The sequence below is a fragment of the Musa acuminata genome, chromosome BXJ1-9, assembly GCF_036884655.1.
Source record: "Musa acuminata AAA Group cultivar baxijiao chromosome BXJ1-9, Cavendish_Baxijiao_AAA, whole genome shotgun sequence".
Lineage (NCBI taxonomy): Eukaryota > Viridiplantae > Streptophyta > Magnoliopsida > Zingiberales > Musaceae > Musa > Musa acuminata.
Genome location: NC_088335.1, coordinates 3,883,538 through 4,005,433, shown reverse-complemented (window position 1 = coordinate 4,005,433; position 121,896 = coordinate 3,883,538). Strand labels below are relative to the sequence as shown.

Genomic DNA, 121,896 nt, shown 5'->3' with positions numbered 1-121,896 from the left:
GCATGAATATATAGCATGTTCCCCATGATAATCTCAAATATAATGATATTCAAAGTCACTTATTAAAAACGACCCCTTAGTATGTTCTTGATACACTGAACAATTCTCTTCACTATAATTAATCGACTATGAATTTATTTGATAACTGTGTCGATTCATTGATTCTACGGATTGCATATTCGATCAGTCTGAACTCAAGACTATCTTAATCGTCGAAAACTTCATTTCACGAGTTAGACACTTTGTAAGTGATGATATGACTTAGAAAGAACCCTAGTTGGATTCGAACCCCTCTTCCAGCTTAAACAATCATAATTTGCACTAACAAATTTGAATTCTACATTTATCCCTCTTTTTTAGTATTTAATTAGAAATTTTAGAGTTGCGTTCACACTTCAAGTTAAATCACCTTTCAAGTGAGGAAAAATTGTTAAGATTAATATACATTTCGAGACTAATTTGTGGTAATCCAATAAAAATATTGCAGATCTTTTAGAGGGCAAAGTTTGTAGATCTCTTGTTAATCAGCCTATCTGATCTAAGAATACATATCTAAAAATAAAGCACAATTACCTTTTAAATCCTTCCAACAATTGAGCAAATTAAATTGATGCTCATTAGAACCTATCGTTCTACACCTTTTTTTTTTTTTGTTGACTAATCTCTGTTGTTGTATTATGTTGACCTTTTGCTACGCGAAACAATTTCATTGTAATACGAACGCTTTTTTTCTCTTCCAACATTTATGATGATTGCATGGGTTACAACGAGACACGAACACTTATCACGGAGAAGTCGATGAAAGATCCGACCAACCTCTACAAAGTAGATTGGGCCACCAATGGATCGAGCATCCCAATCTTACTTTAATGTTGACAAGGATGGTTGACGGCGTTCCCTTTGGATTTTATTCCATCCAACCTTTCCTTGAGAGAATCGGTAGAGTGACCTTATCGGTTGGACAAAAGAAAGACCTAAGAAAGATATTTTAAATTCTCTTTATTGTGTGGGTAGATTTTTTTTATGGTATGAAGTGATGACCTAATCATTCGCATAGATTATTTAAATCAAGATGATTAAAAAAATATTATTTTGATATTGATTTAATAGTAATATTATAATATATATTTCCTTATATGTTAATTTTAATTTGAATGTCGATATCTCGTTAAACATTTTCATGCTTCAATATTATTCATTTTTCTTTCTTTCTCGTGTGACTACCTAATGATTCGAAAATCAAAATCCATGATATTATTTCTTTTTCTTTCATAAACACGTTAAATTGAAAAGTCAAATCGTACTACATAGCTAATATCGAAAAAAAAGCTATTCCTTTTTTTCTAAAAACATATGTATATCTCCATATACACTAATGGAAAACTCAAAAAAGAACTTACCGAATGTACCATCTAAAACATAACTCGATGTGAGAGTTGAGTGGCATCGAAGAGTGACTTATTGCGTGGAACATTCAGTCGGGTAGCTATGTGGCTTCGAGGAATAGTATGATATGTCGGCATCGGGCATTAAAGGATGGTCCGATCGAGGCAGTACAAACAATGATGCTGTGGAAGGATTCTTCATGTTTCCACAACTTTATCCAACCTTCCAATTTGATCCACGTTGGGACATTCAATTAAAATTTATGAATAATCGATTTAATAGTTTTGGTTAAATTAAAATTTTTAATTTTAGTTGGAAATTTTATGTATTGTAACCATCTTAACCGATTTCATTTTTTATAAATGATTCATATAATCGATACTAAATAATTAATTTTTATGATATTATCATTATTATTATTAGTGAACTTAATCTTTCGTACTTATATGTATGGTTTTCGATCAAATCGATATACTTGGATTCAATATTTTTATATTCTTTATTCTTTTACGAGGTTTCTTGGGGATTATTTTTTTTGTTTTTTTTTTCTTTTCTCGAGGAGAAAATAATGAATAGGAGAAATAAAATTGAGATATAGAGAGAAAAAAGCTTGCCAAAGTAAATTCTTGATAAATAAGTGTGATATTTAAAAACGAATTAGTGGAGATTATTTTAGGTAAGTTGCTCCTCCATCCGTGTCACACATCAATATAGCACACATGTATCACGCAATACTAAGATCCTCTATATATGTCACAAAAATCAATGAGGAAAATATAGCTCAACCACTCACATACCTTTTAATGTTTTTAACCTCATGTTTCTTTATTGAAATATATTAATATAAATTTTAGTTTCAATTATAATTTATTTATAGCAACTTATGGAGATTAATTATATATATATATATATATATTCGAATTTCGAGAAAAAAAATTGAGCATTCCAACTTTGAAAAAAATTTATATAGTGCTTTTATTTGCTTTTTGAAAAATTCTTACACTTACACTTATAGATAACATCCTCCGTTAGTTGGTCACACCACCCACCACGTTCTCCTGGTCGCTTATGTCTTTACGCACAGGTTGGACCCATCGATTCTCACCTTCTGTATACAAGGGAGCTACTTCCACTAGTTGCTCTCATTCTCTTCCCTAATTGTCTACGCCTTCATAGAAGGGTTGTCCTCTATTGATTTCCCTTTTCACTTTTCTTATTGCTTACGTCTTCGTCCATAGGCTAGATTCATTGATCCACTCTATCTGCGATGTTCATAAGTTCAACATGAACACACCAACAATGATAAAGATAATTCCGACAATAATAATTATAAAATAATTATTTGAGTTATTTTAATATATATTATATATATATGTATATATATATATATATATATATATATATATATATATATATATATATATATATATATATATATATATATATATATATATATATATATGAGATTGACACTGCGGACCACATAAGGCATTACGTTCCATTCTTTTCGCATGAGGAAAAGCACATTGGACCAAAAAAAAGAGACGTACCACCGAAAGCATTGCTGTTGGCAGCCTCCAAGACTTACGGCTGGCCCCGTCGGCCGTCCCCCTACCCGGACTAGCCCTCCAAAGGTCCAGCTGGGGTACAGCGACGCTTATTCCGACCATAATAGAGATAAAATAATTATTTTACGTGACTAGTGATATTATCTGAATTTTCTAATTATAATATTATACGAAAAAATTTCAAACTTCAATTTTTTTTAATATGTAGGTAATCGTTAGATTAGATTTTTATTTGTGATTCGGGTGCACTCAATCCGATGGAAATCTTTCTCTTTGTATTGGATTCGGGTCACATTGATGGAAATCATATCTGATCCAAATTTACGGTGCTTAGAAATATCTAGATGACGTCGACTGCCTTATTGCTCATCTCAACAAATAAATATCTGGCCAAAGTTGCTCAACCTTATCTGACAGAGCTATTCACACAGTAAAAAGCCAGGCCACGTAATTAGCTCTTCCTTGCTCTTTATATATCCACCAACAGAGGACCAAACATTGGTACCATACCCCAGAGATGGCGAGGATAAAGCTGGGAAGCAGAAAGGAGATGACCGACCCGGAGTTCGCTCGGTCCGTCCTCACCGAGCTGCTCCTCACCTTCCTTTTCGTCTTCGTCGGCGTCGCTGCGTCCATGACCGCCGGTAACATGACTCGTTTCCTTTTCTCAACCTGTTGCTGGGTTTGGTATTTGAGGGGTGGCATCGGTGGTTGTTGTTGCAGGGAAGATGGCAGGAGGGCAGGACTCGATCATGGGACTGACGGCGGTGGCGGTGGCTCAGGCGATGCTGGTGGCGGTGATGGTAGCCGTCGGCCTCGACGTCTCGGCGGGGCACTTGAACCCCGCCGTCACGATCGGGTTTGCCGCCGGCGGCTACGTCACCGTCTTCCGCTGCGTCCTCTGCGTGATCGTCCAGCTGCTGGGCTCTTCCATGGCGTGCCTCCTCCTCCAGTACATCGCTGGAGGGCAGGTGAGTCTGATTGCCGCCTTCGTCTACTACCTGCTCGTACCTCGGAACTAACTCCTGCTCCTGGCGGTGGAGCAGGCCGTCCCAGTTCACGCGCTCGGTGTGGGCATAGGGCCCCTTCAAGGTGCGATCATGGAGGTCGTCCTCACCTTCTCCATGGTTTTCTCCATCTACGCCATCATCGTAGACCCCAAGAAGGGCATCGTGTCGGTGCTGGCGCCGCTGCTCATTGGTCTCATCGTGGGGGCCAACACGCTCGCCGGCGGGCCCTTCTCGGGGGCTTCCATGAACCCGGCGAGGTCCTTCGGGCCCGCCCTGGCCACCTGGGACTGGACCAATCACTGGGTGTACTGGGCGGGGCCCTTCGTGGGGAGTGGCCTCGCGGGGTTCGTCTACGACCACCTCTATCTCATGCGGCCTCGTGACGACCTCCCTGGTGATGAAGAAAGCATCACCAAGCCACTCTGTTAGATTCTTTTTACCTCCCTGGGGATGAAGAAAGCATCACAAATGACGTGTAGTGTCACGTCATTTGTAGATTAGATGATAGGGTCCCACATGTTCTACGTATACATGTGTATATACATGAAATTACTAGAACTTGAGTAGGTCAACAGAAAAATAGAACCTCCGACTTGAAATCTGTAAGGTTTCTCTTGTGAGACGTCAGTCATGTAAACTCCTGAAACTGGATAGCACACAAAGGAGTCGACCATAAAGATTGCTAAGTGCATCGATATCCAGTGATAGTTGGCACCATTCATTAACCTTCTGTGGTAAACAAACCCATCCTTCGCAAAGTCAATGAGGTCGGAATTAAACTCCATTGGTCGTCTCCTACAGGCAAGGAGAGCTCATCGTCCCAAACAACGACCCCCGTGTGGATTTTTGCTACCAACACTCCAATGAATTCCACCAATCCGAGCTCGTCATTCCGTGTGATCCCACCTCCTTCCATCAAGCTTAGAGTTCCATTAGTCTTATATCATGCCGTAGATTCTATCAAGTGGGAAGACGACCCGTCGTTGCGACATGACACGTAAAATAATATAGCATCTCCCTGTCCTTCCCACGTACCGATGAACGCCTTAACAACAATGAATGGATCCTTCATATGACAACGAGGAGCTATTTTGCCTTGGATCCTGATCGAAATGTGAAATCTCGAGTCGACTTTATAGATTATCGAGCTCCATCAACGGGTCATGATCTTTGTATATGAACAAATACTAGCAGATATGCAACGAAATTAAATGAAATCATAATAAAATAGAATATCAAGATATACGTGGAAAACTCAATCAAATAGAATACTAAGATATACGTGGAAAACCCCTCTAATGTGAAGGGTAAAAATCACGGGGCAAACTAGAGATAATCCACTATGAGAATAATGAATATACAAATCTCAATCTCTTACCCTAAACCCTAGCAACAATCACAAGAGAACAACTGGGATACAAGAATCACGTCACTGTCCACGATATCTAAAACCTCCCCAAGTAATCACAATAAGAGTCTACTATAGATTTGATCTGAAATGAAAACACTACTGGAGATAATCATCCTCCACCAGTTAGTCACACCATCGGCCGCTTATGTCTTCACGCACGGGTTGGCCCCATCGATTCTCACCCTCCGTATAGAAGGAGCTACCTTCACAGACAACACTTCGTATGCCAAACCATCACGCCAACACAACCATCACCCCATCCGTCAACATCACCGAACAGAGGAGGCAATGAAATCCCAGCTGCAGATGCATGCCTTTGGTGCTTCACATGTCTAAATCATGGCATGCTTGACTTCGGCAGGTGCTTGATATGTCTAAACCATGATATCATCGTCCTGTACCTGACTTTGATCTTTCTCAAGCCTCTCCAAGCCTAATTTGATCCCTAATCCGGAACTCTATACCATGCAGTTCTTCTAAAAGGATTTGATCGTTCTAAGCTATATATTTATATTTTGATTTCATTACTTCAAGGTTTGTTTATGTTCTGAGATGAACAGATCGAAGAGTCGTATACTGACACGAGCAGAGCTTTTGTTTGTGGCTTCCTCCAATTAAAAGCAGAGAGAATGCAGCCGAACACCGCTTGTCTTTGATGCTAAGATTCAGCGACATGGCAAGGAATATGACGAGTCCCGAATTAAACACCTGTGGACTCTCTTCTGCTGCACTGCATCTGTGACCTCCTCTCCCTTCCCGCGAACCATTGCACGGTCCTCCTCGCGATCGGCAGCCAGAGTTTCCTCGCCTTCTCGTCTTCATCTCCATGGGTTGCGCTGTTGCCGGGATCTTTGAGCTGCATAAACCTTGATACGTTTGTGATATCCGACATCGATCTGTTGCCTGAGGAAATAAGAGCTCTCGTGTTGGTGCCGCTCGATGAAATGCTTGGAACAGACATCGAGTTGTTCTTGTTGATCTGGCTGGCTTTGATCTCGAGCAGTCTCTTCTTCTCCATCTCTTCATTAATCCTCAGTAGTTTGTCATCAGGTGAAGCTTTTCCCTCTGATGCGCTTGATCTCGTTGACTCCACATTCCAGACCACGTCTTTACCGGATAGCATTTCCAGGTCCAAGGATATCAAGTCGGACGAGTTCACGTCGCTCCACCGGCTCTTGAACACGACATCGGAGACGATGATCTTGTGCTTGAACTTGTGCAGGATTCGGCCGCCACTGGCGCCTTCTTCGAGCGTTGGCAACTCCCGCCACTTGTCGGTATTCCGGAAGCTACTACTGATGCTGAATCCTGATGAGCCGCGGAGATTGCGGGCGTCGTTGGGCTCTCGCTCCACGAACAACTCGAGGTCGCGGCCGCTGGCCTCGAGCCGGTCGGAGGCGAACAGGAAGCGAGAGCTGGTGGAGTACTTGAAGAGGCCGTCGTCGTCGGCGTTGACCTTGCACCGGCATAGGGGGCAGCTGGAGTGCGCCTCGAGCCAGCGGTCAACGCAGCGGACGTGGAACGCGTGCTTACACTTGGCAAGCAGCCGGAGGACCTCGGCGTCATCGAACTTGGACAAGCAGACGGCGCACTCGAGGCCGTCGCGGACGCCGCGCAGCGACGAGAAGCGGAAGAAGGGTAGGGACTCGATGACGGTCCTATCGATGCCGGAGAAGCGGTCCTGGGGCAGGATAAACCTTCCATGGCCTGCGGCGTCGGCGACGAGGAGGTCGGTGGCGTGGGCGGCGGCGGCGAAGTGGCAGACCTTGCCGTATATGAGGAGGAAGGTGAGGAAGAACATAAGGGCGAAGATCCCGATCACGAGGGCGACGCTCGGGCGGAAGGACACAGCCACGTTGGGCGGCGACCAGTAGACGGCATCGGTTTGCTGGGCGGCCGAGATGGCGAACGAGAAGAAGAAGAAGTAGGTGAAGGAAGCAGCGCAGGTCTCGGAAGGCATGGCGAGCTAAAGGGAAGATTCAACTCTAACCTGATGCTGCCGTGGGAGCATTTTATGGGCAAGTGGCGTTCTATTTCAACATAAAATTAAGGTTCAGAAATATTTTATAAGCTTTTCTATCAAACATTATTATTTACTACTATTCTACGAACCTAAAGAAGAAAAAAATCCAAACAAGAGGAGATAATGATATGTTTAATGGTAGATTTTAAAGGAAATAAACAATTGTAAATTTGATTGCAGATTTATAGGATTGCTTAAAGACTTTATCCTACAAAGAAAGGTTTGAGATTGTAAAAGAAAAAAATTATTTTGCCTAGAGAAAAGAAAAATAATGAGTGATGTGCCTTCATGAAATTTGTTGTGTTCTTCTTTATTTTATGTATTTTTATACGCACCGTTAAATATAAAAAAGGGGGAAAAATCGTTTTTTGGTGTTGATAAGGCAAAAAATAAAATATAATTGCAATAGTCCTGATCCAAACTTGATGTAGCCCTTAGATGCTTATGATAGACTACGGATCACAACCAATTTGGATTGCAAATGGAAGCTACGCATTCGTACAGTTAATGGTAGGATTCGATTGATGCACATGCTACGCACATTATGATAAAAAGATTCTTAAGTTATATTCACATTTATGTAGTTACGAAAGTGAAACGAGTAGATTTATTTATCTTTTTTATAAATAAAAAATATAAAAATAAATGATAAATTTTTTTTTTTAAGTTCGATGGTGGATGGTGTTGATGGCAGTGCCACTGTGTCAGTAGTGACGAACCCTTCCCCCTCCCCCCTTGTCCTTTGCATTGAGTAGTTGCCGCCCTTTGTCTCCTTGACCACTTCCTCATCCTTACCCCCTCCACCTCCCCTCTTTGCCTCCCCTTCTCCTTCTCCACCCTCGTCCCTACGTCAAGCGCGTCCGACCTTGGCATTCCTTACGTGTCATGCTCGAGTTCTCCACCAACCACTGCTTAGATGAGTTCTTCGCCTACCTGGACATCTTGAGCGTTGACTTCCAAGTGATCGATGAGCAAGAACCGAAAATGCAAGGAGTCGAGGTTGGTCCCTGACTCGATCACCCTATTGGGCAGAAACCTCGATAGCTCTCAAGCGATATACATCAACACATCTATTGGATTTGACACCATCAACAGCAGCGTTCTCCGGTGAGTACCTCGCCAATGATGACACAATCGCCTTAAATAAAGCCAAATTGCACTGCAGCGGGTTCAATCGCGTCTCCCCCAAGATATGTCGAGCACTGGTCGTGATGATGCAGATATCCAAGTCCACGTCATCGCATAATTTGGAGATGCCTGGATCCGAGTGTACAGGAGAAAGGCCACGGTGAGCTACTTAGCATCTCCCCCTTGTAGCTTATCGGGTTTGGCATCCACCAATGCCAGCTCTTCCATCAGGATCGTCCATGCAATGGCCATGCCCATATTCTCGACACTGATCATAGATATCTTGGTGTGACGCTGAGTAGGAGATGGTGGTGTCATCGCATGATCGATGGGGCAGAATAAGGTCCTATGTATGTCATTAGCGAAACCGAGCTCCAAGAGAGATAACACTTTCTTCATCTTCTTAGGTCGAAGCTATGAATTGATTGATATCAGGAAAGAAGGCGGACATGCTCGATGTCGGGGGTGAGGGTGGAGAAGAAAGGAAAGACAAAGGGGGAAGTAGAGGGGGTAGCCATGAGGAAATGGTCGAGGAGGCGGAGGGTGGCGATCGCTTGACGCCAGGGACAAGGGGGGAGGGGGAGGGGTCCGCTATCGATGCCAACGATGTTGTTGTTCATCACCACTGATGCCAGCGACATCACTGTCCGCCATCGACGTCTCCACCATCGAACTTTAAATTACTTTTTAACCCTTTATTTTCATGTTTATGTCGATAAAAACTGACGTTGTTTGGGTAAATGGATCCAATGTAACTTTTTAAAGTATAGGAATCAAGATATTAAAGGCAGCTAATTATGAAGTAACTATATATTACCCAATATAGTTAACTATGATTAGTATCGTGGTCTCTATATTTTAAAAAGTAACATTAAGATCTCTGCACTTACGAAAATAAAATATTTAATCTTAATTCTTCTCATATCGTTAATTTTGTCGGTAAAAAGAATCGCATATATTATCACGTGCAAAAAGATAAAAAAATAATTTTACTATTTTGTAAATTATTAAATTTATATAATTTCATATAAACTTCTCCTCCCATAATCTTTCCAACTTGCTCGCCTAGAAAAAGAACAACGTTTGCAGCGCGAAGTCACCAAACCAGCCCTCTGGCCTCACGATCTCTGCCAAGTTGCAGTACTCCTTCCATGGTCTACCGAGGTACGTGCAATGGACTGCGAACTTCGAGCGGCAGAGTGCGAGGTACTTGTTGCTCCCATTGATGGTGCAGTGGTCGAACATGAAGCCGATGGATTGGGCGAGATCAGTGCGGCCGTGCGCGGTGATGGTGTTGGACTCGTTGTGCTCGGGGTTGAGCTAGCAGGGGAGGGGATGATGAAGATGACGCAATCATGGAAGACGGTGGTGGAGTTGTCGAAGATGAAGTCGACGTTGCCGGAGATGCAGTAGGACTTGTAGAACTAGCGGAGGGAATGGGTGTAGAGGGCGTCCTGGTGGTCGAGGAACTCCACCGACTCGAGCATGGAGAGGTCGCTGTCAGAGCGGAAGGCCACAACTTGGTGCTTGTCCAGCCCGACGGTGTTGGCGAAGGTCAGGTCTCGGGCCATGAAGTTATCTCCACTCACGCCTGTGGACGAACAAACATATGAGAATCGGTTACACTAAGCGATAGGAGTCGAACACTTGATATTGTCCTCTACAAGAAGATGAGGTCAAGCATCTCGTGACCGAGATCGAGGAGACTGTGACCTGTGACGATGGACTGAGACAAGATAACGTTTTAGTTATTAGTGCTTATGATCTACTATGTGTAAAGAATCCGATGGAGCTCTAAATTAGATCAGCGTCCCGTCAATCAGCGCAACTTCGACCGTTGACTGAACCTCTCCAAACTGGCATCTGCCCTCCTTGCATACCGTTGTGTCTAATGGTTTCCCCAGCCGACGGAGCTCCTTCCGGACGATCTCTCCGCTTGGTGACGCCGAGGTGGCATCTGGCCAGTACCCATCCCTCTCGGTCTACAACGAGGCCCAGAGCGGATGTCGACGTCGTAGCGCTGCAGAGCGGCCACCATGGTGGTGGCGTTGCCAATGATGTTAGCGAGGTCGATGAGGAAGGCCATGTCTTCCGCCACCTGCTGGGGGCAGACCAATATTCACATTGGTAGAGCTCCGCGACGTTCGGGCAAGCAAGTTGGAAAGAGAAGGGGAGTAGGAAATTGATCACGGTCGAAGGCGGCGCTTGGATCTCCTCTGGAACTCCACTAGCCTTGTGCGCCACCGACGCCGCCTTTGTTGTCTGCAGCGCAGCCGGAGGAGCAATTTTTGTTTAAGCCTCTACGCAGTGAGCGAGAAGTTTATATTAAATTAATAATTTAAAAGATAATAAAAATATCTTTTTATCCTTTTTATTCGTTACTTGATAATACATACATATAATTTTTTCTGTCGATAAAATTAACATGAAAAGAATTGAGATTAAATATTTCACTTTTGGAAGCGAAGGATCCGAATATTATTTTTAAAAATATAAAGATCATAATACTAATTATAATTAATTATAGAGGATAATTTATAATTATTTCGTTAATTACAAAGGGTAATATATATAGTTAGCGCTGACATGAGTCTGGTCGGGTTAAGTTTTGGTCCGAGAAAACTGGATCAACCTGTCTCGAATAAACCTTGACCGGTTCAGACCGCGCCGCGCCCCCAAGAGCCCTAAATGAACCTCAGAGCGTGAAGGGAGGTCGACTATGGCGAGCCGGCGATGCCTCGGCGCTCTCACTCGTCATCTACGCGCCCGTCTCTTCTCCGCCTCTCCTCTGGAGAACCCGCAAACCCTGAGCCTTCGATCTCTCGGTTTCGCGATCCCGCAACGAACTTCCTCGGATCTTGACATCTGTCGCAGGGCATTTCGATGCAGTATTTCGATTCGTTTCGGCGGTGTTCGCCGTTGTTCTTCTCGGCCGACGAATCCTTCGGACGAGGAGGAAGATGAGGACGATGAAAGCGAAGAAGAGGAGGAGGAAAACAAGGAAGGAGGAGTGAGCAGCGATGGAGAGAATGGAGATGTTCGGGCTTCGAAATGTGTCGTTCAGAGGGGGAAATCGGACGAAGAGAAGGTAGAAGAGGCTGCTGAGATTGGGTATAAGGTGATCGGGCCGCTGGATTCGTCGGAGAATCCGTTCAAGTCATATGAGCCTTTTTTCGCCGTTGTTCAGGTTCAGATTGCTGGATATATTCCCTTTTCTCTGTTGCTTTTCTTCTTGATTCGCATTCCATCCTAAAAGCTCTCTTTTTCTGTTCTTCGTAATGTTATAGATTGGTTCCCATCAGTTTAAAGTCAGCAATGGGGATTCCATTTTTACGGAAAGACTGAAATACTGTGAGGTTAATGATAAGGTAAGTGTATTTGAAAATACAAGTGTATGCTTGTATATGTCTGTTTCTACTTCTCATGGTATCAACTTCTCCTTTGGTTGCCTATTTTATCTTTCATGGAATAAATTTTTACGTTGGATCTTTTAGATGTTTTAATAGGAAGGTATTCAGTTGCATAACACAGAGAACAATTATGAACAGATGAGTAGTGTCATGATTCTAGGAGAAACAGAAATTGCAAAATCCAAATGATATATGGTCTACTTCCTTTGTTTATGTTTATGTCTTTAGCTTTATGATTTTGAAATCGTTCAAAATCATTTCTTCTTTTGCTTTTTGCTTGTTGTTGTAGTATGCTTCAAACTCAGGAAATTGTCACATGCAATAAGTACTTGATAGATAGGAATTTTTACAGTAACTAGTAGAGTGATAACCAACCATTATTCATAATTATCAAAATGCTAGTTATTCAGAAGCCGAAGTCATTGTGTTTTTCCTCCTCCAGCAATGGGTTTTTACTTCATAAACAAGTAGAAAAATTCAGCCCATATTGATAAATATGTTGCATCTGAAACTGATGTTTATTTAAGAAGTGACTGACTTTTGATCATATAAGTTCTTCCCCCCTCGAAGTGAACTTTGCACATGATTAAGTCGAGAAATTTTATTCAGCTGTAACCATGCTGACACTTAATTTTGGAGGAGCATGCTGGTACCTCTAGCTGGTGATTCCCCAACTTATTCTAATTTTGATAAACTGATTAAGTTGTCTGGTTAGCTATTCATTGTGTTAGTTGTTGACTTTTATTATATTCATGTTGGCCAATATACCTTACAAGTTACAAGTGGTTTTTGCTTTGTTGTTTTGTTTGATGAAGTTCTTGGTCATTAATGAGAGAGCAGTAGAAGTGTTCAAGGATGATCTTGGATCTTGATGCCCGTAGGTATTCAGGTTTGAAGAGCTTGTAAGCTGGTCTGTGGCTTGCGTAAACAAGAAAAACCAAATCTATGGAGTTTGATGATGTTTCTAGTTATTATATTACTATTGTGGTGATAGATAAGAGTAGGAAGGATTAGGAAGGGGACGGAATTGGAGTAACTAGTTGATGAATGATCCCATGCCTTATTGGGGACGTGATAAATTACTTTATGAGAACAACTGGTTGGTGTTTTGGTAGTTGAAATATTATGATCAGCTTTATTAAATTTGTGGAAGAATGTAAATGATAAATTTATCTCAAAGATTTCTGTTCTTTTTGTTTGGATGGACATGGGAATTTCATGTCATGCAAGGTCAGTTACGTTGGCAATGGAAGTTTGATCACATGTTTATTCATTTTCTATCCACTTGCAAAGACTTATGAAGAAGCCATCATCCTAAGTTTCTTAAGAAAGTGGAGGTGATAATCTAGGCTATTTTTTTCCGAAATGATCTATGTGGACTTAAAAATTTTTAACTGACATGTTCTGAGTGATTGCCATCCTAAAATTCAGAAAAGTTAAAATAAACTGTATCTACATTATGAAAAGCAAAACCCAGTGGAAAGGATATGCAAAGGAAGAAAACGTTCTTGATTTTGGTTGTTGCATGGCTTCATTGGATGTGCAACTTCGATCAATATTGTCCACACTCCCTGAAGTTACCCTTTATAGAAAGTGATGAGATTCCATCCCTATTTATCCAATCGTTAAGTTGTTAAATGAATGATATGCCATTATTTAGATTGTTCATTCTTAGATGATTTAGTGGATGGGCAATTGGACTTCAATCATCATGAATTTTATGTGGAGGACATAAATAAACTCCGGTGATTTTGATTTTGAATTTGCTCTATAGTGTAACCTTCAACCGACTTGAGACTGCCCCACTCTATTTACAAGCAATCAGATAGGATGCCTCTGAATTTTTTTTTGGGGTACAAATCATTGACAGAAATGTCAGATTAGATTAATTATTTAACCTCAGCTAACCCAGCCTTGAAATGTCACTATATAGCTCTGGCGCAATTGATCAAGACAGGAACTGACCTATTCTCAAGCCTTTTTTATGATAGATGAGGTATGACACATTTACTTGAGTCATGGAAAATCAAGAGCTAAAGAGTGATGATTTAGTAATTCTTTTGTGGTTAAGTTATGAGTTAGCTTCCTTATAATTCACTGTACTATGATACTATCCACGCTTCCAAATTTAAGGTATCTTCTTAATAAGATATTTTGTTGATAGGGAATTTACAAGTTGAGCAAATCACATGCTCTTGGGAAAGTCAACTCAAGAGTGGTTTGATTGATTGGTTCTTTTCAGCTATTACTTAGTGGGTTAACAGTGAAATTGTGGCTGTCGCTTTATTGTATATGTACTTTTCCCTTTATATTAATGGTTTAAGTGCGTGGACAGGTCTGGGCCAATTGGTGGATCAGATATATTTTCCATGATTATGACAAATAGTGGTAGTTTTCTTCTTTTCTTTGGTACTTAAACCATGACTAGTACAAATTATATTTCCTTCTAATTTTATATCTTGGTTGTTCTTGTAAGCCAACCTAGAAAAAGACACATATATATTCTTTTTCTATATGAGACATTAAAATAGACATTAAGATTATGGATGTCTTTGTGTACCTTTTGTTCCTATTATTTATGAGGAAGCTAATTTCTTTGCATTGGATAAGAATCTGAATAGAAGTTATACCTTAAAGGAGCCTCCATGTCTACCTTGCTGATATGTATTTTTTGGTGATAGTGAAGACCTTCCGATCCATTTTAAAAGATAGTCCAGTAATAGAATGGTTGCCAATGTTCAAGTCTTGCCTTTTTATTTCAAATTCTGTACTGCAAAGTTGAACCTGTGAGTGCATGTGAATGGTTTTATTCACTTTGGCTGGTCTCGCTGCAGTTAATTTTGAACAGGGTTTTAATGTTGGGATCAAGAACTGAAACAGTCGTTGGCAGGCCAATAGTACCTGATGCAGCTGTACATGCTGTTGTTGAAGAACATGTAAGAAACAACTCAATTACCTCCTTTTTCTTTTTTTTTTTAGTTTCTTTAGATGGATATTTTTTTCATGGAGGAGAGTCATTGCAACTAATATTGATATTTTCTTTGCTCTTATGTCATATGATTCATTTATGTGAAACATGCAGCATCCTGCTGATCCTCAGCTACCATCACATTTCTCTTCTTTTGGCCTTCTTTTGCCTCCAAGCCAAAAGTGCCTGTTACGATGATATTATACTTTGCCTACAAACCAATACAACTTCATATTTCATTGTTACTCTGGTTGTCTGGACCTTATACTTCAATTTGTTGTTTATACCATAAATGTACGATTTAATTTGTTCCTTGCTGACGCATTATTTTTCCTAATTCAGACTTTAGATGCAACAGTTATCATATTTAAGAAAAAAAGAAGAAAAAATTACCGTCGAACCAAGGGTCATCGCCAGGTAAGTCATTAATCAGAGAAATGAAGTTGTTCTTAAGCTGTCTGCAGCAATGAGTTCTAATTGTTTTCCATCATTATTCCAGGAACTGACTAAGCTGAGAATCACTGATATTCAAGGAATAGACAAGTCAGAAAACGTCGCAGCTGTTGCCTAAGAACCAATATCCTTACTGTTGTGGATCAGACCAACTTTATATCTCTGAGATCTCAGTTCACTCACCATTAGAAACTGCAACAATAATATAGTGGCCATAAGGACATGCGAGCATCTGGAATCTGCTGCAAGTGTATTTTTTTTCGAACTCGAGCTCGGAATGTAGTGCATAAAAAATTAGACTATTTTTCATAAGATGATTCAGAGAGGCAGTCTGGTATTTGAAATCAACAAGACTTGTGAATCCTAAACTACCATTTTGCTGCAGTTAAAAGTGTAATCAAAACATGATGAAATGTATTCATTCTGTGGTTCTTTGATATAAATTGGATTTCGAAATCAATTTTGGGTTTATTTATGGCTTTTGTTGGAGCCCCTTGAAAAGTTTCTAAAGTCTCTTCCAGTTAGTTGTCCAACTGAAGACCACATTCTTCCTGCTTGGTCACCATCCAATTCATGTTGGTCACTGTCTAACAAGATTTGCCTCTTGCTCTTTGCCACCTACTTTGCTTTCAGCACTACTGGCATCAATGTTGCTGGCTTTTTTGCTCTTGACCACCTTTGATTCCTGCACAACCTTTGGAGGTCACAAAGCTTGGTGCTCCTTAAATGGCCCCAAGATGGAGATAGAAGCCCCCTTCCATGGTCAAGAAAATGCCTCCAATTGCCGTTAGTTTTAGTATGCATCCACCCCTGCAATGGTGGGATCTCCACTGCCATTATGCTTCTCCATTATTAACCTTCACATTCTCCAAGTCCAAGCAAGGCGGTCCCAGAAAGCATTTGCATGGGAATACCTCACAAGTTTTCATGGCCCCAATGAAGAGCCTTATCATTGACAAAGCAATAAACTTCTCTTTTTTTTAAATTTTTCTGTGGGTGCCTTAAGCCTTCCACTCCACAAATTAGTGTCTATCTTCATCATCTTCTTTCTTTTACTTCCCTATCCCCATCACACCAGTGACAGTGGAAAAGTGCTGAATCCATGGAGGCCATGTGCTACAATCCCCTCCACCTCCAAAAGTTAAATGCCAAAAACTATTACTAGTTGTGGTTGGAGTCATGATGCCAAAGGGCACCAAGGACGCAGGTTTCATGATCACTGGTCCCTGTTTCCGGCTCTTATCCTCATTAGATAAGCATATGATTCTGTAAGCATTTTGTGTTTCATGCTAATACAGTCTCTTCTTCCACAGTCCTTCCCATCACATCCATCACCTGTTGCCTACAGTCATCATAATGCTACAGCCCTAGTCAAGAGATCAACCCACCAAATCTTTATGCTCTTATCCAACCCTATCGTTCTATGTAGATGCAACTTCACTTGATAGAAAAGGATCAACTTCTTTCTGTGACTGTTGCAGTGAGAAGAAAACACAACTAGAGATAGTGGGGAGAAGAGACTGATGCTAAATCATAGCTTTCCTTGTGGCTCATAACAAACCTAAGCAGACTGTTCTGTTTTCTATACTAATCTTGGCATGGAGATGAGTCAGAGACCATTAAACCTTTGGGCTGGCAAGAGAGCTACCACTCTCTCAGAGCCTTACTGGGTGCTGTCATTACTACAAAGGTGAAGAAAGTGGAGCATCAGCATTTCTTTAATAATAGTGAAGCATCATAACCCTCTCTCTCTCTCTCTCTCTCCAATAAATCAACACAGTGCTCCAGTGGGTATCCATGAGGAATGATCTCAAGCTTTTTCTCTAACTATGCCACCCATCTGTTGTCATGATAGATAAAGCTACTATTCTATCAATGCTCCATTTCTCAAAAATGATCTTATTATTCTTTTGTAATATTTATTAACTAATACCAAGAGCCACCAAACACCATGCCCTCTCTCAGCCACCATTAGTTACCTCTTCCTTTCCCTTTTTCTGATACAAACCAGCGGTTCTCGTTCGAGGTGAGTTGAGTACAGATCGTAAAGTTGCAAAGCGCATGTTTTTGTCTTTGCTTTGCTTTTCTTTTTTTGCTTGTTTTATTTCACAGCTGAACAGCCCACAGCATATCACGGGCAGCACTGAGGAATGTCACACGGTGAATGCGACTTCTCCTCTTTCAACTAAACGCAAGATTTGAACTCACGACTAAATTTCTTTTGTGATAACCTAAGTTTAGTGTCGCACTACTCATGAGGGGACAATCTAAGTTTGAGTAGGTGTACTAATATTACTTTGGCTGATTTAGGTTCGTTAAAGTTAATCGGTTCAAAACAAATCTAACATTCTGTACTTAAAGTGGAAAGAATTATTATAGAACTCTCGAATAGGGACCATATTAGGATGAGCTTAAGAGACTTAAACATTTTGAATTAATCAGTTAATGAGTTACTTACTTTATCAGATTGGATCAAAACGTATGTTAAAGCAAATCCTACGAACGTTGGTGAATTGATTATCTGACGTTTCACCTCCCTTTTTTTTTTTTTCGTCTCTACGAAGAACAAGAAAATATTTGTATTATTATTCATCTTATTGGAGTGAAAAATATTTGTATAATTCTAATTATGGTAGGGTCAATGGGACTACAGATTGGAATTGGCACGTGTGCCTACCTGCACCCCAAGCAAGTTGCATCACCGGTCAAAAGCGGAGCGGTGAAGGAATGAAGTCAACTCCCGGCGGGTCGGTCTGCCGCTTGTTAAAGAAGCCAACACGAGTGCGCAGTTGACTTAATTGCCACGAGCAGACAAATCTTTCCGTTTGTTCATTATATTAGATTAGCAAACATATTTCTAAAATTATGTTTACATTTATCACCGTAATTTTTGAGTTTAGCAAAAAAATATCCTTAATAAGTTTCAACCTATATATATATATTTGACTGAATTAAATGTCGAAGCAAAAAATAAAACTTCCATTAAGCCAAGAATATTAAATATATTTTAGGCATTTGATATTTTTAGTATATATTACATGTTAAAACTTTTGTTAAGAATCGTGATTATATACTAATGTGAATAATTAATAGCCGCGTTGTAATCCCCTTTCCGCCCCAAAAACACGAACCGCACTCAAATCTTTGCAGATAAAATAATTCCATACCCCATAAAGAGGTCGAGAGAAAAGAAGCTTATTTTCCGCTTGTAGGATTCCCGAAGCATATCGACGACGATCGAGACAGAGCAAAGCGGGGGAATTTCGGGCGAGAAGAGGAGGCAGAAGGGAAAATAGGAGATCCACAGGCCTGATTTGGGGTTGTGTCCCGCTCTCGTCGCTGCGCCATGGTTGGAAGCTTCGCAGATGGCGCGTTGGGCGGGGTTCGGGGAGGGACCAGGCCTCTGCGCTGAAAGACCTTCCTTCTTTTCGTTTTCTCTCACTGCCTCCTCTTCTTCGATCCGTGGGTCGGGCATACGGACCGTGGTATTTCTCTCTGCTTCCGTGTTTCTGATTTGTTGGCGGCTTAGGGTTTCATGTCTGTGCTTTTGTTGTGTTTTTAGTGTTAAATGGAACGTTTTTTCGAGTTGTGTGTTGCGAATGCATACACTTGTGAGGAAGATTTCGTCTTTGCTGTGGATTCTGTGGATGAATAATTCGAACGTGGTGTTAATTTTGGCTTTGAGTTTTCTGTACACATGGAATCTGTTGTTCTACATATAGGTGTTTTATTTGAGTGCCTAGACTTGGGAAAAAAGGAATTTACTCACTAAATCTTTTGCGGTAAAAAGTATCATCGAAAGTTATGCAGGATTGTGGGTAGGGTTTGTTAACTTTCTTGGTAAATTTTCTGACTACCAACAAAAAGTTAACTTGTAATAATAGAGATGCTCATGTTTTCCATAATATATTTTGTAATAGATCTATAGAGGTGTAGATAGGTTTTTATTTTGGGGGAAAAAATGATGAGTTTTAGTTTGTTGTCTTTAATTATCTTTAAAGTTTGTGGTACTTTTATAATTTTATCAACTGGTCCACGAATTTGAGCAGAAAATCTCTAATTTATTGACCATAAATCTCATTATCATCCGCCTATATAGTATCCAAGGAGTTTTTTCTTTTGTTATTAATAGTCGATTCCCACCTCTCCCGTTCATGCTCAAGTTTTCATGGTCGGATATAGCTTTGGAGGCTTTTGACCTCTCTCTCTCTTCTCTCTCTTCTTAGACTGTTATTCCTGCTTTTTATATGTTTCTTTTTTCTGGAAAGAAGGCATCTTCCTTCTCTTTGAGAAAAAAATGCATTTTTTAGTAGAATAGGTTTTAGGGCTTTGCTGCATATATCACTTACCTTTCTGAAAAGTGTAATTATGATTTTTTTTCTTTTCATATTGTTGATTTAGTTATTGCACCTTGAACTGCTGTTGATGAACTTCTATTTGAAGGAAAGACATTACAAGCAGCAGAGATGTATTCTAATTGAAGTTTTTGTCTGTCATGGTCCTTTGCAGGCTGGTATTGGCATATTTGATCATGATGCGCAATGGCTTTTCTATAATTGGAAAATCTCCTCTGGCAGTTTGTGACAATTAAAGTGACTTGTCTTGAAGTTAATTCTTAGTCTCGCATCTATTGACAGTCCAAGAATATCATCTACTGGTCACTGTATGGGAGATTATTTGTGCTGGTTGTCAAATCCTCCTTAGTAGGGGGATACATTTTTAGAATTTCTTCACTTTCTGGGCAAATCTCATTTGGCAAGTACTTAATATGCTTTGAGTTAACTTTTTCTCTCTTGGGAAAATGTCTATTGGGGTTAAGATTTTCCATCTTGGGCAAATCTCCTTTGGCATTTAGTAGTTTGCTTCACTCTGCTGGGCAAATCTCCTTTGGCATCTAGCAGTTTGCTTCACTCTGCTGGGCAAATCTCCTTTGGCATCTAGCAGTTTGCTTCACTCTGCTGGGCAAATCTCCTTTGGCATCTAGCAGTTTTCCACTCTTCTGGGCAAATCTCCTTTGGCATTTAGTAGTTTTCTTCACCTGCTGGGCAAATCTCCTTTGGCATTTACTGGCTTTCTTCAGCTGCTGGGCAAATCTCCTTTGGCATTTTATAGTCAATATCAGCTCCATTTAGTAAACTCAGCTCAGCTGGGCAAATCTCCTTTTGGCAGTGATAGAATCAGGTAGATCCTGCATCTGTATCTAGATAATTCTTGTTTGGCATCAAGTAATTGCACTTATAATACCGTGATAACATTGAACCAGTTGCTGTTTTCTGGATAGTATGTCAGCGGATTTCAGCACATCAGGGGTTACATCTGGCAGTTGCAATGTTTGTTCAGTCAGGAAGCAATCTGTTTCCATCAGTCGTCAGGGTTGACTATAGAATAGATAAATTAACTTGGAGGTAAGTAGACTCTCCCTTCTTTCTCTTTTCCCTGTGAATATCTTGATTTGTAGCATGATAGTTTTCAAAGTGTTATTTTGTTACATGTTCAATTTGTATTTTAATATCCTATATATTGCAACAGTCCCATTTTTGTGCATGGTTGTCTTATTCAACAAATGATGTCTTGGGTGTAGATGGGAGAGTTTCTTGTTAGGGTAATATCTTTCCTATCTTGATGATAAGGTGAGCCGTTATCTAATTTTAAATTTGGCTTTCTATGTAAACAGCTGCATTTGATATCATACTTAAATGGATCATATTGACTTTTAACAGGTAATTAGATGATGGATGCACTGTTTGTTGATTCAGATAGTGATTCCTACTCTGAATTTAGTGATAGTGAGAATCAAGACTGCAATGAATCTTTATTTGGCGGGCATGCTCAAAGTATCTTGTCAGGTCTGGATGAGAGCATAGGAAAAATTGATGACTTCCTTGCATTTGAGAGACACTTTGCTCTCGGCGACTTCGTCTGCTCCATTACAGATCCTTCAGGACAGTTGGGAAGGGTGGTGGATGTTGATCTGATTGTAGACTTGGAAACAACCTCTGGTGGACTCGTAAAAGATGTAAACAGCAAGAAACTTCTTAGGTTGAGATCCTTTGCCTCTGGAGACTTTGTAGTTTATGGGCCATGGCTTGGAAGGATTGAAAAAACATTTGATGCAGTTACCATTCTATTTAATAATGGGGCTAAGTTTGAAATATTGATCAGAGACTCAAAAGACCTAACTCTGCTATATCCAAGCTTTGAAGATGCATCATTTCCTCTCCATCCAGGCCAGCGGGTGAAAATTAATCTTCCGACTATTTCCCAGTCCAAAACATGGTTTTGCGGCTCACTCAAGGCAAGTCAAGATGAAGGTATTATCTGCCATGTGGAGGTAGGATTAGTGTATGTTAGTTGGGTTGCTTCAGTTGTGGGTCAGAGCATCCATTCATCAACTCCACCTCATTTCCAAGATCCAAAGAACCTTACTTTGTTGTCATGTTTTTCACATGCTAATTGGCAACTTGGTGATCGGTGTACACTTCCAGTAGATTACCATAATGTGACTGCAGAAAATTCAGGAACTCTGAGTTCTCCAAAGTGCTTTACAAACATGCAGAAAGAATTGGATATGGAAACTCTACAGATGTATGTGATTGCAAAGACCAGGAGCAAGGTTGATGTTCTGTGGCAAAATGGTGAAAGGTCAGTTGGTGTGTGTACTCAATCCTTGTCTCCAGTGAGCAACATTGGTGATCATGATTTTTGGCCAGGACAGTTTGTGCTAGAGAAAGTAACAACAGAAGAAGTACATGTTCCACAACCACAAGGGCTGGGAATTGTGAAAAATGTGGATTCACACGAACAGATTGTGAAGGTGAAATGGATGCTTCCTGAGCTTAACAAGAATGTTGATTTTAGTGGTGATTTTACTGAATTTACTGAAGAGACAGTGAGTGCTTATGAACTGATTGAGCATCCAGATTTCACCTATTGCATTGGTGATGCCGTGCTTAGGCAAATTCCTTGTGTTCAGAAGGTGGGAGAAAATATTCTTGATGTGCAAAATATTAGTTGGAAAGAAAGACATAATTTGCCTGTTGCAGTAGATGGATTATTTTGTGGAATTGGTTCTCTCAAGAAGCCTATTGATGAATGCAATCATGAGGATCTACAGGGTTACCTATCATGCATTGGGAATGTTATTGGTTATAAGGATGAAGGTATTGAAGTTAAATGGGCCAATGGTGTGATATCCAAGGTATGACTGTTGTGGCTAGATATACATTTTTCTATCTGTAGTGACATCATTTTTTTTTGCATGCATTGCCAGGAAATACTATTAGGAAATTTTTTTTATAAATTTTTACCTGTTGTAATTTCAAAATTTACCCATTAAAGTTTATCCTACAGGTTTTTGTCAGATGGATTAGTATAGTTAGCATAAGGTCCCAACAATATGGAAGTTTCTGGATCGGTGTCATTTTACCTCCAGTTTAAATGGGAGTTTTACTTGGAATTAAGTAATTAACATTGATTAAGCTAGTAAGAATTCAGGTTTTTTGGCCTGAACTTAATCTATTACATAGAGGTGTTATGTGCTTGCAGCTTTGTATTATGGTGAGATTCTGGTTATTGTATCCATGATTTACAGGATTGTGAAACATAGATACTAGGTTACAAGTAAGATGCATGTGCAAGAGCACAACTAGTTTCTGTGAGACCAATGTTTGTATTGATTCCAGATATGATATCTTGCAGTACCCATTACCTATTAGGTCTATATATTTTTATTTTTTTGTCATTTTAAAGTCATCATTTAATGATATAGTGTTGGTTATGCTCTATGTCCAGGTCTTTTTGTTGCTAGTTAAATGCAATTACAAAGTAATACATTTCCCAAGTAATGGGGGCCTTGCAGTTTTTTGTTGTTGTCCTTGTTGTACAGAGCAATACGTTAACTTTGCTTTTCTGTTTCCTTGTTTCATTCTGTTTATCTTGTTGTTCCAATTAAAGAGATAATATATCAAATATTGGTATCAGGTTATGCCTTTTGAAATAGTTGGACCGGACAGGCTTCTTCATCCTGCCTTGACACCATCGGCTACCATGGAGTCTTTTCCTCCAAATGTTGACAAAGACTTAACTGATCAGGAGAAACAATCATGGAATATGAGGCAAAAGGTTCAGGCCTGCTCTTTTCCACAAATGTGGTTGTTTATTTTGTTTCTGTTTTGTTATTTCATGCCAGAATACTGATCAGAAAGGAACAATTTAAATGTTAAAATGTGTATTCTAGAAATCTACGGATGATTCTGGTGGATTTTGCATGAAAGATGTCTGGAAGGCCGCTTCTGCTTTGTTTCCTGGGGCAGCTTTTGGGTTCCTTACACATGTTGCCACAAGCCTTTTCTGTTCTCGTGGTTCAACTTCTTTGCCTGATCCAGTTACGTCCTGTTCTCTTGTGTGTTTATGTACATCATAAAACATGCAATCTTAACTACCACAAACTCAAACTCATATTGGCTATTTTTCCAGGAGTTTTCTCAGTATAGGAATTTGAAGATGGAAGAATATATATCGGAACCAACTGATTTACAGCCTGAAAATTTGAAGCAGCAGATTGAGGAGACGAAACAAAGTGGTGGGATGACATTTTCACCTGGCAGTGATGAACCTAGAAAGTTCAAGCAATTTGATATTGTAAATGATCATACAGACCATCATTTTGTGAATGGCATTGGCAATGAATTGATGTTGTCCCATGTGAGCAAACAAGTTTGTGCTTTGAATTTAATTATCCGTCATGAGTACCATTTTTTTATGGTTTATCTTACTTTCTCAGTATCCTCAGGTAAAAAAGGGTTGGTTTAAGAGAGTACAACAAGAATGGAGCTTCTTAAAAAATGATCTTCCAGGTTTATTCTTTATTCTGAGCTCTTCCATCCTGATGCATGATTTAACTTTGTCCATTCATCTTCATTTTTTTCATTTTATTACACTTTTTTGCATACTTGGATGGACTTGGCTAGTCAAGATTCAGGAGATAATAACTATGGTCACTGCAGTATTCTCACAAGACACCAGTTTGTTATATTTTTTTCAAATAAAACTGTCCTTGCTTTCTCCTGCAGTGCTCCTCTTTTGTGTATAAAAATTTGTGTGTTCCACACTAGTATGTAATAGGAAAAAGTACGATGTAGCTTTTATAACATGTGCTAGTTGTACAACCAAGGAAAACAAATAGACATAAGTTTTTGTCAAATTCTGTTGAGCTCTATTTACAGCAGTCATAAAACCTGATGATCAAATTTGGTTTTAAATTGCATGCTGAGAATTATATTCATTTTGCTTCTGTTGTGCTAATAGTGGCATGTATTCCTTGCACTTTCCAGACACAATCTATGTCAGAGTCTATGAGGAGAGAATGGATCTACTGAGGGCATCAATGATAGGAGCACCTGGAACTCCCTACCATGATGGTCTATTCTTCTTTGATATCTTTCTTCCCTTTGACTATCCTCATGAACCCCCTGTAAGTATTCTTTTTCCAATTATTGGTTTCTCCTGAATACATGGTGAACATTTACAAGAAAAGACTTTTCTTTATAAAGATTAGTAAATATTATGTAGCATGGTTTAGTTTTTGAGTATGTGCCTGTACGAATTAGTTATTTTCAATCACACTCTTGGTAGATAATCATAATATATAGGGAAAGAACTTGAAAGAAAACCAAAGTCAATATTTTATACTGGAAGTTCAGGATAAAATAAATTTTGTAATAGGATGTAGGTGTTCTTAGAATCATGATGACACTAAAGATTTTATGGTTGTTCATTTGGATTGCACCTAAATTTTACGGAAGCAGTTGGTAGAGTGACATTCATACCTATTTCCTGAAAGAGGCCTCTTTCTTCGCCTGCACAGAATCCATACCACCTGAACAACCCTATTGCAGGTTGTCCTTCAACATCTATTAATTGCTCTAGTGCCGAGCTCCTCTCATCTTTAATATCTTCTTGGAGCTTAAGTTTCACAATTACCTCCTAGAGGTCCTTGTTATTTATTTTTCTCTATGGGCCCCACCATTGTCCAATTTTTTTATTTGAACTAACACCGTCCAATCAGATAATGACATTCGCCCTCAACGTAGCATAAACATCAGACGAAAAATGATGAAAGTCTTTGATAACAAGAATTAGTGGAAATCCTATTAGTTGTCTCAATCAAATTTCTGGAGTAGCGATCCAGAGCAATGCTTCAAGAGATTAAATGACACTGTTATGATAGATTATTAACATAATGGTTCCATAGCAGAAGCCATGGTGGAGGGAAAAGAACGTGAGAAAGAGAGTGCAAATAAACAAACGATTTGGGTTTAAACATGGTCTGTTTGATGGCCACCATCCATGGCAACCCTGGCTAGAAGAGTCTCACTTGGATGATGATATATCTAATGTGCTAGGTTGGGAGTTCTCTCTTTAGAAACCTCTTTTGAAACCTATTAACACAAAAGGAGATAATATGATATTAGATTACATGTTCTGATAACAAGTGTACAAGTATATGTTGATTCTCTCACTCTTATTGGTTCTGTGGTCACGTTGGCTAGTGCTAATGGATATGTTTCATTCTTCAGTACTCCAAAAATTGAGAAATGGAGTGTGGTTGCATCATATGTTAATGCATATATACATTTTATTTATTTTCTAGTTTATCATACCTTAAACTTCATTACCTGTGATAGTTCTACTGAGTGATGATTTCCATATTCTGAATATTAAACAAAATGGTTAGAGATTAGATGAAAATTTTGCAAGTCTAATGCCAGCCAATTATTTCTATTGCATGACAGCATGTCTTTGCCTATGTTTCTTAGGTATCTCTATCTTCAGTAATAGCATTTATTCGATGAAGGATAAATTAATATTATTAAATTATCACCTCACGTGTTCCTAGTGGGAAGGCTTACTGGACTTTGGGTTTTATCTTAGTTGCTACTCACAGTTTTGAGTGAGGTGCATCTTTAGGCCCATGCGTTCCCTAATGGATGTCTCTCCCATAATGTTGCATTAACTTTTTGTTAGCTCTTAATTTGTTACTATCAGGTATATGTGATTAATTATATTATAAAGAGTATCTGACCTACAATCAACGTCAAGTTGGCAATGACATTTTTTCAACGAAAATCTAGATCTTTGATGAAATGAACTCTAGGAAACTTAAGTACAGTTTGATTTTCACTTTGTTTCACTGTCATCTTTAAGATCACTTTATCTCCATGGTCAAGATAATTGCTTTCTCAACAAGGTATGCATCACACATTGCACGTTCCGACAAAGCTGCAGATAACCTTGTTTACTTAACTTTCATTTGAAAAGTATTTTATCTTAGATGTCATTCTAACTGCTCTCTTAAACTATTCATGCATTGCCTTGCATCTTGCAACTAAGCTCCAAAAAGTCTTGGTGCCTTATTAGCTCTGAATACTTGACAACTTCACAAAATTTCTTTTCTTCAAAACATGTCTCATTATTGTTTTGGTGGTCTGGATCTTACAAGGATCTATATGCTGATTGCTTTAGTGGTGTCATTATATTTTGCAAGTAGCAAAACACTATTCTTTTGGTTTATAAATCAAAATTAGTATTTTGAGCATTTAGGTATTAGTTATTGTAAGCACATCTTGATGTTTGAAACTGATTATCCTTCAAAAATTATCATGCGAGGTGCTTCTTTCTTGAGTCAGGAGTCTTCTTGCACCACATAATTAGGCTCCAAAAGATGTCAGTCCTTAATATGCTTTGAGTGTTTGGCAAATTTAGATTCACTTATTTCTTCCAAAATATATTGCATACTCTAGTGGTTTGGAGCTTTGAGGGTAGGCTTTTTTTAATGGGAGAAACATTTATTATGTAGGTTGTTCACTACATCTCTGGGGGGCTTCGACTAAACCCAAACTTGTACGAGTCAGGGAAGGTTTGTCTCAGCCTACTAAAGACATGGATGGGAAGTGGCAGCGAAGTATGGGATCCAGAAAACTCCACAATTCTTCAAGTGTTGCTATCACTTCAGGCCCTTGTTCTTAATGAGAAGCCGTATTTTAATGAGGCGGGATATGATGAACAGATTGGAAGAGTCGAGGCTGAGAAGAACTCGATCACGTACAATGAGAATGCTTTTCTACAGTCGTGCAAGTCGATGCTATACATCTTACATAGACCACCGAAGGTAAGATGACTAAAAGCCAACGTAACTTTGGAAATAAATTACCTTCTTTTCGTTATGTAATTTATGCTATTAGTTTCCGGATGGTCCTGCAACTTAGCTTACTTGCTGGTTTATTGAAATTGCAGCACTTTGAGGCACTTGTTGAGGAGCATTTTACTCATAGGTCACATCATATTCTCAGTGCTTGTAAGGCATATTTGGATGGCGCTCAGGTTGGGCATGCTGATGCATGCAGAGAAGCAGCCGACAAATGTCACAACAGTTGTTCTACTGGGTTTAAGATCATGCTTGCTAAACTTCTCCCAAAGCTTGTGTCAGCCTTTACAGAAAGAGGGATCGATTGCACCCAGTTTCTGGACGTCCTGAATTAAATTGCCTAATGCAGATAAGATCACGTATTTGGTGAGGTCTGAAAGTAAAAAAAAAAGAAGGTTGTTGGGTATCTTAGCTACCATGCTTAGAAATATAAGATGTCTAATAAAACTAGCTGTGAGCTAGAGCAACTGCTTGTATTTAGCAAGTGAAGCCAGAACCCCTAGCTAGTCTGGAGGAGTGTGTCGGTTTGAAGCTATTGATGTTTGTAGTTTTGGGTCGCTTGCTAGTTATTATATGGATGAGGAGATGTGTAATAAGCTAGCTGTGAGCTACAGCTACTGTTTGTATATAGCAAGTGAATGCGTGTGCCGGTTTGTAGCTATTGAAGTTTGTAATTGATGATTATTTACTAGTTATTGTATGGAAGCCATGATCTTTTACATTTATGTAGCTGTTTTTTGCCCATGCTTTTTTATCCTTTTCTCTTTTATTATAGCATGTGGTCTCTTTCAAGTGTAGCATAGTTGGTCTCGTCCTTGTCGTCGTTGTATTTACGGAGTTTTATCTAAGAATTGTTTTATAAGCTTCCTTTTCGATACGAGTCAAAGGGGTTCCATTGATCAAATCTTGTTCTTTCTCAAATTTAGAGATATCGATTTTTTCACCTTCTGAATGTGAATAAATTATTGAAATAGTTCTAATATTATTTGCATAGGATGAAATTATATTTGAAATATAAATGAATAAACTATTCATATTAAATTAAGGGGGCAGGCTTTTCCTAGAGAAAGCCAATTTCGAGATAAAACTAACGTTTCGACTCCTTGTCGGGCTTAAGCTAAATAAATATGATTAAATAGATAGAATCGGATGAGATAAGTGCATCATAAAGAGGTCCCATTAACCATCATAAAGTCTTCTCCCTGTTACGTACGTTCTATTTCCATTCTGCATGCCAGCCCGACCCCAAGAGGCCCAACGGCTTGTGCCTATTGCCTGACCCGCGACTCCAGTCGTCCATTTCCCATCGTGCAGCTCCGAGACTGTTGGAATTCTGTGCAACATCATAGCCAGCGTTGTTCTGCTCATCACCATATCCCTCCAAGACTGTCAAATGTAACGACTCACTGTTGGTTCTTCCAAGAATAGCACATCGATGTCCAACTTCGGAGCACGAAGAAGGTTGGTAGAGAAAAATGCGGCATTTGCTTTAACGAGAAGCTTCATATATAGAGAGCAAATGATGTTTTAGGAAAGCCAAGTAGACACGAATCGTAGAGAGAGAGAGAGAGAGAGAGAGAGAGAGAGCGCTTCTGTAGCTGCGTTTCGACTGCAATGTCTCCTCGGGTCTTCCTCTTACTGCTCGTCTGCTCGCATGCATTCCTTGCCTTGGCTTTGGGAAAGCGTTCGACTTCAATTCGCCTCAAGCTCTTCCGCCGCCCGGCATCCGCCGGCTCTACTCAGCTCGAACGCATGCAGGAGCTCTTCCGTGACGACCAGCTCCGGCAAGCGATCATCCACGACAGGCTCGGGCGGCGCCTCCACGGTCGGAGGGCGAGCGAAGTCTCGCCGCCTGCGCAGTCCTTCATGATGCCTCTCAACTCGGGCGTGTACACGGGTAATGCGCAGTTCTTCGTGCAGTTCTTCTTAGGCAAGCCGGCGCAGCACTTCGTGCTCGTGGCCGACACGGGGAGCGACCTCACGTGGGTCAAGTGCCGGCTGCGTTTGCCGGGGTGCCGCCTGTGCAACGGCGACGGCAACGGGACCCGGGTTTTCCACCCTGAGGTGTCGTCGTCTTTCCAGCCCATCCCGTGCTCCTCGGAGATGTGCAAGACTTCGCTGCCCTTCTCGTTGATCGAGTGCCCCTCGCCGACGACGCCATGTTCTTTCGACTACAGGTAACGTCGCATCATATCCCATCTTCTGTTTCTTATAAATCCCCTAAAGCCACTCTCGCGGTCACGTGAATCGAATCAATTGGTCCTTCAGAAGAAGGCCGAAGGTGCGGTGTGGTTTTGGCTTCATGCGATGCTGTCCGTGGCAGGTACGGCGACGGATCGAAGGCCCAAGGCGTCTTCGCCAACGAGTCGGCCACCGTCGTCCTATCCAACGGGAAACACACGAAGCTGCGGGACCTGGTGGTGGGCTGCTCGTCCGACTCCACCGGATCCAGCTTCCAGGCGTCGGACGGCGTCCTCGGCCTCGGCAACAGCAACATCTCATTCGCGACGATAGCCACCGCGCGCTTCGGCGGCAGCTTCTCCTACTGCCTGGTGGACCACCTCAGCCCCCGCAACGCCTCCGACTTCCTCGTCTTCGGCCACAGGCCGGCCGTCCTCTCCCCGCCGCTTCCCTCCGAGACCTCTCTCGTCCTCGATCTGGAGCCTTTCTACGCGGTCGGCGTCGATGGCATCTCCGTGGACGGGGAGATGCTGGCCATCCCCAAGGACGTGTGGGACCTCAGCGCGGGCGGCGGCACCATCCTCGACTCCGGGACGAGCTTGACCGTGCTGGCGCAGCCGGCGTACCTGGCGGTGGCGTCGGCGCTGAACCGGCGGCTGGCCGGGATCCCCAGGGTGAAAATGGACCCGTTCGAGTACTGCTACAACTGGACGACCGCGCCGACGAACGCGGCCAAGAATCTGCCGCGGATGGTGGTTCACCTGGCCGAATCGGCGTCGCTGAAGCCGCCGGCAAAGAGCTACGTGATCAACACGGCGGACGGGGTGAAGTGCCTGGGGATCGTGGCAACGCCGTGGCCGGGCGTCTCCGTCATCGGTAACATCCTGCAGCAGGAGCACCTCTGGGAGTTCGACCTCAAGAACCGACGGTTACGATTCAAAAGATCAACGTGCGGGAAATCGACCTCAAGAATCGCGGGTGATAACAAGTTGAATTAGAAATATGTTCTAGCCCACGTCTAATGGCTTCCAATCTAATTTGCAACATCTATATTATATATAAAACTAATCAATGCATTTTAAAATAAATAAATAAATAAAAGACAGCCTTGACAATATCTTCCCATGTCAAAAAAAGTTTGATTTTACAATATTAAAAGATTAAAACCCAAACAATAGTATTAAATCATTAAATCCATGAACCATTATAACCGGTCAGACAATCTTGAATTGCTCTTACCATGAAAAACAAAAAAGTCAAATCACTAATTAAGAAAGTCAAGGAAAAGATGTCAACGGTTGCTCGACATCACTAAACCGACATAATACTCGGACAGCATTTTCACGCTTCAGTCTGTTCTCTCAATCGACGAATAGTGCTCCTCACGGTAACAGCACTAGCAGTGCTGCAGAGTATCGAAGTGTAAGTAAGAAGAGAATAATTGTATATCTAAACAGGTAAGAAACTACAAGTAGCTCACTCACTTCAATGTATAGGCACCGCCTGCCTTGACTTTACCGCAATCCTTGCAGCCCCAAATCCCAACTGCTTTTCTTTTCACGGCATACTGAAGAAGCATCAAAACCAACTTGTATCATCAAGAACTCAAACTGATAGGAAGGTGACAGAAAAAAACAAATAATAATATACAGGTTTCAATTATGAAAAGATGACAAACACAGAAAGAATGTGAGAGAGAGAGAGAGAGGGTAGCAATTTGAAAAGCAACTACATTGTGATAAATATTTTTTGGGTAGTGCAATATGTTTATGTAGTGCAATTAAAAGGAGGGCAGCTAAAACTATAATTGACCTCGTCACCCGTATATGAAATCAAGATTTTTAATCTCTTACCATATATTGAACGGTTCACTATACCCTTACAAGAGAGTTTAAAAAAGTATGAGAGTGAAATGGATTTAAAAAAAAAAAGAGAAAAGGGTTTAAAAACCTTTAGGATGCCTCCAACGGTCAATTGACCATTTGAAGACCGTTATCAATTCGTAACAATCGGTACTGCCAGGTACATGTTAGTAACGATTGAAATTTCAATCGTTACCGTCTGATACAACCCTGTATCAAGCTTGATACTGCTCGATAGCGTGCAGTTCGTGTGCTACAGGTATGTACCACCCATACCGAGCGGTACAATACAAAATTAAAAACCCTGTATGAAACTATTCATTTAAATATGTAAATGGCATTTGCTCTAGTTATTGTGCCATTTCAACTAGTCAAGCTCACTGCAAATACTGGAAGAGAAGATGATCATTAAATTAAGCTAAAACTTTTTTATGGCACCACCAACACTTGAGAATAAGAATGCTTCAAGGATACCTTGCAAAATATGCAACAACATGCAAATCAAAAGAAGCCATACCTTCCCACAGAATTCACACAAGTACTTTGCATGCTGAGAAACCTCCATCTTCTTGATTTGCTTTCGCAAACTTGCACCATATCTAGTGCCTAAAGCATCAAAAACCATATTAGAAGCCATTGGAGGTCAAAGCCAGAATGTTAGCTTAGATCGAACTATCAAGTACCATATTTGCCAACAATTCCAGCCTTCTTCGTGCGCTTCGTCTGTACTCCATCAAAACAAAGATTAGCTACTATTAGTGCTAAAAACTGAGCGTGAAGACTCAAAATAACCTTTTAAAGATCACTAGTAGTTCGACAGCTTAAAGAGACAATGCTGCTGATTTGAGGGCACCAACACAATGAATTAGTGAAATGACATCAAGAAACACGTCTGATGCATAGACACTGTTCATCAACTAGATCACTCCCGTATGATATCGAAATGGTATGTTCCTTTGTTAGACTTGATTAATTGGTCATTCCATATCCAAAAAAGATCAAAATGTTCTAAAAAGAAAACGCAATTTTCAGCAAAGAAGCATAAGATCATTCTTCCATCAAAGAGTTGCTTCTGAGTAATATCTTCCATCGATTTTAGTATGTTCTACAGGCCACCACTGGAGACCCATATAGTTCCCCGAGGAGACGGATTACGAGAACACAACATGGAAAGCAGAGATGAAACAAAAAAACGCATCCCTTGAGATCGAAACCAGATAAGAAAAGCATACATACCATGGTAGAGGAAGAGGCTGAATCCGATCTACCACCGAAACTCCAAAGAGAAGACGACCCAGTCGCCTTATCGCCGTCGACGCCTTATAACCCAAAACCCTAATCCGGTGGCCCCAAGTTGAGCCGTCTCCAACTTATGGATCCATCAATCACAGCCGTTCGATGTCCTACGGTCCAGATTTAGAGTGGTGCAAAACTCACGATCTTGACCGTCCGATCATACTTAGTATTCTACGTCACATTCGCATCCACCATCACTCGACTTTCTCCCTATATTCTTATTAAAAGAGAAAAAAAAAAACCTATGGATCACTGTATGATTGCAATCCGCTCCAGCATCTGATCCTGCCTAAAGATAAAGAAGCGTTGTTTATAATGCCAAGTGACTCATACATATCCTGTGGAAAGAAAAAGAAGCACGTAGCACAATAATCTCAAGTTACTGAGACGGTTGATATGGTAGCATTCAGGCACCGTAGACCATCACCAACGTGCCGGTGCAATTTAATAACCCGGGAGAGACGCGTTGCACCTTACCACCCGCAAGGTCTAGTGGCAAGGCCGCCGTGACCATTCACAGCACGAAACGTGGTCGGAGAGAGGGCTTCTCGCGCCACACCGTTCCAACGCCTGACGTGCATCCACGTCACCCATTACGATCTGGTGCGCTTCCCCTCTCTCTCTCTCTGTCTCTCTCCTAGTCCTTCGCGGAAATTTCCCGAGACTTGGGATGGATGACTCACCCAAAGCTTCATCGCTAAGCAAAGTGTAGAGAGAGAGAGAGAGAGAGAGTCTTCTACTAAAAGAGACCGAATGCAATGTCCTGAAACGGCGCCGTGGTCATACACTCATTTTATGCCATGGAGCATCTTGCAACGATGGACAAAAGAATACTTGACTTTATCTACGAATTTTGTGATTTAGAAGGTATTTGATGGACTCAATTACCTACTTAGAATACTTATACTAATGTGATGTAACTCGAAGATGATTTATATCCTCTAATGGAAGGTCTAAAAGAAAGGGACGCGCAGCATCTCTGTGTTATTAAACAAAGTCATCATTTGACACGGCAGCATGCCGTGAAGTCTTCGCCTCCATCATCTTATATTTTATGCCGCATTGAGCAACTTGTCCGGTCCATCCCCTGAATATTTATTTTAGGCAATAATGATATGCCGATCCCGAACATGTTCGTGGATATGGATTGTATGTATCATCAACGTAACGGCATGCGTAACACCGGCACATCTCTTTACAAAATTGTTCGTGATATCTGAAATGTCGATTGCATATCTCATGATTTATTACCTTCCCATTCTAAACTTGACATGGAAATTTACTTCCATGGAATCGATATCATCTCAATCTTTCGAGAGAGATTCAAATATTTTTCGTGATGCCGGTTTTACTCGGCACACTAGTCCTTCGGTTAGTCCACCGGGAGGTGGCCATACCTCCAAGATGGCATTACATGTCACATCCAGCATCACACACATGCATGTACACGGAACCATGCGTGAGTCTGGCATCGGTTACGGCACCTGTATATAGCTTAACCGGGACCCCCAAAAATGACAAAGTCAACCGCGCCTAGTTGGGCTGCTGTTGCCGTTCTGATTGGTTGGAATTCGTAACGGCTTGAATCCCACGAGGCACCAGATCGGCGCCCGCTAGATTTTAGCTGCGTCCGCCCACCCACTCGAGATCATCGGACGGACGAGAGCCCATTTGCTGCTGCCGAGCGCAAAACCTCGTGGACCGCTAGATCGCGCCTCGAGGACTGTCGTGGGCGCCTCCTCGCCGTCCTTTTTCTCCCGGGCTCCAATCCCTCCGAATCCCACGCCTCCGTCTCCGCCCCCACCACCGCTCGTCGGAAACGGCTCCTGCTCCGGTTCCGGCGACGAACGGCTCCCTTGGTCGGGGTTTGGGTCTCGTGGGAGTAGGTCGATTCGGACGCCTTTCGAGCTGGAGGCGACGAGTAACTCAGGGTTCTTCTGCGGAGACTTGTGGTGCGATCTGATGGACGCCAAGGCGAAGCCGGAGAAACGTATCCTGTGTCATATTTTTGTTTATTTTCCTGTTTAATCTTCGGTTTGTTTTGCAATCTCGTGGGTCTTCTTGTTATCTGGTCAGATCTATTTTCTCTTCATTGATTTTCTTTATCTTGGAGCTTTTCGTCGGACTTTTTTCGGAGATTCTTGACTTTTCGATTCAAGAAATTTACGGTTCTCCGTTGTCGACGCTCGTTTCCTCAAAATTTTCCCCTCAAATGATTTTTTTTGTTTTCTGCTTGGATCTCCCGATTGATAGAGCTACCATATGATCTATCTTCTTTTTGTTAGATCGGAGTCGGATAGTTGATTTGAGCTTTTGGAACCTGAGCTATTTCTGATTAATTGGTATAAATTAAGCTTCTTTTTCTTCTCCGAAAAAAAAAGAAAGTGATAAAAAGAGAGATTACGCCTCCTTTAGATGCAAGAAATTTGATGGGTTCATTTCTAGCGTCAACAACAGGGAAATTTGGTATAAACCGTGAATTTTTTAGAATCTGGAACGATCAAAGATCGGATCGTGAAATGATTTTGCAGATCTGAGATCTGGCGAGGCTAAATGGACAGAGTTGGAATTTTTACGTGGTCTCAAAGACTTGTCATGTTTCATGGTGGGGGAGGAAAGTTGCGTGAATATGATTCTGCATGGTCGTAATTTGTTGCCGTGACGTCTTTATTTTTATCATCGAAAATCATTAATGATTTCTTTGCCATTCTGTAATTGAAGACCTTGACTTTTCACGATCCAGCAATTGAGGATGCACTGAAGAAACTGAAGATAGATCTGCCGGCAAAGGTCAACTGTATCAATACGGTATGTTGTAGTTTTGAGTCGTTCGATAATATTTTTTTGGCGTCCCTAATCTTTTCCTTCTGTTTTTGCCCAGCTGAGTTTGGTGATACTGTTGGAGTTTGATCTTGGCAAACCCAGCACTAATGCTTGTGCTTGTTTTTTTGTTTAGTCTGGTCCAAAAGGTGGAAGCCAATATGATTCGACATCCTGCATCTCCTCAGGGGATGCAGGAAGCAGCACCAAAGAAAGTGGGGTGGATCAAGAGCCTTTGGTCGGTGAACAGGGCATGTATTACTATGGCTACTATTATCCAGGTTTGGCCTTTTAAGTTATTGATATTTATTAAATATGTGTGCTTTTGAGTTTGATCTCATAGTTATATTAACAAACAGGATCTACTGGTTTGATGGGGGAATGGGATGATCAATACTACATTCAAGGAAGTGACAGCTTGCAAGTTCAGCATCCTGTAAGTTATTACTCTCTTCTTTTTGTTAAGCTTGGTACTGAAAATTGGCTTTAATGTCTATCTGTTTATTCACATTTAAAATTTTGCAGAAATCCTTCCTTTTTCTGTTGCAGTATTTTAAATTTTGCTCTGTTTCTGAGCCTGTGGCCTTTTCTGTTTTTTGTTTTATACATTTGGGTTAACAGCCTTGTGAATGGAAGAAAAATACATCTCTCCTCTGTTACACCAATTGCATGCTAAGTTAGAAGTTTGCAGTATTTCTAAACTTATGCAACTAATATTTACAAAGGTGATTTATTGCTGAACCAACATCTATTGATCGTACACAAAATTTCAAGTTTCATTTACAGACCATCCTACACAGCATGGGTTTTGAATTGAAAGGGGCACATCGGGTGTCAGATTGTGAATCTAACATGGGTATCACTAATAGGAAGAGTGGAAAAGCCAAATCAGAGCACTTCCACTCTCAAAGTGGCTTGGTATTGTATCTTTGTGGTCAAACTTAATAGCTGTATGATCCAAACTGTTGTACTACTGAAAAGAAGTGAGCCTGGCTTATTTGTTTTTTTTAATTGCTGTTTCTGCTCTTTATGTTATTACAATCATTGCATATGCTTCTCTAAGGTTCACGTCGAGTGATGTTAGTGTTCACATCAATATTTGATTACCTTTTTTGCTTCAGGCTGTTCAAGCAGAAAATGGCTCGTTTGTATACTACTTCCCAGGCTATCAAGCTGGGTATACTCCTTACAGTCCAGTCTTACCTGGAGCTATATATGGTGTTGACGGACAATTTTTGAGCCAAGGGTCATATTATCCGAGTTCAGTATCCCCTCAAACACTTGTTTCTCCAGGAGTTTTACCACAGCCAGTTGCTTATGGGCCTGAGTTGGTACCTGCATACCCATGGGACCCGTCTTTTTTCTTCACAGATGAGATTCAAGGGAGCATTTCTGTGGACCCAACAAATCCACATTACAAACCAAATCTTGCATCCCATGCTCATACCCGTGCTCTTTCCAAAACCATGCCGACCTCAAAATCAGTCTTGGGAACAAAAGGGTCCTCGCTAGCATCTGATGTGTCACATCCTATAACAGTTCAAAATCAAGCACACAAGCCTGTGAAGAAGGTAATGCATTTTGTTCGATATATAGTTGTCTTTATTTTGTCAGATTAGCTTATTAGGCAACAGTTACATCGGATACAATTTTTTGACATGTCATAATGATTTCATGGAATAAATGGTTCCAGGGAGCTGCTGCTGTTCTGTCCAAAGGTTATGTTCCGATAAACAAATTCAATGTATATGCTAGCCAAGGGAAAGGTGAACTACTTTATTCGAAAAGTGCCATTAACTTGAAAGAAAATGGACGAAGCTGGGTTGATGATGAGAAGCTAAAAGTGAAAAATAAGCTAAATAGCCATGGTGATTTTGATTTGCTGAATGAACAGAATCGAGGTCCTAGAACCAATGGCAGCAGAAGTAGCTCTCAGTCTGGTGTTGACCCGTTGGAAGCACTTGGTGCCGAGAAGAATGATAGTGGCTGCATATCGAGTGATATTGTTAACAAAGATGAATATAATCGTCCTGATTTCCAGACAAAATATGAGCATGCTTTGTTCTTTGTAATAAAATCATATAGCGAGGATGATATTCACAAGAGTATTAAGTATAATGTCTGGGCAAGCACTCCAAATGGGAACAAAAGGCTTGACAATGCTTTTCAAGTTGCACAAGAGAAGATGGCAGAAAAAAATAGCAAGTGTCCTGTTTTCCTCTTCTTTTCTGTAAGTTGGCCTACCTTTGTTAATGTTTATTATAATCCTTGATTCACCTGTTACCATTCGCAAGTGCATCTCATGGTTCTGCAGTCACATGCATCCTAGCGACCCATTTGACAGTACATAATACTGCACTTCTATCTGAAACATTCATGTAAGGTTTGTTATTAAATTGATTGTTGATTGGGAGAAACTTTTGTTACTGCAGTTCAATAGTTGAACAAATAACAATGAGTGAACAGCCCAAGTGGTTAGGATGTTAATTTTACCTTTATGACTTCCACCCTTGAACTCCTTGTACTCTTAAACCCCCCCTTTCAAAAGTAAGTTCTTTTTTTTTTCTTTTGCTCTCTCTGTGCCATGTTTAGCAAATAGGATTGCTGTCAGCTGCCATATGTGTTGTTCCATGGGTATGTTCACATTTCTGTATGTGTACTTAAGTGCAACCTTTGATTTGAATAGACATTGGGATTTCTAAGATGTATTTCTTATTGTTCTTTTCCAAAATGTTACCCTTTATATGGCAAAGCATTATTATGCTGACAGTGATTTGGTTGTAATGAGTCCTCAAGTGATTGAACTTTTTCTTCTCTTTGCTTATATCTTTAAAAATTTTAACGCACAGGTTAATGCAAGTGGTCAGTTTTGTGGTGTTGCTGAAATGACTGGCCGAGTTGATTTCAGTAAGGATATGGATTTTTGGCAACAGGACAAGTGGAATGGGTTTTTCCCCGTGAAGTGGCACATAATTAAAGATGTTCCAAATCCACAATTTCGACACATAATCTTGGAGAACAATGACAATAAGCCTGTTACGAACAGCAGGGATACACAAGAGGTATGCTTCTTGAAACAATTTTCTCTGCAAGATAATTGCAATGCTTACCTACATCTTGAGAAAGGTCAACTTTTAACATCTGGTTCTTGAAATTTGACATACGAAATGTCTTCCGTATTTTGACTTGGTATCAATGAAATTGTTGTCAAAATTGTGGATTTTGTTCTCAAAGACAAACTTGGATGACAATTATGTGCAAATAAGCTCCAAGAAGACATTTTATAATTTAATAACTTTTCTGTTAAAGCAACAGAAACATCCATTTGCGAGATGAATTTTTCTATTGATCCATCTTATCATCCCTAACTTGGAATCTTTCTATTGATCCATCTTATCATCCCTAACTTAGAAATATTCGGTGTACTTCAAGCGATCTTGAGGAATCCTTTTGTTGATGTTATGTAGCTTTCTTTGTTGGTCTAACTTTTCTCTTTGCAACTTAGCGAATAATTAATTGTGTAATGTCTAACATATTTCTGTAAGCTATCCAATTATTAAATGTGGTACTAATAAAATCTAAATCCCTCTACCTCAGGTGAAATTTTCTCAAGGTACTGAGATGTTAAGCATTTTTAAGAGCTATTCCTTCAAAACATCCATATTGGACGACTTTGGCTTTTATGAGAATCGGCAGAAAGTCATGCAAGAAAAGAGGAACAGGCCAAACACTCCAAGTTTGGTTAATTCACTGGTAATATTTGCTGTCCTATATGTATCATGGTTGTTAATTTTCAATATTTTCATTTTCTGATATTGTCTTAAGCGTTTGTATTTAGATTAAAGGAAGCATTATTGGTACCGCAGAAATTTAACATAAGGGCTAGGTTATCAATTTTTGCTTCCAGAAATTTTTCCCTGAATGCCGTAGGTTTTTCGAACCGGCTCTTCCAAGTATCAGTTAAGTTGAAGGGACGTCTCACCTAGGCAACTAACTGCATTAAGAACTTGGGAAGATTAATATAGCTGTTTGCAGTTGATATTAAATGCGTAAGGGTAGTGTTCAATTTTCCTATTTTAGGTTAATGTAAACTCGTTTTTACCCCCTTTGATACGAAGGTTGATGCAAGCATTTGCTAGTCAGTTATCCGTGTGTAATATTAATTCTAATTTTGTGAGATGGCCTTACAAGTTTTTACATTGATAGGTGATACTGCATTTCACGAGTGCTTGTACTATTAATTGCATGCTTTTTGTGCTTATATTTTGATTTGTATTTGCCCACAATGTCTGCTAGTAGTGTTCCTTACCAAGCAATAAAATCTTGGATCTCTTATTATTCTTTTGATATATCTTTTCCAGCCCAAAAACGACGAACCGATCGAAGTCCCAAAGACAGATGATTCAAAGTCCAAAACTCCCAATCTTGTGTTAATCGAGGTGGAGGATCACCAGACTGGGATCCCTACAAGGAAGTGAGCTTCAAGGAAATCAGATGCTTTTCCGAACTGGGAAATATAGAGCAGCACAGCACTCGTTGGTTTCATAAGAACTTCTGGCTGATGTGGGTCAAGTAACATGAATTGCTGCTATCGGAGAACCGTGAATCTGGTCGGTGTGCAAGAAGGAAAATAAGTACGTCATGCAGTCAAGAAATAAAAACAAGAGCCTTCGGGAGCACCTCCCCATGAGCAGTTTGTACAATGATTGGGGAGAAAATATACTGCTGTTACCGGTATACCCGAAACAGCGCATGGTGGCATTTGGCTGAACTGATGCCCAAAATGATCTTGTACAATGTCTCCTCTGCCTTTTCTTTTTCTCGGCTTGGGGGATTTAAAAGATTTAGATTCTTGTTTCTTCTTTGGATGTTGTTGGGCATCTCTCGCCATGGAATTTTTTTTGATGGCGGATGGACGAAAGCCACTATGTTGTTGGGGTCGGTGGCTGGTCCCTATCCTGCTGGTTGGTAAAAGCTTTGGACTAGAAAATGAAGCCCGAGGCTGCTCCTCCGGCAGGGAGTTGTATGATTCAAACTTGGAAGAAACAGTGACAAGGGAAAAGAAATCTCTGCCCTCTACATTTGTTTTCTTCTCTTCCCCTTTGTACATTTCTCTGCTTACTCCAACATCTCTGAGACTTCTTTAATGAAGTAAATTATAATTCAAATTGTGACATGTTGTTGGTCGAAAAGTGATGATCTGAGCGTCGTAAATCTCTTCAACAATTAGAGGAAATCACAATGTTCTTTCTTTACCTTCGAGTCTTTGCCAACTTAGCATGTTTACAAGAACATGTCTGTCATTGGATTTCGTTTCTCGTGACACCCACGGATCTTAAACAGTGCCTCCCATGCGCATGTGGTGCAGTTTGGTGCCCTGCACAGCTCGGGGTAGGTTTATGTGCCCATCGCGACATGACGCACTACCACCATAGGTTTTTTCTTGGGCGGAGCTACCAAGTTGGAGACTGGTCGGTGCTAAGTTGGCGTTTGCTGTGCTGTGCTGCCCGGACTTTCCTGGCGGCCTTTAATTAAGAAGACACACTACCCTCTCTTGCAGATAGAACAAGGAAGTCACGTACCTGATGAGCCTATTAAATCAACTTTAAAGCTGCTCATGTACGGTAGATTGTCAACGTTCAACATGATGCCCTCGACATTGCAATAATGAATGAGATTTGGCTAATATACTAAATAATATACCCATTAGATAATTATTTTAATTTATTAAATATAAATTATTGACTCAAAATATTTAAAAATTAAATTAATAATAATATGCCCATCAGTTTATTATAAATCAATCTTAATTTTTGTCTGTTTTCGAAACGGGACTAAACCAAGATATTACATCGAATCATAAGGATGATCGACATAGACCTTCGAACTGACTTCAATACTGATTGATGTTTACGTTGGTTTTAGTGATTTGGATCACAAAAAACAAAGCACGAAGCAGCCACACTTGATTGCGCTAAGACAACATAACCTTACGAAGAACAAAGGAGAAGAAAGCAACTCCATTGTTAGTGAGGTACGGAGCCCATGTAAAACCATACGACATGGCTTGTCCTCGGCAGTAATGGGTGGATTAAGCTTTCCGCTGGTCTTAAACCATGAGTTGAACGCCTCCTCTTATTGCTCCCACTAGTCAAAGATAAGGTTGAGCTACTGCATAAACAATATACGCTCTGTATTCAGAACTTATTTAGACCACGTATTAACGATATACAATCAATTCAAGTTTCACATGTATGTTATTCTACTCAGAAGTTTTTAGATGGAATGATATTGATCAATAATTATTAGGACGTCGAGAGACAAGAGGAAGAAAGATCTCCAAATTAATTCTGGCATGCTTGAGCCTTCGGGCTCAATTCCACTATAGATCTCACGGCGGTTTACATGTCGTCTCTGCTCCCGTATGACCCAACAAGCGCACATAGTCAGTGTCTATCTGATCCAACTCCCGGCCCAAATCATGAAGTTTCACGAGATGCATCACAAGAATTGGCGAACGACCATCATGTCAACTTGGTGTGTGTGTGTGTGCATATATATATATATATCTTCCCTGGCCTTCCCTCCACTTTATCTGTGTATCTGATGGAGAAGCAAACCAATCACTCCCAACTCGACGAAGAAAGAGGAAGAGGAGGAGGCGACGGCGAGGACGCTGCTCTGGCGTCCCGTGAGGCAGCAAACAATCGGTCGACGTCGAACCACTTCCTCTTGGCTGCCACGTACGCGTCTCTCATCCTCGGCTCCGTATCCTCCTCTCTGCTCTCCCGGTTTTACTTCGTCCATGGCGGCTCCAACCGCTGGGTCTCCACCCTGGTCCAGTCGGCCGGGTTTCCTCTCCTCCTCCCCCTCATATACCTTACACATTCTACCTCCTCCCGTCCCTTCTCTTGCTTCAGCCCTCGCCTCCTCTATCTGTCCCTCTTCCTTGGTCTCCTGTTGGGCGTCAACAACCTGCTCTTCTCCTGCGGCGTGTCCTACCTTCCGGTCTCCACTTCCTCGCTCCTTCTCTCGTCGCAGCTCGGCTTCACGCTTATCCTCTCGGCGCTTCTCATCCGCCATCCCTTGACCTTCTCCAAACTCAACTGTGTCGTTCTGCTGACACTTAGCTCTGTTCTTCTGGCCTTGAACTCGTCCGGCGACCACTCCGCCGGCGTCGACCGCGGCCACTTCTTCCTCGGCTTCGCCGCCACCCTTGGCGCCGCCGGGCTCTTCGCGGTGTACCTCCCGGTCATGCAGCTCGTCTACCGAGGGGTGAACGGGTACAGGACGGCGGTGGAGGTGCAGCTGCTGATGGAGGCGTCTGCGACGGCGCTGGCGGCGGCCGGGATGGTGGCCAGCGGAGGGTGGAGGAGGGAGGACGCTTGGGACCTAGGCGCCGCCCACTACTGGGTGGTGGTGGGGACCACCGCAGCGAGCTGGCAGCTTTGCTTCATGGGCACCGCGGGGATGGTGTTCCTGACGTCCTCGGTCCACAGCGGCATCTGCATGACGGCGCTGCTGCCGGTCAATGTGCTGGGCGGCGTGCTGGTGTTCGGCGACGAGTTCGGCGGCTCCAAGGCGGTGGCCATGCTGCTCTGCCTCTGGGGCTTCGCTTCCTATCTGTACGGAACGCGCACCAACAAGGAGGAGACGGTAATGGCAATGACGGGAAGGAAGGAGACGGGAAAGACAGAGGGTACTGGTGGGAGTGGAGTTGATGAGAACACTTGAACAGTGCAAAGATGCGTCTTCCTTTTCCTTTCTCTGCCAATAACTCTCTCTCTCTCCCCAACTGCATTAGGGTTTCTGGGTATACAGAATGGTGTAAATATTAATGGTGGCCAGTCCTTCAAACAAGGTGGAAGGTCATGGATGGTCTACAAACAAGGAAGGTGGTTGGTCGAGAGGGCAAGAATGTTATGGCCATGGGGTTTACTGTTGCTAGTTGTTCTCTTGAAAGTCCACGTTAGTCAACCACCACAAGGAAACATATTGTCCACTGTCATCCAAGCTTCTTCTCTGGCTTCGGTCTCTTCTTCTTCTTCTTCTTCTTCCTCCTCTCCTTGGTTCCTCAACCCTAGATAAAATATACTAACATTTATTGCAAGTTGAGCTTTGATGACATAGAAAATAGAAGCCAGCAATTGCATGTATACAACTAAACAAATGGTGTAAGCAACATCAAACAAATACATCCTCCACTGTCTCTGCAATCAGCATCCTTGATAAGGGGGAAACGTACAACTTCGAACTGCGTTAAAACCAGTGATGGAACACAAAGCCCTCCTCGATCTTAGTAGATCACTAAGTCCTTACCAATCGAAGGGGACAATGAGCACAAAACTCCAAGAATGTTTGACAACGACCACATGCAGTTCTCATGAGCTCTATAATATTCCCTCCTTCTAGCATGAGAATTAGCTACAGTCGAGGCGCGTGAGATCAGATGACAAGCACGGGAGAGTTGACTAACTCGATAAACAAGCTTTCATAGTGTTAAGGTTGCGACAAAGTGGTGACTGCAAGGGATATGCATAAGACTTGGAGAAAAGATACCATGAAGCACTATACCCGATGGTGAACATCATATTCCGGACACTGTAGTGTTTGTTCTTGGCATCAGCATGACAAGTCATTAATAGAATGAGCAGTAGCTTCGATTGAGCTTGATGCTACTGCTGCAACAACGTACCGACACAAGCTAGGCTGAACGCTGTGACCGAGAGAGACGGGTCCTTTTCTAATAATTACTAAAATTCATCAATAATTTATATATGATATTGAAACCAAAGATGATATCAATATCTTCTTAAAAAATTTTGAGGAAGCATAAAGGGCCAAATAATTGGTTAAAATAATAAAAATGTGACAAATATATTCAACTTGATTTTTTTTGGGGAAAAATATTAACATATATACACATATATATTAATTAATTAAAGGGTAAATATGTTATTTCTAAGATTTGAAAGGATAGATGTTCAAATAATGTTGAGATAGCAAAATTGGAGGCCCATTATCTATTGGGCCGAACAACCGGCCCGATTTGGACCGCCTCTCAATCCAATGGCCTTCCTCGACCGGGAAAGTGAAACTATAAATAGCGGTGAGTGCGAGGGTTTGGGTAGGCGGAAAGGATGAAGGACCCTTTCGAGGCTGCCGTGGAAGAGCAAGAGTCGCCGCCGGAGTCGCCCATTCCTCCCGAGGAGGATGCCGTGGCTGTTGCTGACGCCGTAGACGGCGATGAGGAGGAGGCCGACGCCCGGTCGCAGCCCCCGGCCTCCGCTCCTCCGGGCGCACCCGCCGCCGGCGGTGGTGGGAAAGGGAAGGAGGAGGATGAGGAGGAGGAGGAGGAGAATATGGATGTGGAGTTCGGGAAGCTCCCTTCTGGCGGCGACCCTGATAAGATGGTCAAGATGCAGTGAGTTCTTGTCCCACACTAAACCCTCTCTAAGAATCATGTTGGTGTTCATTGATGTTTGATCTTGGTGTCAACCATTTTTTATTAGGGAATTCTCCCGTTTCTTTAGCTCCGTAGAATCTGATTTGCACCAATCTTGGGATCTTCAATTTGATCAAGAAAGAAAAATAGGAAATTGAGATAATTTGGTTGAAATTAGGGCTTTAATCTGGAGCATGCTGTTTCTTTTTTTATTCATGGATTTGATTTCTTGGTTATTTTGAATGACTTTAAATAATTAGGAGTCGCTGAGATCCGTTTAGATGGCTTTGTTTCGGATCTTCAAATCGTGTTCTCGTAGACAATGTTTGGAGGAGCTATGGTGCTCTACCTTCAGGATATCATATCAAACGGTAATGCAGGTTTGTCCCGGAATGACTTGGTTTCTGATATCTCTGAGCTCGAGGATTGAAAATTTTGTTGCCAGTTTTCTCAGATCTGCAATAGCTGCCATTCTGTGGCTCTAGAATAATGGGTTGAAATTAATTTTTTCTTCATCAAGTAAACGTAGCAAATATCTACTATTACCCCTATAGTTAGACTTAAAAAATTTATCATATAATAGAGGACTTCAAAAAATTATATTATAATCTCTATAATTATGAAAGTGAACATCTAGTTTCATTTATCATAATGTCGTCGATTTTATCGATAGAACTACGAAATCGATGGGTAAAAAAGTAATTTTGATATCTTAATTACGTTTTCGATGGTGGTGGACTACGACGTCGCTGGATGAGGAGGGAGAGCGGCGACGAGAGGTGAGACGATGACACAGAGCCGATGCTCTGCATCTACATTGTCGTCTCACCCCTCGTAGTCGCTCTCCCTCTTTATCCACAACAATCACCCATGACTCCAGCGGTAGTATCGTCCGCCACCACAAAAAACATAATCGAGATGTTGAAATTATTTTTTTGCATATTGTTTTCGTACTTCCATCAATAAAACCGACGATATTAGGGTACATGGAGATTGATGTTTTACTTTTATAACTATAAGGATTCCAATTTAAATTTTTTAAGTCTAGGGATCGAGATGCTAATGAAGCCTAACAACGGGGGTAATCTGTAATTAGCCGTGAACATCTGCTATCCAAGTTTTTTTCTTGAGTGAGTCTATGATTTCCTTTATTTCATGTCGGTTGCACTTTATTCTGCAGATCATTCTTGAGTAAATGATTTTATGCATTGTTTCTTCGTTGCTTACATCGATTTACTTTCAGGGCAATACTTTCCCAGTTTACGGAGGAGCAAATGAGTCGTTATGAGTCGTTTAGGAGATCTGGGTTTCAGAAAGCTAACATGAGAAGGGTATGTTTACCGTTTCACTCAACTTGCCATTTAGGAGCAAACGTGAAGACATATATGCTTCAAGGGGTGTCATGCCTATTCATCAAACTAGGAGATAAGCATGAGACTTGCATTATCATCTTTTTTGTTTTTTGATCAATAGGTTGTAACTAAGAGTAGGAGACATAACTTTCTAGATATTATACCATTAATAATCGACAATTTTTAGGTCCTATGATTAGTTCAAAATTCTTTTATTACATAAAATTTTCTTTCATTTCACATTGCCTAACTACCTTATTGGAACTTTTTAGTTCTATTATTTCTTATTTTGAGATGCACTACTTTCTTATCATGTACAAGAATCTTAACTGTGCAGCAAAATATAGTTAATTAGTAATATGCCACTTACTATTCTCTTGCTTGCTAGTTTAGCTATTTCTTTATAACATGCATTGTGATCTTTTTTTCTACAGCTATTAACAAGCATCACAGGAAGCCAAAAGATTTCTATACCAATGACCATAGTGGTGTCTGGAATAGCAAAAATGTTTGTTGGGGAGCTGATTGAGACAGGCAAGTTACAAGTATTGAAGAGTAATAGTTAAATTAAGTGAGCTTTATCTGATTCCGTATGCAAGTTGATTCTGTTCACTGCAGCTGCTTCCTTATTTTTCTCTTTTATTTGTGCTTTTTAGCTCTGTTGAATTCTTAGAGCATAATGAACAGTCTCAAACTTTGGTCTTCTGTTGCCACTTTATCTTTGTTGTACAAGAAAACAACTCTTTCATGGATCCTACATGCACGATCTTCTAGTCATGTGTAGTCAACAGAACAAGTGAGGGTCTATATCTTCATGTAGGATTGGCCATTCAACAAGAATATGACACATTCATGACATAGAGGTCCAGATTTAGATGTTGAATTTTCTTTTTTACCCTAATTATGTTTACTTATCACCAGATAATTTTCTTCTTATTAAACACTAATTGTGAAGGTGATTTTATGTTTTCTTCAAACATGATCCTGTACTTAATCTGCTTCGTTGGTTAAAATGTCACCTTCTTTTTCTCACTTCTTGCCATTATGAAGATCTCTGTGAAAACATGTTTTTGTTTTTCTATTTGTATGCATTTGATCTGGTTGGAAGATGCTAAAGGTTAATATTATTTTTTTATCTTTTAATACGCTTAGTCTAGTGATGTCTACTTTTGCCAGACCTGGATAGTGTAACCCATTGTTAGCTATAGAAAGTCAATGTAGCACAGGACAAATTGAGTGAAGTCCTAGGTGTGTCATAGTTAGGTTTAGCAAATAAATTTAGAGTTAAGTACAATATTGTTTTAGTTGTAATTTCTTTTTATTTTTGTTTTGTTTATATGGTTTCTCTGATTAATTTTCAATAGTCTTCTGGAAAGTGACTGTTCTTGGCATAGGATTTAGTTTAGTTGTTTATGATATATCGGGTAATCATGAGTTTGAGTTTGATTACTTTTTTTGCTAGGGATATTAAATCATATTTTGTTTGAAACTCTTAGCTTTATGGTTTGGGATTAGAAACAGTCCAATATTTATTTATTTGGTTCTGATTTAAATCTTGTTTTCAGTCAAGTCTGAGTCCTAAGTGATGGCTTATCAAAGTGTTACTTAAGACAGGGACTAGAAAGGCTCTTGTTTCTATTTTAAGAGTGATCAATTGGTGGAGAAAGATGTAATAACCTGACCAGGTATGGGGAGAAACAAATCAGAGACTATCTTGTTGGCACTGGATGACAACTTTTCTATTCAAGTCATTATGTGTTGGAATGCCCTTGATATGAACTGTACTACCTGTCAGTTCTGAGATATGCAACTTACTCTGAACTTACTCCCTTGATTTGAACTGTACTACCTGTCAGTTCTGAGACATGCAACTTACTCTCAACTTACTGCCTTGATTTGAACTGTGTACTACCTGTCAGTTCTGAGACATGCAACTTTTACTCCCTTGATATGAACTGTACTGCCTCTGGTTGACATGACCTGGCACATGTGAGACATGCAACTTACTGCACATTACAGCTTTCACTCGAGCATTTTCATCAATTACCATTGTATGGTCTGCAAATGATGTATTTATGCTAAAAATAATGCAGTTGTGTTGTTTCTGAATTTTGCTTAACACATTTTTATGCTGCAGCTAGAATTGTGATGACAGAAAGGAAGGAGAGTGGGCCAATCAGGCCTTGCCACATTAGAGAAGCATATAGAAGACTCAAGCTCGAAGGAAAAATACCGAAGAGATCAGTGCCTAGGCTTTTCCGGTAGCATTTAGGTCATTGGTGCCTCTGAGATCATCTTCGTTTGGAAGTTGTAGATTTCTTGAGATATTGCCTCTGAGATCAACGTTTCTAATCATCGTATAAGATGTGCTACTGGGAGATTGGACATAAAGGCTGGTACCGTGACTTGCCTTGGTTCTCCACAAGATTCATGGTTTTTGTAAAGGCAAAATTGTAAATGCTAAGAACTGCTAAATCTACTTTCCTCAACTGTTCTATATTTTGGTAAGGATGTGCACCGCTTAATTGCTGTCTGCTAAAAGTCAAAAAGGATTTGGTTCTTGCTAACATATTTTGCTGCTAAATTTTGACACTTAATTTTGTGGTATAATTGTCTTGTAGTTTTTCTTTATTCTGAATTGTTAATTGCGATGTGTGATTAAAGTTCCACAAAATGATATGTTTAGTTTTGTTGCAACTTCCATCTCTGAATTGTCAACGTTGGCTGCGTCAAAAGAAAGCGACAGCCTCATTATCTGCCTGAACCTACCTGCTGTTTAGTAAACTGCTTCAACTCTTCCAGTGATCGTCTTCAGCTGCTGTGTTTGGATAATTGTAGTCTGTGATACAATCAGATGGTTTGATCTGGTGCGCTGTCAAAGAACATGGGGTTGGAGCTCACAGGGAAGATGACTCTTATTGTGATGCTAAAGCGCCGGATAAAACTATCACAGGCTAAAATTCTTCCATCCCTCCAAGCTATGTTGTTTGATTTGTTTTCTGGTGCTTTCTTTACATGGGAATTGAAAAGCTTGCTTTTGCTAAGCGTGGAGTCAGTATTTGTGGATGCTGTCATGGGAATTATAACTACGGCTTCGGAGCAAGAAACACCGTTGGTGGTGGGTATCACCATTGGCTCGCTCTTCCACCTCTGTATCAGTTTCTGGCTATCGAGATGGTTCACTTATTTCGAGTGCTTTCTTCTTTGGTGGATGACGTCCATTTTAGCCTGGTGGTTGGTTGCAGTCCACGAACAGCAGGCACTCGAATAGATCGAGCAGAAACAAGCGCGGGTGCTCTCTGCAACTTCCAGCAATCGCCAAGCAGATTAATCTGATGTTGATGCTGATTTGAGGCTCAACATGTCCCAAGTAACCTACAGGTGGTGCACATCCCTGTCGATGAACATCTCCGCGGTCCTGATGATCTCATCTAGTGCCAGACAGATATCAGAGATTTCAACTGTGAAGGGTGTCTTAACAGGAAGGACATGCAAGTGCCAAAATCATCGGTGGCGTTAGTGCGTCTTCACTATGAACATCCTTTTATTCAAATTACCTGTACAGAACTACAACACAGCTTCATTTCTCCCTATAAAGCCTTTTACTACATACACCCCATGGGTGGTTATCGAAGATTTCCCAGTGTCAAGCAGAGATATCTATTCATTTGATACTGGCTTTATGAGGTTGACTATTTCGGGGCATTTGTTCTTGCAGAGAAAGCTCTTCCAACACGAGGGAGCAGCGTGAGCCGCTGCCAACTTCTACAGCTTGTCTGCTTCGATGCTTGCATCGACATGTTTACACTCTTCGGTCTTTGCAAACCTTCCACGAACTCTTGGCTGACTGTCTGCAAGAGCCTTCCTGCAAGCATACTGCAAAATACCTTTGTGTCACTTGCTGTTTACTCGAATTATGTCGATAAAAGCTAGCAGGGAATACGATGCACTTGGAAAATTCTCATGTATTAGTCTTGTTTCATTGCCATTTTCTGTAGTATCACTCTACGTGGTTTATGAATTAATTTGACATGATACAAGATTACAATGCAAGGGATCAACCTACAAGTGTTTCCAACATCATTATGGGTAAAACAAACAAAAACTGTTGATGATTTATGAGTTAGCTCATTATGAGCTTTATGAGAAATGAGATCATTGGTGGCACAAGTCATAGTTAGATTGTATACATCTAAGTCAAAAAGTTCTTAAAACATCAAATTTACTCTCTGAACATTGTTAATTGTTACTTATGAGATAGATAGAAAATTATGGAACTTCAAGCTTTGTGTGGCTTTCAAAGTAGAAAAATATTATCTGAGGTAGACTCCGGTTATTCATGTGCAAACCAGGAAAGGTGATGCACGCTGGCGGTGATTATAGAAACAGAAGCATCATTTCTTGAAGATTTTACTTTCTGAAGAAAGAAAATTATATGGAATAGAACTCAACTAAGTTCATACCTTGATCTTTTTGCCAAAGTTTCTCTTGCTCTTCTTCTCCCGGTACCTGGAAAGTTTTAGCTGCCGCTGTTCAGTCTTAAGGTCACTGATGGTTAGGAGCTGCTCAAAGGAAGAACATACGGCAGTTGTACTTCCAATCCTTGTGTTTTTAGTTCCAAGATTCTGCCACAAAAACTCGAAATCGATTATTTTGTTCATCGTGTAGAAATTACGAGGGACATCTAAACATTGCTGTGATATTAATTAGCTGTGAGCTGTCAGCTGTGATTGCATGCGGATGGGTAAGTGATGCATCTTAAAGATATATTCACTGGTCTAGAAGTTAAATTCATGGAGTTCTTTCCCACCATGCGACAAAACTCATAAATCTAGTACTTCAGTTAAAGATACTACTTAGTTATTTTGTTTCTGAACGTCTACTCTTTCCGACATCTATGATGGCTGTGGTCATTAATCATGCATTAGTTTGTATTGCATGACTCGATGTTTCGTCTACAGCCTTCTAAGACCAATGAGATGAAAACTTATTCGACATGACACAATTTATGTTGATCAAGGACTTGTTTAAGTTTTTTATTTCAAGGGAAACATATGAAACATTGTAAGTTCCACACCTCCATTTTTATAAACTCTGGTTTTCGTCGTTGACAGTTTTATCCAATATGATAAGCATTAGTGTTAAAGCAAAAAATATTCAAACTCAAACCTACCAATCTGCTACAGAGCATCCTTGAGAATTCAGTACATTCATATGACATGCCTACATGATGCAAGCTGAGAATAGTTGAATATACACATCAAGTGAACTTTCTAAATCGAAAAGTAGAGGATCGAGGCATTGCTTCTCATTTTCTAAAGTTTTCGGAAAGAAGAGAGCTTATGTCATATCCTGTCTCAGTTGTAATTGTACACAAATTAGAAGAAAATATTTGCAAAATAAAAAGAGAACCAATAAAAAGCACTTAGAAAAATGATTATTTATACCCGAATATCTCTCTCGCTATATGATCTCTTCAAACCAAATGCAGCTTCAAAATCTAATTCTTGGAAATCAAAGAACTCTGGTCTCATAGTGCTTCTGGGAACCCATTCCACTGAATTTAAACACCCCGAACTAATGCTCTTCTGCATCGATCCATCTGCTTGGCTAAGATCTTTTGAAGGCTGAACCTCATCAATTTGTACTGCAGGTATCTTGACATCTAAAAGTTCAGAAATTGAATTTTCGATCTCTGACTCCTCCAGAAGGCCCTTCTTGCACTCATAGAATAAGCCATCTAGATGATCATTTTGGATTGACTCCATACTTGCAACCTTGATTATTTCTGTGATTACATCACCTCCGCCGTATATGATGGGCACGGCAGTTGCCATGGGATCTAGTTCAAGTTCTGCCTCTACCAAGAAAGGTTCTGGAGCTTTGAATAGATCTCCTCCTCCTCCCATATCATATTCTGATTTCACCTGCTCATCAAACATGATTCCCTATGACAAAAATCCAGAAGTTAGAAGGAAAAGATTTCTAATCTCAATGAAGTAAATTCTTGCTCTTCAATCATATGTAGATTTTAACTCTGAAGCACTCATTACACTTTTTGATCTATAATATACACATTTACGTGTAATCAAAACAAATTATATTTAGGCACACAAATGTTCATTAAGGTTGTCATGTACAAAAACTGATCACAAGGTGTTCAGATTTTAACTCATTACTGTTCTTTCAAATTGAGACTGTGTGTGTGTTGGTGAATGCTAAAGGAAGCATAGTAACTCTTCAAGTCATTCCAACTATGATAATCCAGATTGCGAGTTCCTAAATCTGAAATTTCTACTTCTACCATGGCAGCCACAATGACACCCACCTCTTTTTGTTTCTCTTCATTTTTCTTTGACATCATAGCATCCAACAACAACAACAACAAAAAATCTCTCTTTTTATTTGGTTTTGAGCTACAAAAGTTTGCTTGTATGATCTAATAGATGCGTCCCACTGAACTAAACAATTCCAATTTGGTCGCTTTCAGAAGGTGGCGCTTCCTGTGGAAGGTTAACATGTATGTTGATCTTAACGTCCCTCCATCACTCTTTGATCTCAGATCGACCGAAGCAGATAATGGAACGGATTTATTGGAGAGAATTAACACAGGGGAGCAAGATTACCAAGCTGGCATCTTCGGCGTCGACGTGCAGACCGGGGAGGAAGTCATCGTCGTCGTAGGGGAGCGGGAGGTGGGAGTAGTGGATGTTGTAGCTGCCGACCGCCACTTCCTGCAAGAAGCCCCCCTGCGACATGGCTGGCAGCTCGTGCATCTTCCCCTCTTGCTGACTGCTATATTCTCTGTAGTGGCTCTTGTGCATCAACACATCCGAGGTGGGGGGGCCTGCCGCCGATATAAAGAGAAGAGCTTTGTGTTGTCTCAGCCAACATCGGGCGGCGTGGCATCGGATGACCCACCGGGACCACCTGACTCCATTGCCCTTGCCGTCATCATGCTCAAACAATTAGATCTTGTCCTTCCATGACATCAATAATGGAGTGACTGCACGGAAGCTTACACTGATCAATAATGGAGAGGAAGAGCACAACAACAATTTCCCTGTATTCTCTTCCAACTTGTTTTGGTCGGATGGTCAAAATTAGACGCAGTGCTGGTTGGATTTCTTGGATCCCCTGTGCACCAATACAGTATTATTCCCGACAGACAAGACAAGGTGATTCAAGATGCCGACATAAATGCGGGTGTGTGATTAATCTATATGAAGCGTTCTACTACCTGGTCGAATAGTTCCACCATCACAGGCTGCTGCTGTTGCTGTTGCATGAGGTGCCGATGGTGGTTGCAGAGTTCTTCGCTCTCGTTACTCCTTCGGGAGTGCAAGTTGATTGCCATCATCTACTGTGCGTTCGTGCTTGTTTCAGCTGCATAGATTTTGGCTTTGCCAGTGCAAATTTGAACCGATCCATCTGAACCACCGTCTCTAACTATTCGAAATGGCTCATGCCATTGTTGTTGTTCTTGGAGGGATCCATTTGACTGCTCCATTGCAGAGATGCTGTAGGAGAGTTGTGTCCCCACCTCGACAACGATCGAACAGCTTTGTGGCCACCACCCATCGTCTTCTTCTCGGGGAGGTGACGACAGCTGTGTGGGTCTACTGGGTTTTTTTTCTCTCGTGTAGACTCTTCCCGGACACCTCCCTCTCTAATGGACTTCTGTTGATGTGCCCATTCTTTTGGGCCACTCACTGCATCAGTCCTCTCCTTCCCCTTCGGTGCACCTCTGTTCGGTGAATCTCATCTTGTTCATGCATCAGCCCATCGTCTGTTTGTTTGTCCATGAACACAGCGCACCTCTGTTGGGTGAATGTCATCTTGTTCATGCATGAGTCCATTGTCCGTTCGTTTGTCCATGCACACAGGAGAGGGCCATCGCTTGCACTTCTAGAAGAAGTTTGGATCTAGCCATGATGTGGGTGGCCAATAATTCTTGGACTCTTCCATGATGAGAAAAGTGTCTCTCGCTTTATGGAAACCCTAGTTGATGATTACTCCATGACACACTGAGGCTCTCTATTGGCACATCAACGCAAGCACATTGGCGGCATCGCTGGACAGCGCAAGGCCTGGCCAAGCTTTCATGGAATCTAATTATCTCAAAACTTTGATCACTTGACTGTCTAATGACGAAGCTATAGTACTTCTCCATCAGAGAGGATTGGAGATGGATGGACCAAAAGGTGCCGCAGCAACTTTGATTCGATAAGCTCTTTTAGTTGTGTTCTACAGCCCAAGAAATTGGGCTTATCGTCCATGACGACCATCTGTTTGCCATATTGCGTCTGAGAAATGAACTAGTTTTTGAACCACCATTTATCTCAAAACCTTGTTACTTTCTTTTCCCTTGAGAATCCAATATGAGTAAATGCAATCACACTACTAGATCTGTACTCCCCCTATATCTAAAGATTTCAGCAGTATCCCAAACAAAGTCAAGAACGAAAAAGAGAGAAATCCGCAGTCAATATCTTTGGACAGTGTTAAGTAGTAATCGGATGCTTCATTTTCATTTGGATGTATTCTCGCCTCACCATCAATGGCGGCGGTCTCTTCCTGTCACTGGATGCTTCACATGATTTGCGTCGGTCTTCTGACTCCAGCGATCGAGTACTGCTGCCACCATTAACATCTCCAACTCTGCAAGCGCTGCGCTCCTTCCTCACCATTTCTATATGGTCTGCATGTGTTGCTTCCTTGGAACGGAGAGAATCTTGATTAGGCTTAAACTGACTCACATTAACTGTGTGAATATTCTATATCTGAAGTCAGAGATATATAGCGTTCACGTTTTCACCACTCTCGGAACGAAGCAGGCAGCGACGTCGTCATGCATGGAGTTTACTCCGAGTTCGGACAGGTGAGCCGAGCATTCCGACTTCGACCAAAGGCCACCGAACCGCAATTAGGCCATGCGCAACACATGACTCCGAAGGAGGAGACCGACGTTATGTTGACTTAGCTGATGGCTTCTTCCTTAAGAATGAGATCCCCGGAATAGGTACACATGCACTGTGACAAGTTGGAGGACGACCAGGAGAAAAGAAAGCTAAGAACCTACTCGTGCGAGAGGAAAAGGATTGAATTGGATCCGTTTGACTCGGCTTTTGCACCACGAGTTCACTGCCACGGCAGTATGCCGCAACTTCATTGTCACTCACATCAACTCTTTCTTCTTTCCCCATCAACCAAGAGGCTCTGCACTTGACTTGGGGTGGATCCACAAGTCAAGGTCTCTGCCAAGCAACCTGCCCACCTTTTGCTGATCGCCTAATTTGGACGCCGCATTACTTTGAAGTTGGAAGTCCACCTTCTCAGAGCTGGTAAACTCCTCTGTCGTGGATCGTCGAGTCAACCCTAACTATATTCCTTTCCAATTAAATCATTCTTCTGTCGCAAATATTTAAGATATAGCGATCGGTGCTTTCTTGGGTGTTATATATATCATTGATGTAATTAATTCTTTTTTCATGTTCTTTAATCCCGCAAATCTTCAGATCCAAACATCTCTCTACTCTTTCTTCGGCGTCATAATGGCCATTATGGCCACTCGTCGGTCGTCACTGCCAGACGATGGCTACTCGCCAGTCTACGTCTTCGTAATTCCTGCGAACGGGCCACAGGTCAATGCTTCTGCTCTCTGGATCTGCACCTCCTTTTGTTATTTTAAATCAAACATGAGATCTATTGTTGACATCGTGCAGACTAGAAAAATAACGTAAATAGATCTTTCTAGAATGACATGCGATCTGAATCTTCTCCTGCACACTGTTTTCTTGGCAGAGTCCAACTTTTCTACTACATATTCTTCTTTTCTTGGCAGATTCCATGGCGCCTCGCACGGGCGTTCGGCAGTTCATTGACGTGCGTGCGAGTAGAGTAAAGCAAGCGAGGCTCCGTTGCGTCTCTTACTTGGCCTTTTTTTGGCTTTCCTTCTCTCGCTATTGTTTGTTTTCCTTTCAAGCCAGATCTGTATCGCCTTTTGGTTGGTCCCTCGTCTCCACAAATGCCAGATCAAAACGTGGATGACTTTTTGCTTGCTTACATGAACAGAGAGCCCGGTGGTCGTTCTACCACCGGGACGCAAAGGGCACCACGTTCGTGTCCGCTATGAGTCTCGAGATCTCCGCCCGTCCCCAGAATACGGCGCCATCTCCTCCGTCAAGTCTTCGGAAAAAAGAAATCCACCATCGCCTCGCCTCATTGTAATTTCATCAAACATGTGGCCTACCAGTCGAGTCGTGCTGCCTGTCCCGTGTCCCACTCGAGCCTGACTAGGTTGTCTGGTCCATTCGGCCGGCACACTCGCACCGAACGGCGACGGGGCCCACCACGAGAGCCTCGACACCTTTCCGCCACGGCGGCGGAAAAAAAGCTGTGCCCTGTCTGGGTCCGGACAGCCGAGCCGCGCTCCTGTCCCCCAAGACCGTTGGCGACGGACCGAGCGGTAAGAGTCCGGAGTCCGCCAGTCGATCGAAGCCACGTGAGCGGTTCGATACCTTTATGACGGCGAAAGCATACGATCCCACAGAGGGAAGAAACGAAAACGGGAACAGTTCTCTCTTGTTGACTATTCGCGAGCGTTCACAGGCATTGACTCTCGGTGGTCATGGCGGTTAGGGATCATCTGCGGGTATATATTCCTTCCTCCCTCGCTCCGGGATCCCAAGACCGCTCCCTAGTCTCTTCTCACCTCTGTTCTCCCCCCACTCGCTCGGCGTTCCTTTCTTCAGTCATCGAGAGTTCCTTGATTCGCCTTCGTCGTTCCACCGATCCGATGCCTTCGCCACCGGCCGTGGCGCGTACCATTTTGGTCACCGGTGGCGCCGGATACATTGGCAGCCACACGGTTCTGCAGCTCCTCAAAGGGGGCTTCCGAACCGTGGTGGTGGACAACCTCGATAACTCCTCGGAAGTCGCCGTCGAGCGGGTCAGAGAGCTTGCGGGGGAGTTCGGCAAGAACCTCGTCTTCCACAGGGTACCAATTTCACCCTCTTATTCCACTCATGTAGGTTCAGCCTCTGGATTTTCGTCTTCTGGATGTGTTCGGATGGTTTCCTCGATATCTGCGAGTTGGGAGTGGCTTCTTGATTGACGATTTTGTTTCATGCACGGTTCTCGATTGAGAATATTTGTTCCCGTTTGCGCTGTTTCCACCGTGACGTGATTCTTCTTTCCTTTCTGTCTTGCGCTCGAGAACGTCATGCTGCATTTCTAGCATTTTCCCAGCATTATGAATCAGTGGATTGCTCCACTTCCCAATTGTTGCCGCTACTAATTAGTTCCTGATGTTCATGCAATTTTGGGTTCTGTGCGAACTTGTAATTCTAGGATTTCTTGAATGAGGCTTGCTCGTGCGTCATGACATGCCTTTCATCAAATTTAGGAAATAGTCGAATTTTAGAGGCTAGACCGTGTCTTAAAACGCTTATTTGTAGCCAAAGGCCTTCGTCGTTTTCATCAAATTAGTTAAACATTCATGTTCTAAATGCCAGAACATGAATGTTGAACACTTACTTGGAGTCTAAAATCCTGGAAATCGCTACCGAATCTGCTAAAATTCATAAACTGCTAACACTAATTACCAAAATAGTTTAAATAGGTTATTTATGACATATTTCTCTGAGAATTTCAGCATGGGAAAATAACTGGTCGGTCTTTGTGTATAATTCACTCAATTGGGAGAACTAGATTGACAACAGCACATGCATTACCCCCCTTACGGTTTATTCTATGTTTTGATCTCTGTTGTTCGTGCAGTTTATTATATTCTTTTATCATTCTTGCTATCCTAATTTTAAAATTTCCAACTATAAATTGGGTCAGCTTAGTTCACAGAGCACTATTAAAAAGTATCATAACGATAGGATCCTTTTGTCTAGAAAGATAGTTCCTACTGATCACTTAATGAGGACGAGGATATTGAAAACATCCTTATAAAAAGTTAAAATTCATCAACCTAAAAGCTTTACCTGCAAGTGCAAGTTGAAACATGATATGCCACATTTTCTCTACCTCTTACAGTTTCAGTCGTTTTCTATTTGACATATTGTTTTTTAAACAAACAATAACGACATGACCTTTACATCATGATGTTGAGCACATGTGTATTTCTTGTCGATAGTTAAAAACCTTTCTTCATATTACAATGTTGTATTCTATGCAAAATGAACTGTTTGATTCTCTTTAGAAGTTGCAGAGGGCAACATTTGAATAGCTAGGAAATTGTTGTGACAAAACGTCATCAAGAATATGCTTCAACCGGCATGCAAAATTAGTTGTTTTGCCAACTTTCAATTAGTCTGATTTTTATAATTGAACAATGAAAACTACAAGATTCAATATAAAACTTTGACGTTCAAACTGTCCCTTCTGCAGGTTGATCTTCGAGACAGGGAAGCACTTGAAAATGTTTTTTCTTCAACTACGTAAGGTTCTTTTATTATGAACATTGTTATCGTTTTCTCACCATTACATTTTTTCTTTCCTTTTGCACGTGGAATACTATTGTTAGAATTCTGGATTGTGGTGTCTTTTATTATAACCTCTGGCGCTTTATGAAGGCAAACAACTGCACAGCACACTCTCATCTTTCTATATTATTAATCTCAAATTGATGGTTTTTTGTGATGTCTTGATAAAACAAGATTTGATGGCATTTAGATATGCTTTACATGTTAGACCTCTAATTGCATACTGGTTTTCCTTTTTTGTCATTGATATTTCCACTTCCATTATATGCCAAGTTTTATTTTTAGTCTTCTATGATGTGCTACTTTTATAAGCTCATATTTTGATTTGGTTCTGCAGGTTTGATGCGGTCATACACTTTGCTGGACTTAAGGCTGTTGGTGAAAGTGTCAAAAAACCTTTAATGTATTACAACAACAACCTCATTGGTACAATAAATCTCTTCGAAGTAATGGTTGCATATGGATATAAAAAGGTACTGCGATCCATATATTTCTCTTGCAAACTTGACAGGACATTATGAAAAATAAAAATCAATATTCAGACTTTCAGAGCCTCTGAGCTTCTTGCAGTGATATGCATGAAATTGACATTTATCGAGCAATAGCTTTATCTAGTTCAATAATAAATGAAACAAATATTCTTTCACAACCACCAAGGTGGTGGCTGTAGCTTGAATGCATTGACTGCCTCCTGTGACAACTTTGAAGTTCTGGCAAATATTCTTTCTTTGCCTGAAATTACCTATAAAACACTAATCTGAGTTTGAAGTTCTCTTTTCCCAGTATGTTTACTCTCTGAATTCAGGGGTTAAACATTGTTTTATCCTATATGCATGAATTCCACCTCAATTATCACTTATATGTTATTATTCATGACCATTCTGAACACATGATATCTTAAATTTGGGTGCCTGATATTTTTTAATTTACAGCTGGTTTTCTCCTCATCAGCCACTGTTTATGGGTGGCCCAAGGAAGTACCCTGTACAGAAGAAGTTCCTCTATGTGCAATGAACCCATATGGACGAACTAAGGTTTCTTTTTCATCTTTGCCTTACATTTCCATGTTTTTATGGCCACACTATCTGATCTAATAATCCTTTAATTATTTTGTCATTGTAGCTTATGACTGAAGATATCTGTCGTGATATCTGCCAAGGTGACAATGATTGGGATATAATACTATTAAGATATTTCAATCCTGTTGGAGCTCATCCTAGTGGATGCATTGGTGAAGATCCTCAGGGAATTCCCAATAACCTCATGCCTTTTGTACAACAAGTAGCTGTTGGTAGGAGGCCTGCCCTGACAGTATTTGGAAATGACTATTCAACCAAGGATGGGACAGGGGTACTGATCTTAAACATGTTAACTTTATTACTTTTGAGATTTCATTTATATTTTTTTTTATAAACATCAATCGATAGGAAATAATTTTTGCATATCTAGCCTTTTAGCATAGGCCTTAGGTCATTTGTATTTTCAAGCAGATAAAATTGATTGGTCTACATGAGTACGACATGGATTCAGAATACCTGTAAAATGACAACATTATTTGGAAACAGTATATTCTACCATAGTTTCTGAGTTATTCTACGTGACCTTTGCTCAAAGATTAAGAACCACCTAAGATAGCTTTTTGCGTCCTAATGCCAGATGTGGAAGTAGTCACAACAGAATTATAACAGAACACACCATCCTGACACTAAAACAAGGTTAACTTTTCTTTACATTTTCAATAGAAAATGATTTGAGAAGGCTAAAAACACATTCGAGAAATTAATTTCGAGCTGTGTTTTTGCCTATGTCTATTTTCTAATATATTATCAATTTTATTTACTTCCTGTGTTGCTATAGTATGTGTTTACCAGCATATGTTGAGAGTTTTGGTTATTTTTGTAACCTTGATTTTGTTCAGTCTTTTTCCTGACCCACAATTTTCTGGGTTTTAGATGAAGAATATATATTTTTTCTGTATAGTTGTGTTTTTTAAACACAATTTCTGATCTTATGGACATTATACTGTGATTCCAGGTAAGGGATTACATTCATGTAATTGATTTAGCGGATGGACATATTGCAGCTTTGCAGAAGCTCTTTGAAGGTTCTCATATAGGTCTGTACAACTGGCACTTAAGTTATGTTGTTGGAATTAAGTTCTTGGCTTAAACGAGGTGTATATTATTAGTTATGTTTCCATAACGTGTGTTTGATGAAGTTAGGACCATCTGAGAACCTATGCATTTTCCGCATGCCATGTGAATTTAATTTATCTAGTTCAGCATAATTAAGAATTTTGCTAAATCAAAGGTTAAATTGATTGTTGTTATCTCTCATAATAACATGCATACAAATAATAAATTATGAAAGCCTTTTTCTGGTACTTGTATCTATCACCGTGCATTGTATTCCTTCTGTTTTGGTTGAGACGGTAGGAGTAGGAAAAAGAGAGGGTGGTAGGCACATGTTTCTCATGGGTTGAGAAAGGGTCAATGTGTACCACCTCTCGTCTTATGGAAATAAAGGGTAAAAGCTAGCCATAGAAAGGTGTGAATCCATAACCTGGGTGCGTTCCATGGGTATGAAATGGTCCTCCTCCTCCACATTTGTCTTGGTAAAACTCTCTGCCTGTTTTATTGTACGTATTCTTCTATGTTATGACAATCTGTTCTAATCCTTTCTACTGATATCTTATAACTTTCCTAGGTTTTAAGTAGTATTTTGTTGTTTGTTAAATTATTTTCTTATGCAAAGTGCAGTATATTGCTCTCCCTTGTTTGAAATTATTATACGGAGTATGCACATAATATATTCTTTTATTTCTATTTGGTTTCCCCTCCATTATTTTAAATTTCCATGTATGAGTACATTTCTCTCTATGTTCTAGCTTAATTTTATTAATTTTATTTTTTTGCCCTTTGATAATTATACGATCTTCCGAGGCTTGTGCCCCTCCCACTCCTCTCCCCTCTTTGAAAAATAAAAATAAAAGGATAAAATTTTAAAGTCCTGGCTCAACTCCATCAATGGGTGTGTCAATAAAATCTTCACATTTTTTTTCTAAGCTCATTCTTTGTTTGCAGCCAGTTTCTAGCAAAGCTGGTTTTATTTGGTTGTCCCTTGACTGCAGAGATGTCATAAGTCTAAATATTCAGGTTAATGTCACCTGAGTTGGGTTTACGAAGTTCAAAAGAAGTTATTATTGTTATGATCTCCATCAGACTCGGACATGTTGGGATTAGCTATAGAGAGCACTTTGTTAAGTAGGTTCCATTTTAAGTCTTACCTTAGAAAACATGTAGCTTTTTGAGCATACATGTATTCTTGGTCTCATTGAAATAAATGTTGAAGTCTAGGAATGAGGGCCAATAATTATACTAGTTATTTGAGTTAGTAAATTTGACACTGGCAGGAAACACACTGGAGTAAAAACTAGTTCAATAATCACTGCTCCTACTTGTGGTAGTGATAGGCGAATCGTAAATAGGAAGCATGTAGACAATGTAATAATTGAAGCACATTCAACTATCGAAGCAAAATTTTTGACATGATGCAATAAAGGTTCCTTTTTTTCCTTCGCTGATGTATAAAGTTAAGTTGTTAGCAGTTAAAGAATGATAGGTTTTTCTTTAGCTACGGCAATGCCTGCTAAAGTCTCTGCTGATCTTGTGTTATGCATATACATGCTAAAGACAAAATGATGTGTATGCTGTGGTTTGGTTCAGTAGAGTATGCACCTATATGAATCAGCTCACATTTTACTCGCACTTAAGGACCTCCAATTTTGCCAAAAATTCATTGGCATGGTCGTTGCAGCAGTATGTAATATAATCATAGTACTTTCATGCCTTGGTAGTTGATATTCAGAGAAATATATCAATTCATAGTATATTTTTTCAGTTCATTTTATATATACAACTGTTAATGTTTCCCTCCGATATCGAGCAAGGGCTATGTTCACCATAAGTGATGAATGTATTGGGTCCTAATAGCTAATCAAGACCCTTGCTTTCTGTGTCGTGATTAAAGCTGTTTTTGCAAGATGCAGGCTGTGAAGCCTATAATCTAGGAAGTGGGAAGGGAACATCTGTTTTGGAAATGGTGGCAGCATTCGAGAAGGCTTCTGGGAAGGTGCTGCTGTTCTTCTTTTATGATCCTCTACATAATGATTTGAAGCTTAAGCCTGGTTTCGCTTTGTGCGTTGCATATTTTTCTGACCTCTGATATCGTTTCAGAAAATCCCTTTGGTCATGGCTGAAAGGCGACCTGGTGATGCTGAAACTGTTTACGCATCCATCGCCAAAGCAGAGAAGGAGCTACATTGGAAGTACGGAGTAGCACATCTTTACTATTATATGCTTAAGTTCATCTAGAAATATTTTCCGCGGTCCTTTGGTAGCGAAAAATCTATTCTGAAATTGTAGAGGCATGTTAGATCTTTGATCATCTATTGTTTGAATGTCAATTGAACACAGCTAGCTTAGTGATGGGGTATTATTTGATGTTTACTGTGCAGGGCAAAGTATGATATTGAAGAGATGTGTCGAGATCAATGGAACTGGGCTAGCAAAAATCCTTGGGGATACAAATCGCCTGAGACCACTAATGAAAAGCATCTTACTTGTGGATCTCCTGAAACTATTAATGGGAAGCTCCCTACTTATGCGTTGCCCAAGATTGCTAACGGAAGGCTCTGTACTACTGGGTCATTGGGCAATTCCAATGGAAAGCATCATATTTATGGAGCACCTAAGATTGCTACTGGAAAGCATCCTACTTCCGGGTCATCTGAGACTAATGGGCATGCTTCTAATAGATTGCCTCGGACTACCAATGGGAAGCATCATTCTTATGGATCACTTGAGACTGTGAATGGAGTTCACCCTACTTATCGATCATTTCAGATTGCCAATGGAGAGTACCCTACACTAGAATAACATCAACTCTTCAACAGAAAAAAAGAAAGATCACTAATCGACAATTTGATACAATACATGTGGCATAGTCCAGCTGATACGATTATTCAATTATATGTCTGTTATGTGAATAAACATGCTTCTATGATCAAAAAGGCATGATAGTCAAAAGTGTCTTTACATTTATCTTTCTTTTGAGGTCCATTCTTTGTTTCTCTTTCATGGCATATATCTGGTCTACAAGTCTAATCATGTTTTGACTATTAATTTTTTTTATATAATCGATCAGAAGGAGCTACCTAAGCAGGCATTTGTCTTGATGGATTCGGAAGAAGAGACAGTAAATGTGCCATTAGTGATTGCCAAGGTGACAATTCAGACTAATTTCTTTAATATTATAGGTATAATATTAATTTAATAAAATCTGTATTTTATAATAATAATTATATATTTGTCCTACTTAAATTCTCTTGCTTTATAGTCAAAAGTGTCTTTACATTTATCTTTCTTTTGAGGTCCATTCTTTGTTTCTCTTTCATGGCATATATCTGGTCTATAAGTCTAATCATGTTTTGACTATTAATTTTTTTTATATAATCGATCAGAAGGAGCTACCTAAGCAGGCATTTGTCTTGATGGATTCGGAAGAAGAGACAGTAAATGTGCCATTAGTGATTGCCAAGGTGACAATTCAGACTAATTTCTTTAATATTATAGGTATAATATTAATTTAATAAAATCTGTATTTTATAATAATAATTATATATTTGTCCTACTTAAATTCTCTTGCTTTCGACTTGAGTTTAATCTGAGTTGGGGATCGGATCGAGTTTGAGATAAAAAGGGTTCGCCCAAAAAAGAGGGATGGTTTGGTCAGTGTAAGTTCGGTGGGCATGTTGGGTGTGGCGTACGACGACCTGTTATCCTTCCACCGTTAAGAGCGGGAGGTGGTCGCTGCTCTGTGAAGCCAGCCTGACGCGGTGTCCTCCGCTTTAGGATCCCGTGTGACTCAGGCTTTCGCCCAGATCATATGGCTCATCTGCTTGACTTGGAATGGGCAAGCCGAGTTACTGAACGTACACCCAACCCACTCGCGCCTAACACGCCGTCCCAACACCCTAATGCCCCCGCTTGGGTTACAAGCCAACGCTATTAGGCTCGGCGATCGAGGCGCTTTCATCCCATCTTATCAAGTGAAATAATTCTTGAAAACTAGCAATGTGGGACTAAGAATGGTACGACAACTGCTTCTTCCCCATAGCGCGCACCAAATGCTTTGGATGCTGCGGTAACTGTACGCCGACTCCGTGTCGGAAGAGACGCGAATTGAACTCCACTGGATTGTACTCCTTCCTACTCCGCCCTGAATGATACAAACCAAATGTTAGATACTTTAATCTGTGAAATTATTAGCATCAAGTAGAAATTTGGTCATATATATATATATATATGTTAATTTGAAATTTCTATGATCATTGAGCATCGATCATAATATGTACACTCACAAGGCCTCTCACACGTTACTTTTTTATTTGCTTTTTTTGTTTCTTCTTTTAGATACCTTCTTATATAGTTCAACTCAACATTAATAATAATAATAATAATAATAATAATAATAATTTTTATTATTTTATTCCATCCATCGAAAGATATGAACTTAAATAATTGGACAGTATAAGAAAAAAGTATAATATCAACAAGACTATCTGAAGATGTATACAAAATTTAAAAACACAACTTAAATAGCACAAATCAACAAGTACATAAAGATGATCTTTATAAATCTCAAACTTATTATCAATGAAGTAAAATGCATATAAGCGTCACAATAAAATCATAGAGAGCATATGTCCCTAGTTTATTTAAGGACAAGGGATAGGGAATAAATAAAACTCTAATTAAGCTTTGACTTTATCATTATAAATATAAAAAAAAATTAAAAACATATTTTTGTAAAAGATTGACAAGAATTCAAAATTGGTTGAACAATATAACTTAAATAAAAGGAGACAACGTTGTTGTTATGTAATCCCAAAAGGTTATAATCCATTTGTGATTGATATACACGAGATAATCAATAGATCAATTATTTTTATTATTAAAATAAGCAAAAGAACATAAGTTTGGAAGAGTATATACCGTTCAAATCTATGCAGATATTATCTTAATTTTTGACATCAACATCACTATCTCAACAACATGGTTTTCCAAGCAAGTCTAAACATATAAACTATGATGTTTTCGGAAAATCGAATTCGTACCTACATAGCTTTTTATAATCAAAATAACACCAAAATTATCTGATTCAGTTTTTGATGCCAAAGGATGCGAAGGATCATGTTTGTGTTACATATTCACTGTATGATTTTGTTATGCTAGATAGTGTTAAAAAGATCCACTGAAATTATATAGTCCAAGGAGAGTCTTTTTAATCCTATATCATAGTCCTTTTGATGCATGATGTTGGGATGTACCATGATACCTTAGCAAAACTAAGCTCTATCGTAAGATGTTAGTGTTGTATATTCATATTATCATATAATAATTATAAATTTAGATGATTATAAAAAATATTTATGATATTCTGAGACCCTTTATAATCTCAAAGAGATCGAACAAAAAAGGTGATGGTTGGGATGTACCATGATACCTTAGCAAATCAAAGAGATCGAACAAAAAAGGTGATGGTTGGGATGTACCATGATACCTTAGCAAAACTAAGCTCTATAGTAAGATGTTAGTGTTGTATATCCATACTATCATATAATAATCATAAATTTAGATGATTATAAAAAATATTTATGATATTCTGAGACCCTTCATAATCTCAGAGAGATCGAACAAAAAAGGCGATGGTTTGATCAGTATTAGCCAAGTGGGTATGATGGGCGAGGCGTGCGCCAACTTGTTATCCTTCCACCGTCGAGAGCGGGAGGTATTCGCTGCTCTGTGAAGCCAGCCTGACGCTGTACCCTCCGCTTTAGGATCCAATGCGACCCGAGCCTTCGCCCGGACCGCATGGCTCAGCTGCACGACTTGGAACGGGCAAGCCGAGATTTACACGTCAACACCCCACCCACTTGGGTATGGTTTGATCAGTATTAGCCAAGTGGGTATGATGGGCGAGGCGTGCGCCAACTTGTTATCCTTCCACCGTCGAGAGCGGGAGGTATTCGCTGCTCTGTGAAGCCAGCCTGACGCTGTACCCTCCGCTTTAGGATCCAATGCGACCCGAGCCTTCGCCCGGACCGCATGGCTCAGCTGCACGACTTGGAACGGGCAAGCCGAGATTTACACGTCAACACCCCACCCACTTGGCTCTCACATTCATCCCACCACCTCAATGCCCCCGCTTGGGTAACAAGCCATGGCTACCAGGCTCGGCGATCGAGGCCCTTCATACAACCTCATATAACAGTTCAAGCAACTAAATAAACAGGCGATGTGGGACTAAAGATGGTGCTCACTGCGATACCCAAAGAAGTGTTGGGTGTCGACAGTAATACAACAGCGCCCTGTTACAAACCTAATATCATAAATTGGTACATTTGGAAGGAATCCTTAACAAAAGTATGATTCTACTCTGCTGTAACGAACAACGACAAATCCAGTTATAGCCGCAACTAAGGTTATCCTCGACTTCCACCCTCTGCCTGGGCTCTCTTCCTCCTCCTAAATCTTTGTTCTCTTAAAACCCTCCTCAAACCCCCTTTTTAACCCCTTAACTCGAAGTTGATCATCCGATTGCTTCCACTGCCGCGAGCGAGATAGAGAACGCCTTCGAGATCAGGTCGTCGTCCCGCGGCAAGGAAGGAGGCCGGTCCACGTCGGTCAAGAAATCCGCCACCGTCGGTTAGCTGATGATGGTCCAGATGAGGGTCTCTGAATGGACGGATTCCCGGACACGGAAGGGTTTGCTGCGGGACGGGTGACCACCTCTGCAGAGTAGCGCAAGTTGCTCTTCTTTCTTGTTTCAGCGTTCTTCTTTGGAGTTAATATACCATCTGGTAAAGTTGGAGGAACTGATCGGACTTCGTAAACTATATATATATATATATATATATATATATATATATATATATATATATATATATCTCAGGGGTTATGAACTGTATGTTATCATTGATCAGGCATTGATTACCTACAGTGCTGCATAGATGCCTGTTTCTAGGATCAAATTTAAAATGTCAATATGCTCTTGATAATTCTAGTGAATGACGGGACTATTGTGATGAGTTGTTTTCTTTTTCATTAGATGTAGTAGATCTTTGTTGACAATTTGGTGTGGTAGGATCTAAAGATCCAAATACTTGATTAGTTCGTGTCTCCTTTCCTTGCAATGATTGAATGCATTTCATTTGGGTGTATATTGTTCAAAAAAATACCTATTTGAAAAGCTATCTGTTTGATTGGTAATTAGTATTTGAGTTCCTATGGTTTCTCCAGTTAGTTGGTAATTAGAGTTCCTATAGTTTCTACAAAATATGTTTGATTGGTAATTAGTATTTCAGTTCCTATAGTTTCTCCAATTAGTTGGTAATTAATTTTCCTCCATCCTGACAGCTTTGGAAGATGTGTGGAGTCAATGGTGCTGCCGCTGGAGTTACTGCAGCAGTTCAATACTTCAGATTTTCCTGATCAGCAAGAATATGAAGCTGATACTGTGTCCACTTGAGCATCCTCTTCTTCCATCAGAGAAAGCAGATACTGTGTCACAATGGCTTAGGCAGATTATGTGTGTAGACTCAGTGAAGCCAATTGAAACTGGAAGAAATTCAGAGTCAATGCAAGTTCTGTGGAGTGCAGTGATGTCCTTTGCATGCAGATCTCCTAAGGATCTGCTTTGGATCTTTGCCACTGGGCTGATGGTTTTCCACTAAATCTCCATCTATATCGAATGTTATTAGAAGCTTGTTTTGATGGCACCAATGATGGATCAATAATTGATGGAATTGATGAGATCTTGGAGTTGATAAAGAAGACTTGGGTAATCCTTGGCATAAACCAGATGCTTCACAATCTTTTTCTTTGCCTGGGTTTTGTTTCACCGTTTTGTAACAAATGGTCAAGCAGACATTGATCTGTTGATTGCAGCTGATAACCAGATGGCTGAAGTTGCAAAGGATGCAAAAGTAACAAATGATCCAGAATATTTAAAAATATTGAGTTCAACTTTGAGCTCAATATTAGGGTGGACAGAGAACATTCTTCTTTCATACCATGATACTTTCAGTGCTAGTAACATTGAAAATTTTCAAGGTATCATATCGCTAGGAGTATCAGCGGCTAAGATACTAGTTGAAGACATTTCTAATGAATATCATCATAAGAGGAGAGAGGAAACTGATGTAGCTCGCAGCAGGGTTGATACATGCATTCAGTCTTCACTTCGTACTGCTTTTGTTCAGGTAATCTGCAGAATTGTGAATTTGGGTTCCTATTGACCTGCTTGGTCCTGTTTCCTTTGCCATTTCCACATGTTCATGGTTTTTGCTAGATCAAACAATATTTTCACATGTCATTAATCATTTGTACTATTGTATGTTTTTTTTTCCCTTCAGATCACCCAAATGGCAAATTTTGAATGTATCTTTGAACAGTTCCCTGGCATGCAGTAGTGCAAATTTTATTTATGTTTTCTGACACTATATACATACCTGTTAAACTATTATTGAAATGATGGACAAAATGTTGGTTTTCTACTCGAAACACTTTATGATTTTATTATATCTTCGTGTTAATTACTAACAATTTCTCAGCCAATAACTGATTTGATGCAGAGAATGGAATTAGCAGATTCTGGCAGGCTATCATCAAAGAACCAAAATACTTCTACTCCTGTTCTTTCCATCCTGTCGAAGGGCATTGGTGAAGTAGCAAGAAAAGAAAAGTCATGTTCAGTCCAATACTAAAGAAATGACATTCCCTCGCTGCAGGTGTTGCTGTTGCTACCCTTCATTCTTGTTATGGAGATGAACTAAAGCAGTTCATATTGAACACTACGGAACTAACACCAGATACAGATGAAGTACTTAAAGCTGCCGACAAGTATGGGGGCACATCATTGTTGTTGTGCATATTGTTGTTGAAGATTCTGTCGATAGCAAGGATGGGGGTAAGCCATTAATCAAAGAGATGCCACCTTATGAGGTTGATTCTGGAATTGCCAATCTTGTTAAAGTGTGGATCAAGAAAAGAGCACACAAACTAAAGGAGTATGTTGATCAGAACTTGCAGCAAGAGGTTTGTTCTTTTACCTATGCATGTAGCTTTTTTTAATCATACAAAAAAAATAAAGGAATGGTTTAATATATGTTTGCTAATTTCTAGTTTACTAAAGTTCTCCATGGTTATGTTTTTTCTATATCTGAATAAAGATGTAAACTAGTAGTTACTTGATTAGTTGATTGTATTTATAACCCTTATATTATATCTTATACTTGTACTCATTTCATTAGTTTGTAATACAAGTTGTAGAAACTTCATTTTCTTCACTAGTACTAAGAAAAACTGATGATTCCTGCTGTTTAATAAGGATATGTTTTTGACACCTTTGTATAAAAAAAAGGAAGGCATATCCAGTTGCTTGAGTCTCTCACCAATGCGGGATCTGAAGAGGGTCAATGTACACAGTCTTATCTTTAAATATTTAAAGAGGTTGTTTTCGTTACTCAAACCTTGGTCTCCCAGGTTTCAAAGAAGCAACCTTAACTTTACTGATTTTTACACCTTTGTATAATATTTTTATTTCATTTTACCTGCAGCGTGTTTTTCCTATAGCAAGCTTGTTTCAGTTCTTTCCACTTGGGTTACTAAGTGCAAGATTGCAGGATACATTTAACTCATTCTTTGGCACTTATTTAATGAATTTCTCTTTGGTTCTTTCTTAGATTTTCTTTGTTTGCATAAGTCGAGTTTTTGCCTATCGTGCATGTAGCAAAGTTTGGTACATGTATTCTGGGAATTATTAGTTAATATATTTTGTGACTTCTTAACTTGAGAACTCAAGATGTTCCAACGTGTATCATATTTTATGTTTTCCAACTTTCAAGACTTGGAATATGACTAGATTCTACAAGTTAGCTATAACTTCCCATATCAAGTGACCGATATTGGTTTGTGGAATGTCTGTAGGATTGGAACCCAAGGGTGCGATTGAAGTTCTACTGATAATTGATGAAACTTTAGATGCATTCTTTCAACTGCCTATACAGATGCAGAAAGCCATGCTGTCTGAGTTGTTAGTAGAACTTGATTAAAGTCTGCAACATTATGCATTAAAGGTGAAGTCTGGATGCGGTACGTATCAAGTAATGATGTGAACTAGTTTCTTTATTCGGTGGAATAATAAACCTAGTACTTCCCCTTTAGGAACACAAAGCAGTTTTATTCCTCCATTGCCAGCATTAACCAGATGTGAGATTGGTTCAAAACCAAGGAAGGAAAAAGAGAGGCTACAGGACATGCCAGAAAGGAAATCTCAAGTTGGATCAACAAATGGAGATGGCTGTTACGGTCTTTCACAGCTATGCATATGCATACGTGTGAATTCACTTAATTATATTTGGACAGAGTTGGAGAACCTAGAAAAGAAAATTATAACTTGTTCAAGGAATGTTGAGTCAGCCCAAGCAGATTATATTAAATGGGTTGCATATCAGTTTTAAACTTACTCGTGCTGCTTGTCATGAAAGAATTCTGCGACTATGTGAGACAACAGCATTCAAGGTGATCTTCCATGACTTGAATCACGTTCTATGGGATGCCTTATACATTGGTGACACTGCTTTTTGTGGAATTGATCCTTTCAGAAAGGAACTTCACCCTGCTGCTATGGAGATGATATCAAATACTGTGCCCAAGAGGGTGAGAAATCGTGTCGTAACTGCACTAATGAAAGCTTCTTTTGATGAGTTTTAGCTAGTTCTAGCCGATGGCCCATTTCGAGCATTCTCTTGCCAAGATTCAGAGATAATAGAGGACTTTAGATTGCTCAAGGCAATTTACCTGGCTGATGGCGCCGGTTTGCCCCAGGAACTGGTTGAAAAGGCTTCATCACAAGTGAAAAGTGTGCTGCGCCTATTCTACGCCGAGACTGAGAGCCTCATTGAGCAGTTTAAATATCACCGCAGGGATGAACTCAAACCACCTAATCGTTTTCATGGAGGTGTTCCTGAACATCATCTAATAGGTGCAGACGCTAATGGGTATGATATAACTTGTTATTTCGTTCTTACCTTAATTTGTTCAATATGAGGCTCCAACAAAATAGAAAGAGATAGCGAAGTATTACCCTACCTCGGTTTGTGGATAAGTTATCCTTGTTCGACCGACGATCCTTTTCGATGGATTATAACGACTTGCTCGATCATAATAGCCCCTAGCTAATGCAAACCAGGATTCTGAAGGTGATTGCGATGGCAAGTTCATCACTCTCGGCCAACTCTTCAAGCACATCAGTGATACTCACATGATGATGTCATCGAGAACGATGGCTACGCCTCCCTAGAGCACCACGTCCTCGAGCTCAATGACTTCGCACTCAAAGGTGATGTTGGCAACCTTGGATCCATCTTGAATTTCATCTTTAATGGGGCGAGGGAATAGGAGATCTTCATGATGTTGGGGATAAATGGGGAGCCAAACTCATTGTGATTGACACCCTCACTAACCACATCATGTAGGAGAGCTTGTAAGGTCCCATCACCCTCAACGGTGAGATGCTTGAGGGGTAGCTCTATGAGGTGATTTTCGCTTGTGTAATGCATGACAACGCATTGTACCCCATGTTTATCGTGGAAGAGACCTTGATGTCCTCCATCGAGTTTTGGCTATCGCAATCATTGTCTACCTCCAAGAAGAAGAGTTGGGTACAAGCACTCATCGATTAGCTCGGCCTCCCATCCGTCACCAACACCATCGTTGATGATGAGATCCATCGTGACGTCTCCGACAAAGAATATCATCATGTGTTGATCATAATTGACATTATCCACGGTAGAAAGAAGATTTGAAATCTATCACTGCGAGAAGACCCGAGATCTGCTATGATAGAGGAGAAATGAAATTCGCTATGGCAGAAACAAGATTTGAAACCTGCCATAATAGGAAGACATGAGATTTGACAAAGAAGGAACATGAAATTTATAATAGAAGAAAGAAGATTTGAAGCCTGCCACGATAGGAAGACTCGAGATCCGTTATGGCAAAGAAGGGACATGAAATTCGTCATGGTAGAAAGAATATTTGAAGTCCGTCACAATTGGAAGACCCGAGATCCGCTACGACAAAGAAGGGATATGAAATATGGTATGACAAAAGAAGATTTAAAGCCCGCCATAATAAGAAAACTCGAGATATGCTATAGTATAAAAGGGACACGAAATTCACCATGACGGAGAGAAGCTTTGAAGCCCGCCATGGGGGAAAACTCGAGATCCGTTATGGTGAAGGGATATGAAATCCACTACGACGGAGAGAATATTTGAAACCCATCGAAGACCCGAGACTCACTATAATGGAGAATAGACATAAAATTCATCATGACGGAAAAAAGATTTGAAGCCCACCATGGTAGGAAAACCCAAGACTCGCTACAACGGAGAAATGACATGAAATCTATCACGATAAAGAGAAGATTTGAAGCTTGCCATGGTGGGAAGACATAAGATACGCTACAGTGGAAAGGGGACTTAAAATCCGTTATGGTGGAGGTGCAAGGCAAAATGCACCCAAGATAAATCCAGAAAAACTTAACTTGCACCAAAATAAATCTGCTATGGCAGAAGCACAAAGCTAAATGTGCCTAAGATACGTAGATTAAAGAAACCTAACTCACACTAAGATAAATCTACTATGATCGAGGTGCAAGGCCAAATGCGCTTCAAATGCATAAGTTGAGAATACCCGACCCTCGCCAAGATAAATCTGCTACTATGGAGGCGCAAAGTCATATGCACTCAAGATACATGAGTCGAGAAAACTCGACCCGCGCCAAAATAAATCAACTATGACAGAGGCATAATGTCAAATACGCCTAAGCCACATGAGTTAAGAAAACTCAACTCGCGCTAAGATAAATCCGCTATAACGTAGGCACGAGGCCAAATGCACCTGAGACGCATGAGTTGAGAAAACCTTATCTACACCAAGATAAATCCACTATAGTGAAAGCAGAAGGCCAAATGCACCTTAGACACGTAAGCTAGGAAAACCTGACTCATGCCAAAATAAATCCGCTATGATGGAGTTGCAAGGCCAAATGTGCCCAAGATGTGGGAGTCGGAAACACGACCTACACCAAGATAAATCTGCTATGGTGGAGGTGCAAGATTAGATGTGCCCAAGACGCGTGAGTTGGAAAAACTAGACCCATGCTAAGATAAATCCACTATGGCAGAGGCACAAGGCCAGATGCGTCCAAGACACGTGAGTCGGGAAAACCCAACCTATGTCAAGATAAATCCGTTATGGTAGAGGCGGAAGGCCAAATGCGCCTAAGATGTATAAGTCGGGAAAACCCAACCCGCTAAGAAAAACCTACTATGGTGGAAGCGCAAGGCCAACTGCACTAAAGACGCATAAGTTCGAAAAACCTAACCAGTGTTAAGATAAATCTGCTATGTTGGAGGTGTAAGGCCAAATGCGTCTAAGATGTATGAGTCGAGAAAACTTGACCCATGCGAAGATAAATCCGCTATGAGGAAGGTGTAAGGCCAAATACGCCCAAGACACGTGAATTGGAAAAACTCGACCCACTCCAATATAACTTCGCTATGGCAAAGGCATAAGACAAATGCACCCGAGACACGTGAGTCAAGAAAACCCTACCCGTGCCAAAAGAAATCCGCTATAGCGAAGACACAAGGCAAATGTACCCGGGATACATGAGTTGAAAAAATCCTACCCGTGCCAATAGAAACATAGGTCAACGTGCTCGAGACACTTGAATAAAAAAAACCTAACTCGCATAAAGAGACTCATTATGACGAGGGCATAAGGCCTAATGTACTTGAGACACCTGATTCGAAAAACTCAACCCGTAAGATGAAAAACCAAACAACGTGCTTTGAGCCCCTCTCGCAAGAGTCCCAAAGTATGCCTTTGGATGGGAGGGACAAATGATAGAGAATTTACCATCAACTAACATGTAGTTACCACATATCATCCAAGTCATCCTTCGTATGCCTATGTGTACATAAACACAAGCTTCCTTTTAATTTATTATGGAAAGAAGATAATCACAAACTTTTTTTTCTTCCTTTATAACAAACAAGATAATCCTAAGCTCTTTTATCTTCCTTTATGATAAGTATATCATAAATTTTCTTTTCCTCCTTCAAGGTATAAAAACATATCATAAATAGGAAAATAGAGGACTTTCTCTTTTCTTGAACTACTCGAGCCTACATTTACGGATCTCATATTGTTAACTTGAGTGTCGAAGGGACAAAGTCGAGAAACCTCTGTTAACTTTGGTCTTCGTGTAGGTGTTATATTGAGAACGTAATACTTTCACCTCGGGAGCTCGATATCTCCACCTCGAAGTCATCTCGGAACCACTTCGAAAAGACAATCTTGTGCATATAGGTTTGGACCATATTGGAATGACCAAGAATATTTCTTCCTAACACTAGTGAAGCCTAATTGAATGATGTAATGCTTTATAAATTGTTGCACTGCTCGGCACCAAAATATTGCATTTGTTTCTATAAATTTTTTTTATATTAAGACAGGTTGCTGGCCTTTCAGCGATACAAAGAATATTCTTGATGCCAACATGAAATATCTCAATCGATCTATCAAACACAATATCTCACTTAGCTCACCACTTCATCAAGTCAGATGATTCCAGTTTCAAGAGTGGCATTATTCATGGAACACAACCCTGTCTTCCCTTACGAGCAATTCGAATTCAAGCTGAAACTGTAGCCGAGCTGTGTCCTGGGGCTTTGGCAACTCTTCTCTCCCACATCAACCTTCTAACTCTCTCTACCTCCCCCCACTTCTTTGCCGCTGCATAAATGTTCGACAGCACTACATACACCCCATCGTTCCATGGCTCCAGCTCCAACAGGTTCCTCGCTGCCCACTCGCCGACCTCCACATTAACATGCTTCTCACAGGCACCCAGCAATGTCCCCCATATCACCACATTTGCATCCATTGGCATCCTCTCCACCACGGCTCTTGCCTCCACCAGTCGCCCCACCCTACCCAGCATATCCACCACACACCCATAATGTGCCACCGTAGGCTCCAAACTGTACTCCTCAGCCATTGCCTCCAGGTAGTTCATGCCCTCTTCCACCAATCCCCCATGCGCACACGCACTCAGCAAACCAACGAACGTCACCTGGTTCGCCCGCACTCCTTCCTGCTGCATCACCCGGAAGAAGTCCAGTGCAGCGACTTCCTCACCATGCATCGCCAGGCCCATGATCATTGCTGTCCAGGACGAGACATCCCGGCTCGCCATTCTCGAGAACACCTTGTACGCGAGGTCCGTCCTCCCGCATTTGGCATACATATCCACCAACGAATTCGAGAGCATCACGTCTAACCTCCCTGACCGCCCTGCCTGCAGGAGACACTTGTGCACTTGCTGCGCCAGACCGAGGTCACCTAACCCACCGCAGGCCGAGGCCACGCTGACCATCGTCACGTCATCCGGCACGAGCCCACTTCTTCGTAGCTCTACGAACATATCAACTGCTTCCGCCAATCGACCGCCCTGCGCGAGTCCGCTTATGACGGCATTCCACGACCCAAGCTTTCTCTGCGCGTTTTGGTCGAACACCTTCATCGCCGAGTCGAACACGCCGGCCTTGGCGTAGAGGCTAATGAGACCGCTCTCGGTAAACTCGTGGTTCTCGAGTCCGAGCTTGACAGCGGTGCAGTGGAGCTGTCCGCCGGCATGGAGGGCGAATAGGAGGGCGACGGCCTTGAGGGCGAGCGGGAGGGTGTAGCGGTCGGGCACGGTGCCGGAGCGGGACATTTGGGCGTATAGCAGGAGAGACGTGCGGGGGCGGACGAGGCGGAGATAACACCGCATGAGGGCGTTCCAGTGGAAGGGAGCGCGGAGGAGGTGGGCGCGGAGGACGTGGGCGTGCGTCTGCGCCAGATCCTCCGGGTCCGCGCAGGACTCGAGACGGGCTGCCGCCTCCGCGGCAGGATCGCCAAGGCATTGCTCGGAGGAGAAGAGAGAGCGGGAAAAGTGGAGATGCGAGGGAGAGGAGGAGGGAAGGTTGGTCTCGGTGGCGGTGGCGGTGGCGGTGGTGAGACGAGAGAAGAGAGGGTGGAGGGAGCGCATAGCACAGCAGGCATTTGGGTGCGCGAAGGACGGTAAAAGAGGTTATCCGCATGATACATAAAAGATTTACATGCATACCGTTACGCTTAACCCTGACCGTGCCTTGCTTACGTCAGGCTTCCATAAGACCACATCACCTGAGAAACATTTCGGGGTGATTCAGTCATTCCTGAGAAACTTACGAAGGTACAAAAATTCCCAGTTTTACGGCAAGATTACCGATAGAAGTTGCAGCGATCAAGTCCTACACGGCCTCCCATCAAAGGAGGCTTTCCTCTTTCCCAAGACACAGTGATAGCAACTGTTCAGATATTACTTGTAGTTGGTTACCAGAAGAAGGCTATCATCCTTCGGCGGAGGCGACGCCGAGACCGATCTCTGCCTCCACCCTCTCGGCCACGCCCTGCGCCAGCTTTTCCAGATACGCGACGAACTCTTGCTGGGTCCATCCTTTCACCGGGTCCGCGGCGAAGGACCACACGAGGCAGCACCCCTCGGCGGCGCAGCCCGGGTCGGGGGCGACCGCGAACGTGGCGCGGTACCAGGCGAAGCCCTTGTTGGTCTCCACGATCTCGTAGGTGTAGGAGCGGCCGGCGGGGTCCATGGCAAGGAGCCGCTCCTTGGACCACCCCGTGGGCTGGGTGGGGTCGGAGCGGTTGAGGGGTCCGCCGCAGTAGCGCACGCAGCCGGGCTGGCCGTCGACGCCCTCCAGCTTGTGGCAGGTGCGGACGGAGGGAACCCACCGGTGGAGGCTGCAGAAGCCCTTGAGGAGGGACCAGGCCTGCTCGGGCGTCGCGGCGCGGATTCTGGCCGTCACCTTGCCCTCCCATCCCGACTTGGGTTGTGCTATTGTCTCCATCGCTCGTTACAGAGACGGGAAGGGACACGGAACAATGCGCGTTGTATCGGGGGACGAAGAGGCGAGGTGGTGGGACCTAAAATTCCTTGTAGACCACGTGGTTGTAGATTGACATTTTGCAAATCCATGTGGACCTAATTAGTTACTAAATCTTTCAGAAATTTAGCAAATTGTAGAAAAACAGAAAATGTCAGTAAAAGTTGAAACGATGAGCTAATTCTAAGAACTCCCCCCATCCAATCTCAGACCAATTTTCCAATTCTGTTCCAAATCAGACCAATCAACTCAGTCCTAAAGGTCACCGTAGAGATCCAAATATGAATCAGGGGGGACCACCGAGCCTTGTTGAAACTGCAATATGAGTAGAAAATTGAATTAGATAAAAAAATATTTTCAATATATAAATATTAATCAAAACTTAATTATACAACAAATTTGGCGTGGGAAGGCTGTGCTCATGAAGGACGATTTCTAAAAAAAAATAAATTTGAGAATTTTTCATAGAATATCTGAACTTTAAAATATTTTCAATGCTCAAGTAAAAAATATCACTTAATCATTATCTTCATCAAATCCACCCTCATCTCTATCCATCAAGAGGATGACAGATGAAGCAGAGACTCAATCAGGGATAGGTAATGGGTGGTGACCAACGGAGATGGAATAATAAAAAAAATACATATATATTTTTTTAATTGGAGCGAATTCTCAAATTTATGATTTAAAAAAAAACAATTCGTGAGGATAATTATGGATTTATGCTTTCAGTATACTATTTTCGAAAAAAACAGCAAGAAAGCAAACCAACGCGTGAGAGCTCCACGCGACAGTTAGCAAGCGTCCGGTTCCCTCTCTGGCCTCTGTCCCCTTCCATTGGAATGCGACGAGATCCCTTGCCTCCCTCGGAGCTAAAATTTCCACTGCGATCCCGATCCCCTTTCTTCCCCATGGCTTCTTGGCTCGAGATCGTCGAAGGTACGCTCGTTGATCCCATCTCCTTTTTCCAATCATGATGGGTTCCATGATTCGTCTTCTTGGCGTCATCCTCTGTTTCTCGAATCGGTTTGATGGATTTCTCCCCTATTTCTTATAATTTTGGGTGCAAGAAACTGGGGTTTAATTTTTCGTTGGATAAGTTCTTAAAAGTCGTCATAAATAAGGTTAGAGATGATTAGATTACGGTTTCGAATTAGATATGATTCTGCTTTGCCTCTATTTTTGTAATATGATCTCCCAACTCTAAGCCTTGATTTCATGACCGAGCATTTTGTAAGCAAAAGTTGTAAGCGGAGACAATTCTCTTTCTTTTTCGTTGATTTTATGAAGGAACAATTACAAAAATGATAAGAAAGAATATCTTTTTCGTTGCACTCGTATACATAGGGTCATCTGAAATATCTCTGAGATGGAAGCATCAAACTTTTTAGGTATCACCAGCATAAAAAAAATTGAGGTATGAGTATGAACGTGAATAGTCAATAAAAATCTCTGTTTTTTTCTATGTTAAAGATAAGCTTTTATACTTAGTCGTAAGGAGTACGAAGAAAGCTCGTGATTATCTTTCTCGTTATGAATGATGAGAAAGTAGTTTATAATTATTTTTCTCATCATAAATGGAAGAATAAAGCTTACGATTGTCTTTCCCGTCATAAATGATAAGAAAAAGCTTCATCTTATCCTTCCTCATTAGACACCACATGACAATGATGTTGGAAAATCTAGGAGCGATATCACATGCGCCGCAGCGGATGAACATTAAAAATAAAATCCTCAATTTCTCAAAGATGTGTTTGTCGTCGTGTGAAAATTGGTGCATAAAACTTACAAAACTTAAAATTACGTATATGAAAGTTTGTGTTACCTAAGGAGATCGTAGATCCCTGAATCCTTGCATATATCTAGGAGATGATGGAGGAAGTCAAGCGCCCTCCTCTCTAGTGGTGATCCACACAGCAGGACTACGACGATGCTCCTCAAAACTCCAAGCCTGCTATCTGAGGAGGACGTCATAAATGATAAGAAAAAGCTTCATCTTATCCTTCCTCATTAGACACCACATGACAATGATGTTGGAAAATCTAGGAGCGATATCACATGCGCCGCAGCGGATGAACATTAAAAATAAAATCCTCAATTTCTCAAAGATGTGTTTGTCGTCGTGTGAAAATTGGTGCATAAAACTTACAAAACTTAAAATTACGTATATGAAAGTTTGTGTTACCTAAGGAGATCGTAGATCCCTGAATCCTTGCATATATCTAGGAGATGATGGAGGAAGTCAAGCGCCCTCCTCTCTAGTGGTGATCCACACAGCAGGGCTACGACGATGCTCCTCAAAACTCCAAGCCTGCTATCTGAGGAGGAGAAGGGGAGGATGCTATCTGAGGAGGAGAAGGGGAGGAGAATAGGAGAGGCAACCTAAAAAGGCTTTAGCCTATGAACCATTGGTTCTCTCCTATTTATAAAGGCCCCCTATCAATATAACCCTAATGGACCCAACCATATTGAGTATTGGATCTTCATCCAACCACCCTGGATCCAACCATATTGAGTATTGGATCTTCATCCAACTACCCAAGCCTCTTAGATTAGTAGATCTTTATCTAATAATCTCTCTTTGGCTCTTATTGGATCTCATACATAGGATTCAATAATTCAAGGCTTATTGGATATCCAATAAGATAAGGGCTCTAGCGGATATCTCATATCTGAACCGCTACTCATCGCAACACCTACCATATGCGTGTGACCCTCTAGGCCTAATATCGAGCTTGTCGTAAGTCATATCTGTCAGAACTCCTTCTAACTCAATGAATTATTATCTTCATAATAATTCACTCGACTCATAGATTACGGACGTACTAGACTACTACGTCGCAGTCCCCAAACAATACAGGGAAATTCAATCCATTGGACATGTTTGTCCTCGGTTACCATGTACTTATAGCCCCTCATCTATATAATATTCCAAAGACCGTATATCGGGTATGGTGTTGTCAGACTCATACGGTTTCTGCTTGAGTCTCGCTCTAATCGGATTCTCTCGGAGAACACTTTCTCTCTTAACCCGAATGACCCTAGCCAGGGATTTGTCTGAGCAAGAATATATGGGATATTCCTCTCAAGACAACGAGAGTGAATGATCCTCTATCGAAACTCAATAGTCCTCGTAAGGTTGGCTACCACTCTCGATGACCGGTTGTGCAAGATCTAGAACCTCTAGACAAGTCTGGTATCAAAAAGTGGAGTACTCATACAGGACATCCTTGGTGTCTTAAGTCTAAGGACCAGATACATTACTGGAATTACGAAATCGTTGTTTGCCAATAAGACATCATCAACCATCCAGCATTTCGTAAACGGATCAATTAGTGAACTCATTCTCGCTAAATCCATCATATGGATGGGTATATAGCATACCAATCTATCCGGTTATCTCGATATCCCTCTCGAGTAACCTGTGTCCATGGATTTTTACTTATTATCATTGCACAAATCCATGAATATCACAATATATTCAAGCAACATGCAATATAAAGTGATAAAATATCAAATAATAATAAGTAAAAAAACTGCGTCAATTCACACATGCTATCACTCACGTGATTGATTTGCAGGGCACATATGACTAGCAAATGATGTATCAAATGATTAATCGATTTCTTGCAAATTGGGTCTTCCCGACGTACATTGAACCTTGTGCTTTCATTATGATAGATTTTTTTTTTTCACGCAGGTTGGATTTTCCCAACCTACGTGAAGAATGGCCATTTTGACCTTAAAAGGAAGGCTCGATATCGTAGAAGAGTCTGATTACCAACCCTCTTGATGAATGCTCAAGTGAAAAGGCATTGCCCCAACTTATAGTACTGTCACTCGAGGGGCATAGCCACCCTTTTCACACGTGGATGCATATCTCAGTATAAATATTGATGCGATACTAGCTTCCACTCAATGACTCGAGGGCGACCTCGAGTCACCTGCTCATCCCTATTGAAGCATTCCTAAACCTCTTCGAATAGGTGCAAATGTTAATGGGTATGATGCAAGCTATTGCTCTGCTCTTGTCTTAACTAACCCAACAAGTGATGCCACCACCTCAACCATAATCAGCAACTCAACCAACACTAGCACCTGAGGCTTATCGAGCCATTAGTTAAATAGTAGCCACTTTTGCCCTTACATAGTAACAAACAAATCGTAAAAAAGTTTACGGGTTGGAATAATGTCAGCATGCCAATATTTCCTAATGAATAATATTAGGTAGCGCCATGAGTTGGATGTCATTTGAGAAGTGACATCTTCTACCATTATAGGTAAGACACTATCACTAGATAGAAAAAAAGATGAAATCCCACCTCAGGGTCGTCACAAGATAAGCAAAGAGACCCCAACGCATGATTGAATGGATGTTGATTAGGTCGGAGCACTTGTAAGTCGAACTCGATCGAGATGAAACACTTAACTCGTAGTAATCCAGAAGTGATGCATTCACCACTGAATTATAGTTATGCTAGGTTTTCATTAACTCTAAGTCCCCAAGAACTTTTGGGTTTACGGGGACTGCCTCCCTCAACGAAAGGGAGGTCATGATTTCCTTTGACCCTGGACTGCCCAAAGATAAAGCATGGATCTTAACCATTTCGTAGCCAATAGATTGAGAATAACTTGTACAAGAAAGAAAAGACATCTCGATTGAAGGAGACATAGGAGCAAAATGGTAGAAGACTTATCTATTTCTGAATTAACATCAACACTATAAGAGACTCCAGAACTAACTTACCCTATAGGGAACCAGAACTAAGCAAAGAAAATTTTGATGGAGGCTCTGGAGACTCAAATGGAAGAATGAACCTCACCCATAAGGTGAAGAGAGATTTATATGGAGGAAGCCGGTCTCTCTCCTTTCATGATTGAGACAAGTGTCTCTTTGAGACACTTCTACGTTAAGGATTCAAGAAGCATCAGATAAAAGAGATAAAAGATTCAAAAGGTGCTAGATAAAGGATTCAAAATATATTGTACGAAGGATTTAAAATATGCTAGATGAAGGACTTGAAAATTACATAAATCTATCATAATAAAGGCACAAGATAAAATATACCGAAGACACATGAGTCAGGAAAACCCGACCCGCATAAAGAGAATTTCGCTATGGTAGAGGCATAAAATAAAATATGCTCGAAGCACATAAGTTAGGAAAACTCAACACGTGTAAAGATAAATCTGTCATGGTAGAGGTATAAGATAAAATGTGATCGAGACATGTGAATCGAGAAAACTTGACCTGCGTAAAGAGAAATCTATCACGATAGAGACACAAGATAAAATATGCTTGAGACACATGAGTCGAAAAAACCCAACCTGCATAAAATAAAATCTATCACAATAGAGGCACAAGATAAAGTATGTTTAAGACATATGAGTCGAGAAAACCTAACTCACATAAAGAGAAATTCGTCACGACGAAGGCACAAAATAAAATGTACTCGAAGCGCGTAAGTTGGGAAAAGCCGACCTACATAAAGAGAAATTCATCATGACAGAGGCACAAGATAAAATGTGTCTGAGACGCATAAGTTGGGAAAATCAGACTTGCATAATAAGAAATTTGCCATGATAAAACACATATGTCAAGAAGACCCAACCTACAAGAAAAAAAAATCCCAAACGCTTACGTGTTGGATGAACTAAACATCACACTTCGAGCCCCTCTCTATAAATGATAGAGGATATGTTATCGATTAATCATTTGACACATCATCGTCATGTGACACTCATCAACGAAGGATAAGAGGAAACTTCATTTTATCATTTATGATCTAAAAAATAAGTTTTTTTCTTATCATTTATAATAAAAAAAGATAATTATAAGCTTCCTTCTCGGTATTTATAATAAGAAAGATAATCACAAGCTTCCTTCGTATTCTTTACTACCAAGATATCGAACAATATTCTTTTTTTACACGATATGTTTGTCTAAGATAAAAAAGAAATATCGAAAGTACTCAATATATTTAATATATTTTTCTTACCTATCATACATCTGGTAAGATAACTTATTCATCCAAAATAAAAAAAAATAAATGATTGATATCATCTAAAGTATCTTCTTAAATACTATGCATATATCGAAAACAAAAAAAAATCCCAAAATAGCCGACATATCGCGAGCTTCCTTTTTATATGCAATGTATTTCTTAGGATAAAAAAATATTCTAAAAATGAGAAGAACAAAATCGTTGTTTTCAAACTTAAGACATGTTAATATTAAAGTGCCAAGAAACAACAAAAACTGTTAGGCCAATGCCACATCAGGAGTCATCGCAACCGAAGATATTCATCGCATTACATAAAGAATATTTCCTTGATTGCAAACTATCACCAGTCTTCATCTATAAATAGCAGGTTCGTATACCCCAATGGACCCCAGTGAACCCTGTTACTCCCCAGCCCAAACTATTCCCAATCTCCAACTTCGGTACCGCTGAACCATACACTACGCGTATTTTTGTACATTTCCAATCGCACCCCGCACAACGTTACTTAATTTCGTCCGCTTCCCTTTGTCGTCGTCTCTCTCCTCTTCGTCTCTCTCTCTCTCTCTCTCTCCATCTCTCGCCAGTATCTCAACTCAAGGCTTCCGAAAGCTCTCCATCAAACCCTCTCTCCTCATCGAAACCCTAAGTCAAAAATCTCTCAGTGATGAAACGATCCCCGTCTATTGTCTCCAATATTTGATTCAAATTGATTGCGGCGATCGATTAGCGTCATCCTGATCGTAATTTCGAGGCTTCCCGGCGTCGAATCTGCCCGCTAGGTTTTCGAAACGTGTAGCGATCACGTGGCTTTTGAGGCATGGGGCTGGGCAGATGAAGGATGCCTGAGCTCCGTAGCAGAGTGCGCAGGGGCCGGGCGCAGGCGACCCCAGCAGTCCAGGCTGAGCGACCGAATGAGAGGAGGCGGCGGGCGGCGAGGAACCAGCAGCCGGTGGATGAGAACCCGCCAGTGGCGAGGTTTGCCGAGCCGCAGGAGGAGATCAGGCTTGCGGAGGGTGGCGGCGAGGTCGGGGAGGTGAATGTTGAAGGGATCGGCGAGAGAAGGATGGATGAATATGATAGTGGGGCGAGGAGCGCCGACAAACTTCTCCCCCGTGGCGAGGACGAGGGGAGCGCCGCTCCCCTTCCGGTAAAGGTTCGAGCTATCTATACTTTTTGCATTTTCTACAGTTGTTTACTCATTTTACTGGGAAAAAGGGGCTAGTCGTTTTCCTCTGTTCGGATTGTTTTGTTACACCATCTTTCGCTCTCTAATTCAATCGACTTTTTAAGACGGATGCAATTCATTTGGGTTCTGTGTCCCTTGTACTTCTTTTCATAAGTGAAACAATGTAAAATTGACTTTTGTGATGGTGACTTCAGTTGGTCTTCTTTTCAATCAAACAAACAAGTTTCTTGGATATCTCAAATTAAAGATCCGTTGGTGTTACTGTGTATGTTTTCATGTGCTTACTTTATCTCTATAAATATGGTTCGTTTGGCATCAGATGGTGCCTTTTGTGTGTGCGGCCTCTCAAATACTTGATGTCGTCAATGAAAAATGAAGATCTTCCAGCATGATAGAATCGACTGATATTAGGTCAAAATATGACTGCTTTCAATCAGAGAAGAAACAAAACAGGAAGTGAAGGAAAAATTAGCAGGCATCAGATAGAAAAGCAAACTGAAGTTCTGATGTGTAAACTTTTACCATCTCTAAGCAATCCATTTGCTCACCAAAAGCATCCTGTTTTGTAGCTCATGCTACCAAGTTTTCTATATGATGGTGTTGTATTCATTTTCTTGGCAATAATTTAATATATTATGCATACAACATCATGATGCACTTGTGTCTACACTTTGCAAAAAATATTTACCAAAGTCTAGACTGGTCATGGTTCTTAATATGAAAAATAAGCTCATTATTGTTGGTGATTCTTTTCGAGTCTTGAGTCATTGAGCTGAACATCTTAAAATTATCAAATCAGTTTCTTTCAATCTACTAAGGTTTATCCTGAAGGAAATTATAAATATAGAACTATAAATAATATGTGATGTCCATAATGCTTTATGAGCCTTAATTACTTAGACAAGCTGTAAACATAGCACCAAAGGCAAAAATTTGAATCTAGTATTGTTTGAGTAAATATTGATGCTTGAAACCTGCAAAATATGGTGCATATATTCTGGAATTTGGGCCTCTCTAAGTTTAGATTATTAACTCTGTCATCCTTGCTGACCATGAAGTCCATGGGACAAACATGCCATTGTTACAAATCTTGTGAAAGTAGGACAATATGGGGATGCAAAACATATATATGTGACAATGTTATCCTGAAGCAATAAACTTTACGTATTTTATTGTTTTTTTTTTGTTACTATTAATTTTTAAATTAGTTAGATTATACAGATAAGTAACAGTGGTTTGCTATAAAAAAGTAAAAAATAGAAAAATAGTGGTTTGGTGAGATATGAGAGTTGGAGAGGATCTATATTGGGTCAAATTGCTAATATGGGATTTTGAGGTTTTTTTGTTAGTAGTTTTGTCCAGGAGCATCCTCATTAATATTTAATCCTGGCAAACATGTTGCACATTTATCCTTCTGTCTTTATTCTTCTTCCATTCCTCAAACTTGTGGTGTCAATTAATGTTTCTGCAATGGCTCATGCATGCTGCACATGTTTCCCTCTCTTTCTCCTCCACCCATTCTCTGACTCCAGGGGCTGATAATGGATGGTGGCAGGGAGTGCTGCTACTTGGAGTCATTTCATGTCACCTTCTCTTTCCTCCTGTTCTGTTTAACTCATGATTGTCATGTAAGTGATGTATCTAATGCATACCCATGTTGAACATCTACCCAATGTGTACACTAGTTAGATATGTTATCGACTTTGACAATTTGCCCAAATTACTGTGTTCCAAGTTCCAACTTCCGATGCTGCTGAGTCATTTACTTAAGGTTTGAGTTCAGATGTTTCAATGACAATTGTTAGATACCTAATTAGATTTTAGATTATGTACAACCTTTGACAATCAAAGGCATGAAGTTAGTCACCTTTATGATGTCGAAATTTATTTTACAGCTTGGTGTATAATGTATATGTTATAGTCAGTAGTTATTCTAGCAAGAAACTTCATATTTGAGATAAATTTTCTGGTAATATGTTGGGACTAAAATAGCTAAAATATCTAGTTTCATTCTTTAGACTAGCTTATACTCTTATTATTAATTTTGAAATCTGTTTCTGGGACATGATAAATCTTGAGAACCTCATCTTCTGAAACATGCTGAGTTGGGTGTCTAGCATGATGCATTTTAGTTCTACTTATATTTATATGCTTCTTTATTTAAAAACGTAGTGTTTCATACTGCACCATTTCCAGCATATTATATTTCATATTAAATTAAATATTTCCAGATGTAAGGATTTTTCAGTGTGATAAAAGGTTCTTTCTCATTCACTTCATTTGTGCAACAGTTTGTCTTTAACACAGTTTATTGTATTTGACTGCAACAGGTCCAGGTTGGCAGTTCACCAGTATACAAAATTGAAAGAAAACTAGGGAAAGGAGGATTTGGGCAAGTTTATGTAGGTCGCCGTGTTTCAGCTACTAATGCAAATGATAGAATTACTGGTTCTGGTGCTGTAGAGGTGTGGTAACTGCATATTTCCCAGTTTGGCAAAAAGTTAAGGTTGAATATTAAAAAATTGTACCATATCTTGTATGTCAGGTAGCATTAAAATTTGAGCATAGGAGCAGTAAAGGCTGCAACTATGGGCCCCCTTATGAATGGCAAGTGTACAAGTAAGTTCTGTTTGTCTTTTGTTGAGCTAAGTTTGTACCATGTCTTCAGTGTCTGATCAACCTTGTCTTCATTTGTAGCACACTTGGTGGTATTCATGGGGTACCACGAGTTCACTATAAGGGTCGCCAAGGGGATTATTATATCATGGTATTTCATTTTTGAAAATATCTAAAATAGTAGTGTCATCTGGGGTGTTAAGATAACTATATTATGAAACTTTGTTCAGGTTATGGATATGCTGGGGCCTAGTCTATGGGATGTATGGAATAGCAATTCACATTCGTAAGTGTTGAATCAAATATTGATTATTATTATGATAATTTCTTTCAGATTACTTTGGCTGTTGTAACTTTTTTCTTTGTGCAGAATGTCAGTTGAAATGGTTGCATGTATTGGCACTGAAGCGATTTCTATACTGGAGAAGATGCATTCTAAAGGGTAGATCTTTATTCCAAATTGCAGCATGATTATCAAAATCTTATGCAATTAGCTGATCTTCCCATGTCAAATTATTTAATGTTGTTCATGTCCTTAATTGATTGTATAATTGTTAATATATTGACATTGTGCATTTGCTTCAATAACTATATTAATGTATTTTAAATCATGCTTGTTATAACAGATATGTACATGGGGATGTAAAGCCTGAGAATTTCTTACTTGGGCCACCTGGGACTCTTGAGGAGAAGAAACTGTTTCTTGTTGATCTTGGTTTAGGTAATTGAATGGCATGGAATTGGCATTTGGCAGTATATTGTGTTTAGATATCATTCTTGATAAAGAATACCTCTAAGGGCTATTGTTGAAAATTGTTTTCTTAAACTCTTAACTGACAGCCACCAAGTGGAAGGATAGTGCGACAGGGCTGCATGTGGAATATGATCAGAGGCCAGACGTTTTCAGGTTTGTTTATGAACAGCCTTGAAGATCACTACATTTGGTTTGCCTATCAAATTTTAAGAAAATGAAATGAGCTATTTGTTTTGGTTTAATCTGATCTCCTAAGACTCTGTATCGCAAATTGCATCTTGCAGAGGGACAGTTCGCTATGCCAGTGCTCATGCTCACCTAGGAAGGACAGCAAGCAGGAGAGATGATTTAGAATCCCTGGCATATACATTAATCTTTCTTCTCCGAGGTCGTCTACCTTGGCAAGGATACCAGGTAACTATTTAAGACTGTTATAGCCCCTTTGTTTTGATAGATTATCTAAGTGGTAAAGTATCAATATCTTAGGTGGTACATGGACCTGTATTGTCCGATATACTAAACAAAATAATAGAAAGCAGAAATAAAATAATCATATCAATGTTCCGATACCATTCTTGGTTGGTCTGTTTAATACCAACCAACCAGTCCGATCACTACTTAAAAACTTTCAATCTGTATTTGTTGCATTTGCTAATCCCATGCATTTTATCCTTACCCATATAGGGAGAGAACAAGGGCTTCCTTGTGTGCAAGAAGAAGATGGCTACATCTCCAGAGACTCTGTGTTGCTTCTCTCCCCAGCCATTCAAACAGTTTGTTGAGTATGTGGTCAACTTGAAGTTTGATGAAAAACCTGACTACGCAAAATGCATTTCCCTTTTTGACGACATAGTAGGACCTAATCCAGATATCAGACCCATTAACACTGATGGAGCTCAAAAGGTACTGCTAGTCTCCTTTTGCCTTCTTTAAACTAAAAGATTCTCTGTAAGACCTAAACGTAAGTTGCACACCCTGTAGCTTATATACCAGGTAGGTCAAAAGAGAGGTCGTCTGATGATGGAAGAAGAGGGTGATGAACAACCAAAGAAGAAGATCAGAATGGGAATGCCTGCAACACAGTGGATCAGCGTCTATAATGCTCGGAGACCTATGAAGCAAAGGTGCTTTTCTGTGTGATTATTTATCATGATTAGAATATGGTACAAATGAATGATTTATTTCCTTTTTAAATTTCAGGTACCATTACAATGTTGCCGATGTAAGGCTTGCACAGCATATTGAGAAAGGGAATGAAGATAGTTTATTCATTAGTTGTGTTGCATCTTGTTCAAATCTTTGGGCACTTATCATGGACGCGGGCACTGGTTTCACTTCTCAAGTTTATGAAATGTCTCCAAATTTTCTTCACAAAGTGAGTACCATTTAGTAACAACTCTTTCACTTACTAAATTGCTTGATGGCACGTGTCGATGTTGACAGTTAAAAGATAATGCAAATGATTTTTATTTGATTCTTACTAGGAATGGATAATGGAACAGTGGGATAAGAACTATTATATTACTGCATTAGCAGGGACAAACAGTGGTAGCTCTTTAGTCGTAATGTCTAAAGGTAAATGTTGCTGTATTATGAGCTAGTTTTATTTTCAGGGTTTTGTATGAGTTTGTAGTTAAATTCATTTTGGATCCTATTTCAGGCACACAGTATGTACAACAGTCTTATAAAGTTAGCGAGTCATTTCCTTTCAAGTGGATAAACAAAAAATGGCGTGAAGGTTTCTATGTCACCACAATGGCAACTGCTGGAAGTAGATGGGGAGTTGTCATGTCCCGAAATGCTGGCTTCTTGGATCAGGTCACCTTTTATTCTTTTTTGCTTTTCTTTTAAGGCATACTGGCACTAGGGGTTGCATAGTGCATGAATGGCTTGAGTATTTTAGTTGTGTATATACCCCAGCTGATGTGGATTGAGTAATGTGTTGAATGTGTAATGTTCCAAATACAGGTTGTCGAACTTGACTTTTTGTACCCTAGTGAAGGCATTCATCGAAGGTGGGATGGCGGTTTTCGCATAACTGCTACTGCTGCAACATTGGACCAAGCTGCCTTTGTTCTTAGTGTACCCAGAAGAAAGCCTGCAGATGAGACACAAGAGACACTTAGAACATCTGCTTTTCCTAGTCAACATGTGAAGGTGTTGATATCTTCTTACATATTCTGTGAATTTTGTTTTATGATTATAAAATTTATGCGCATTGGTTTAGTTGTTAACATTAAATTTGTTGCAGGAGAAATGGGCAAAAAATCTTTACATAGCCTCTGTCTGTTATGGCCGCACAGTTTCATGATGTTCCACTTTCTATTTTGGGTTGGACAGGCGTAATTGGCTCGAGTAAACATTACATCATGCTGTTTCTTAAAGGCTAGGAAGATGTTGAAGATGCAGAAGGCGTCTTCTAATGTGTTTAGGCTAGAGAATTTGAGGTGCGAGCTTCATTCAAGATTGTCATCCTAATATTGGCCACATCTAACATGTGGTGCAGTATAGATGCCAAGTCCTTTGATGCCTTGCATGATCTGTTGCAATTAGAGCTGATTTGATGTAGTTAGCGTTAGGTTTGTACAGTCAATAAACGGCTACCTGTAGGTAATTTTCAGGGGAGTTAAAATGTCTATCAGATGTAATTTTGCACTTAACTGATGGCATTGTTCCTCCATTTTGTCTAATTAACTGTATCATCTATAATCAGGAGCATCTATTTAAACTGCTACAATTTGTTCTCTATTTGTTCAACACATTGATGTCTACAACCATCTTTATTAATATCTATTGGGCTAGTGAGCATGATAATCTTAGTTGCATAAATGACAGTTGATGACATGGTTATTGTGCTTTACTTCTCTTGTCATTTTCTAATGATTATTATTATTTATATATTTTTGTCTGTTTTTTCAAGTTCCTTTTATTCTCAGGTAATCGTGTATAATAGGATATATTGTCTGTTTTCAGAGGGCAACTGACATATCTGTTTTGATCCGTCTCAATAGCTTTCTTAAGAATTGTTTCATTTGTTTTTTGTCTTGTTGAGTTATTAACTATCTTCAGAGTCTAAAATTGCATTGTTCTGTTTCTATCAAAAGTTACACTGTAATCGATTTTTCACATTCTTTCTTTCCTGTTTTTTATTTATTTTATGGCTCAATAAGAAAGGAAAAATGTGTAACATTACACAAAAGAGGGCTGATTGAAAAAAATGAAGGGCGTCTTTGTCATTTCAGAAATCAGCGGATTTTTCTGGTAAATTGCATAGGCAAAAATATACATAATGGATCAATGGTTGTGATGAAACGACATGGCGGTGCGTTCTATCACTTATAACGTGTTATAATGTTTCGGCAAATTTTCGATATATACTATATAACGGGTTTTCCAGTAGGCCCCGTCCACTTCGAGCGTCTGAAACTTGAAGATCTCGATCTCTCGATGGGTTAGTTATCCATGGAAGAAGGAAAGGCAGAGGCGATCAAGAAGCTGATGGAAATTAGGGAAAGATTAGATCGCGCACCTCTCTCTCGCTTCCCTGCTTCCCGCGTCTCTCCGCATCGACGATGTCGGTGCCTCGCCATCGCTCCTACTTGGTTATCCATGTCTTTCTCTCTCGCTTTTATTCGTTTTCCAGCGCTTCTACTTGGTTATCCCTCGCTTTCCTGGGTTTCCATCGCTTCTACTCTTCTACTTGGTTATCCCTCGCTTTCCTGGGTTTTCATCTACTAGCTCGGTAAACTTGACTTCTTGATGACTCAAAGACGGCGTAAACGGTTGCGATCTGAGAAGTAGATGTGTCGTCCCGTCTCATTTCCCCTTCTTGGCGGATACCGTTTTCAAATGCAACTGCACCGCTTCCGTGCCCGTGACCGAGACCTCCCGGCCCCATGAAGTGATTGGTTCTAATCACTTCGTTATTTTTGTGCCTAATTGTTTCTTTCTGATGATCTTTGGGTTCTTGCAATTTGATTGCGTTGCATTGAGTGTCCAGATGCTTGGGGTTTGCAACTGCCTTTTGATCCGTATTTGTGGAAAAAGATTCAAACTAGGTTCAAGAAACAACCATCTCTTTTCTTATCAATCAAGCAGAACACATATAACCATGTAGACTATTGTAGGCATTCCATGTGATTCTTAGGGTTTGGCACTGAATGGAAGAGACCCGAACTCGGTCAAGAAAGTGCTTTTTCTTGTCTAATCAAGCAAGCCGACTGCATATAGCCCGAGAGGTTCCATTAAAGTGTCCCTCCGAACATTCTAACTTCCTAGTTCAGTTTGAATCGTGCCATCTTTGTGAGGGTTTCATCTTTTGCTATTTCCAACTTTGTTCATTCTTCCGTTTCTTTATCTATTTACTGCAGTAGGGACATATTTGGTTATCCATGCTTCTAAAGATAATTTTGGTTCGATCTTCACCCAATTGGCAACTATATGAGCCAGCCACTGGCAAGAACTTGATCTTGCAATCAATCTCAGCACCCCACCGGGGTTATATTAGTTTCCTTTTCGTTGAAATTTTGGTTATTATATTACTGGAGTATGCTTCATTAAATTGCATTTAGACTTTTTATTATAAGGATACAGTTTTGTCTATTATTGTGAATCTGGTTGTTAAAATTCTTCCCTGTGCATTGCTTTTCTGCAAACATTGTGAGGAGATAAATCTAGTGCTTTTGTGAGGAAATATTGATTCTAGTTGGACATGTTTAGTTAGCAAGGTCACAGTAGATGTTAGTATATGTTAACGGAAATATAATGGAAATTTTATAGCTTTGAGGCATTGTTTTCCTGATTCTCATTAAGATTGAGAAGTCCTGAACGTTCCCCAGATTGCATTGATCATTCTTCACTCTTACCAAAGTTTTCACTAGAACTCTCAAGGTATGAACCCTAATAGTAAAGTAACTTGTTTAGCCGATAATAGATTCATATTATGACCCTTGGGACACCAGATAAACTTAATTCATTGTAGCTGTTTTAGTTACTCTTTAGAATCCTTTTATTAAGGACAAAAATCTGTCTGAAAAGCATAGTGCTGTGTTCTCTTCATTCCTAATTCGACTAGGATAGTCTTGAGAAATAGATTCAACACTCAAGAAAAGATGAGCTATCCACCGTTTTACAAATAAAAAAATAGGAGATATTTACCAAAACCATGTAAGTACCCTCCATCTGCATCCAGTTCAGGCTACATTTGGATATCATTGCATGGAACTCTTCTTTGTATATCTGTTTGGTATAACAATCTTCATTTGATATGGTTGTCCTTGTATGACTAAGATACCATGCTATCTTAAAACTATTAGAGGTTCTCTTTTGCATGAAAATGATTTCTGAACAATTAACTTCGGTTTTGCCTCACCAGGACTTTGATAGCATGTTTTGGTTCTGGTAATTGTTGTCTCTTCAGGTACGATATTTGGATATTCTGGTAACTATTAAAGGTTCCTTTTTGGTTTTTAACAAAGAACAACATTTATGGCATTGCCCAGCAGTATCTTCTTTATTTATTTGTGATTCCATACTCTTTTTTTTTTTTCACATAATAAGAGTCGGGAAGACTTGACAGTTCCGCACTAGATGACAAGTCTTGGTTACTGACACCATGACATCATGCCATCGTGGTCTGATGTTATAGTCTTAATAATCTAACAGTACATGTTCTAGTACGAAGGCTATGTTTATTAACATCCAATGAATATTTTGCATTTGTTTTAACCAACCTGAAAAGATATTTTTGGAAAATGTAGCTGGAAATATATAACACTGTCGTGCTAGGTCAAATGAAAAACATGAAGAGTTATATTAATTCACTGATATAGAGTTATAAACATGAATCTTAATTGGTTTCAGTTAGGTTGTCATGAAGTCATAGTGTCATTAATGATAAATGATAAATGATCTTAATAATCTCATATTAATTCACTGATATATAACATTAAAATTTTTATAGATCTTAATAATCTCAATAATGATAAATGATCAATATAGTTATTTTTAAATAATTGAGACTTTCGATTTTCTTGTTATTATTCTTGTTGTAACTGAAAATATAAGTTATGCCATCCTAGCGGTTTTTTTTTTAATCTCATATTACCTTTTTCTAATCTAATATTTTGGCAGCCATGCAAGTGCTTTTCATAAAATTTTAAACCGCAGTTGCTAATGTTTAGATGGGTCGTTTACGGGATTATAACTTAGCCATACATTACGACGGTACAATGTAATTTTACTTGGAAACTAAAGAAGGCAGGGAGGTAGAGCCGCTTCAGGGAAATATAACTTTCTGAACGAGTTGTTTTACTTGTTCATACAGAGTTTCCCTTTAGTTAACACGTTTAAATTGACATGATATCTGATTTCACAATCTTGTCTAAAATGTAACAACACCAAATCATAATTAATGATACTCAAAACTTAGATAATATCAAATTATTTACAGGATTAATCAATTGACGTCCACCTCAACAATCAATCATGATCCACCCCTCCCTTGTACCCTCCCTCCGGACTTGAAATAGTGTGTTAAGAGAGGCAATGTTGACAACAACGCTCGTGCATTTTATTAAGTTCTTGTATCTCAGCATTGGTCGGCCATCCAGTTCCTGATCCTTAGCCACAGTGCCTTGTGAGAAAAGTAACCAGCTAGGAAGATCACATCTTGTCGTGCTTGCACATCACTGGTTAAATATCCCTGTCCAACAATCCAGTCTACCTTTAAATTTCCTGTCATGAATATTATTTAAGTTGCAAAAAAAAAAAACTTATGAATCACCATGCCTCAAAACCGAAAACTTCATGCAATCGATGCCCTGCATTGAGTGAAAAGATGGTCAAATCGCAAGCCAACTAGCACAAGTGGATGATCATGATAAACTTATGAATCACCATGCTTGACGGCATCTGACAGCCTCCTGACGAACAACTCTTTTTCGATCATCCAGAGCAGTTGAAACAGCTCGAAGAACCTAACAGGAGATCAGTTTAACAACATCGTCCAAGGAAGAAAAAGAAGGCATCAATTTAACCAACCTGTGGTCGATATGGGTAAATCCTTGCATAAGGAAGAGCTGAAATGGCTACTAGGCACTGAATTGCTGTTTCACGAACAATCTGATACACAGACATTGGAAATTTTCCAATAAAACCTGTTTACTGCAGAAAGAACTAGATATGCCTGACAGATTTTGTTCATCAGCAACTGACTACATCAAAAGGCCCATATTTTAAATTTCTTTTGTTTTTTTTGTTTTGTTTTTTTTTGCACAAGTGATCCTATGAGGTAACCAAATAGACTGAGGTAATTTTAAATTTGGCCATGAGGTTACAGTGAGTAGGCCTGCTTACAAAAAAATTTTAAATGTTTTTGAGAATACCTTTCGCTGCTACAGGTAACAATTACATTAAGTATGCTATATACATTCTATTCTAACACAATAATAGATGTCTAGAAATCTTATCATGTGTTTTCTGATCAAGAAAGACTATTTGTAGATCTCCTTGGAACTTGTCCTGGTGACTAAATAGATTCGATGGTCAATTTTCCTGGTTTTGAATTAGATTGGGATATTAAACTAGATGGACCTACCAGTAATTGGGGCTTAAGCATTTTGGCTTAGGGTCATTTAAAAGAGTTATCATGCTAGTAGATCTATCAAGAAGTATTGAAACACAACAATTAGACTGCAGACATGGAGTTACTCTATTCATGCAGTTTCAGACTTTGACGAGGATGCCAAGGCCAAGTATGATTCCCTAGTAATATGGGAAGCTACGAAGAGTTGTACCACGTTATGAGACTAAATGGGCTAAATATTAACCTACCTTGGATGTTTCGAGCATGTGATTAAAGTCCATTCCTACCCGAGTTAAAGTTATTTAACTATGAGCCTATCAAATCAGACCAATGACAAAATGAATAGTGAAGCAACTGCAGAACAATGTTAACTTCATTTGATATGGATGCTAAGGTTTTGCTTTGGCATCAAAGTTCACAAAGAAGTAAATCATCACAGATTAGATCTTACCATCAAATGAGGGTAGGAAATCAGTTTGATAAGGAGGCTAATGATGGTGTGAACATTCTCGAGGACAATTGCTTTACCTGCAAGAACATGCAAATTCAGTCTCTGAACAACTAGAGAATCAAAGTGACAAATCTCGTTGTAATAACTTCAATAAGTTAACTTGTAAGATTTAGGGCGGGGAGGGGTGTGGACAGTGGAAGTTTGAGCACTATTCAAGGCAGTATAGTGAATTGCTTGCAAACATGAGAATTCTGTGGATGTAGGAGGCTTTTAACACTGCTCAAGCAATAAATTACTATACTAATTTAAAACTTTGGCCACAGATCGTAAACGAGTCAGAAGTCATGTAATCACAAGAAGCATAATGATTTTGGGGTATTGTCAATGAATAAAAAAATATCTAAATTAAAATTTAATGTTTGCACAGTTCAACTGGTGTGGCTGTGTTTTATGTACTCTAATATTCTCTTATGGATACACAACCAGAAATATTTGATAGTTCTTAAAAACCAACTTTCTTAGCCAGAAGGTCCTTAAATACAGCAAAAACATAATATAATTGTAAAGGTAATCAGCACATGCACAGAAGTTTGCTCAAACAGCATGACTATGAGAACTCCAAAAAACTAGAACTGTATCTTCACAAATTAAGGTCCGTCCATCCTAGTACGCAATATATTTTATTTACATCATCATATTAGGGCAGAAAGAAAGTTTAAAAACTATAGCAAAATTACAAGTTTCTAAATGTAAATTGAAAAAAATAACTATGGTTTCACAAAAAAAAAAAAAAGTAAAAGGCAAGATCAGAAGCAGTAATTATTACAAACCCTATCAAATTACAGTAGGAAAAGGTACACACAAAAGAACCATCCCCTCAGACTTAAGATGCATGATGAAACTAGTCAAAGTTTTAAATACTGATGCAAGACCAGTGTCACTGACTAATTGGACCACTACGGTATACCTGGCAGTATACCAACCTGTGCCACATGGTGTCACAAAAATAAATAAATGCCACCGGGTACCAATCAAGTCCTTGGACCAATAATATCCTATTATTTTAGTAATGGGATATCGAGAGCATGTGTATTTGAAACCATTATTTTATTAAAAAAGCCTATCTTTAATAAGCATGTGAAAAATGAGCACACCGTTATCATCCATCAGTATCCCCGAGACAACTAGCAGCAGACTGTATATCAGATCTTTATTCAGAATATCCAAACTCAACATAGCCAACGCATCAGCTAGTGTGGGCACAATCTGCACAAAATAGGCAACTTCAACGTAATTAACTGCATGAACTCACTAAATTCATATACTTGATCATTTCCCTTCAATAAGTTCATTTTGAATTCTGAGATTTCCAATACCAACCTTCTTGGCTTCACCAACCACAGCAGCCAGTGGAGTGTCAGAAATAACATGTCCAAAAGCTCGATATAATACCACTCTGAAATCTCGTGAAAGTAAAATTGAAATTAAAACTAATTACAACAATATAATCATATACAAAAAAAAAGCATAAATTCACAACATAATATGCATGTGCAAATACTCACTAGAGAGATAAGAGCATTTAAGACAAAAGCCTTCCTGTTTCAGTAAGTATGCTAAAAGACATCAATTCATGAAGATGTGTTTCATACACAACATTAACGTTAAGAACTGCATTCTTTGTGAGTAAGCCACTACTTAAAGAGGCAATTACCACTGTCATGCCTACATTCATAAAGCAAACAAAAAGTAAAACCAAGCAAGTAGGTATTACATATGGCCACTTAGAAGACAACATCCGAAGCAGGGAAATACATATTTCATAAAATGAAGAATAGGATCAACCTACATAATTAATTACTAAAAAAATAAGAAAACTATTATGCATTAAAATGACTTGAAAAAAAAATCAGCATAAACAACAAAAGAGACGCTAGATGAGAAGAGGATACTTTTTACTCGAGGGATCGGATTCTTTGATTGAAGAGAGCAGGATTGGCAACATGCTTGAGAAGAAACGTTGCTTATAAAGTGGCCTTATCGTCGCATGGAACTTCTTATTCAGACAATCTTCTGAATCACTTAGAAGTACATGGAATGCATCCGCTGCAAATGTCGCCAAAGGGGAACTTGCATCCTGCCCAGCATCCTTACCATTCTCATGCTGTTGAAAAGGTGTTATATCAACATATTTACCAGCAACTAGACATTTCAAAAGAAGCATCGCTATTTCCTTTAGTTTCTCATGTCCCCTCATAAGCAAACCTTTTCCAATCCATGCCAGTCCAAGGACAACATATTTATGAAAACAACTATCTCTATCTATAAAATTGCTACTGCTTTCTGAAGTCCATAGACAACTCTTCAGAATCTCCTCAATTGCTTGATCCAAAGAATAAGATATTTCTGATTTGTTAACATCTGCAGGCCACTTGTTAACCATGGATGCCAAGGCTTGAGCTGCTGGCATATTTCCTTTGTGTAGAAGGACCACGAACAAGTTCAAAAGTATTTTCACATTTACAAAAGGAGTCTGCGGACGAAGTGCTATAACTACTGATCCAAAAAGAGAAAAAATCCATTCATCTTGACATGACATGAGAGTGGTATCTTGAATGCATTGTAAGCCTTCGAGTTGTGACAAAGCACAGGGCAATGGCTCCGCTATAAAAAAGGTCTTTGGAAGACTGCCGTATGCTTTTTGTAAAATCAAGAACTGGCTTTCCTCTGTACATCCCGCGACTAAATGCTTCATTGTCATCATAACCTGATCAAGAACATCCTGAAACCAAAGTATTTAATTTTTGTCATGCAGTTACATAGTTCTGTTCAGCAAAGTCCACATAAATAATCCATTAACAGAATACATTGATGCTACAGACCTCTAAGTTAAAAACAACTATAATCAAACTTGTTAAAAGTGGCTATGCTAAAGAAATCAATGCTACTAAGATTGAATGCTGGACAATTATGGTAGCTTGCAGCCAAAACTAATTATAATATCAAGTCTAGCAGCAGTACCTTCATTAATATGGCACTACTGAAAACAGCCACATTTTCTATTTGATTCCATATACTGACAGCAACTTGAACAGCTATATCGTTGAAATTTCCGCAAGTGTGGCATCTATTTGGAAAGGAAGTTGTTAAACAATAAGCAGAAGTTTAAATATTTAAGTGTTCTATTTGATTTTATGAACACAAGGACACAAAAGTCTATAAAACATACATATGCATGCAAAAACACCCATCCTTCACTAGGCATTAACATATACAAGTTAAAGCTTCAAACAAAGAAGCTCCTTAGCAACTAACAAGTCACATGGTTCCATCAGTAGATGTAAAGAACATGACCTAGCCAAAATCTTACAACTCCTCTACTTTTCAATACCAAACTAACACCAGGGCGCAGGGAGTGTTGGTCACCAACACAGACAGTGGCCCATCTTATGGAAATTGTGTTTTTCCCATCACATGCCTGCAGACTCAAAACTCCATGTGTGCCAATGCCTAGTGCCTCTGCCTAAAGGCATCATATGCCAGCCAAAAACAGAACTGAGTTCTCAATTAATAAAGTAAATTCATTAATTTGCATCAAAAAAACTTCTCAATCATCTGGTGAATATTATACACCTGAGTTAGACATGTGCTTCCTAAATAAGGTCATCAACTTGAAATTCTCTTCCATCAATATTTTTTTTCTAGGAATTCTCTTAAATCAATGTTAGGAAACAAAATTAGGGGGAAAAATGCACATTGATTTAAGAGAATTCCTAGAAAAAAAATATACATAGGAAGCACATGTACCTTGGAAACAATTTAGTTTGTACCTTGATCTTTGGAAAAATGCACCTAAAATGCACCTAAACTAAATTGATTTAGTTTGTACCTTGGAAGCACCTGATTGGAGTAGCACTGGAGCAGAGGAACTAAAACATCAGACGATTTTAGATTTCCTTCAAACTACACAGGAAAAAAAAAAGATGAAATATTATGTTCATCATCTTCAGAGGATTAAGAGAAAAAAATTACTAAAAGATCAAAATTTGAAGAAACAAAAAAAACCCATACGCAAGCTCTTAAGTTGGAAACTATAGCCTCTTCAAATGCTTGAACTATTCTTAGCAGGTAGAGGCCAATGCTGCTAATTTCAGAAATTGCAACCAGTTTCAGTGAAAGAGAGATAGTAGAATCATTAGATTGAAGCATGGAAACAATTCTCTGAATGACAAGTTTGTTATAACTTGTTGCTTTTGCAGAATCATGAGCATTTTCAATCCACAAACCAATTTGGACTAAGGCTTTCAAAGACAATTCCCACAAGTAAGTTTCCTTGCTCCTTCTAGCGATTATTGACATAAGCATCACTAATATATCTTCAAAAGTTGCCTCAGAAACAGGTGAATAGATTTCTGGAAATGTTGCAAGCACTTGCAAACTTTTCACTGCATAAGACAAAATAGAAACAAAAATCAGAATGACATGCATGAGCTGTTGCAAAAAGAGTTTCAAATACCAGTGTGGTGCTTGTTGACTCTTATTTACCAGTCCGGCAGAAGACCTGATTAAACTATAAGATCCAAAATCCAAATACCACCATTTTGTTGTTTTTCAGCTCAGTATTATTAGTTTATTAAACTTTGACTGGTATCAGGCAGTGTGAGTCGGTATTCTGGCACATAGATTACTAAAGTCGGTACCAGAATAAGATTTAAAACCTTGGCAGAAAGCACCTAATAGTACTCCACAGAATCAAATTAAAACAAAAAAAACCAGAATGTTGAATACATCTGTACCATGTCTTCATTATAATACGATGAATGACATATGTTACACAAAAACCAGCTTAAACTGGAAATGAACCCCATAAGCACATCATGCAATACAAGATTTAACATTGTAGATGCAATTCAAAGTTAATCCACAAACAAAAAGAGGAGAATGGAATGCTATCTACTATCTGTATATGCAGAACACGAGCTTCAAGAAAGTCAATTATCAGATGAAATTGAAGACAAAACAATCAAAAGTCATGATAAATAGGAATATGAACTATACAAGTACATCAAGAATAAGCATACTGAAGTAAGAAAGTCACAAAAGGCAAACATTACCTGCACAATAAACATGTTCTGCACTCTCTGGTGTCTCCAAAATTGACCCAAGGGCATCGCATAACTCTCTGGAGATATTTTTTAGCACATAAAACCAGCTTCTTGGTTCCGAAATAACTTCTGGCGCAAATTCCTTGGAAGACAAAGTCAATTCTCTACATGAAGTAAGGAGTTCCATGGAAAGATAAAGTGCTCCAAAATTCAATCCATCAGAACATGTGTTGTGGTCAGTAACACAAAGTTTAGATGGATGCTTTCCTGAAACTCCTAAAATATCCATTAGGCAGGAAAAGAACTTCTGAAACACCTTGGTGCAGCAATATATGGATACCTTTGATGCAATAGATAAGATACTTCCAAGAGCACTTAATTGACAATGGATTTCTGTTGAAGTGCCTGAATATTTTTTTATACTTGTTACAGACCAAAATCTTGTCCCTATATCTTCATCATCAATAATCAAACACAAGAAAGAATCTTGATCAGGAAAGTTCAAGTGTGAAATAGCTGTTTGCAAACAATTTAGAGCTTCATCTGCAATTTTATTAACCTCAGAATCCATATCCCCATCGGAACCATAAGTTGATAATGAAGACCTATGTGGTGAAAGATTAAAGATCACATCTTTCAAATTAGACCAGATAACTTGAGAATGCTTGACCACCTTGTCTGCTTCATAGTGGCGCAAGCAACTGTTAAGATACTTCAAAGAATCAAGCTGCAAAGATTTGTCAAACTATCAGACTAATATGTTTTTCCCATAGTTATAACAAGCCATAATGAATCTCAGGATTTTAGAACAAACCTTTGCTGATGGAAGGGATGAGGAGAGTTTTTCAAGGAGCAATGGGATAACAAATGGTTCGAAAAGTGGAGATGAAGAGAAAGCATCCTGCAATTAGCAAGCAGATATTAACAGAACTGATGTAAAGTTGCCTCATCATACACACACAAGCACTACCAAAGAATAGACAGGCTTCCAGAGGAAAAGGTTGCTGATAGTTACAAATTTGCTCACCGTTATAATATTATAAATTAATGATCATTGGTTAAAATGATTAGAGCAAGACAAAGCTAGAAGCTAAAGAGGTTCAAATAGAAAACAGGAAGAATCATGCATGAAAAGGAAGTTGCAGCATAAAACATGTCAAGTGGTACATAATCATAACATGACAATAAATGACATCAATTTTTCTACCCAGCACATGATCAATTGCTTACTTTCCTTTTGAAGATTTTCAGAGCAAGACATATGAAAGAGGTTCTTATATAGGAGATAAACTGAAAACCACTTAAAACAAATTTGGAGATGAACAAGAGATATAAAAGACATACCATTAATGCCTTAGAAAGGTCATCCCTTGTTATATCTAAGCCATCACCCTTTGGCTGCAAACAAGAACACTCTGTACATCATGATTCAGCTACAATAAGAGATGCATTTGTCCATGGATATCAAATGAAGAAAGAAATATAAGCACAACAGCAAATACCATATAACTGATATCCATTAGTACAAGGAACAATTGAACAAACCCATGATAAAAATATGATGAATTGGTCTGATGCCATGATATTAACATTGCAAGAACATAAGTGTGAAATAACAAGACTGTTCTGTTCAAGTGCACTAAAACTTAGATGTCCATGGAGTCATGGACATTATTGAATTATCTGACATCATACTTCTTCTTACTCATCCAAGATATTTGATCCTTGAAACACAACTTAGAATAGGTTTAAAATGTACAAAGACTAAAGATCCTAAATCCTAATTAAAAAAACATAAGACTAGCATCTAGAGCCACATGGCAAAGGCAGTGCAACTTCTTTTTTTACGTAAGTTAACAAACAAAAACATCGACAGTAGTCAGCTATCCAATAGAATTCCTTTGAATACAACTGCAATTAGCTATCCAATAGCTATTCAATTGTAGTTTACTTTTTTCTGATTAAAAAGCAACCACCCAATTCAAAATCTCATTAACTGTGAAGAGGTCTTGAGTGAAAATGCAACTTTGGATATACGGAGTGAATTCTTTTAAAAATAACAAAGAGCCAACAAATAACACCTGATGCATAACTTGAAAATTATAACCAAAAAAATGCTCAAAGTGCTATAATGTCTGGAAGTTCAAACTCTATAGAAGCACCACAAATCAATTGCAGGTTAAGCATTTTTTCCAAAGGCAAGAGTACCTAGTTTCCATATATGCAAACATTATTCCAAAATGGAATAAACTGGAATATGATATTCTATGTAGTATCCAACCAGGAAGTTGCATCAAACCTAATACTGAGTTCCAAATGTTGGATCTAACAGAAGACAATGCACAGTGCTCTGATCCCAGTTTCTACACGTTGCACTGCCACGGTAGATAAGGGTGTTGGAGTGCACTCAAGGAAAAGCTTCAGACACAATATGCCCCAATTACTCAACCGTAAGTTGTGCATTATTCCTCTTAGGCCATAAATCAAGAATCATGCAGATTAACATACTGCTCTTAGTTGTTCTGTGAGGGATTGCAAGGATTGGTAGTACAATCTGAGTCTTCTAGACCTCAACAGAATTGGCCAGAGATAGGATCCTCAATACGGCAATATGATGGCATGTAAAAAAGATAGCAGGTGATTGATCACATAGCCTAGCTTGTATACATTCTGCTCAATCAACAAGAGGTTGTCATACAATAACCCTGTACATCTCCAATGTCTTAGACATTACTAAATGATAAAGTAAATATAAAATTTTGCAGAATATAAGCCTTGATGCACTATTGAGCTACTGGGATGTCTCAAAATCATTGTAGTAGCCTGCGCCAAAATTATTAAATGCAAGGACCACCTTCATAAGCATCATAATCAATATATATGATCATTGATGACCAATCTGTCCAGTCATAAAATAACAAATGTAGCAAAAAACAACACACCTATGAGCCTAAGAAGACCCAAAAAAGAAAAGTCCACTGTACACATGCAACAAACATTTAAATAATGCAAGCTACGTCTTACACAATTCCTTTTTGTGTAAACTTACATGTGTGAAGTATATAGGAAAATATCGGCTCAGAATATCAAAAACATCAGAAGAAAAGTTCCCCATTGGACCAGACGGATCAGGAAACAGTCGTCCCAAAGTCCCAACCAGAGAGAAAGTAAGCATCAAGCATCGAGGATCTTTTTCTTCATCGATTGCTTCACATATTCCATACACAAGGTCATCACCCTACACCATGATAGTTCTATAAGTAAGATAGATAGAAGCATTAAAATGAGATACATGGCAAAAATCAAATACCTATGAAAGTAAAAATAAAATAAAATCAACTCGAGATTAAGCTAAAAAGTGATGGCACAGAAATCAATTGTGAATGTATCCAAAGAACAGCAACAGCAAATTCTCGCAAAAGAGAAAAGAAATTCACATCAATAAATGAACAAGAGAAGAAAAAAGATTCAATAAAGCACTAGATTTGTCATTTGTAGGGGCATTTAGGCTTCTTTATTTTTTCTGACAGGTTTGAAACCAAACCAGACCTGTCGATCCTGGTTCTAGATTCCAAGAACTGGAATCAAACTGCCAAAACCATATTCCAATTCAGTTCGGAACCACCGAACCATTGACCCAGTTTGGTTTCGATTCTTGACCGGTTTGGTTCTAATTCAAATCAAATCATGGTCTAACCCCAAAAGAGAAGAACAAAAAAACTGAAACATGCTAATGCTTACAACGGTGGTAACATAAATATTATGTAAAGCAAAAGGAAATAGCAGAAGACTTTCTAAATCATAATATAGTATCGTACATTGGATTGATGCTGCTAATTCCTAAAACTGCAAGAGTTACAATCTGCAGTTTTTTATTAACTAATTCAAACTTTTACTATATGTCTCAAATCATATTATTGCGGTTAGGCAACAACAACAAAACCATATGTTATAGAACATTTTGAAGTTATAATAGTGCAAAGAAACAATTACAAAGTTGAGCAAACGTGACTATCTTTAGAAGAAAGAGAGAAGGGAAAAAGAGACATATACTAAAAGTTGGATACATTAATTTGAGGCCACTGAAAAAATTGAATAAGTTACTATAGTAACACAACCTCGTTCTTTCATGACCCTTATAACTCATTATGTATGCCAAGTTATACCTAAGTAAATGACTCCCCACTGCATTCCACAACATAAAGTTCCAAATTCACGAGGTACTTTACAGCATTCTCTGCCATAAAATTCCTTGACTCGGCATTTGAACAATTGAAGCAGCAAAATATTAGCACAATGAATATTCAAATATAAATATAAGAAAAGCAAATTATAAGCAATAAAGAAGATATATATATGTATATGTGTATGAATATATATGCATATGCATATGCATATATATATATATATATGCATATACATATATATATATGCATATACATATCTCAATACATGTATATATACATATATATGTATACATACATACATACATATATATATACATATTTATATATATACACATATACATATATGTGTATACATACACATGCATACACATTTATTTATTTATGTATATATATACATATATATCTATGTATATATATACATATATATATCTCGATACAAGTATACATATACATATATATACACACACGCACACGTATATATATATATACACACGCGAATGTTGTTCACGAAAATGATAGCTAAGAAATTTAAGTCTTACATACCATAGCTTAGTCAAAAATTTTAAGACCAGCACATTAATAAAATGCCGAATAACATATCTCTAGAAAGCCATAAAAATAGATGAAAAAACTAAGCCCAATGTCCAATAAGGACATTGAAAATCATAGAACATTGTGAAAAACTAGTATATTATGAACTCATTTAAAGCAGATGTGGCAGTTATCCAATGTGAATTAAGTCAAGTAAATCAAATTATGAATTGATAGTCCTGCATTTCCGCAATGTTGAGCATAGCAGATCAGGTTTGCAAAGGTAATAGAGTTCCTTATAGTAGGCACAGAACATAGAAAAATAACTGTTAATGCATTTTTAAATGAATGTACAACTTTACATGGTAATAGGCTCAAGTAGAAAGATGAGAGTTAGAAGATTCACTCAAAATTCAGAATCAAAAGGGATTATTGGTAATAATACCAACTCTACAACAGCCTGAGGGTACACATCCAACAGGCGCTGAATAACTTCAAAGCATAACTGCAAATACACAAAAGAAAGGTCTACATCAGAAAACAATAATCCACCTTCATATATTAATAACAAGAATAAACCAAAAAAATTTCACCTTACGATCACGAACTGCTAGTGATTGTACTTGTACATTTCTTAAAAAAGATTCTGCAAGTGACTTGGCATCATTACTTTCAACCATACCAAATTTTTTTGTCCTTTTCAAAAGAGCTAAGCAACCAATAAGGGCTCCACGGAGGGCTTGCCAATCTTCCTGATGCCAATAGGATAACATAAAATATCATTTTGATAGGAACATATCGACCTAAAAGAATATCACTTCCATAATAGAATCCAGAAAATGCAGGAATTCTAAGTTATAAGATGGGAGGTGAGTTAGAGTGAGAATGAGTGCGTGAATGAGAGTGAGTGAGAATGAGTGAGAGTGAGTGTAAGAGGGGGGAGGGAGAAGGATTTAAAGCCCTGAAAGAGACCCAGTGGCCAACCACAAAATAGACCCAACGTTCAATTTGACTGTTGAGGTCAAACTTACCCCGATTTTTGGTCATTGTCGGTCAAATTCCAACCAGTAACGACATTGTACCAAACGATACAACATTATTATCAACCGTATCGGCCAATACATCACCCGTACAGGTCGATACCTAGCCTATTTCCTACATACCAGCTCATTCTGTATTCTTTTATGTGGTATATCAAAAACAGAACAGAATATTAAGAAATTGGAGGATATTTCAAAACAGCCATTTACAAAGGGTATCTCAGGAAAAATGAGAATTTCATGTGGCAAAAATACTGCAAACAGACAACATTTGAAAAAAGTAGTTTAGAAATGAAGAAAACTTCACTTCTGGCAGAAGCATTATCAACCATTATACAGTACTAGATACTGATTAAAGGCAGCTGTTACATAACCAGCTGAATAATTGTTATCATGGTAAAACGACAACGCAGCATCCCAATTATTTGGGAACTTAACATTTCCCAGCATTGAGATCTTTTTAGGGCAATATCACTGGCCAACCTAAGAGAAGTCTGATCTCTTTCCTTGTCTAATAAAGTTTTCTTATTAAATGCTAAGCAACCAAAGATTCTTTTTCCTCTAAATAACTAACATCAGGTTCCTTTTGAAGTCAGAATGGTGCAAATGTCCTTCCTACTTAACTTTTTCAAGTCATAAAATTAGCTGTGGATATTCCATTAACAATTTTCCCACTCTTAAATGTCCACAATATATATATTCCCAGATATATTACATGATTTCACAATACAACATAAAAAATCAAGGCAAAATTTCCATGATGTGAAAAAAGAAACAATGGAAGAGTGATGAGAATGGAAAGCGAAGAGATAAAACAAAATGATAAAAGAACATAAATGGATGAAGAATTTGAAACAATAATTGGATCATTTTGGATGCAAACAACAGTTAGCAACAAATTTTGATAAGAGCATCTTACCAGCTTTGATGTGAAGAACTCCACCAAGCTACTAACAGTGCGACTATCTAATGGCTTCTCTAGAAGACGAGAAAGCACTTCTGATAGGAGAAGTATACCTGAAAATAATCATGAGAATACTAATAGGTAATATGTAAAATTTCAGACTTGAAAAAAGGTGAAGATACTTAGAATTGCAAGCTCAGTAATGTGGTGAGTTTATGTACTCATATAGCTTACGCCGCTAATGAAATCTCATGAGAAACTTGTTTTAAGCAAGTTGTCAATCACATCTAGCTCCTGGAGCCACCTTACATTTTCATAGCAGAAAACAGGCACTCAAAATATGACATGTTATGAAATTTAGGTTTCAGAAATATGTGAATTCTTCCATTCAGTAAAAATATATTCCATATCAGACAAGATCTGCAATAACCATGTCAATATAGTAAAAATATGAGGCCAAACAAATAGGAGTGGCAAATCGTAGCTGTTGATAGGTACTTATAAGCAGCTTAATTTCGTATATCTTATTTTTATATAGATCAGTTATCCACGAATGAATAAGATATTAGAACCCAGCAACCTTATAAAGAAGATGTGTGGAGAAAGGAATACCTATAACAACTGCTATAAAGGTTTGTCTTAAGCCCAACTTGTTTAGCACACAACAGCATTGATTGAGTGGTTTGTTGACCCATTATACAAACAGAACCACTGAAGGTAAATCCTCCAATTGCATCTATATCAATAAGAGAGAAACACATACAAGGACTACTAAGTCTCTATGATCAAGTTGTAGGCTAATATAATGGCACTACTTCTTTAGTTATAGGTAATGAAAGAAGCATGCTTAAGTAGCATCAGAATACAAATAGTCTTTTAGCAAGTAAAAATTACCTCTAGCACGAATCACATGGTCTGAGGCGGTTAGATACTGTTCCATCTCTCTCACCTAAAAATACAAAAAAAAAAGAAAAGGAAGAGTATCACAAATATCCGCACACCAAAGATTTGAAAGGTAAAGCATAGAAATAAAATTCAATGACAAACCAATCCCTCAAGGGTTAAGAGGTCTTTATGCACTAGGACTGCGATGGCATCCACACTAGCAGCCTGTTACACAATTATTTCAGCAATTTAAACCGATGACATAAAAGCTATAAAAATAAGGAATATGTAAAAGATTATGAGACATCAACATTTCACAATCAGTTTGAAGCATACGCAATTACATCATATACAAAAAAGCTTACAGGGCCAAACAAGTATTTAAAACCCTTGCCTCAATATATTTTAATTTCAATGGATTGACTCGACACTCGACAACCTATTCAAGAAGTATCTTGATGCAGATCTAGCAGTTGAAGTAAGACTTATCTTCACAAAAACAATAAGAAATAAGGGACTGACCACAAGAAATTAACAACAAAATAAAGCTTACGATCAAGATTCGAATTCAAAGAAATACAGGGTTCAAGAACGCGAAAAAGTGACAAAAGAAACCCTAAGTAAAATGCTTTGTCATCAAGTCGATTAAATCGCTAAAAAGAAGCACCACGGTTCACAAGAAGTTCCAACATGATGAACCTAACATGACAACTAAAACAAGGAGGGAGGGAGGGAGGAAAGAAAGAAAGGAGAAGTTTCTTAAAATTCGTAAAGGAAAACGGAGGAGGACGAAGAGCGAAGACAGCGCGACCTGCTGGTTCGAGGCGCGAGCGGAGTCCACAAACGCTTCGACATGGGCGATCCACGAATTTGGTTTCTCCATCAAGATTGGAAGCCGGGGTGAGGAGGATGAAGGGGGCAACGAATTTAGAGAGGGTTCTGGAGCAGCGAGCGAGCGAGCGACGATTCTTGAGGCTAGCAAAGAGGAGCCGCGACACAAAGGGTTTTAAAAGAGGGTTTCCGGCCACCCGACCTCTCGTGGACCGGTTTAACGGAGGCGGAGTTCATTTATTTTAGATCCGCCTCACTCACTTGCACGGTTATTGACGTACCAGTCGTCCGACTTGTGGGACCATGAGTTACCTCCAATTATCACGAAGGTAGTTGCGTCGTGCTAGAGATAGGACACGCCATTCACGTCTACCTGACGTTTTACCGCGAAAGTGCTTTAAGTTGGAGCCAAAAACCCAGGAACTTTTCACGGGTGACGTGGTGTTCGATAGAGCTCATGTGAGAGAGACAGGTGACTCACATTTGGTAAGTGCTACTATAATTAAGCTGGATGAAATCTTTCTAACCATCGCAAACCTCCCGATGGGACCCATGTGGTTCCATCACCGGATGATTCGGGCTGATTGATTAGAGAGACAGAGAACGGGTTGATCGGATGAAGTGTCTCGAAGAGTTCCTCCACATGCGGGCCATTCGATATTCTGGCAAGAAAGATAAGTCATTAATCCGACATTTGATGCATCACATCGGATTTTGAATTTGGACAACCGGTGACGCATACGTTGACCAAGTTATTTGAACCTGTCTTAAACCACCAAAAGTGGAGAAAAATAAACGAAAATAAAAGAGCCCGTGGGATGAGAAATTTTTGGGTTACTTTCTTGGGCAAGATCCCAATAAAGGGAGGGCTCACGAAGTAACGATGCATCGAATCAGTCACTGAAGTCGAAAGCAAATATTGCAGAGACGTATAAAATATAAAAACGAAAACATTATTCTGAATCTACTGTTCAGATGCACCAAGCAAAAGGAAAAATAAAGAAAAGGATACCAACTCAATTCTCCACTTTCTTTCCATGATGATAAGAAGTCTGTAAGAAAAATAATGAAACATCTAAGCAACCTTGTTCTAAAAACTATCAAACCAGAAACATCCAGGATTTACTGAGACCAAATAGGGAGATCAGAACAGATTGATTTAAAGATCCAAAAATTTGAGGGAGAGATGCAACATCACAAATGACTTCACACTAAATCATGTCAAATTGTGTGAATCTAAGTACTAAATATATGCAACAAATGCTTGCAAAACATGAAACAAGAATCTAAAGAAAAAGATTGCTTGAAAACTTAAAACCCACATCTACTCAATTATAGGATGTATCAGATAAAGAAAGGTCCATGAGTCATGGAAATGCACTGTACCAATCGTCCGAACTCATGGACTACAACTCCAAACTGTGTCAAGAATGCACTGCATCACTTGTGTTCTTTTCTGATCCAAGCCCTTCAAGATGGGCTACAAGGACTTAAACAGTAGCAACAATAGTTGGAAAAAATAGCACTATAATAGTGAATGAAAATGCACTAAGACAAATGCAAATTCACAAACAAATAGCTTCAGATTGTTGATCATACGAAAATAAGAAAAATAAAAAACTGTAAACATCCGAACAAAATCTAGAATGAAATGTAAGAGCAAGGGACCTAAAAGAGCGTGCAGCTCATTCCGAGGATAGGCAAAGGCTCCTAGCGAGACAACAATCTCCAAACTATATAAAGAACTGGAATTCACGTACGAAGGTCACCATCCACAAGGTAAAATATGCTACCTCACTCAGACATATATAACAGAGTAATTACTTGCAATATCTTAAATCTGGGAACCTAGACATGATGCACTAAATGCTAAGCAGATAAGGCTTTCCCTCATGCAATGGAGATACACAAATAATATGGATAAAGTTAATCATTCTATGAAAATAAAGATAAATCTAATCATGAAGATGTTAAGAAAAGAACCAATAATAGCAGTTGAAATCGGAGTTATAGGTAACAAATTGCTATGAAATTTCAAGGTGCATAACAACAATGGACCGTAAGGTAGTTCAGAACTATGCTCATGTTCCAGCATCCATGTGTATGAGAAAGATACATGTTTGCCGAAACCAAAAATAAATCGATGTATCGTTTAACTAGATAAGGGACTACTTTATAATTCACCAATCAGGTAGAATATATCTCCATATGATTTGCTATTTTGCTCGAGAAGTAGCAAATACACCCGTTGCCATAATAAATTGACTCTCAAATCATTTGATCACATGCAATTCTGCATGAAAAGGGTCATTACAAGTCTTTTGGATGCACAACAAAAATTTCAAAGGAAATGACGTGCTGCATGAAATTAAGCTGAAATTAACTTTCAGGTGTATGTGTGTCTTCAACACAGGAATAAATAAAGCAACAAAACATAGCTTGCTTCTGGGGAGTTTTCAAGAGAAGAATGAGAACAAGTAATTCCAATCACAAATAATCATCTAAATTACGCAAAAAATTCAAACAAAAAGCAAGCATATTCAGTTAAACAAAAGACAATCAGTAGAACACGGTGATCATAATTTAACAATTAATAAACAAAAGTTGCCAGACAGATTGGCCCAAAAGATCGCTTGTCAAAGACGGTAAAGATGTAACCTTAGATTGAAGCATCATTCATCTCTTTCCCTGGATCATGATTATTCTTGCCGATCAAATGGTATAGAAGCACCCCTGCTGCCACACTAACATTTAAGCTCTCAACAGCAAGAAAGGACTTGAGATCTTTCCCAGAACGAGCCTGATCCTTTTCCTCGATATCCACTTCAGTAGTTCCACCATACACATCCAACGGATCGCTTCCAGGGATTCTAATCAACTGAGTACAAGACCTCTCCACCAAAGGCCTTAACCCAATGCCTTCACTACCCAACACAAGAATTGTAGGCACCCCTGCTTCAACGTCTCCCAAAGGGACAGCTCTAGAAGAGACTGACCCTCCAAGAACTCGCCAACCGTTCTCAGCAGATGATGACAAGAACTGCATCATGTTCTTACAAGACAGAAGTTCAATTAGTTCAAGAGAGCCTGCACTGGCTTTGCTAACTACACCGCTTAGAGGAGCCGAATTCTTAGCACATAGGATCACCCCTTGTGCCCCAAAGAAATAAGCTGATCTAATGATAGCCCCTAAGTTTTGAGGGTCTGTTACCTCATCCAGAGCCACCCAAAGAGGAGCACTTTGATCATCTTTCATGACGGGGTCCAGCTCCTTTATATTCACCATCTCCAATGGTGAAGCATCAAGAACCAATCCTTGATGAGGCCGGTTATCGACCACCATATTGAGGTCGTGCTTCGAAGCCTCTGTGACCTTCAAGCCTATCTTTTCCGCTATCTGCAATATTTTCTCCACTGCTTTCTTGTCCTTCTTCTTCTTGCTGTTTCCACTCAAATCCAATCCTTCCTGGACATAAAGAACATAAAATTCCCTTCTTTCTGCCATCAAAGCCGCCAAAACCGGACCAACACCGTATACGCCCTGGCCAACCATCTTTGGAACTGATGATTCAGTGGCCTCTTTCCAAGTCCTTTTGCCCCAGCTCTCTTGCTTACTCCACCGTTGAACCTCCGGCTTTTCGAACTGAGACCTCCCGGCCTCTTTCACTGGCCTTCTTTCCCAACTCTCCCGATTACTCCAGCGCTGGATCTCTGGTTTCTGGAACCCAGACTCCTGTCCAACGATACCCTTGTACTTGCTCTTGATCTTATCCCACCTTGGGTCGTTAATAGGCTCGACGTCTCCGTCTTCTTCCTCCACCCCTTCAACGATGGTGCCTTTTCCCACAATGTCATTATCATTTCTGGCAACAAAGCTCTCGGCTGCCTCTTCCCAAGAGGAGCGTTTGGTTCTCGCTGGCGCCTTTTCTTGTATACGCTTCCCTTCCCTGTTCCCATAAGCTGCCGCTATCCAAGGGAGTGACTCACCGGTCCTCCGACCGCCACCATCGCCCAGAGGTCTCTGCTGTGAGCCACTGGACAAAGCCCTTGTTCGCTCTCCATGTTTGCCTCCTCGGGGCCCAAGGTGACGCGAAAAGCTTCTAAATTCTTCGGAGGAACAACTCGATATCCTTTGACGGCTGATTCTTAGTTTTGATATATTGAAGAAGAAATGAATCGCGGGGCCTTTGGCGAGGCTGCACAGATACATGACTGTGGCAAGGTTTAAGTGAGAGAGGAGGGAGAAAGATTGGCACCGCGAGGAGAGAGAGGCGGCCGAAGGAAAAAAATGGCTGAGATGTGTTCGATGAAATGTCCCACCGTCGAACGCAATGCGACTGACAGGTTGTGTTGGCCAATGGGTATTAAAACGTGCTGCCTTAGAGCTTGCGCCGGATAGAGGAATCGATAATTTTATGCAAGTATTTTTATTATTTATTGATATTATTATTTATTTAGTCGAAAGGACCAATACAACATGTGCCCATGAGAAAATTAATTTTTATTTTTCTTGACTATAAATTGAAATCATATGCCTTAGATACTTAAATCAAACTTACGATAGTAATTTTTCTGTGGCCAACACACTATTTCCCATTCCTAACAACAGCTCGTGCACTCTCCTCTTCACTTCAAAGTGCCACGAACTCCACGTCAATGCTGTGTGGCCGTACGCACTGTTTGTGGTCTGGTAAAACATGGAATATTAATTCATTATGTAGTTTATCGGATCTGTATGCATGCATTAGTCAATAGATCTGTATACATGTATTTGTATCAGTAAATACTGTATCAGCAAAAGAATTGTGAAAGGCAATACAGACCAACTTAAATGACTCAAGGAGAACTTCCTAGAGCTACAATTTCCATGTAAAGAACCGCATACCAGTCTCAGAAAGCAAACAAGAATATTAAACAAAAATAACCAATATACTAAGTCTCGTGCCAAAGGAAGCATTACAAGAATGATATAAAAATCGGCTGTAAGAAATTTGTTGGGTCTAATCAAACCCAAAAACATCTACCATAAAGCCGTCAACAACTTGAGTGAAGTACGACCCAAACACATCCCAGTTAAAGAAGCCACATATTGGGATGAACAAGACAGCACAAAGTCACAGTGCATATGTTATAGTCCAATTCATTAGGGTTTCATATGAGGTAATGTTATATTTCAAGAGTATGATACATGATCAAGTTCAAATAGTAAGGAGGTAATAGTAAACAATTGCATTCAAGGATGTGATGGCACTTAACACTTAAAGAACTTATTTTAATAGACAATGAACCAGGATCCACCAGTATAATTACTAATGGTTAATGTAACATGGCTCTACGAATAGGCTAACAAAGGTACAAATAAGAGTAACATGCGAGAATGTAAACTAACGACGCCTGATAAGATTGCATTAACAATGCCTCATCACAATATCACCACAGTCAAACTAAATTTCACCAAGACGATCTAAATTGCTCTTCAGGAGTGACATTTATAAGATTATTCCCCGCTTGCTATCTGTCTCGTTGAATTGTAGCAATATGTTAAGCATGATTGACATAATATGCTACGGTCACCAGCCAGTTAACAAAGCTTATAGAGGTTTGAGCATCACTGCCTTGAGGCTGGATATCGTATTAAAATTATATAGATAATTAGGCTTAAGAATTGCTCATAAGTTCTTTCGGAAGAATGCATTTGAACTTTTTTAAGTTTAAAATGAAAATAACACAAAAGAAATATGATAGTTTTGGCACCGGAATGATGCCAAACTATCTCTAAAAGAATTTCATTCATTGAAATCAGAATTTTCCTCCTGATGAAATCAAGAACATAATTTCTTGTTTTTCAATATGATGTACCCAACAGGAGTGCAATGTTTTCAGTAGAAATTATAGAGCATAATGTCAAAATCTTAATATGAACAAGTTCCGAACAGTAGAGAATGACTCCTGCTTTGTAGCACCACTTTTTCTCAAGCAATTAGTCACGATCAAGTCTAACATAGGGAAATGCGTTTACTGCACATATGGTATAACAAGCATCACTTTTCACCGGCAAAACTTGGGCTATAATATCATGCACAATTAAAGCAAATATATAGTCTGACGGGAAACCCTAACATCTATGGTAGGAGTTCCCTTATGTTTATTGTGTGTGTATAGGCACGAGCTACCAGTGAGAACCAACAGAGAGCTACAGCAGCTCATCCTCAAAGGATGCATTGCATTAAAACTATTAAAGGCATGCAAATAAACAAAGCACCACAGACATGAAGTTAAATGAGTTCCTATAAGTAAATAATTATAGCTCCTTGCAGAAGCTACTATAAACCACTGATCAAATTCTATATCCTTCAACAGAAAGTATAGAAGCAATCACCATTGCAACTAGTGAGCATCACCAGATAAGTAGCCAAATGAGATCAAATGCATTCAAAAGCACAGTGATAATTCATTGCCAAACATCAGCGATGACAGAACCAAACAAGCACAACAAAGCACCACAGACATGAAGATAAATGAGTTCCTATAAGTAAATAGTCACAGCTCCTTGCAGAAGCCACTATAACCACTGATCAAATGCTATATCCTTCAACGGAAAGGATAGAAGCAATCACCATTGCAACTAGTGGTCATCACCAGATAAGTAGCCAAACAAGATCGAATGCATTCAAGAGCGCGGTGATAATTCATTGCCAAACATCAACGACAACAGAACCAAACAAGCACATAACATATCCAGTTTGGCAGACAAACAAAGAGCAAATTGGCATATGATAGATATGTAGATCGCAAATTTAGCTGACTAACGACAGTTTTAACGTGAAAGCAACCTAAACAGGATTAGAAGGAATAAGTAACTTAATTGAATACCAGAGTTTCATGCTGATCCTGAGCTTGGCCCTCCTTTGAGGCAGGTGTTGTTGAGTCGTTCTATGACCAAAATCAACGCCTGGGTCCCTAATTCCCCTTCCCCATGCGCCATGAGCGAGACATACAGCTGATGCGCCAACGCCAAACCTGGCAATGCCAATCCCATGCTCTGGCATTCCTTCAAACAGATTCCGAGATCCTTCACATAGTGATGCACGTAGAACCCAGCTTCCATGTCCCTGTCCAAAATCCTCTTGCCATAGAGATCGAGCGATTTCGACCCTGCCGCGCCCGTGGATATGGCCTCCAACCACCGCCCCACGTCAAGCCCGGCCTTGTGAGCGTACATCATCCCTTCCACCAACCCTACCATCGTCGATGCTATTGCAATCTGGTTCCCAAGCTTCGCTCTCTGCCCTTGCCCTGGCCCTCCCATGTACCTCACCGTCCCCATGCACCCGAACAGAGGCTCCAGCCTCCGGACGACGGCCTCGTCCCCTCCAGCGAAGATCGACAGGGTCCCGGCGCGCGCCCCGCGGTCGCCGCCTGACACCGGCGCATCGATCGCGGCGCAGGACCCCGCGCGGGCGGCCTCGGCGATCTCGGCCGCGAGAGCAGGGTCGCTGGTGGTCATGTCGACGAGGACAGAGCCCGGGGCTAAGCCAGCGAGGGCTCCATCGGACGGATCGAGGGCAACACGGCGGACGTCGGAGGGGTAGCCGACGATAAGGAAGACGACGTCGCTGGCGCGCGCGACGGCGGCGGGGGAGCTGGCGAGCTTGGCGCCACGGTCAAGGAGGGGCTGGGCCTTGGCGGGGGTCCGATTGAAGACGGTGAGGTAGTAGCCAGCGGAGAGGAGATGGCCAGCCATGGACCGGCCCATGACGCCGGTCCCGATCCAGCCGACCCGGGTCGTGGCAGGGGTTATGTCACGGTCGGACGAGGAAGCGGCAGCCATGGCGAAGAAGCGGAGGCGGCCGACGAAGCGAGTGAGACGGAGACGACGGAGGAACGCCGGGAAGGGCATGGGGGATAGGTGAGCAAGTGGCGCATCGGTAAATATAACGTGAGCCAGCAGTATCCTTCAAATTTCCTAAACTGCCCCTGGTGATCGAGATAAGATGAGACGGGTGGTAGCACTGCGGTGTTGATCGGACGGGGGAGGCAGCGCCGTTTCGTTAAGATGGAAAGGCGGCCTTCGACTTCGACTTCGACGGACGGGGTGGTGGAGCACGAGCCGATGGGTGTCAGAGGCGGTCATCATCTTCCCCGGGTATGCGTTGGATCCATTTGCGCTTGCCTCGTGCAGCTATTGACTAGGTGGTCTTCTTGTGTAAGGACTCGTTTGAACCGAAGGCTCCGATTGCGCAGAGCCCACGGGAATATGGGCTGTTGCTTCTCAACAGCCCACATAGAATGAATGAGCTAAGCAGGCGTTTTGACATTTTGGATTCGGACGACACAAAAATAATTGGCATTAGAAGGCGGAGAAGAAACACAAACGTAAGCAGCATTATCCTATTCGTTTTAAAATAATTCTTCCTCGAAACAGCAACTCAGATTCAAAATTTATAATTATTCAACTGATAAATGTATTTTATATTTTATGAAAATAGATTATCTTAGTACACACAATAGTATCTCTTTTTATTAAAATATCCGAATTGATTAGTGCCCTCTCAAATAAGCATAGTCCATATCTATTGAGATATCAGAATTGATTAATGTATTAGTATAAGTGATTAGTGATCTCAAATTTAAATATCATTGATATGATAATTTTTAAAATATATATATAACTGTCTAAAAAAATTATAATCGAGGCTTCAAGAGTTTAGTTGAAATTTGGGAGTCTTCCAAACATAAGCATGTTTCTCACCAAAGAAAACAAAAAGTCTACTTCTTAATAATATTATTATCCGATTCATTTTGAAAGTAAATCTCGTAAAAACGAAATAATAAGAACAGTTTTTGTTATATATTTGATCATCGATTAATCGTATGTTTTGTTTGTCATTCAACATCACTATTAGAAATCGCATCAACTACTTATCTGTGCACGTCTCTCTCTTTTTTTATTTCCGTTAGAATGTTTTCTTAATTTTCATGTTTTTCTCTATTTCTATGTGACATAGTGCTGATGACATTCTGACACCATCCGATCGACAATTCAACACCATATTATTGTCATCTCAACATCACCTAACTCATTTCTCGAACATTTTAATCACATGTATGGTCATTACATGATCTCTTATTTTGCTGTAATGTGATCCCACTCAATATTAGGAAAGATACATAATAACTTTGATATTAACATAGTCTTCAAATATAAAGATTCAAAACTTTACTATAAAAGCCCTTTGGGTGTGCTCCCAAACTCTCTTTAAGATTCTCCATCTCTATTATTTAACTAATACCTCATAATCAAACCTAATTTATGCGTCGAAAAAATTTTATTAGCATACCCTCGATGCAGTTTTGTATGATTTGAGGTATCATAAACTAAGGGGATTCGATATTTCTCGACATCAATATAAGATAAATGTATAATAAAACCATGATTGATCTTGAATTGACATTCCAATCGAACAATCAAAATATAGTATAGAAATATTACTATTGACATAACTTTACAAACTTAATATTCTTATTTCTTCATAAATTCCTCCCCCCAAATGATATATTTATGATTATGAATATCTACGATTAAAATTTAAGAGGGTGTATTTTCAATACCATCCATCCAATCATAATTTGATGATAATAAGGTTAAGGTATGATATGATAAATATTGTTCACAAATTTCAAATGTGAGATTTATATTTAATTTAAATATAGACCCGAAGCTTATTATAAGTTTGGTGGTACATAAATTATATTGTGGTCTACTCAATTTCTTCAATACATAAGTAAGTAGGGATTAACTCGTATATCCCTATAAACACACTTTGGGGGCACTTTTACAATGAACTTAGTAATCGCTGAATTAAAGTGATGATTAACTCGTAATTATATAAATTTTAATATGATCAGACTATGGTGGAAATGTATATCAATCCAAGTTATAATTATAACACATTGGTACATTCTACTGTAGGGATGAGTAGTCATCTTAGTTGATACTGTTTCAAATTCGATCTCATAAGGTGACGTATTATTGGATTGCCGGAATATCAATTCTGCTATATATATATATATATAGAGAGATATATATATATATATATATATATATATATATATATATATATATATATATATATATATATATATATATATATATATATATATATATATATATATATATATATATAGATGAAACCCACTTGATAGAGCCGCATGAGACTGACATATAGACAAGTATACACTTTGACGTGAGACTTGATAGGTGTTGGTGTAAACAACCTTAAGTCGTGACATTGGGACCGACGCGGCTTAGTTCAGATCTGGATGACGGGGATCTTCCTGGGACGTTCCTCCCAACTACTGAGGTGGCCGATCACGGTGCTCCGATTGGGACGAGGTCGTTATTCCCTCCGAGTATGAGCTCCTCGCCTGCGCATTTAATGGGGACCTTCGGCCTCGCACCTACACATAGGTTGGGTCGGGATGCTCGACCCGACCCTCCGACGATTAAGTCAGTGGGCGATCGTGGGGGGTTCTTTTCTTTAGGCAAGTGGTGTCTGCTTCTCCCCTCTTTCTCCTCGGCGCGCGAGGGTTTTTATAGTGAGAATTACCGTTGCATGATGTGCCTGCCCGCAGGGAGCATGATCGTACTTCTGGTAGCGTCTGACATTGTTGTTGGCATGGCGTGAGGAATCGAGCATGAGCAAGATATTAATGCGCTTTGGTAGGTGTTCCGGTCCGTTTTGACCGGGTGCCTCATTAGGTCAACATAGGCGGGAGGTGTCATCTGGGATAACTGATGTCACGCGAGTCTTATTATAATTATTACCCTTAGGTAGTGTGTTCAAAGCTTGTGTTTGGAATTGATACTCGGGGGCAGCAAATCGATGAGGATGGCAGAAGCGAGTCAACCAATAGACTGGTCAAAAGATCAGTTCTAGATGATCAACGATGACTTCCAAGAAGGTGCGCTGTTATGAAAACGTGCATATCTCTTTGATGTGGCAGACTGACTACCAAAGTCAGCAATCCAGAAGAGCGTGTTGCGGTCGTCGAAGGGACTCTCTCCTTTGCTTCACGTCTGCTTCCTCATTCATAAACGTTCATTTTCTACTTAGTAGGCGGAGAACTTCTCGCGTTCCCCCCTTCCATTGGCGTAAAACACATGGCACCAAACTACGGAAGGGGACACACAGAAGAAGAATGGCAGAGACGGAGAGACGGACTTTGTGTTTCACCAAGTCAGCAGAGGCAGTCCCAAAAGTAAAATTTGTCTTTTTCATAAAAAGGTAAGTAAGAAAAATTAGATTCGATCTCAATATTAAGATCTAAACTGATTAATATATATTTTACAAAAAAAATAAATTAAGAAGAAAAAAAAAATTAATACTGCAGTTTAGTTATTAAGTAAGATTGATGATTTTTTTTGAAATAATAATAATAATTCTAAAAAAGAAAAGAAGAAGTTTACAGTTTCTAGAAAGAGTTTGATGGAGAGGAGAGATCAACATTTTTTTTTTTTAATGTGAAGAGCAATTATTTGAGGTATTCTTTCTTAGTCTATTGTAATCCTAAGAATTTCGATGCTGATCTTCCAAAAACGTGTTTTCTGCTCTCGTCACCGAAAAAAAAAACATGATTCCATTTGGCCCCAGGATAACGTTTGCTAGATGATCGAGTCT

The 121,896-nt window shown here is 39.8% G+C and overlaps 17 protein-coding genes, 1 long non-coding RNA gene and 2 pseudogenes across 31 annotated transcripts; 11 read left to right on the top strand and 9 right to left on the bottom strand.

The window, feature by feature from the left end:
• The first annotated feature begins 3,390 nt into the window (after positions 1-3,390).
• On the top strand, positions 3,391-4,650 carry LOC135592585 (probable aquaporin TIP4-3). The gene is made up of 3 exons (XM_065082124.1): positions 3,391-3,598; positions 3,678-3,925; positions 4,001-4,650. The coding sequence occupies exons 1-3, from the start codon at positions 3,472-3,474 to the stop codon at positions 4,391-4,393; spliced, it is 768 nt and encodes a 255-aa protein (XP_064938196.1). The 5' UTR covers positions 3,391-3,471; the 3' UTR covers positions 4,394-4,650.
• Positions 4,651-6,005: 1,355 nt separating this feature from the next.
• Positions 6,006-7,364, bottom strand: LOC135592584 (E3 ubiquitin-protein ligase ATL42-like). The gene has a single exon (XM_065082123.1). The coding sequence runs from the start codon at positions 7,333-7,335 to the stop codon at positions 6,076-6,078; it is 1,260 nt and encodes a 419-aa protein (XP_064938195.1). The 5' UTR covers positions 7,336-7,364; the 3' UTR covers positions 6,006-6,075.
• An 824-nt stretch (positions 7,365-8,188) lies between these two features.
• LOC135594451 (L-lactate dehydrogenase-like) lies at positions 8,189-8,925 on the bottom strand (annotated as a pseudogene).
• A 2,252-nt stretch (positions 8,926-11,177) lies between these two features.
• LOC103997077 (large ribosomal subunit protein bL21m) lies at positions 11,178-15,817 on the top strand. The gene is made up of 5 exons (XM_009418218.3): positions 11,178-11,713; positions 11,814-11,894; positions 14,771-14,872; positions 15,247-15,321; positions 15,404-15,817. Exons 1-5 carry the CDS (start codon positions 11,246-11,248, stop codon positions 15,473-15,475), a joined length of 798 nt encoding a protein of 265 aa, XP_009416493.2. The 5' UTR covers positions 11,178-11,245; the 3' UTR covers positions 15,476-15,817.
• A 2,680-nt stretch (positions 15,818-18,497) lies between these two features.
• On the top strand, positions 18,498-28,287 carry LOC103997076 (probable ubiquitin-conjugating enzyme E2 24). 5 transcript variants are annotated; one of them, XM_009418216.3, is made up of 12 exons: positions 18,498-18,842; positions 19,867-20,538; positions 20,639-20,762; positions 20,939-20,987; positions 21,078-22,555; positions 23,338-23,478; positions 23,594-23,740; positions 23,833-24,060; positions 24,140-24,212; positions 24,690-24,829; positions 27,215-27,526; positions 27,652-28,287. In XM_009418216.3, the coding sequence occupies exons 5-12, from the start codon at positions 21,086-21,088 to the stop codon at positions 27,895-27,897; spliced, it is 2,757 nt and encodes a 918-aa protein (XP_009416491.2). In that variant the 5' UTR covers positions 18,498-18,842; positions 19,867-20,538; positions 20,639-20,762; positions 20,939-20,987; positions 21,078-21,085; the 3' UTR covers positions 27,898-28,287. The 5 variants fall into 5 exon arrangements, with proteins under 5 accessions (XP_009416491.2, XP_009416489.2, XP_009416490.2 ...); XM_009418214.3 differs by having other exon boundaries at positions 20,887-20,987; XM_009418215.3 differs by having other exon boundaries at positions 20,621-20,762; positions 20,887-20,987.
• A 646-nt stretch (positions 28,288-28,933) lies between these two features.
• On the top strand, positions 28,934-30,860 carry LOC135592582 (aspartic proteinase NANA, chloroplast-like). Its single transcript, XM_065082121.1, has 2 exons — positions 28,934-29,739; positions 29,886-30,860. Exons 1-2 carry the CDS (start codon positions 29,177-29,179, stop codon positions 30,739-30,741), a joined length of 1,419 nt encoding a protein of 472 aa, XP_064938193.1. The 5' UTR covers positions 28,934-29,176; the 3' UTR covers positions 30,742-30,860.
• An 8-nt stretch (positions 30,861-30,868) lies between these two features.
• On the bottom strand, positions 30,869-32,958 carry LOC103997075 (large ribosomal subunit protein eL43z). Its single transcript, XM_009418213.3, has 5 exons — positions 32,842-32,958; positions 32,289-32,328; positions 32,123-32,211; positions 31,228-31,310; positions 30,869-31,148 (listed from the first exon to the last, which is right to left on the bottom strand). The coding sequence occupies exons 1-5, from the start codon at positions 32,842-32,844 to the stop codon at positions 31,085-31,087; spliced, it is 279 nt and encodes a 92-aa protein (XP_009416488.1). The 5' UTR covers positions 32,845-32,958; the 3' UTR covers positions 30,869-31,084.
• Positions 32,959-34,533: 1,575 nt separating this feature from the next.
• LOC103997074 (YTH domain-containing protein ECT2) lies at positions 34,534-40,800 on the top strand. Of its 3 annotated transcripts, none has more exons than XM_009418212.3 (9): positions 34,534-34,891; positions 35,645-35,709; positions 35,858-36,002; positions 36,081-36,157; positions 36,843-37,292; positions 37,415-37,951; positions 38,571-38,783; positions 39,319-39,474; positions 40,083-40,800. In XM_009418212.3, the coding sequence occupies exons 1-9, from the start codon at positions 34,864-34,866 to the stop codon at positions 40,197-40,199; spliced, it is 1,788 nt and encodes a 595-aa protein (XP_009416487.2). In that variant the 5' UTR covers positions 34,534-34,863; the 3' UTR covers positions 40,200-40,800. The 3 variants fall into 3 exon arrangements, with proteins under 3 accessions (XP_009416487.2, XP_018673822.2, XP_018673823.2); XM_018818277.2 differs by lacking the exon at positions 34,534-34,891 and adding an exon at positions 34,907-35,543; XM_018818278.2 differs by lacking the exon at positions 34,534-34,891 and adding an exon at positions 34,907-35,543 and having other exon boundaries at positions 35,623-35,709.
• A 1,520-nt stretch (positions 40,801-42,320) lies between these two features.
• On the top strand, positions 42,321-43,631 carry LOC135592578 (probable purine permease 4). Its single transcript, XM_065082118.1, has one exon. It carries the CDS (start codon positions 42,328-42,330, stop codon positions 43,453-43,455), a length of 1,128 nt encoding a protein of 375 aa, XP_064938190.1. The 5' UTR covers positions 42,321-42,327; the 3' UTR covers positions 43,456-43,631.
• Positions 43,632-44,842: 1,211 nt separating this feature from the next.
• Positions 44,843-49,149, top strand: LOC135592580 (transcription initiation factor TFIID subunit 11-like). Its single transcript, XM_065082120.1, has 4 exons — positions 44,843-45,145; positions 46,410-46,497; positions 46,953-47,052; positions 48,656-49,149. The coding sequence occupies exons 1-4, from the start codon at positions 44,862-44,864 to the stop codon at positions 48,781-48,783; spliced, it is 600 nt and encodes a 199-aa protein (XP_064938192.1). The 5' UTR covers positions 44,843-44,861; the 3' UTR covers positions 48,784-49,149.
• Positions 49,150-50,044: 895 nt separating this feature from the next.
• On the bottom strand, positions 50,045-53,913 carry LOC135592579 (uncharacterized). Its single transcript, XM_065082119.1, has 5 exons — positions 53,759-53,913; positions 53,145-53,655; positions 51,966-52,466; positions 50,982-51,143; positions 50,045-50,394 (listed from the first exon to the last, which is right to left on the bottom strand). The coding sequence occupies exons 2-5, from the start codon at positions 53,340-53,342 to the stop codon at positions 50,284-50,286; spliced, it is 972 nt and encodes a 323-aa protein (XP_064938191.1). The 5' UTR covers positions 53,343-53,655; positions 53,759-53,913; the 3' UTR covers positions 50,045-50,283.
• Positions 53,914-57,072: 3,159 nt separating this feature from the next.
• Positions 57,073-64,234, top strand: LOC103997071 (UDP-glucose 4-epimerase GEPI48). Its single transcript, XM_009418207.3, has 9 exons — positions 57,073-57,517; positions 58,918-58,967; positions 59,350-59,485; positions 59,945-60,046; positions 60,135-60,362; positions 61,047-61,128; positions 63,061-63,143; positions 63,248-63,339; positions 63,529-64,234. The coding sequence occupies exons 1-9, from the start codon at positions 57,149-57,151 to the stop codon at positions 63,947-63,949; spliced, it is 1,563 nt and encodes a 520-aa protein (XP_009416482.3). The 5' UTR covers positions 57,073-57,148; the 3' UTR covers positions 63,950-64,234.
• A 3,150-nt stretch (positions 64,235-67,384) lies between these two features.
• On the top strand, positions 67,385-72,746 carry LOC135594475 (protein unc-13 homolog; annotated as a pseudogene).
• Positions 72,747-75,613: 2,867 nt separating this feature from the next.
• Positions 75,614-77,240, bottom strand: LOC103997070 (pentatricopeptide repeat-containing protein At1g77170, mitochondrial-like). The gene has a single exon (XM_009418206.3). It carries the CDS (start codon positions 77,238-77,240, stop codon positions 75,843-75,845), a length of 1,398 nt encoding a protein of 465 aa, XP_009416481.2. The 3' UTR covers positions 75,614-75,842.
• A 28-nt stretch (positions 77,241-77,268) lies between these two features.
• LOC103997069 (lachrymatory-factor synthase) lies at positions 77,269-78,112 on the bottom strand. Its single transcript, XM_065082117.1, has 2 exons — positions 77,460-78,112; positions 77,269-77,377 (listed from the first exon to the last, which is right to left on the bottom strand). The coding sequence occupies exon 1, from the start codon at positions 78,097-78,099 to the stop codon at positions 77,584-77,586; it is 516 nt and encodes a 171-aa protein (XP_064938189.1). The 5' UTR covers positions 78,100-78,112; the 3' UTR covers positions 77,269-77,377; positions 77,460-77,583.
• Positions 78,113-78,885: 773 nt separating this feature from the next.
• On the top strand, positions 78,886-91,453 carry LOC103997068 (casein kinase 1-like protein HD16). 2 transcript variants are annotated; one of them, XM_009418204.3, is made up of 17 exons: positions 78,887-79,074; positions 84,920-85,293; positions 87,657-87,791; positions 87,872-87,945; positions 88,024-88,093; positions 88,173-88,228; positions 88,313-88,384; positions 88,569-88,663; positions 88,783-88,849; positions 88,981-89,110; positions 89,381-89,599; positions 89,678-89,820; positions 89,897-90,071; positions 90,181-90,271; positions 90,357-90,514; positions 90,665-90,853; positions 90,948-91,453. In XM_009418204.3, exons 2-17 carry the CDS (start codon positions 84,979-84,981, stop codon positions 91,005-91,007), a joined length of 2,049 nt encoding a protein of 682 aa, XP_009416479.2. In that variant the 5' UTR covers positions 78,887-79,074; positions 84,920-84,978; the 3' UTR covers positions 91,008-91,453. The 2 variants fall into 2 exon arrangements, with proteins under 2 accessions (XP_064938186.1, XP_009416479.2); XM_065082114.1 differs by having other exon boundaries at positions 78,886-85,287.
• A 607-nt stretch (positions 91,454-92,060) lies between these two features.
• On the top strand, positions 92,061-94,284 carry LOC135592577 (uncharacterized). The gene is made up of 2 exons (XR_010479139.1): positions 92,061-92,298; positions 92,340-94,284. It is a non-coding gene; the product is annotated as an uncharacterized LOC135592577 (long non-coding RNA).
• An 818-nt stretch (positions 94,285-95,102) lies between these two features.
• LOC135585856 (MMS19 nucleotide excision repair protein homolog) lies at positions 95,103-110,374 on the bottom strand. Of its 7 annotated transcripts, none has more exons than XM_065082109.1 (21): positions 110,196-110,374; positions 109,547-109,609; positions 109,394-109,448; positions 108,515-108,612; positions 107,149-107,307; positions 107,001-107,060; positions 104,887-105,075; positions 103,182-103,235; positions 102,652-102,738; positions 101,847-102,564; positions 100,804-101,177; positions 100,622-100,695; positions 99,754-99,859; positions 98,685-99,514; positions 98,113-98,188; positions 97,887-97,998; positions 96,733-96,809; positions 95,738-95,818; positions 95,594-95,673; positions 95,481-95,517; positions 95,103-95,399 (listed from the first exon to the last, which is right to left on the bottom strand). In XM_065082109.1, exons 1-20 carry the CDS (start codon positions 110,265-110,267, stop codon positions 95,502-95,504), a joined length of 3,381 nt encoding a protein of 1,126 aa, XP_064938181.1. In that variant the 5' UTR covers positions 110,268-110,374; the 3' UTR covers positions 95,103-95,399; positions 95,481-95,501. The 7 variants fall into 7 exon arrangements, 6 of the variants coding, with proteins under 6 accessions (XP_064938181.1, XP_064938180.1, XP_064938183.1 ...); XM_065082108.1 differs by having other exon boundaries at positions 95,486-95,517; XM_065082111.1 differs by lacking the exon at positions 110,196-110,374 and adding an exon at positions 109,112-109,235 and having other exon boundaries at positions 95,486-95,517.
• A 2,359-nt stretch (positions 110,375-112,733) lies between these two features.
• On the bottom strand, positions 112,734-114,990 carry LOC135592574 (uncharacterized). The gene has a single exon (XM_065082115.1). It carries the CDS (start codon positions 114,423-114,425, stop codon positions 112,875-112,877), a length of 1,551 nt encoding a protein of 516 aa, XP_064938187.1. The 5' UTR covers positions 114,426-114,990; the 3' UTR covers positions 112,734-112,874.
• Positions 114,991-116,880: 1,890 nt separating this feature from the next.
• On the bottom strand, positions 116,881-118,387 carry LOC135592575 (probable 3-hydroxyisobutyrate dehydrogenase-like 1, mitochondrial). The gene has a single exon (XM_065082116.1). It carries the CDS (start codon positions 118,113-118,115, stop codon positions 117,096-117,098), a length of 1,020 nt encoding a protein of 339 aa, XP_064938188.1. The 5' UTR covers positions 118,116-118,387; the 3' UTR covers positions 116,881-117,095.
• Between the last annotated feature and the right edge of the window lie 3,509 nt (positions 118,388-121,896).

Excerpts from the sequence above, each read along its gene's own strand:
- LOC135592585 (XM_065082124.1), top strand. The coding sequence starts at position 3,472 with ATGGCGAGGATAAAGCTGGGAAGCAGAAAGGAGATGACCGACCCGGAG. Across the intron at positions 3,599-3,677 it reads CGCTGCGTCCATGACCGCCG|GGAAGATGGCAGGAGGGCAG; the intron begins GTAACATGACTC and ends TTGTTGTTGCAG. Across the intron at positions 3,926-4,000 it reads AGTACATCGCTGGAGGGCAG|GCCGTCCCAGTTCACGCGCT; the intron begins GTGAGTCTGATT and ends GCGGTGGAGCAG.
- LOC135592584 (XM_065082123.1), bottom strand. The coding sequence starts at position 7,335 with ATGCCTTCCGAGACCTGCGCTGCTTCCTTCACCTACTTCTTCTTCTTC.
- LOC103997077 (XM_009418218.3), top strand. The coding sequence starts at position 11,246 with ATGGCGAGCCGGCGATGCCTCGGCGCTCTCACTCGTCATCTACGCGCC. Across the intron at positions 11,895-14,770 it reads ACTGTGAGGTTAATGATAAG|TTAATTTTGAACAGGGTTTT; the intron begins GTAAGTGTATTT and ends GTCTCGCTGCAG. Across the intron at positions 15,322-15,403 it reads GAACCAAGGGTCATCGCCAG|GAACTGACTAAGCTGAGAAT; the intron begins GTAAGTCATTAA and ends TCATTATTCCAG.
- LOC103997076 (XM_009418216.3), top strand. The coding sequence starts at position 21,086 with ATGATGGATGCACTGTTTGTTGATTCAGATAGTGATTCCTACTCTGAA. Across the intron at positions 23,479-23,593 it reads CATGGAATATGAGGCAAAAG|AAATCTACGGATGATTCTGG; the intron begins GTTCAGGCCTGC and ends TGTGTATTCTAG. Across the intron at positions 24,213-24,689 it reads CTTAAAAAATGATCTTCCAG|ACACAATCTATGTCAGAGTC; the intron begins GTTTATTCTTTA and ends TGCACTTTCCAG.
- LOC135592582 (XM_065082121.1), top strand. The coding sequence starts at position 29,177 with ATGTCTCCTCGGGTCTTCCTCTTACTGCTCGTCTGCTCGCATGCATTC. Across the intron at positions 29,740-29,885 it reads CCATGTTCTTTCGACTACAG|GTACGGCGACGGATCGAAGG; the intron begins GTAACGTCGCAT and ends TGTCCGTGGCAG.
- LOC103997075 (XM_009418213.3), bottom strand. Across the intron at positions 31,311-32,122 it reads TGTGTGAATTCTGTGGGAAG|TATGCCGTGAAAAGAAAAGC; the intron begins GTATGGCTTCTT and ends ATGCTTCTTCAG. Across the intron at positions 31,149-31,227 it reads GGCGGTGCCTATACATTGAA|CACTGCTAGTGCTGTTACCG; the intron begins GTGAGTGAGCTA and ends GATACTCTGCAG.
- LOC103997074 (XM_018818277.2), top strand. The coding sequence starts at position 35,504 with ATGGTGGGGGAGGAAAGTTGCGTGAATATGATTCTGCATG. Across the intron at positions 35,710-35,857 it reads AGGTCAACTGTATCAATACG|TCTGGTCCAAAAGGTGGAAG; the intron begins GTATGTTGTAGT and ends TTTTTTGTTTAG. Across the intron at positions 38,784-39,318 it reads ACAGCAGGGATACACAAGAG|GTGAAATTTTCTCAAGGTAC; the intron begins GTATGCTTCTTG and ends CCTCTACCTCAG.
- LOC135592578 (XM_065082118.1), top strand. The coding sequence starts at position 42,328 with ATGGAGAAGCAAACCAATCACTCCCAACTCGACGAAGAAAGAGGAAGA.
- LOC135592580 (XM_065082120.1), top strand. The coding sequence starts at position 44,862 with ATGAAGGACCCTTTCGAGGCTGCCGTGGAAGAGCAAGAGTCGCCGCCG. Across the intron at positions 45,146-46,409 it reads GATAAGATGGTCAAGATGCA|GGCAATACTTTCCCAGTTTA; the intron begins GTGAGTTCTTGT and ends ATTTACTTTCAG. Across the intron at positions 46,498-46,952 it reads AGAAAGCTAACATGAGAAGG|CTATTAACAAGCATCACAGG; the intron begins GTATGTTTACCG and ends TTTTTTCTACAG.
- LOC135592579 (XM_065082119.1), bottom strand. The coding sequence starts at position 53,342 with ATGCACAAGAGCCACTACAGAGAATATAGCAGTCAGCAAGAGGGGAAG. Across the intron at positions 52,467-53,144 it reads ACGCCGAAGATGCCAGCTTG|GGAATCATGTTTGATGAGCA; the intron begins GTAATCTTGCTC and ends TTTTTGTCATAG. Across the intron at positions 51,144-51,965 it reads ATAGCGAGAGAGATATTCGG|AATCTTGGAACTAAAAACAC; the intron begins GTATAAATAATC and ends TTTTTGTGGCAG.
- LOC103997071 (XM_009418207.3), top strand. The coding sequence starts at position 57,149 with ATGGCGGTTAGGGATCATCTGCGGGTATATATTCCTTCCTCCCTCGCT. Across the intron at positions 59,486-59,944 it reads TTGCATATGGATATAAAAAG|CTGGTTTTCTCCTCATCAGC; the intron begins GTACTGCGATCC and ends TTTAATTTACAG. Across the intron at positions 60,363-61,046 it reads CAACCAAGGATGGGACAGGG|GTAAGGGATTACATTCATGT; the intron begins GTACTGATCTTA and ends CTGTGATTCCAG.
- LOC103997070 (XM_009418206.3), bottom strand. The coding sequence starts at position 77,240 with ATGCGCTCCCTCCACCCTCTCTTCTCTCGTCTCACCACCGCCACCGCC.
- LOC103997069 (XM_065082117.1), bottom strand. The coding sequence starts at position 78,099 with ATGGAGACAATAGCACAACCCAAGTCGGGATGGGAGGGCAAGGTGACG.
- LOC103997068 (XM_009418204.3), top strand. The coding sequence starts at position 84,979 with ATGCCTGAGCTCCGTAGCAGAGTGCGCAGGGGCCGGGCGCAGGCGACC. Across the intron at positions 88,385-88,568 it reads GAGAAGATGCATTCTAAAGG|ATATGTACATGGGGATGTAA; the intron begins GTAGATCTTTAT and ends TTGTTATAACAG. Across the intron at positions 90,515-90,664 it reads ATGCTGGCTTCTTGGATCAG|GTTGTCGAACTTGACTTTTT; the intron begins GTCACCTTTTAT and ends TTCCAAATACAG.
- LOC135585856 (XM_065082109.1), bottom strand. The coding sequence starts at position 110,267 with ATGGAGAAACCAAATTCGTGGATCGCCCATGTCGAAGCGTTTGTGGAC. Across the intron at positions 100,696-100,803 it reads TTTCCAACTTAAGAGCTTGC|TTTGAAGGAAATCTAAAATC; the intron begins GTATGGGTTTTT and ends TTTCCTGTGTAG. Across the intron at positions 98,189-98,684 it reads TCCGATCCCTCGAGTAAAAA|AGTGGTATTATATCGAGCTT; the intron begins GTATCCTCTTCT and ends ACGAGATTTCAG.
- LOC135592574 (XM_065082115.1), bottom strand. The coding sequence starts at position 114,425 with ATGTATCTGTGCAGCCTCGCCAAAGGCCCCGCGATTCATTTCTTCTTC.
- LOC135592575 (XM_065082116.1), bottom strand. The coding sequence starts at position 118,115 with ATGCCCTTCCCGGCGTTCCTCCGTCGTCTCCGTCTCACTCGCTTCGTC.